The sequence below is a fragment of the Dioscorea cayenensis genome, chromosome 17, assembly GCF_009730915.1.
Source record: "Dioscorea cayenensis subsp. rotundata cultivar TDr96_F1 chromosome 17, TDr96_F1_v2_PseudoChromosome.rev07_lg8_w22 25.fasta, whole genome shotgun sequence".
Lineage (NCBI taxonomy): Eukaryota > Viridiplantae > Streptophyta > Magnoliopsida > Dioscoreales > Dioscoreaceae > Dioscorea > Dioscorea cayenensis.
In genome coordinates this window covers 1018078-1162256 of record NC_052487.1, presented here as the reverse complement: position 1 = coordinate 1162256, position 144179 = coordinate 1018078, and the positions used below count along the sequence as shown (strand labels likewise).

At 35.1% G+C, this 144179-nt stretch overlaps 12 protein-coding genes and 1 pseudogene across 12 annotated transcripts; 2 read left to right on the top strand and 11 right to left on the bottom strand.

Moving 5' to 3' along the window:
* Positions 1-33988: 33988 nt before the first annotated feature.
* Positions 33989-35572, bottom strand: LOC120280450 (chalcone synthase 6-4-like). The gene is made up of 2 exons (XM_039287296.1): positions 35407-35572; positions 33989-35016 (listed from the first exon to the last, which is right to left on the bottom strand). Exon 2 carries the CDS (start codon positions 35003-35005, stop codon positions 33989-33991), a length of 1017 nt encoding a protein of 338 aa, XP_039143230.1. The 5' UTR covers positions 35006-35016; positions 35407-35572.
* A 15376-nt stretch (positions 35573-50948) lies between these two features.
* On the bottom strand, positions 50949-55780 carry LOC120280449 (annotated as a pseudogene).
* Positions 55781-58221: 2441 nt separating this feature from the next.
* Positions 58222-63182, bottom strand: LOC120280447 (chalcone synthase 1-like). The gene is made up of 5 exons (XM_039287291.1): positions 63149-63182; positions 62623-62769; positions 62095-62262; positions 59383-59815; positions 58222-58639 (listed from the first exon to the last, which is right to left on the bottom strand). The coding sequence occupies exons 1-5, from the start codon at positions 63180-63182 to the stop codon at positions 58222-58224; spliced, it is 1200 nt and encodes a 399-aa protein (XP_039143225.1).
* A 7184-nt stretch (positions 63183-70366) lies between these two features.
* On the bottom strand, positions 70367-74380 carry LOC120279942 (phosphate transporter PHO1-3). Its single transcript, XM_039286622.1, has 13 exons — positions 73887-74380; positions 73473-73764; positions 72891-73315; positions 72734-72805; positions 72520-72649; positions 72299-72419; positions 71957-72206; positions 71720-71824; positions 71605-71649; positions 71367-71519; positions 71019-71297; positions 70788-70924; positions 70367-70675 (listed from the first exon to the last, which is right to left on the bottom strand). The coding sequence occupies exons 1-13, from the start codon at positions 74097-74099 to the stop codon at positions 70588-70590; spliced, it is 2310 nt and encodes a 769-aa protein (XP_039142556.1). The 5' UTR covers positions 74100-74380; the 3' UTR covers positions 70367-70587.
* Positions 74381-90068: 15688 nt separating this feature from the next.
* LOC120280745 (uncharacterized protein C24H6.02c) lies at positions 90069-91665 on the top strand. Its single transcript, XM_039287688.1, has 4 exons — positions 90069-90221; positions 90336-90450; positions 90648-90776; positions 91265-91665. The coding sequence occupies exons 1-4, from the start codon at positions 90100-90102 to the stop codon at positions 91373-91375; spliced, it is 477 nt and encodes a 158-aa protein (XP_039143622.1). The 5' UTR covers positions 90069-90099; the 3' UTR covers positions 91376-91665.
* A 272-nt stretch (positions 91666-91937) lies between these two features.
* Positions 91938-93263, bottom strand: LOC120280743 (classical arabinogalactan protein 9-like). The gene is made up of 2 exons (XM_039287687.1): positions 92453-93263; positions 91938-92180 (listed from the first exon to the last, which is right to left on the bottom strand). Exons 1-2 carry the CDS (start codon positions 93119-93121, stop codon positions 92085-92087), a joined length of 765 nt encoding a protein of 254 aa, XP_039143621.1. The 5' UTR covers positions 93122-93263; the 3' UTR covers positions 91938-92084.
* A 3361-nt stretch (positions 93264-96624) lies between these two features.
* On the top strand, positions 96625-98394 carry LOC120280500 (protein HYPER-SENSITIVITY-RELATED 4-like). Its single transcript, XM_039287359.1, has 2 exons — positions 96625-97797; positions 97879-98394. Exons 1-2 carry the CDS (start codon positions 96835-96837, stop codon positions 98233-98235), a joined length of 1320 nt encoding a protein of 439 aa, XP_039143293.1. The 5' UTR covers positions 96625-96834; the 3' UTR covers positions 98236-98394.
* LOC120280446 (tRNA(adenine(34)) deaminase, chloroplastic) lies at positions 98304-103324 on the bottom strand. The gene is made up of 6 exons (XM_039287289.1): positions 103149-103324; positions 99705-103016; positions 99524-99611; positions 99201-99328; positions 98426-98956; positions 98304-98351 (listed from the first exon to the last, which is right to left on the bottom strand). Exons 1-5 carry the CDS (start codon positions 103322-103324, stop codon positions 98692-98694), a joined length of 3969 nt encoding a protein of 1322 aa, XP_039143223.1. The 3' UTR covers positions 98304-98351; positions 98426-98691.
* Positions 103325-103605: 281 nt separating this feature from the next.
* LOC120280445 (chalcone synthase-like) lies at positions 103606-105037 on the bottom strand. Its single transcript, XM_039287288.1, has 2 exons — positions 104763-105037; positions 103606-104627 (listed from the first exon to the last, which is right to left on the bottom strand). Exons 1-2 carry the CDS (start codon positions 104953-104955, stop codon positions 103606-103608), a joined length of 1215 nt encoding a protein of 404 aa, XP_039143222.1. The 5' UTR covers positions 104956-105037.
* Positions 105038-110105: 5068 nt separating this feature from the next.
* LOC120280444 (chalcone synthase-like) lies at positions 110106-111545 on the bottom strand. Its single transcript, XM_039287287.1, is given in 4 exon segments — positions 110106-110321; positions 110323-110613; positions 110615-111129; positions 111267-111545. Coding segments are annotated over 4 exon segments (1215 nt in total). The 5' UTR covers positions 111460-111545.
* Positions 111546-123068: 11523 nt separating this feature from the next.
* LOC120280501 (chalcone synthase-like) lies at positions 123069-124590 on the bottom strand. Its single transcript, XM_039287360.1, has 2 exons — positions 124313-124590; positions 123069-124175 (listed from the first exon to the last, which is right to left on the bottom strand). The coding sequence occupies exons 1-2, from the start codon at positions 124503-124505 to the stop codon at positions 123154-123156; spliced, it is 1215 nt and encodes a 404-aa protein (XP_039143294.1). The 5' UTR covers positions 124506-124590; the 3' UTR covers positions 123069-123153.
* Positions 124591-129111: 4521 nt separating this feature from the next.
* Positions 129112-130539, bottom strand: LOC120280442 (chalcone synthase-like). Its single transcript, XM_039287286.1, has 2 exons — positions 130265-130539; positions 129112-130133 (listed from the first exon to the last, which is right to left on the bottom strand). Exons 1-2 carry the CDS (start codon positions 130455-130457, stop codon positions 129112-129114), a joined length of 1215 nt encoding a protein of 404 aa, XP_039143220.1. The 5' UTR covers positions 130458-130539.
* Positions 130540-136185: 5646 nt separating this feature from the next.
* On the bottom strand, positions 136186-137531 carry LOC120280255 (chalcone synthase 6-4-like). Its single transcript, XM_039287030.1, is given in 3 exon segments — positions 136186-136772; positions 136774-137306; positions 137468-137531. Coding segments are annotated over 2 exon segments (1011 nt in total). The 5' UTR covers positions 137296-137306; positions 137468-137531; the 3' UTR covers positions 136186-136283.
* Between the last annotated feature and the right edge of the window lie 6648 nt (positions 137532-144179).

Here is a 144179-nt window from a genome sequence, read left to right as displayed (position 1 = left end):
ATCTGATTAAGTTTACTAGTTTGTGTTTAATAGTTTTGGTTTCTATTTATGAATACGTTTTTTACATTTAACAATAATTTTTTTTGTTTAAGTTATCTTATTTTCGTTTCACACACACACACGTACCAATTCAGAATCTCCAAGTGGATCGACATAAGCCCTAAATCGGTCCTCCATCTCAAACCTCTTCCTTCCTCTCTTACAAAACACCTAATACCTCTCACCATCCTCATCCTCTTTCCGTCCATCAGATTTCTTCGGTTCACCAAAGCACAGCACATCCCCCATCAGTATATCAATCCCCGCCAATCTCTTCCTCTTCAAGGCCGAGCCGAGGTCGAGCCTTTTCCACCCGACTTCGCCGTCAAACTAGAAGACGAATCCGAAGAATCCATAGCATCAGAAGGCGGTGACGAAAACAGTCGAAGCCCACTAGAGATGCGCTGTGAGGCTTAAGGTCTACCAAAAAATGTTTGAAAAGAAGGCAAAAAAAAAGAGTGATTTGATGGTTAAAAGTAAAATTATAAAAAAGATGATGTGTTTTTCCCCATCATTGCCAAGGGTAAAGATGGAATTCAATTAAATGAACTAGACAAAATGAGCTATAGGGGGCAAAAATTGAACTGAAACAAAAAAGAGGGGCAATATGGTAAATTCAGAAGTCGGAGGAGTTATCTGGGAAGTTTTGAAACTATTATGAGATAAAAAATAATTTTCCCTAAAATATTTAATGTAAATTGTTAAAAAATAAATGAAATGATTGTGAATTTATTATTATAATGTAATTATTATGAAACATAGTTTAATATGTAGGAATTTGATGGGTTTACGAGATGGTATAAATACCAATCAAACTCTAAATGAATAGAATGATTAAAGTTGTCCGCACAGCTATCATCCGATTAAAGTTGGCCACACAGCAATTGTCTTAGATTTTGAATGAAAACATGACAAGATATGTGCTTGGTTTATGCGAAGAAGACACATGGTAGAGGAAGATCTCGATTGATTGCTTGTCGGACGACGTATGGTAGAAGTTGGGCCCAGCCTGTTTATGGAAGTGTTTTCCAACTCATGAAGTCGGCCGGTCCCATGTGTTGGTGTGTGAGCCCACCATGCAGAATAAATTTAGAAAAAAAAAATCCTGTCTGAGACTTGCCCATGTGTTTAACTGTTTATGACTGCAGAAAAAGTTTTAAAAATTTTAAAAACCAATTGTGAAAATTATCAAAAACTCAATGCCAGCCTGCCCCCAATAATCGAGGTTGGATTATTTGTGCTAGACGACAAATGGGACATGAATAAAGATTAATCACCTTGCTCAAGTATTGCTCAAGTATTGTATTAGGGGGCTTGGTCACCAAAGAGCTAAGAAAGTACATAGTTTGATTTCTATATTATAATCAATTAATTTATTGTAATATATTACCTATTATTCATCAAGGAGAACTATATTTAATAAAGTATTTCATACATAATTTTATTTTTAAATTTTATATTTAAATGTTTGTGAATTTAAGCACATGGATGATATTTTGTTAACATGGAAGTTAAACTGAATTTTTTTGATTTATTTTAACATATTACTCTATTAATTATATATATATATATATATATATAAAAGTTTTTAGTCACATTTTCTTTGTTGTTGTTGATATAGCAATAAAAATAAAAAGGTGATTGTTATCAATTTATCAAAATAAAATAAAATAAAATAATAGTGCAAGAATAAAGATTAATAGAAGCAATTGAGTTTTTTTCTTAAGGCTGTGAAAAGAAACATCAAATTTTTTAGTAATCAGAGAAAACTGAATTCAGTAGTACCACATAACAATAACAATATTAAAGAACATTACAATTTAGAGGTTCGACCACTCACTAGCAGTGGCGGTGCCAGGACTCGTCAGAGAGTGGGGCAAAAGTTGACGGAAAAAAAATTTTCAGCCGTCGAATAAACATTCCGACCGATCAACAAAATATCTGACACACAAACATGAAACATAAATACATAAATAACATATCAAAAGTTAATTGATCCATTCAATAACAAAAAAATCAAATTAATTAAAAAAAACTTCATTATTATAGACAAGTACATGAATAACAACTAATTTTTCTTAACTAATGGAGTACTCCAACTCCGGAGGTGCTCTCTCGGCGTGAATAAGACGGCAAGGTATCTTCTTTGAGTGTCTTCTACTTTCAATGCTTCTGTGTGTTGTATGAGAAAAAGAAACCTTGGAATGTGACCAGCTCTTACTTTAACTTCATTTGGCTAAAGTGGAAATTAGTGTCTTTTCGGGTACACTTGTTTTCTCCAAAAAGAATAGATGGGTTTGCTGTGCATTGTACTAACTGCTCAGTCTTGAAGGCTGAAGTCCAACTTGCCTCTGCTTTGGCACGTGGCATGGATTATTGGGAAAGGACTCTACAGTCTGGCGGTTATCTTTCTCCTTCCTTTTTTAATGAAAGGAAATAATTTCTATAAGTTGGTAGGATGTAGAGTATCCTTGTGACTGCCATGCATATGCTGCTGCTTCCACTCGTGACTCTACACAGGTTTTTTTCCCGACGGAGGGTGTGGCGGATGTCCCTCCTCGCCACACCCCGGCGCCGCCACTGCTCACTAGCATCATGGCTATAAACACATACAAAGGAAAATAACTAACACAAAAAAAATAGAAATAACATTGAAACAGTCAATTAAATAAAATCTAAAACTCCACATATCAGCAGTCCTAAACTCGTCTTCTGACAAAGGCAAATCAGGGTTTTCAAAAGCAAATGTAAGAACCTGGTTTGCAACAGTTCTTGGACTCCACTGACAAAAGAATAATTGAATAAGAATTCACAAGTAGGATTTTCTCTACTCATGGACTAAATGAAAATTTCGATTATTTTTGTTATAATTCAAATTAAGCTTCTACTCCTTTTCATTCCCTGTCCTTTGAGTCGTCATTCTCCTTAATTACAAGAGAAGCTTGTGAAAGCTGTTAAGGTCTAGATTGATCACAGGGTACGGTTCTGGAGATATTAGGATGTTGTGCAGAGCCTGGAGAGCTATAAGTCTAAGTCTTGGTGCGCAGATTGTGAAGCTGGTCAATGAAGCAGTAATAAGCTCGGGAATTACAGCATCTGTCTTGATGTGAATGTTTGTGTTGCTTTTTATTATGCCTTTACTGTAAGAATGATGTATGTTTGTACTAAGTGTGTGGATGTTCTGGTTGTATGAACTGTGATGCCTTACTGGCATACACATCATGTGTTTGTATAAAGTCTAGTTTATCAATGAATGAATTATGTTGGTTTTTCTAGTTGTTATATCATCTATTTTTCTTCTGATTACTATCTGACAATTAAAGAGAGGCTGAGTGTTTGTATTGAATCTATATACATTCGATCCTATCAGTGGTATCAGAGATAATTTATTGAATTTAGTTACAAATGTCTTCCTCTTCTTCAGCAAAGGAAGCTAATGTTCCCTACTTCAAAGGTGACAACTATAACCTTTGGGCTTTGATGATGAAGACCATGTTTAGATAAAAGGATTTATGGAAATTAGTTGAAAAAAAGGGTTCAGTGAAGAAGGAGATGCAACTAGAATCAATGAAAGCCAAAATAATGATGCCAAAGCCTTGTACCTGATCCAACAAGCCTTTGATCCTAGGATACTGGTGAGGATATATGAAGTAAAGACAGCAAAGCAAGCATGGGAGATCATAAAAACTGAATTTCAAGGAAATTCAGACAATTCAAACATACAGCTTCACTCACTTCAAAGGTAATTTGATGTTGTTAAATGAAGCAAGGTGAGAATGTCCAAGACTTTGTAAGCGGGGTTTTAGACATTGTGTATCATATTCGAGTACTGAAGGAAGATCTCTCTCAAAAATCTATTGTCTCTAAAATTGTTAGAAGCTTAACTCCCAGATTCTCACAAGCAGTTCATTCAATTATTGAAGCAAAAGACTTGGATACTCTAAGTGTGGAGCAACTAAGTGGTTCATTGAAGAACCATGCAACAATACTTAATATAGAAGGAATTCACCTTGAAGGAGAAAAGGCTTTGCATGCTGGTCCAGGTTCTCTGCATCACCTTGATAGTCCCATCATAGGTGGGAGAGGATGAGGTCGCCACTATCTTAGAGGAAGGGGACGCGGGCATAGTAGAAGCATTGTAGTTGGCAATATGGAACCTGGTCATGGAGGAGAGTCCAGAAAGCATTATAAGAGTGTGCATTGTTTTATTTGCAAGAAATTTGGCCATGTTAAAACTCAATGTTGGTATAGGAATAAAGAAGCCATTGTTGTAAAGTAAGAGAAAGAAAAAGGAAAAGAAGTTGCATTTATGGCAATTCATGAAGAACCTGTCACACCCCAAACCCAGTGCACTGACAAACGGCTGCATACTTATGGGCCGAAACCCGATAGGCATGCAAGGCCTCAAACCTATCTTAGAGTAGAACATAACATCCAATAGCAACATAAATTCCAAGATGAAATAAATAAAGGTACTACAAGTTCAAGATACAACATGAAAGAAAATAACAAGTTTTAGGTCTACAAGATGAAAGGAAAACATATATACAACCTAACTAAGAAGGGAGCCTGATGCTTGGTAACCATAGCTATGCTAGTAACCACAACCTTACTCCTGATCTAAAAAGAGGGAATAAAAACATTCATGAGCTTGACAGCCTAGTTAATAAGTAACACAAAAACAAAAGTTGGATTCAAACCATGATTCAAATTCATATCAAAATAATTTCAAATAAACATAAGTATGTACAAGCAAGTATAATCCTTCAACTTTGATTAATCAACACAGTAAGAACAAGTTCCAGAATATATCAATTTTCAAAGTATATGTTTCTTAGATTATGGTCCAGAAAAAATATCAAAGGTCATTTGTTTATCCTCTGTGACCCGAGCCAGAATATCAGAGGCCGTTATTGTTTCACCAACGGAAAGCAACGCGAAACTAGTTTCTATTTCAGAATTTCATATCGACGTGGTCAGTGTTTGACCCAGTGACAAGGTTATTGCATAGTAATTCGGAGACTAGAATTTCATAACAAAGTAATTTTAGTGTCAAAATAGACTTAACTATTTAAATCTCAGAATATTTCAGAATCTGAATCCAACAAGGCCAAAAAAATTCCATTGAACCAAAATATTGATATTTGCATAAACCAAAAGAAATAAGCCATTTAAATTCTAAAGAAATAGTAACACTTAACCTCATTTTCCAGAATACATGAATAAATAAAAATTTAAAATTTAAACAGTCCAATGACATATGTAAGTGAAAATAATGTAATAAAGATTCAATTCATTCAGCAAACATTAAAATAGTTCTCTTTCAAACACTAAAAGAAAAAAAAATGCTAATGAAGAAATAATTCATTAAGTGGATAAGGAATCAAATCAATGAAAGCTACTAATTTGAAAAAACTAGTCAATTTCAAAATTAAAAACAGAAACTCTATCAAAGCTTTTAACGTGAGTAAGAAAAATTTAATAACTTAAATAGTTTTCTCAAATACTAGATAATTAGATAACAAATGGAAAATAATCAACAATTAATATTTAAAGAAATGTTTAAATAAATCACCAACAAGATCAAATATGCTATAAATAAACAATAATGATAAAAATTTGAATGAAAGGATAAGAAAAGAATAGATCATCCACTACCCAAAAAATTGGTTAATTAAACTCATACTTAAACAATATCCAATCATATTAAAAGAAACTTCTCATAATTAAATTTACAAGAATCAATTGAATTTCGCAATTTAAAATTTTCAGGTAGTCAACAAATAGTCAGTGCTTAAAATAAATTTCAAAGAAACTTCTCATCTCGAACAGTAAGCAATTGGCTAATAAATAGATAATTCATTAAAAGGATAAGAAATCAAATAAATCACATCTAAAAGGATAAGAAATTAATAACAAAGGATAAGTAATGATAACAACTCATCACATGAATAATTGATGTAATAAAATAATTTTCTACAATTCAATAATTCAAACAATCCTAAGAAGATAAAATAATCCAACGAAATAAACTCAACAAAACATACTAATTTAGAAAAAAAAATTCCAGGTAAATATACGTGGTTACTTACTTGGTATCCACTAGAATTTCTGAATCCGAATCAAACACCCAAAATTAAATCTTCACAGGAGATCCTATGGCATACAATGACAAGAAGGTTTTAAAAAAAATCCCTCATCAAGCTATTAGGGTTTCTAATCTTAGTTTTTGTCTTTGAAAACAAAAAAAAAAAATTCTAATTCCTACAATTTAACAATAATAAAAATTCATGCACACCTGCAGTTCTTTTCTTAGAAATTCCTCTTCTCCTTGACACTAATGAGATGGAGATACAAGAAACAAGAGTGATCCACTAAACTAGTATCTTAAGGCTACCAATCGGTCATGGGGAGCGGTGGTGGGTGACGTTTCTCAAAGAACGTGGCTAGGGTTTTCAAAATAAAAATGTTTAAAATAAAAGATAAGACACCCCACGTAAGAAAATAAAAAGAAAATAAAATAATTTAAATAAATTAAAAAAACATGGGGTCCACAGAACCAAAGAAGACAAGAGGTTTCTGACTCATTGATAACGGTTGCTCTCACCACATGTCAGATGAGAAAAATTTATTTCAGCATATTGAAGCTACTCCGAGTCGCTCAATCACAGTGGGAGACGAAAAAGCTCTCAGAGTTGAAGGAACAGGGAGTGTAAGTCTCTGTTCAAGCAAAGGGAAGATCACCATCCTTAATGATGTGCAATTTGTCCCAAATCGAGCTCACAATTAGTTGATCGTTGGACAAATAATGGACTCTGGGTATAATGTTGAATTCACCAAGGGAGTGTTCATTGGCTACAGCTGGAACTCAAGAGCCTATAAGATTATGGATCCAGATTCTAAATGCGTACACGTCAGCAGGAATGTGCACTTTTTCGAAGAGAAGCAATGGGATTGGCTGAGGCGGGGTGACTCGGATGCATCAAACTATGATCCAGCATGTGATGAAGGCATGACTCAAGTTAATGATGGTCCTGTTAAATCTACACATACCACTCGATCAGACTAATGAGCGGCAAGATAATCATCTTCTAAATAACTTATCTTCTTCAAATGAAGAAATGCTCACAGGAGAAGATGGTGGCGCTTCAACGAGGTATCGAAAACTCACTGATATTTACAATTCTTGTTCTTTTGCGCTTACAGCTGAAGATCCTATCTTCTATAAAGACGCACCAAAGAGTAAAGAATGGATTGTAGCCATGGAAGAAGAGATGGAAGCAATCAACAGAAATCATACATGGAGTTTGACCACACTTCCAGAAGGAAAGAAATAAATTGGCTTAAAATGTGGCCAAAGGATACTCACAGCAAGAAGGGATTGATTTTGGAGAAGTTTTCTCTCCAGTCGCACGAATGGAAACTGTAAGGATTTTCCCGTTCATTGGGGCTCAGAAGGAATGGATTGTGTATCAACTTGATGTTAAATCAGCTTTTCTTAATGAAGAGCTCAGGGAGGAGGTATTTGTCTCACAACCAGAGGGTTTTATTATCAAAGGCAAAAAAGATTATGTTTATCGATTGCACAAAGCACTATACAGACTCCATCAAGCACCCAGAGCCTGGTATAGTGGCATTGATACTCATTTTACTCAATTGGAGTTCATTCACAGCTTAAATGAACCTACAGTTTACAGTAAGAAGGAAGGTAATGGTTGTGTTATCTTATTATGCTTATATGTTGATGATATTTTATACATGGGCTCATCTGAGAAGAAATTGGAGGAATTCAGGAGTTCAATGATGAATACTTTTGAAATGACTGATCTTGGGCCAATGAGGTACTTTCTCGGTCTGGAGGTAGTGCAGAAGAAAGGCTCAATCTTTGTGTCACAACAATGGTATGATCTTCTTCACAAAACAGGGATAATGAATTGTAATGCAATTGATACTCCCATGAATTCAAACAAGAAGCTTCACCTACTTGGCAATTCTGGTGAAATGAATCCATTGAGATATCGGAAGATTGTTGGTGGCTTACTCTATTTATCACACACCCGACCTGATATAATCTATGCTAGTTCTATGGCATCTTGATTTATGCAGTCACCAAGCATGCATAATTTAGGAGTTGTGAAGAGAATCCTACGTTATATCAAAAGCTACTTCCAATTTCAAGAAGGGTGGAGAGATTTGGAGAAAGAAGGTGAAAAGAAAAGAAAAGAACCAATCGCTTTGAATCGTTGGGGAGCGTGATCTCAAGTTTGGGTTTTTCTCTTAATTTGTTCCTCTCTTAGAATTCTTGGTAGCCTTAATTACAGGGTGGTTGTTTTGGAAGGCAAGAGCTCCCTATTGGGTGTGGGTGTGCCGAGCTGTCACAAGAGGTCGGCAAGGCCTTGCTGAATGCCACCAGAGCTACTAGAAGGCCGTTTAGCTGTTGGTGGTGCTGTTTCGGACATTGGGCTTGATCAGGTCTTGGATTTGCTAGCTTAATTTATGAGGCTTAGGTTGTGAGGGAAAGTTGGTGGTCGTGATGTTGGCTTGAAGTGAGAAAGAGAAGAAGCATGAGGTCATAGCTAATGTGTGTATATATATATGATTCCATGGGTATGTATTTGTGTGTGTGTGTGCATGCATGAGTGTTGTTTGGAAATGCATGCAATTACATATGAGAGGGTTAGAGGGCATATATATCACTCATGTGTGGTATAAATGCATATATGCTCCTGCATATAATTAATATGTGGTGTCCTAGACTCTTGTAAGAAAGTGTTTGTCTTGTTGGGGTGTTGGTGTGTTTGGAAGGTTGTGTACATGCATCCGGATGCATGAATGAGGAGGAATTTATTGACTTCTGAGTGTGAGTGTTGACCCTAGTGTCAGCATGCAGCCGTGTGTCGCTTTAGTGGTGTTAATGGCCAAATACAGAAAAAGGAGAGAAAATGATGGCGTTGGAGGTGGTGGAGAAGACGATAAGAAAATGCTGGTGTATATGTGTGTATTTAAAGAGTTGAGAGATTGGAATAATGCTTAAGTTGTTGCAGACTTGCAGTGGTCCTGATATGTCTTGGGCCTGGTTCAGGAGCTGGGTTCATTTAAATTTAGGCTGGATTGGTTCAGGAAAATTGTATAAGAGGTGACTTTTGGTTTAAGGTAGTTTAACCTAAGTTGAATCCACTCGATCATAATTTAAATCAATTTAAGCTTAATTACCTAGGTCGAAGTTAGACTTGAGTTGGTTGGGGTAATGGAAAGTGGTTTTAAACTCATTTAGCCAATAGGCTAGAGTATTAATTAAAACAGATGATAGGTACCTAGCATTTCTTCATTCTTTGATAGATAGATATTAGTCATTGATTATTAGTTATTTTTTTAATTATTTATTAATCTTTTTAATAGAAAAGATTAGAGGGAATTGATGAAAGAAAGTTTGAATAAGGAACCTAGTTAAGTAGGAAACTCAAGGAAAACTAGGTAAGTCGACAGTGGGTAAATATTTTTACAAATTATTTTATCAAATGCTTGCTTTATTGATTAATCAACGTTTACTCAAAACTGTAAAATCAGTTTTCCAATTTCAGCTTTTAGTTTGCACATGATGATATCAATTATTGATTTTGATTGTAAGATTTTTAGAAAATACTATTTACGTAATTAGAAGGGTCACTGAGGATCTAGTTAAGGTATACACTTTTTCAAGATACATTAAATTATGCTAGGGCTTAGTGAATGTGCGTTTGAGATTTTGGACCTCATTTGGTATTACATTTTGAGAAGGAGAGAATTTTTAAATCACAACTTTCACTATACTCCATTACCCATACTTTTTGAGAGTATGGCACCGGGTGCCCTACCTTTTGATGATAAACACATGCATGTGATATAGTCATTAGTTATGAGCCTATCAATTTATCATCTTATCAATTATCAGTTATCAAGGTATGCTTATGTACAAGACAATATTAATTGTTTATCGTGTAATGTGCCTGAAATGTTTATTATGTAAATTACGGAATTTTACTAGTTTCGTATTAATTTTTTTACAGTTATTCAACATATTATACTTAAATATAATTTATTTCTTTTATTTAATTTCTATTCTGTATCATTTGACTTTAAATCAAATGATTACAATCAATTAATTAAAGTTTAACGCAGTTATAAGCATAGAGACCCACTTATGAGTGTGTAATCAGAGTTGGGGATAGATGTCATCGAGTTGCATTTCATTTTATTTTATTTTTTATTTTGGTTTAATATTGGTTATACTTGCAAATTTAGATTTGAATCTCACTGTTAGCATAGACTTTTGTTATACATGTACATGTCTATGTACATGCATGTTCATGTTTATGTTCATTTTGACCATCAATTTATTTGTTTTTAGTAAGTCCCTATTTATTTATTTATTTTTAAAGTCAGTTACTCGGTTATCATAAAGACAATTTTGTAGGTTGACTACGACATTTGTCGTAACAGCAGAAACAAATGCAACATAATAACATACATTGTAAACCCTTCTTGTTGTCAACTATAATATTACAATTCCGCTCAACATGATTTTAAATAATATGTAAAGGTAGAAGTTTAAAAAATAGTGAACTCTTTGCTATAATTTCAAAATCTTGAGCCCAACTCCACTCTATGGAAAACCTAGCAAGGTAAAGTCATACAACATAATTTTATTATATTTCCTCCTACTTTTACATTTTTAATGAAATATTCTTCTAGTTACAGATGTTTTTATTTCCATTCCCATCACTTCCCACTCCCAATCTTAATCCCAATTTCATTAGGATTTCATCTCATTCCGTGAATCAAAACGCAATCTAATTAAATGTCTTTGTTAAAATGTTTGACCATTGAATATGATCAGTTTTCACAAACGTGAAAGATGCACGGCTATGGTACATGCATGTGTGGTCATTCAAAAGAGTGGATGCAAGTGGTTCATGCACATGTCATGTCAAAACATTGAATTATCGGGTGGATGCATCTTTCCATCAAAACATTTAACATCGAAATTAGAGTAAATTAAATATCATCTACATAACCACCGATCTGAGCCCATGGAAAAATTACCACACAAATCACTCTATAATGCAATGGTTTATATAATTAGTTTATGAACAACTTCTAATCAAATTAAGCGGTAATTATAATAATCAAAGGCATTTTAATCCAAACAAAACTATAAATATATCTTTAAACTATGTTTTATTTATTTCATGATATTTACTATTTTTTGTGCTTTGTGATCATCAACTCCATTACTACCATTCCTCATCATTGTTGCTATTTTGATGGTAACTGCTTCAAGTTTTATGTTTTGCAGCTCAGATGGCCTCCCGCCAGTGTCTTTATATAGTGGTTCTAATTCTGTACTAAACCTTACATTAAATAAAATCAATATACAAGGGATCAATCAATTAGATGGAGAATTGATTGATGTCGTGCGATCTTGATGAAAAATAAAATCAATTATATATAGGGAAAATTATTGTTTAACACTCGTGAATTTCAAATATTCCCAAACAGCCCCTCCAAGTTTGGCAAAACCTGGACAGCCCTTCCGTTATTATTTAACTTCCCTTTTACCCCCTACCGTTCACTTCAAATAGGTCCATGTTGTGAAATCTCATTTTTGCCCTTGAAAATGGTGGGAAAAAAAGCGTCCAATCACATCATGTCCAACCTTTATGTGGGGCTTTCTGCTTGCTTTCTGTTAGATAATGTTTAGAAGTTGCATTACATCTTCTTGTTCTTCTCCTCATTTGGTTTGTTCGATTTCAGTTCTGCCGGTTTCGTTATACGGTGAGAATTTCTTCGTTGCTATCACTTTGACCATTCTACGGGAGGAGGGAGTAACAGAATTTATAAAAAATACATGTTTATTATGGAGAGTTTTTGTGGTAATGATAGATGTAAATCTGTTTCAGAAAATGAGTCAGGGTGAAGTTTATCATACCCGAGAGATATAAATCGGTTTGTCCAATAGAAAATGAAGTTGACTTCTAGAGGATTGGTCAAGTGCACTCCATCTTCAAATGAGCTGTAGTCGATCTTGTTGTCGAGACAGAAAACGAGTTCATTTCGTTGTAAAGTTCTTCTCGTTTATGGTTATCTAGTTATATATGTTAAATACTGTTTAACTATGCTATTCTATGTTTAAATATGTTACATATTTGTTTAAGAATTGTCGTCTCCGTTTAAATTTGTCTTTATCTATTTAACTATGCATATTAACGTTTAAATATTTACCTAACGTGTAAACTCTCAAAGTCTCTGCGTAAAATATTAATCTTTTTCTTTTGAACTGAAGTGTTGGCATGTGGCAGATGGCAAGTTTATGGTATCCCATGCAGAAGAATTAATAACGACATTAATTCTTCTGCACGGTAACATAAATATCGGAAGACTCGTTCGTTGTGATCAATCAAGCTTGGTCCACCGTGCGTTTCCTTTTTTTTCTCGGATCTGAAGTGTCAACATGCTTGTGGACTTTACACCATAAATGAGAAAGAAGAACCCTTCCCCTTGACAACCCCTCCTAGTCATCCCCATCCTCCTCCTCCTTCTCCTCCTCCTTTGCTTCTTGTCTATGATATTCGCTGGAGTCAGACCAAAATTTGAAGATCATCTCTATCTTAAAGGATGTCTCATGACCCTCCTCATTTTGAGAATCAATCAGCCGTAATCACGCAACAAGTCAAACTATCTTTTCTTGGCCAAGTCGAAATTCCCGTATAATTGCCTGAATGCGGAGGATTCTCCAGCGGTGGATGACGGGCAAGCAATTAAGCGGGCATTTCAACTTAGGAAAGAAAAGAAAGTTTTCACTTATTGCTTGATTGCGGAGGATTCTCCAGAGGAGGAAGATCATGAAACATCCTTTAAGACGGAGTTGATATTTATCACTTGAGAATTGTTCTCACCCTTTAAAAACTTTTCGTCAGTGTACAGATATTATTTTCTATGTTTAACTCTCAGGATCTTCGCTTAAGTCAGACTATGACACATTGATTAATAGACGTTTTTATCAATGTGTTTGCTTAACTTTTTTTAACGTGTTGTGTTCTACGTTGTGCAGGTTCAAGTTGATGCGCATGTTATGCAACCTCCGTGAGCATTCGAAAGTACAGATACTTGGTTAGTCAAACCGAAATCTTAATAGACGAATGAGGGTCGACTCGCGAGTGTCCGAGGTCCGAGAAGACGTTGTAAATGTTGTAAATGTTGTAAGTGTTTTATTTTAAATGAAACAAACTTATTTGAGTGTGAACTTCTGATATTTAATCAGAGGCCATTGTAAATGTTTAAATATTTTAAATCAAACAAACTTATTTGAGTGTCAACTTGTGATAACTTGTGATATTTAAACAGAAACATAGTAAAAACAATTTGAGAAACAAAAAAACGGCATTGTAAACAAAACAAAATGTTAAACAAAATTGATTTACTCTTTAAACAGTGACAACGGTGTTTAAAAAAATACATAAAGATGTTTAAACAGTGACCCATGAGGTACCCAGGAGGTTTTCGAAAAATATCGTAGGTTTTGGAAAAAAATATCCATCTTTAACGCGATGTCAGTGAAAGCATTCAATTTAAATAATAACATATATTTTAAAATAGTTAAATCACTATATTTAAACGGTTTACATATTTCTTTAAATGATATAGAAATTATTTAAACAGTTAACCGTTAGTTTATACACTATATGTAATGGTTTAAACATAAAAAGCTTAACGTTTAAACAGAGGCTCATGAAAAGGTGAGAACTTTCCTCGAGCAATGATAATATGGCTTCCTCGCGACAATGGTAGAAAGAGGAGGCCAACTTCCAGACAAGGATGCCCGTCCGAAACGTACAATGGATCCAATAATATTTGTCTCTAAGGATTACCCCTTGTCTGTCAGTTCACGTGGGTCCACACTAGTTTTTTAGTTTTTTGCCCTTGGGATGGAGGGAAAAATACTGCCCAATCACATCATGTCTAACTTTTATGCATACAACTGTGCACTTTTTTGTTTGCCTTTCTGATTGTTGTTTGTTCTTTACATCTTCTTCTTCTTTTTGTTCTTCTTCTCTTCATTTGGTTTGTACGATTTGGTTTTCGGCCGATATATTATGGAGAGTTTTTGTGGTATTGCTAGATAGAACGGGGAAGGAAGAGTGCTAATGTTCACGGCTCAGACTTCTTGGGAGTTGGTGTTACCTGAGATATGTGAGCGATGGGATCTCGAAGTTTCCCTTGTCAGGATGAAGTTTATCACACCCGATGGATATAAAACGGTTTGTCCAATAGAAAACGATGTTGACTTCCAGCGGATGTGTCACGTGCACTCTATCTTCAAATGCGCTGTAGTTGATCTTGTTGTCGAGACAGATAATGTGCCATTGTTAAATCCTACTGAAAATGAGTTTTTCTCGTTATAAGTTCCTTCTCTTTTATTTGATCCAGTTGTATAGGTTCATTATTGTTTAAGTATGTCAGTCACTAGTTAAAATCTTGTATTATTCGTTTAAATAAATTATTCAGTATTTAACTATTTAATTTAACGTTTTAATTTTTAATTTATCACTTAAACAGTTTATTCTCTGCTTAAAATATTGATCTTTTCATTTAACTGAAGTGTTGGCAGGAAATCAGATTCTGCGAGCGCTCCCGTTCAACCCCATGGTGACCCTGACAGTGTGGGATGTCTTCCTTCCTCGTTATATCATTCTAAAGTGATGTCGTTGGATATCGGACAACGTTTTGACGGTGTTGAACATTTCAGGGACGTACTTCGAAATTTTGCAATCAAACAGAATTTTGACTTCAAATTCATAAAGAACGAAAAACATCGGGTGACTGTGGAATGCGCTGCCGATGGTTGTCATTGGCGCCTTCATGCATCAAAAGAATATAATAAAAATACTTTCAAAATCAAGACAATCAACCCGTCACACACTTGCGATGGTGGAATAGGTTCGGCGTCACATCCGAAAGCGTCCAAAAAATGGGTAAGCGCACGAGTGATTCAGAAGCTCAAGGACAGGCCCTTGTACAAGGCCATCGACATTCGGAAGGACGTGTTGCGGGAACATGGTGTCCACATACCATACAAGCAGGCTTGGTTGGGAAAAGAGCATGCCCGGGTGGTCCTCGACGGCAGTGACATCTCCAGCTATGATTTGTTGCTTTGGTACGTGGATAAGGTGGTTGAGACAAACCCCGGCAGCATTGCGATCGTGGAAAGAGATGCTGATCGTGGAGGAGTGCTAGTCTATATGCTTTCGCATTGCGTGGGCATCCACGGCTAAAGAATTCGATGATACCGTAAATGAACTGCAGGCTACATAACCCGAAGCCCATCACCGGTTGATTAATAAATCGGATATGGCACATTTGTCTAATTATCTGTTCAAAGGTGATCGTTGGGGTGAGATGTATTCAAATGTCACGGAGTCGTTCAATGCTTGGATCAAAGAAGCTCGCCATTTGCCGGTGACGAAAATGGTCGACTCCATAAGGTCTTCGAATGTTGATTTACACTTAATATTTGGTGTTATCCTTTAAAATGTTTCATAATTGTTTAAATATTATTGTCTGACTTTAAATATTATTTTCATCAATTAAATATTTATCCTATTGTTTAAAACAGTTTACTAATTATTTAACAATCACTGTCTTTGTTTAACATTGCTTGACAGGTTCAAGTTGATGTGCATGTTATGTTACCGCCGTGAGCAAGCGAACAAATGGGAGACCTACTTATGCCCAGACATACATTCAAAAGTAGAGATAATTGTCGAGGATAGCCGAAGTTTTCGTGTTGGTCGTTGTGTCGATGATCATTATGAATTGATCGACCAGTGCAGTAACTCTGTATATCTTGCCATCAGAACTTGTTCATGTCAAAGATGGCAAGTTTATGGTATCCCTTGCAAACACGCTTGCACTGCAATAATGCAGACAGACACCAACGTTCATCGATTTATTAGCGGCTACTTCACCGTCGACAATTACAAACACGCCTATAAGGAAGCTATATTCCCCATACCCGACGGTGACAAGCCTTCAGACGAAAATCGTGAGCTTCGTTTACGACTGCCTGTGACGAAAAGGTAACCTGGGCGTCCTAGACGAAAGAGGATCGAGTCGCAAGCGTTTGATGTCCGCGAGTTATATTGCAGCCGCTGCCACAGATCCGGTCACAATCGTAGATCTTGCAATGAAACTATCGCCGACTAAGCATTATAAATAAGCTGATTTCTAAAGAGAAATAAACTGAATTGAGTCCCAATTTTTCATATTTACAGTGAACGCATTTATTTAAACAGAGACAGTGTCATTTTAAACAGAGAAACTGTAATTTTAAACATTTAACACTGATATTTAAACGATGATTGGTAAATTTAAACAATGAAACTGAAAGGTAAACAATGACACTGTAAGTTAAACAATGAAATGAAACTGAATTGAATTTAACCTGCTTTACAATTGAAAACAAACAAACAAAATGTACATTGAGAAAATTTGTCATGTTCTTTAAAAACAAAAATAATGAATTGCATTTGACCTGGTTTACATTTGAAAACAAACAAAAAACTAGGAATTCTATCAACCCGCTTGCGACGACCCCCCTTTTTCATGGACGCCTGCTGCCCTCCCCTCCTTAAGTATGCGGGAAACATACTTTAATCTCAGATAAGGGATGTCTGTCTGCGGTAGCCGTAGCTTCTCATCGGCGAGTAATTGCTCGATAAACCACATGACATAGACGGCGAAATCGACACTTTCTTGTTTTTGTCGTAGGGTTTCCATGTCGTGAACTAGTGGGTACTTTGAGGTCGCCGACTCGCCGAACTCCATATCGACACAAATGTCGAATAGATTCCGTTGTCGAGATATACAAGTGAGATTAGAATACCGATTAAAAACCAAATACTATTAATTAGACATAATTTATTAAAGAACTTACCATGTCCAACGCGTCTTTATCGTACCCCGCGCATGAAGAATAATGCCTGTATTCTTGTTTATCATTGTCAAGGACGATGACATGGAAGTGCCCATTCATGATTATCGGGAGGATGACAATTTGAACTTCATGCAAGTTACGCACGGTATCTCCGATGATAGCCATAGTGGTTTCATGTGCGTCGTCCTGCTTTGACATAAACAGGGCCAGCGATCGTGTGATGGAGGCGAGCTTCTTGTAAGGATATGGCACTGTGCTCAGCGACTTTTGTATTATGCATACGAAAGTGTCAATCATATCGTCTGTGACCATCTCCTTCCCCTCAAGCAGAGTATATAGTTTGTCCCGTGTGGTGCTGACAGCGTCATTCTTCCACACGATAATGCTGAGGTTAAATGATAACAGATATAATTAGACCATATTGTAACTATTTAAATGATATAGATAATTTTCAAATGATATTATAAATAATTAAATGTTAAATAGATAAATTAAGTGATAATATATAAACATTTAAAAACTATCATAAAAACCTTAAACTTACCTGTCCATAGGGCAGTTGAGGAAGATCTTTATCAACTCCTGCTCGTATTTGTTAAGACGCGATTGGCCAACCCATTTTTTCTTCTTCGGAACAAAGACTTTCCGAGCTGTCTCATCTAATTTTTTATTGGCCTTGATCATATCTCTCGTTGCTTGGTCGGGGTCATCATGCGGCACTGTTGTTGAGTCTTGACGGTGTTCAGTACCAGCAGCATCTTCCTTCGATGCGGGGACGACGACAGCATCAACTGCAGACATATTCTTGCATGGTTTTTGTTGTTGTGGGATTGTATCTGGCTTCGATGCTGGGACGACGATAGGATTAACCGCAGAAATATCCTTACATGCTTCTTGTTGTAGTGGAATTATGTCTTGCTTCGATGCAGTACTGTCGGCCACGGCCACGACAATAGATTCAATGATTTTCTCAACCGTGGCCACGGCAACAGATTCAACGGGAGACACACCCTTAGCTTGTTCTTGTTCTTCAAGGATTGTGTCCATCTTTGATACCACACTCTCGGTCGCCGGTTCCACCGAGTCAGGGATTTCGTTAATAAGAGAGTAAACGATCTTCTCAACCGCGGCAATTGCAACGACAACATCATCTACGATCTCCTCCACCGTCACGGCCATGTCATCAACGGAGACAGACTCAGTAACAGCATCAGCCGCCGATGGTGTTGCTATTGTTTCATCGTCAGCGGGCGGTAGAGACAGAGGCAGTATTGTTCTCTTCTTTTTCGCAAGTCTCTTCAAATATGGCCGTCTTGGAATGGCCACCCCGACGATGTCGTCGTCGTCAAATTCTGACTCCTCGTTCGTCCCAGGTGTTTCATTTCTTTGGAGGGATAGCGTAGTCAATTGTGAACGTCCTTCCAGTGCCTCAACCCGAGCGACAAACCGAGGAAACTCAGTCATCAATATCTGGCACGCCTACATAAGAGTTGCAGTGACATCTTCGGCTAGTGCCATCGGTGGGGTTGCCACGGTCGGAGGGGCTGCCACAATCGGGGGACTGTCATTGTCATGGTCAGGGGGGTTGTTGCAATCTGGCGGAGTAGTGGAGGGCTTCTCCGGCATCGAGGAATGCGTGCGCGTGGTGGGCTGGAAGTAGGAGAACAGCGTCGAGCGCGCACGATAGAGGCTGCCCTCTCATCCTGCATTCAAGCAAGTGGTTCCGGAGCAATAGCATCCATCCGTCGGTTGGCCCGAACAAATATATCTTCTTCAGCATTCGCCAGAACCAGCTCAGGAAACTAACATATGCAACCCAAACAATTTCAGCAAAATCATTCAGTTTAAACTATAAAAACTATATTTAAACAGAGTATTTATATATTTAAACATTATAGAATATATTTAAACGGAGAACAAAATTTTTAAACTTTTATGAATAAATTTTAAACTGTAAATAATAAAGTTAAACGCTAAATAATATGTTTAAACATTAAAAACTTATGTTAAACATTGTCCATGATTTATTAACTCTTTTCCTTCGAGCGATGTCAAGCTGGTTTCTATCGTCACTTGCTTCCGGTAAGTACTTTCACCGTAGCACAACATCTTTGGGATCTTGCCGAAATAGACTTTCTTTCTGGTTCCGGTCAGCTCGTAAAACCACATGTTAAGCGCGACCGAGCAACCCTTAATGTACCTTGTGTTAGTCTTCTTCCCAGTGCATCTATCTTGCACTCGAGCGGCTGCTTGTGGAATGTCCTCTCTAAGCCACTTGTGCGTCGCCTGCGCCCATGTGTATCGCCCCATGGAGGGTAGATCATCGACATAATCAACGATCCAGTTCGGAACCGAGCATGATGTATTTGGGAAGAGGATTGTACCCATGAGGTACACCATTAGGAGTTTGACAAAATTTTCTTCTTCTCCCCTCTGTCGAACAAGTTGCACAAGAGTGCTTTTGATGGAGTCTCTATGTCTCTCGTAGGTTTTTGATAAATACCTCCCTTCGAACGCTGAGCGGGTTTTCTTCTTCTGAAACATGACTACGACGCCATCGCAACGCAGACCAAGAACGAGGGCCACATCTTGAGGCCTGAAACTCAGCAGGCTTTCCCCGATCTTGAATTTATTGGTGCGGCCATCGTACTTTTGCAATAGAGAATTAAGAAGGGTCCTCTCTTGGAATATAGCTTCCAGCTCAGTGAATGCTGCAAACGGTGTCCTTCGGATGATCTCCCAGTGTCGAGGGGTCATGTGATCTTTCAATTCAGCCAAGGTCTCCACTACCGGTGTCAAATAGCATCGCCCATTAACTAGGTTGACCGCCATAATCACAAGCCTGCGACAATAACAACACATTCAACAAGCAGTATTCACAAATGTTTAAGCGGAAATATAAGGTTTTAAACGGTAACCTCTCAATTCTTAAACAGAGATATCCCTTGTTAAACATAGACCTAGTTTCTTAAACATGTACAACATTACTTAAACAGAGATAACAATATTTAAACGGTAACCTCTCATTTATTAAACGTAGAAACTGCAACCATATCAAATGAAAGGGGAAACGTACATTATAAATATTACACAAATCATAACAATAGAAAAAACTATGTCGATAGTATATACAGACAAAAATGCAAAACAAAACAAAACCTTAGCCGAGAAATTGCCCTGCAGACTTACAAAACCCCAACCGAGAAATCTCCCTGCAGACTTCAATATCTTCCAATAAAAACAAAACCACAAAACAAAACCGAAAAATCTTTCTTTGTAACTGAACAATTAACATAAAACCATAATCAATACCTTAGATTGCAAACTGATGAAATGCCAAATAGTTGCGCGGGACTTCTCCTTCGAGATACCGGTTTTAAGGGAAAAGCTAAAATTACAGAGGATGTGCCGGTAGAGACAAATTCGGAAAGGGAAAAGCTGAAGACGCGAGTTGAGAAAAACAAGTATACGGCTCAAGTAAATTCGTCTCTTGGTGTTACCCTACGGAAAATCCCCCACTTCCTCTCAAACCGCCGAAATGGCTGCAGCCACGACTCCCCATGCAAGGGCATTTTCATCCATAAAATTTAAAAATCACTCCGTTAACATCCGTTATATGCTTTGGGGGTTTGAAAAACATAGAGTTTAAAAGGAAGGGTTTTTAGGGATTGCAAAATTAATGGGGTGTTTTTGGCAATATTGCAAACTTAGGGGATTTTTTGGCAATTTCACTTATATATATAATGTTATAAATAAATATTATAATGGATAGCTACTATAGCAAATCACTGTAGCAGACGGCATTACTGTACCAACCATCTAGAAAATACCATAGCAGTCGCCCATGTAGTACTGTAGCAGTCGCCGGTATTGTTACTATTCCACCTACCAGAGTATTTTGGACCGTCGGATCAAATCGATCCTTGCCGTTCATTCAACTCTTGTAACCCTATAAATACCCCTCATTTGTGTAATTTGTGAGATAGAGAAGAGAAAGAAAAGAGAGAAATAAAAGAAGAAGAAGAAGAAGTAGAAGAAGAAGAGGTCAATTTTACAGGGTTTTTGAGTTGTTGGTAAATATTCTGGCTCTCTATTCTTATTACTATCTTTACATTTATAATATATATTCTTAACACATTATCAGCACAAACTTGCTCGTATGACTTTAATTTTCTTTGGCTTATTTAATATATATGTTATATATATGGCATCTATTTTTAACACTAAATGAAGGGATGTCCGGCAGGTAAGCATAATACTGCTACTAAACCATACATTTTATTTAATACATAATTTCAGTCAACCATACATAATATTTTTCTTAGAAGCATACATAAAAAATATACAGTACTAAAGCCACTAAGGCTAATAATACAAGTACATCTAAAATAAACATGAAAAACAATAATATTAATATTACAATGAGTTTTTCAATCAAATCCAAATCCTCCGGTATGATCTTCCCCAAGTTTACCATGGCGAACCTCAGATCTCGGCAATAAGGTAAAAACTCCACCGGTGAACCTCCGATCCTTTTTTTCTTCTCCGCCAGCCCCTTCGTTCTTCCCCGTCGGCTCTTCTTCTCCGTCGGCCCCTACTTTCGTCTCTCCCATATTTTTCCTTCTTCTTCCTCTTAACTCGTACTCACTTTTAAACAAATTTTCATTCTCGATGCTGTAATAATTACAGCATATGAACAGTATGATATGAATAGTACCATATATGAACAGTACCGTATACATGAATAGTATATATGATTTATATTTTATTCTATACACTCTATTCTAATTACCTGCTATATTATTATTTTGAAGAGAAAATGGCAAATATCGCAAAAAGAGAATTCGAGGACCTTCAAATCTCAAGAAGCAATTATATATCATGGAGCCTCGATATCAAGCTCCATTTGAAAGCAAGGAACCTGAGCAAAACTATTGAGGCTAATAACAATGAGCCTATTGATAATAAGGTGAAAGCCTTAATATTTATAAGGCATCATATTGATGATGGCCTGAAGAATGAATATTTGACCATTAAGGATCCACATGAATTGTGGTTATCCCTGAGGGAACGATTTGAACATCTCAGAATCGTCTACTTACCCAAAGCACGTAATGATTGGTCAAGTCTCAGGTTTCAAGACTTTAAAAGCATGTAAGAATATAATTCTGAGCTATTTAAAATTGTTTCAATGCTACGTCTCTGTGGAGAAACAGTGATAGAAGGTATGATGCTCGAGAAAACATTTACAACATTTCACGCACGAAATGTTATATTATAACAACAATATAGAGAAAAGAATTTTACAAAATTTTCTGAATTAATTTCTTGTCTCCTTGTGGCGGGGCAAAACAATGAATTGTTGATGCAGATTCATCAATCTCGACTATCTGGATCAGCACCACTGCCAGAAATTAATTTTGGGCAAAAAAGATGGCGTGGTCGCGGTACTGATTTTAAAAACCGTGATGGACGAGGATATTATGGTGGTCGAGGACTACGCGGTCGTGGTGGGGGCCAAAATAATATCGGACCATGCGATAGCAAAATTGATGTACATCAACAAAAGCAACAAAGCCACAAGGTGGGGTCAGAAACAAAAGGGATACCTGCTATTGTTGTGGCCTGGAAGGTCATTGGTCCAGAATTTGCAGGACCCCTAAACATTTTGTCCATCTTTACCAACAATCACTTAAAAACAAAAAAGGTAAAGATATTGAGACAAATTTTGCTGACAACCCTATAGTTGATCCAATTGAGAATAATTCTATAAATAATTTAAATGTAACAGAAAATATATATTTAGATATGTCAGATTTCTTTATAGACTAATTTGTAATATGTCTTTGTGTTTTATTAAATTATGTTTTTTTTTATGTTTTGTTAGAATATGGCTGATTTTGAATGCATTATTGATTGTGGGACAACGCATATTATTTTGACAAGAAAATATATTTTATATCCTTATTAATGAGAAAGGCATGTATAGCCACAATAGCAGGGTCATCAGACCTGGTTGAAGGTTCTGGAGGAGCAGCATTGATGTTGCCAAATGGGACATCCTTGCAGATGAAAAATGCTCTCTATTCCCCTAATTCTAGGAGGAACCTTTTAAGCTTTAAAGATATACGTCTCAATGGATATCATTTAGAGACGGTTGATAAGGAAGGAAAAGAATATCTTTATATTACACAAGTTATTTCATGCCAAAAACGTGTACTTCAAAGCTTCCCTGTATATCCTCAGGATTATATTTTACACGTATTAAAGTGATGGAATCACATACGGTATTAACCCGGAAGGTTTATGACCCAGAGATATTTAAAATATGGCATGAAAGACTTGGACATCCGGGTGCTATTATGTTGCGCCGGATTATTACTAGTTCTCATGGACACCCACTGAAGAATTATAAAATCCTAACACATAATGAATATGCATGTTCAGCATGCTCAATGAGAAAGCTAATAACCAGACCTTTTATGACTAAAGTGACTGGTGAATCTCCTAAATTTTTAGAAAGAATACAAGGAGACATATGTGGACCAATACATCCATCATGTGGACCATTTAGGTATTTTATGGTTTTAATCGATGCATCGACTAGATGGTCCCATGTTTCACTTCTATCTACAAGAAATGTAGCATTTGCAAGGTTATTGGCACAAATTATCAGGCTTAAAGCACAATTTCCAGATTATCTCATAAAGACAATTCGTCTTGATAATGCTGGCGAATTTTCATCAAAATCATTTTATGATTATTGTATGGCAATTGGAATACATGTTGAGCATCCAGTAGCTCATGTACATACCTAAAATGGGTTGCCAGAGTCATCAATTAAAAGACTCTAGATTATTGCTCGTCCAATGTTATTAAGGATGAAACTGCCTACAAATGCGTGGGGTCATGCTATTTTGCATGCTACAGCTTTAATAGGGATCCGACCCACTACATGTAATTCATATTCACCACATCAAGTTGTTATGGGTAAAAAGCCTGATATTTCATATATAAGAATATTTGGTTGTGTAGTATATGTGCCAATACCACCACCAAATCCTATAAAAATGGGTCCACAGCGCAGACTTGGTATAAATGTTGGTTATGATTCCCCTTTAATTATACGATATTTAGAACCATTAATATGGGATGTATTTACCGCAAGATTCATATATTGTCATTTTGATGAATCTGTCTTCCCTTCATTAGGGGGAGAAATGATTACTCAAAATGAAATAAAAGAAATTGATTGGAATGCATCATGATTACATACATATGATCCTCGCACCAATGAATGTGAACTTGAAGTTCAAAGGATCATTAAATTGCAAAATATTGCAAATGAAATACCTGATGCATTCACTGATACTAAAATGGTAACCAAATCGTATATACTAGCTGCAAATGCTCCTGCAAGAATTGAGATTCCTAAGAATCCATTGAAAGAAAATGAAGTAGAAAATAAGCCACGACAAAAACGTGGAAGACCAATTGCGCCAAAGATTCAGCTCCTACAAAAAGGAAGCAGAAAAATAAAGAGAAAGATCTCCTATGTAAAAGGCGAGAGGAAATTATAAAACCCTCAAAACAAGTTAATAAAGAATCAATGGAGAATGATATTTCTGAAAATATTGAAAATTCAATTTGCTATGTAGATGATGGTCAGAGATTGAATCGGCATGAGACCGAAATAAATGATATATTCATCTACAATGTGGCTACAGATATAGAAATAAATACTGATAATGATCCAGAGTCACGATCTAATGAAGAATGTCGACAAAGAAATGGTTGGCCAAAATGGAAAGAAGCTATCCAGGCTGAGCTAAATTCCCTATCAAAACGTGAGGTGTTTGGGCCGATAGTGCCAACACCAAAAGGGACAAAACCAGTCGATTATAAATGGGTGTTAGTGAGAAAAAGAAATAAAAATAATCAAATTATGAGATACAAAGCAAGACTGGTTGCTGAAGGTTTTTCTCAAATGCCTGGTATTGATTATGAAGAAACATATTCTCCTGTAATGGATGGAATTACTTTTCGATTTTTAATTGCCATGGAAGCAAGTAATAAATTAGATATGCAGTTGATGGATGTTGTCACAGCATATCTGTATGGATTACTTGAAAATGACATATATATGAAAATCCCTAAAGGATATAAAATAACAGACATTACAAATCAATCACATTTATACTCTATTAAATTGCAGAGAGCTCTTTATGGATTAAAACAATCTGGACGGATGTGGTATAACCGTCTTAGTGAATATTTTATAAAAGAAGGGGTACCAAAATGATAGTATATGCCCATGTGTGTTTATTAAAAGTTATACTAACGGTTTTGTTGTGATAGCAGTATATGTGGATGATTTAAATCTTGTAGGCACTCCTTCTGAAATTGCAATTGCAGCATCATATCTGAGAAAAGAATTTGAAATGAAAGATCTTGGAAAGACCAAATTCTATCTAGGTATACAAATCAAGCACTTATCCTCAGGAATATTTGTGCATCAATCAACCTATATAGAAAAGGTGCTGAAGAGATTTAATATGGAGAAGGCTTATCCACTGAGTACGCTAATGGTCGTCCGGACTCTTGATGTTCAGAAAGATCCATTTCGCCCACCTGAAGAAGGAGAGATCATTCTTGGTCCAGAAACTCCATATTTAAGTGCAATCAGTGCATTAATGTACCTTGCAAATAATATCAGACCAGATATAGCTTTTGTAGTAAATCTTTTAACAAGATACAGTTCTACACCAACAAGAAGACACTGGAAAGGAATAAAAGATGTGCTACGTTATTTACGAGGAACTACAGATCTGGGTTTATTCTATCCACAAGAATCTTCATCCAACCTCACAGGCTTTGCTGATGCTGGGTATCTGTCTGACCCTCAAAAAGGGCGATATCAGACTGGATACATGTTTTCTTACAATGGTACAACTATCTTATGGCTTTCCACAAAACAAACTCTTACAACTACTTCATCAAATCATGCTGAAATTCTAGCTCTTCATGAAGCAAGTCTTGAATGCCAATGGTTACGATCTATGATTGGGCATATACAGTCATCATGCAAATTACCATCAGTAACAACAAATGCTACAGTAATTTATGAAGACAATAGTGTTTGTATTTCTCAAATACAAGGAGGTTATATTAAAGGTGACAGAACAAAGCATATATCACAAAAAATTTTCTACACTCATGATCTGCAGAAAGAAGGCGTTACAGAAGTTCAAAAGATTCAATCCAGTGGTACTGTAGCAGCCACAGGTACTGTTACTATTCCACCTACCAGGGTATTTTGGACCGTTAGATCAAATCGATCCTGGCCGTTCATTCAACTCTCGTAACCCTATAAATACCCCTCTCATTTGTATAATTTGTAAGATAGAGAAGAGAAAGAAAAGAGAGAGAAATAAAAGAAGAAGAAGAGGTCAATTTTACAGGATTTTTGGGTTTTTTATAAATATTCTGGCTCTTTATTCTTATTACTATCTTTACATTTATAATATATATTCTTAATATATATATATATATATAATTTTTCAAATCATATGTCACAACAACTTAAGTGGCCGCTCAATTTTCGTTTAATAAATGATTGAAAGATTGAACAGTCATTACAAGCGCTCGGTGGTCATTAAATATTTAATTATCACTAAACACTCAAACAGTAGGCTCCACCAGATTTTTCTATTTAATTTTCTTTTAAATTCAAATAATTAGCATGGAATAATGACCATGTCCCAAATGTTTGAATTAAATTAAGATTAACTTAATTCAACCCTTGGATCACTAAGAGCTGCTCTTTTATATATATATATATATATATATATGTATAGGAAATATGTTTTTTTTTTTGTGCAGTGAGGGATGAAGCAAAGAATAATTTATGAAATATTTGAATAAGTAAATAAAATATCTATCAAAACTAACACGTGGAATCTCCACTGAGAAAATCTTTGTTTTAAATAGGGATTTTTAACTGTATACTGGCCTTCGAGGCTCGTAGCCACATATGTGTTCTATCACGTTGTTGAGGAATTTATTGATTATCTCTTTCTCAACTATCATTTTGCATCTCAAATATGGAGGAGCTATTTTGACAAAATATTTGGATTATTATGGCTTATTTGGATCTCAACCACGTGGCGGATTGATGTGTGACCAACTTTAAGGCTTAACTTAAACAATAGGCTAGGTGAGACGTTTTTTATACAGTCAATGTTTTGGAACATCTTGTTAGAAGTTAGAACAAAACAATTGATATTCAACTACATATTGATCATGCTCTCTTTTGGATTGTTGCAGCACTAGAACAAAAAGAGGATTAAATTGGAAGACTTCATTTTAACCATCAAAAGTGACCTTGACTTCGTGGGCTCTCTTACCCCTGACTTCGAGGATATTATGCCCAATATCAACCCCACTAGGTACTCATTTGATTAAATCATCTCTGTACCACTTATACCATATGATCTTTTTAACAATTATCTCTTGGGTACGTATTACGGATCTTTATCGGATCATGTATTTGTGTTGTACGTGGTTTCTTGTTTCTCATAATTTAATTGTTATATTAGATGTAATTAATTAATTCATGGTTTATCTATTATTTTTTAAAAGAAAAAACTCTTATCTTCATGAATCATTATCACAGTCATATAACACTCAATAAAATTGGTAGAGCATAGACTCAAAACAGACAATTAGATCTTGAATGCATGGTTCTCATCCATTTTCTTGGCTTTATTTAATGTTTTCTATCAACTCTATTCAACTTGCACATGTTACGGTGCTTGCCCATATTGCCACTTGCGTAGTGGTTTGAAAATTGGACACTTGACCATGTTCAGCGGGCCCTAAATTAAATTCAACCACCAAATTACACCCAAATCCTCTCCGTTTTTGGGACATGCATGTCATACATTGATTATGAAAGCAAAGAATAATTTATGCATGGCTTTTTTTTAAAAAAAAATATTACAAATTCTTTTTTTAATTATTGAAATGAGCAACTTTTTAAAAAATACCCTTTAAGGCAAAATGGTAATCTAATTACGGTTTACGTGGGTGTAATGAAAACTGGCAACTTGCTTACCGGTTTAATGGTTTTGCACTGAAAATGGTAGGGGTTGTCTCTTTGGAAAAAAGAGAAGAGTTGTCCGTTTGGAATTCCAACGAGCGGCTTTTTGCAATTCCAATGAGTTGAGATTTTTCAGGAGCCTCCGAAGCATGCTTAGATGTGACATCATCATAGTTGACATGAGATAAAGTGGGCGCAACATTACCTTGAGATTTGCACTGATATGATCATGCCCCTCCTGCTGCCCAAGAGCTAGAGGACTTGTCTTCTCCATGCAGGAGGACTTTGCCGCGAGATGATTGAAGGCCCATGTTGGAGACCATGCGTCGACATCATGCACATCGTCGCCATGAGGGCCACTGGAGTTAGGGTTTCGGGCACCTCCGCGGCTACTGCCGCTTGTGCCGTCATGACCTCGTTCGCTTGAAGCCACATGTCGACACCGCGGTTTAAACTAGGGGACAAATTCACTGACAATATTAGAATCATGCTGGAGGAGATGAGGTTCCACAATGATGTCCGCCTATTCTTTGCTTACCTCATAAACTTGCATCCTCGGACAACCCTGTGTCGACTCTACTTCTACCGTGATAAAAGGCACTGGCTTTGTAGGGATTAGGTGATTGCCAGCAAAAGAACAACTTGCCTCGCCGTGCTTTACTCTTCCAGACCTATAACAAAACGAACTCATCTCCCCTGGTTCTAGAACCAAGGAATACTCTGGTTCCAACTTATTACAACTTGACATATGTCCCCAATCACAATAGAAAAAATATAATAACATCATATGGAACACGTGTCAGAATATAATAAGTTAGAACCAGTGTATTCTCTGGTTTCAGAACCAGTGTATTCTCTGGTTTCAGAACCAGGAGAGATGAGATCCACCAGTTTCAAAGTATCTTCACCCCACAACTTGATGGGTAAGTGATAAATTTGGATTCAGACAGCTGCAACCGAAAGGTCTCTCAAAAGGGGGCTAAAAGCTTTCTTTCTAGGGGATAGTTGGAGAATTCTTTTGGTTACCGACCATGGACCATCCCATAGGAGGCGGTTCTGCATTTCTGAATTTTCGCAATGCATGTAATAGAATCTGTTAGGGAGATCCTCCATAGAGAAGGTGACCAAACCCTCCATGTGTCAGCGAGGGCGAGGTTTGCATGCTCCAAACCACATTTGTCAAAAAAATTATAACTTAGGTTTTAACTATAAAAATATATAAACAAATAAAAACGGGGATGGTGGCAATTCTTAAAAAACAAAAAACAAAACCTTATAATTTTATATTAAAATGAAAATTCAATAATACAATTGACCTAGATTTTTAGCCTGCTTCTGCTTATAGCCTTATCCATAGATGGATCATACTTGCTCGCATTGCTAGAGTATCATGGCATGGGAGGTGCTAGCCCATGGGTACCCTCAGCCCATCCTAACCGTATTAGTTTATCAAAGAAATTAAGTATTCTAAACACAACCCATGCTAGGGCGTGCTTGTGCTCAGCAGACTAGATCCAGAAGAAAAAAAACACTATAATTAGTGATACTTAAAATGGTGATGTCGGACAATATTCTAGGCTTTTTTAAAACGCTGATAAGTATATAATAAATAAGTAATTAATAATCTTATATGACATGTACCTATTTATACTAAATTATTTTTTTTTTAAAATTGAGAAGAGAAAAAAAATAAAACAAAATTACACACACACATATATATATATATATGGAAATTGCCAAAAACACCCTGTAAGTTTGTAATATTGCCAAAAACACCCCGTTAGTTTTGCACTCCCCAAAAACCCCTTCGTTTTGAATACAATGATTTTTTAAACCCCTCAAACATCTAACAGTGATTGATAGAGTTAATTTGGAATTTTTTGGACGAAATTGTCCCTTGCGTGGGAAGTTGTGGCAAGTGTGACAGGATTTGACTATAATGCCCTTGGGTGCAATGAGTTTCTATTTAAAAATGAAGCTTCTATTTAAAATATGAGGTATGAGGTTCTGTTTAAAAAATGAGTTTCATGTTTAAAAAATGAGTTTCCTATTTAAAAAAATGAGTTTTTTGTTTAAAACAATGAGTTTTCTGTTTAAGAAATGAGTTTTCTGTATAAAAAAATGAGGTCTCTGTTTAAGAAATGAGTTTTCTGTTTAAAAATGAGGTTTTTGTTTAAAAAAATGAGGTCTCTGTTTAAGAAATGAGTTTTTTGTGGTGTATTTATCACCCCCAAAATCTCTTTATTACGGTTGAAAGTTTTGGGCGATGAGACAAAAGCATGCGGCTCACAATCACAGTCACGTTGCATGAAAAATGGGATTTTGAACCCTAGAATTTTGATCTCCACCTCGATCTAGATCTCGATCTTGCCAGAGAAAAGTGTGCAATCTTTCGATGCCTTCGCTCGACGACGAGGAGCATGCGGTCTTCCCCGAGGTCGACGACAAAGAAGATGAAAGAGATGAGGTCGACTGACGGGGAAGGCGATGAAGGCGAAGACAAAGACGGCGAGATCGAACCCTTATCGGCGCCGCTTCCTCCCTCCGTTCACATCGCGACTTAGGCACCATGGATCCAAACCTCGGAATGATCCCTAACCCTAACCCTATTGCTATCCATGTTGCGGTCTCCGCGATCGAGAATGGTTCCATTCGAGTTCGACTCATCTTATCCGAGCGTCGCTCAGAAGACCTCACCACTCCGACCGCCGAGGAACGTCACCAACCGGATCGCCAACGCCGACAAAGATTTCTCCTTTAAGACCCCACACGAGCAGACCATCTTCGAGATCGCTCGCCAGATCTGGAGCTCAGCACTCAAGCGTTTGCGCGAGATCAGCGACGATGAGATACTCAATGTCCCTACTCAATGAGGTTTCTGTTTAAAAAATAAGCTCTCTGTTTAAGAAATGAGTTCTCTGTTTAAGAAATGAGTTCTCTGTTTATATGCTTGTTTGTCTTTGTTTAACTATCGATGTTTCTGTTTAATATATTGCGTTTACGTTTAAAAAAGTGCTTAAATATCGTTGTTTCTATTTAAATATGTACGAGTGTAACCTTTCGATGCCTTCGCTCGACGACGAGGAGCATGCGGTCTTCCCGAGGTCGGCGAGCGAAGAAGATGAAAAGAGATGAGGTCGACGACGGGGAAGGCGATGAAGACGAAGGCGAAGACGGCGAGATCGAACCCTCATCGGGCGCCGCTTCCTCCCTCCGTTCCCGTCAGCGACTTAGGCACCATGGATCGAAACCCCGGAATGATCCCTAACCCAAACCCTATTGCTATCCATGTTGCGGTCTCCGCGATCGAGAATGGTTCCGTTCAAGTTCAGCCCGTCTTATCCGATGTCGCCACCGAAGACCTCACCACTCCGACCGCCGAGGAACGTCGCCAACGCTAATAAAGATTTCTCCTTTAAAACCCCACACGAGCGAGGCCACGCCGAGATCGCTCTCCGGATCCGGAGCTCGGCACTCAGCGTTCGGCGAGATCGGCGACGATGAGATACTCAATGTCCCTACTCAATGAGGGTTTCTGTTTAAAAAAAATGAGGTCATTTGTTTAAAAAAATAAGCTCTGTTTAAGAAATGAGTTCTCTGTTTATATGCTTGTTTGTCTTTGTTTAACTATCGATGTTTCTGTTTAATATATTGCGTTTACGTTTAAAAAAGTGCTTAAATATCGTTGTTTCTATTTAAATATGTACGAGTGGCCAAGATTAATTGGTTTTTATATCCAGGATTAATTTATCACGTAAATATTTGTTTTTCTGTTTAAATATTAATGTTTTTGTTTAAAAAATGAGTTTTATGTTTAAAAAAATGAGGTTTCTGTTTAAGAAATGAGTTTTCTGTTTAAGAAATGAGGTTTCTGTTTAAGAAATGAACTCTCTGTTTAAGAAATGAACTCTCTGTTTAAGAAATGAGTTCTCTGTTTAAAAAAATGAGCTCTCTGTTTAAGAAATGAGTACATGCAAAAAGGAATGCAAAAAAGAATGAAAAACATGTATGCAAAAAGGTTTAAGGGCAATGATGGAATTTCATAATGCAGGGGTAAAAAGGAAGTGAAACAATAAAGGAAGGGCTGTCTGAGGTATGCAAAACTCACAGGTGCTGTTTGGGAAGTTTTGAAATTATCGAGGGGTAAACAGTAATTTTCCCTATATATATATATATGTGTTACTTGGGCGATTGAAATCTCCATCTTTAGCACATGCTATGGAATTTGCCGGCTAACTACCATTATTAACCTTGTTTAAAATATTGAGTATAGGTCAACCATTGAATAGCTCAATGGTATGACATAAAAGTGCTGAAGGGTTGGGCAATGGTTCGAATCCTTCCTCTCGTACCTATTTATCCATTTGACAATCTCTTAAATGAAAGTGTTTTTTGCCTATTTGTAAATAACAAGAACAATTTTGAGAATAGAGATTTGAGGAGAGTGCTGACAAAATTGGTCTTAATTCAACTTATAGATTACCAATATATATCCGCTCCTCTTTCTTGTACAGAAAACATGTTTTATGCAATGAGGGAGGGAGCAAAGAATAATTTATGCATTATTTTGAATAAGTAAATAAAATATATATCAAAACTGACATATGTGGAACCTACGAAGAGAAAAATTTTCTTTTAGACATGGTTTTTTTAATCTTAATGATCTTCATAGCCATGTGTGGAAACAATCACTTATGCAATTGTACATTGATCACATGGTTCTCTTTTGGATAAGTACAGTATTTGGACAAAAAAAGAGGATTAAGTTGGAGGATTTCACTTCAATCATTAAGATGGTTTTATTTATTTTTTTAATATCAACTCAAATGAACATGCATATATATGTTAAATTGCTTGCCCATGTTGCCACTTACGGAGTGGTGCAAAAATTGGACATGACCATGTTCGTTGGGCCCTAAATTTAATTCAACCACCAAATTTCACAGAAATTAATCCTCTCAATTTTTTACTAACACAAAATATGTCATGCAAACAACCACCACTTGATGCAGTGGTATGTTATGTAAATGATAAATGGACAGATCTAGAATCGAATCCATTGTTCAGCATAACTATTTATAGTACTGTGCATATATTACAGAATATTGAACAAACACAGTAATAGTACGGTTAATTCACTATTCATGAGTCTCGTGTGGGAGGATATGTCGTTTCTCTCTCTTCTAGAGTTGCATGGCATGGGGATTTATTAATTTGGTTTGGTTCATGTAATATCTTCTTGATGTGCACATTGTGGGACTCTGATTGTCCCATGTGACGTTTGATAGAGTTAATAAATTCCTAAAAAATCGTTAAACCATTATAACTAGTGCACTACTATATATGTTTGTTCCTTGACAAGTTTTTATCAGGCGGCACTTGTCGTCTTTGTTAAATAAAAAACATGTCATACATTGACGGTGAAAGTAACATAAAACGTACAGAAAACATATCATACATGTCATGCAACACTTTGAATATATAACTGAATATAAGATGTCACCTTCAAAATTAATCATTATCAGTTTATCACAATCATAAAACGTACAACTCAAAAAATTGACCGGTATAGACTAAAAAAGTACAAGATGTATGCATGGTTGTAGTCTATCGATGTCTCCCTATATAATAATATATATATTTATACTATGAGTTTATTATTCTTCAGCATATATTTCTGATTCTACTTTCTCAGCAAAAGTGACTTATTTATTTTATAATAATGAAATTGACAGAATGCTTGAGATGAACCGGCATAAATAACCACTCCATGTTGTGATCTTTATTCAAAGAAGTAAACACATACGTAACATAAACCCTTAATTAGCAAAGACAACACAGAACACTGTGCACACTGCACAGACTACAACAACTGGTTAATAATTTTCATTTGAAACAAGGACATGGAGAGGCGGTGCACGGAGGACAACAGTCTCTATGGTCAGCCCCGGACCAAAGCCATGAAGCACACCACATTCAAGCCCCTCTCCAGCAGTGGGTAGCCCTTTCGCCATTGAGCGCTTCCTCATTTCATCCATGGCAAAAAACACACTGCAGCTAATCATGTTCCCATACTCACTCATTACGTGACGTACGACTTTTAGCTTCTCAGGCTTCAGCCCCAGTTTCTCTTCGATCTTGTCACAAATGGCACGCCCTCCAGCATGGGTGATCCAGAATAACGAGTTCCAGTTTGAGATGCGCATGCCTACTTGTTCGAACACCTTCAACAAGCTTTTCTCTAAATATTCACTGATGGTGTTGGGTACATCACGTCGTAAATGGAACGTGAGCCCTTCTTCTCTGAGGTGACAATGAATTGCTTTCTCGCTGTCAGGGATGATGACTTGGTCTGTGGACACTAGTTCAAAAAAGGGAGTTTCTATGCCAGGTATGGGGTTTGCTCCCACCACCGCTGCAGCCGACCCATCTGCAAAGATAGCTTGCCCTATAAGGCTATCAATGTGCACATCATCAGTCCCACGGAACCTGATGACCGTCATCTCCGAGCACACGATAAGCACACGCGCGTTCTGATTGTTTTCTGCGAGATCCTTAGCTATTCGCAAGACGCTACCACCTGCATAGCAGCCTAAGCTGTAAAGCATAATGCGTTTAGTGGACAATGAGAGGCCGAGGAGCTTAATGAGCTGGAAGTCAGCACCCGGCAAGTCGACACCGCTTGTGCTGCAGAAGATCAGGTGAGTGATCTCTGATAGTGGACGTCCCCATTCCTCCAAAGCTTTAATAGCTGCCTTTGATCCGAGCTTTGGCATCTCTTCCACAATTATGTCATGGCGAGTGTTTAGTGAGTTCTCTTCCATGAACGAGCACAGGTTCGGCTTCTGCTTTAGTATCTCCTCCGTCAAGAAAAAGTGCCTTTTCTTGATCATCGACTTCTCACCTAATTTATCCATCAATTGTATACCTTGCTTTAATTAACTAATTAATTTCACCGCCTTTGAACTCTATGCAAAATGCAGGTATAGAAACTTAATTTATATAATGGATAAACAAGTCTTAATTTCAGGGTAAATGACTACAAACCAAATGGTAATTGTCTTTTCAAAGTAAATTATTGATTTGATTTTGCATGTAAAATTTTTTTGTTTACGTGGCTTCACCTTTCTCTATATATATATTCCTAGCTAGCTCGCGTAGAAGGTGTTGAAAATGTTATATATATATATATATATATTGCTGCATGCCACCACCGTAATTTGCATGCATAAATTGATAATATATATGAAGCAATTATAAACAAGGATGATCACAAGAGTAGTGTTGTTCTTACATATTCGCTTGAACTTTTCCTTGAGCTCAACCCTGTGCTCATTATTGGTGATTCTAAAGTAGTAGTCTGGGAAGGCGTCTTGATAGAAAACATTGGGAGGGTTAGCAGTGCCCAATGCTAGGACACTTGCTAAGCCACTACCTTTATTTGCCTTGTGATCATCAACTCCATTTCTATTGCCATTGCTTGCCATCGTTATCCTTTTGATGTTATGCTTTGCAATTCATACCCTTCCACCACTACGTCCTTTATATATTGGCCCCAAGCCGAATTCAAAGCTAATCTTAATTAATATTTTGAATAATGAAATGTTGTAAGGAAATGCATTTGGTTTATGTCAAGAAAAAAAAAATACCATAGCTAGTTTAGTACGGCATGTGATGCATTCACATGCTATAATACATTAGATAAAGAACTTTAAATAAAAGTATAGTAAATAAAACAAAATACTGTAGGTGGCTATTTATATAAAGTTTTACATTTTATATCATAAAATATGCTATAAAAAATATACCAAAAAATACAGTATATGTCATAAATAAATTATATCAATACATCAAAATGTAAATATATAATAGAATTAAACCACTCAGATGTAGATAGTAGGAATAACAATTCCCACGAAAAATCAAAAATAAAATTGAACAATTAAGTATATAATGTGAAAACAGGTACAAATCATTCATCAAATAATAAAAAATTATCATTAATATTCTCATTCTCATTTACATATGAATTTTTTTATTATTTATTTTTTCTAACAATCACTTTCATACCGTCAATCTTACACGTTGTGAATCTTCTAAATCAAGAGTTCAATTAAATTTCTTCAAATCAATAGATTTTTTTGTATTCTATATAAATCCAAATTTTGGGTGAAAAAGATACCGTACTTTTTTTCAAAAAGTCAGAATACAAAGTCAAATTTATGGTGGAAAAAGATAAGCTGTTTTTTTTTCTTTAAAAAAAAAAAAATCTTTTTTTAATGTTTAATACTTTTAAACTTGAAAAAAGTCATATTTTTTCCGTATGTTTAAGTATATAATATTCACATTTCTTTTTTGAATTTTATGTATGTACACATATAGTTTGCGTATCACCCACGAATAAACCAACCAAGCATTGTACAATAATATCAATTGGTTGCCTACTTGCCTGTTGCATCATCAGAGTTGGGCCGAGCCGTGTGTGGCAACCAAGTTTGCAAACTCATGATGTTAGTCCGGCCCATGTGTTCATGTGTGAAGATAAATTTTAAAAGCCAAGTGTGAAAAAATTTGTAAAAACCAGTGTGAGCCCGGTCCATGTGTTCTTGTGTGGTTCTGTTCCGCAGGTGCAAAAGAAAATTTCACAATCGTGAACTGGGCCCGGATCATGTGTTCATGTGTGCATCTTTTATATTGAAAATAAAATAAATAGAAAATACAAAATATGTTTGAATAAGGAGTGATTTCTCTGTGTTCGTTGTATTAGCAGTTGTCAGATTGTCACGTCTCCATTTGTAGCGGGCTCTTTTTCTCATGTTTGTAGTTATGCTTTTATTAAATACATATAATTTATCTAATTTTTTTTAAAAATTAGAGAGTGATCAATGCGTATGGCCAACTGGTCATCCACTATCATCTTTTTAATAACATTAGTACTTTTTGTTTGCATTAAAAGTAAATAATTGGTTTAATTAAATAAATATAAGTAGATATTTGACTTTTGATGTACTTACAAAAATTATTGAATGATTTTTTTGCAAGATAAAATGAATAAATTATTAATTTATTATATATATATATATATATACACAACCAAACATACAACCAAAACAACAACAATCAGACGAAACAACATCAATGGATGATTTTTTGACTAGTGTGATCCAACATTCAATCATAAACATTTTGGTATATATATATATATATATATAAGCTCAATCTTCTGAGGATGTACTTAGATTTGCAATTTAAGCATGTTAATTATTAGCTTTTGGATCATAAATCAACGATCATGATCATTCACATTAATAGTTTTACTATGTTTCTAAATAGTGGCACAATGAAAACTGGGATGCACAATGTGTTGATCTGAACCGTAGATCACTTTTGTAATAGTTACTGAATTAATCTCAACTATCAAAATTGATTTCGATTAGACCTACAGTCGGGAGCATCCAAAATTAAATTAAACCTAAAGAATACCAGATCAACCCGATGAGAGACAGTACAATGTTTTAACACTGTTGCCGGTGCTGTTCATTAGGTTATTTCTTCCTGTCTATCTCCTCTCAATTCTCTCTCAACCTTTTATTTATTTGGGGACGTTCCTGTAAACGTCCCCAAATTACTTTTTTTCATATATATATATATATAGAGAGAGAGAGAGAGAGAGGATGTATAAGTACTTTTGAAGAAAATTAAAGATGAATATATGATGCTTTCTTTACTTTGGGCCGTTTGATATGCAAAGTTTTGAGGTACAACACATCACAAGTTTCTTTGTTCCTTGTTTGATTTATAAATGAGCTGAAAGTATAGCACAAGAGGTTGTTATAGTACAGGACAAGTGGATAAAATTTTTGTACCACCAAAACCTCAATACAAAAATTCTATCATGTTATAGCACAACCAAAAGACTAAATCACTCTCAATAAAAAATAAAAATCACAATTACGACATACCACATCCCAAGACACTAATTCTCTGACTTTGCACCTCCTTCACTTCCTCCGCCGATGCACGCCCTTCTCCATTTATAGGATCATATTCTCTCTCTCTCTCTCTCTCTCTCTCTCTCTCTCTCTCCATCTTCTCCTCTTCTCTACCTATTATTTTTTTGCCCTCTAGTCTCTAAAAATTTTTAGGGTTTCCAGAGCTTTTTTTTATCTCATAGAGATTTGATTCGTAACATCTATATATTTTCAAATAAATAAAAGTGATTATAATTAGATATTGAAAATTTAAACCATATAAAAAATATACATAAATCTTTTTATTTTTCTATCCAAAAATTTTAAAATTTTGTTAAAAATAAATATTAATCCTTTTATATCTTTACCCATGAATCATGGATAAGATGTTCTTGGAAATATCAAATATATTAGTGAACTTATATAAAAAAAATTGTGTTTATATTTAATAAGCACTTATTTTGCATTTATTTTGAAAGTACACAAATATAGTTATAACTTAATAAGTTTATTAATTATATAAAATTTAATCATATTAATATTGATAATGAGAGAAACTTCAAATTTAGTTTTTTGTGAAGTTTTTTATTGCATAACAAATATATAGGATAGTAGAAAGAGTATCATAAAAATTTATAATATTTTATCCAGTATTTAGTGCAAATCAAAGGGGAACAACACTAAAAATTTTGTGTTTTCTATAAAATATCAAACATGGTACAGAACAACAGTTGTGTTGTACCACAACTCCTTGTACTGTCCTGTATTACTTGTACTGTTCTTAATTGTGTATCAAACGGACCCTTTACTTTACGCATTAAGAACAAATGATTAGTATACAAGTGTGTTTTGTGTTTCTAGACACCAATTGGGGTACGTTGTGCTCAATACTTTGTGTGTTCCTCCATCAATGTTATCAATGTTTGCAGGCTGTTTGTATTCAACATTATAGGATGAATGGACTTGATTTGTTGAAAGTGATTTACAGAAGAGTGAGAGAAGAACAATACGTTGCCTAGACAAAAACGCGTTCACTCTTATCTCTCAACCCTAGGATCCTAACCAATTGTGATTATATATATATATATATATTATACCATATGTCACTCTCATCATTGGGCCGGGCCGGGCCGGCCCAGCAAAGAAAATTAAGGTTATGACCTAGCCCGAGTCCACATCCGATGGGCCTCATGAATAGTTTGGGCCAGGCTGGGCTGACCCAAATTTAAAATATGAAATCCATGGCCCATCTTATGGGCTTAGCTTTTTGGATTAATCATTGGATCGGGCTAGGATCGGCCGTTGAATTTGGCTCAAATTAATCGGCCCATTGTTATTTTCTTTGTCAACTTTACTTTATTAAACTGTCATAATTTAAAAATAAAAGAAAAGAAAATAATTTTATTAATTGATTAGTATTAATATATTTTTACTTGAGAAAAATATAGCATCACTACTATATAAGTACATCCAAACTAGATTAGCAACTACTCATTTGTCAAACATATGCATTTTTTTCCATTCTACATAAAATTGGATGTACATGATTGATCAATGAAAATACAATCATTTTCCAAGATGAATCATGGAGGAAGTCGTTGGTTGGCGTTACATGACTCATAATGTTGGCCTATGACAATTAACCACTTAGCTAGTTCGCTCCCTTGTGTGATCGGCTTATTTCAATCAATTATTCATTTGTAATATTTTTTTAACATTTGTTAGTAATATATAGTAATAAATCCAATGAGACAAATCATGGATTGGCTTGTTGGATCAACCCAAAAAAAGTCCAAAAGGTCCAGTCCGTGGGCCGGCCAATCATGTAAAAATTATATGTATATCCAATCCAAGGTTTATTTGGGTCGAGCACGCTAGCTTGGACTGATCCGTCAAATATTGGCTTTGGATCAGGTTTAGATTGGGCTTCAGCCAAGCTTGGGCGGTCCGTAGGCCTTGGGCCATATGATGATAGTGAACCATATGTTTACAATTGGGCTTAAAGTTGGTTGTAGAGAATTGGGCCTGAGATGGGCCTATTGTATTCTTAACACCCCTTGCAAGTTGAGTTGTGGTGTATCCACACATATCTTGGAATGAAAGCTAGGAAAAATGATAGACCTAGTAGCTTGGTGAGAATGTCTGCAACCTGAAATTCAGCATTGATGTGTTGGAGTTTGACCTCTTTGAGTTGCACCTTGTCTCGAACAAAATAAAGATCCAACTCTATGTGTTTGGTCCTTGCATGGAGAACAGGATTTGAGGCAATCTACACTACACTTAGGTTGTCACACAAAACTAATGGTGTGGGGATAGCGGGAAGTGCTTAGAGCTCTGAGAACATGGATTTAATCGAGAGTAATTCTACCACAAGGCTAGCAACTCTTCAATATTTTGCTTCACAAGTTGACCTTGAGATGGTATATTGATTTTTTTTTTTTTTTACCATGACACAATAATGGAGCAAGGAAGACATAATACCAGAATGTGGATTTCCTATCATTGAGATTAAACCCCCAATTTGCATCTGCAAAGGCTGTAATATATAGCTCATTGGGATTTTCATGTTAAAAACATAGGCCAAGGTCTGCAGTCCCTGTGAGGTACCGTAAAATACGCTTGGTAGCTCTCCAATGTGCTTCTTGTGGTACGTGTATGCATGTACTAACATACCTTGTTAACATAATAACTGAGTTTTGGTCTGGTGATGATGATATACTTAAGAGCTCCCATAATTGACCTGTAGAAAGATGGATCCAATACTGGAATACTGCCAGTCGTTGTCAATCTATGTCTTGTTGTCATGGGAGTATTTGAAGGTTTTGATTCCTCCATACATACCTTATATATTCAGCAGGCTCATTATATATTCGGATTGTCCCAAGTGTACACTGCTATCAAGATGGTGACTAGCCTGTGTACCAAGATAATAGTTCAATTCACCAAGGTCTTTCAATGGAAATTGTTGCTTCAGAGTATTGATGATTATATTAACTATAGAGATTGAGCTTCCACTAACCAAAATATCATCTATATAAACTAGAATGTAGGTTGTGTGCTCTGGGGTGTGCAGGATAAATAGAGACTGATCACTTTTGGCAGAGAAAAATCCAAGTTTGTATAGTAATTCTTGAAGTTTATTAAACCAGGCCCTAGGTGCATGTTTCAGACCATACAGAGATTTACTTAGTTTGCAAACAATGCTAGTATCACTAATATGAAATACTTCAGGTTGCTGCATATAGACTTCTTCCAGCATGTTTCCATTCAAGAAGGCATTGTTGATGTTAAGTTGATGGAGTTTCCAACTCTTTGCTAGGGCTATTGTTAGAACAATCCTAATAAAGACTTGTTTAACCACTGGACTAAAGGTGTTTGTGTAATCAAACCTTCCTCGCTGATGAAAACCTTTTGCAACCAATCGAGGCTTGTACCTTTCAACTATTCCGTCTAGTTTCTCCTTCACCTTAAATATCCATTTGTAGCCTACAAAGTGTCTTCCTGGTGGCAGAGGTACAAGTGTCCATATTTGATTCTTGATTAAAGCTGGATATTCTTCCTCGATTGTTGTTCTACATACTGTTTGTGATAAAGTTGCAACTATTGACTCTGGTAACTACCTTGCAAGGTATGCTTTTGGTTTGAAGATGCTAGCTTTCCCTCTAGTTATCATTGGGTAGATTTTTTGATTTGTATCTATTATAACCAGTTTACTGTAGCTATAGACGGCCTTTACAGTAGTAGTATGTATTGTAGCGACCTGTAGCTGTAGCGGCATGTTATTGTGTCAACCAGGTACTATAGCATATGGAATTTTCTATAACCTTCCTTCCTTCTTTTTCTTTCTTTCTTCTTCTCATTTCCTTCTCATTCGGCCGAGCTTCTCAATTTAGAAAAATTCTCTGGCGAGCTTGTCCAGTGAATCAAAGCATCCATTCTCTTTCTCTCATCTCTTGAGCCCGGTAGGAGCTTCTATCCAAGGTTTTATTTCGTATTTCTCTTGTATTTCATCGTTTTTTGAAATTCTTCGAAAATCTAGAAATATCTTTTGATTTGGATTGATTTTAGGCTCAAATCGAAGCCAAGGTCTTTATTATTCATGTGTGTGAATGTTTGTAAAGAAATTTCTTTGTTAGGTGTTGTAAATCGGGAGAAACCATTGTTTAAGGGACGGATTAACTGTATCAATTACTTGGTTACTATAGCAATCCCGAGTTTACTGTAACACCGGTAAGTTTTCGTTGTTTCTTCAATTTCTTTGGATTAGAGTGAAGCTCTAACCCTTAGAAATTCATTAAAAACCTTTTGACTTAGTTTTGAGCCAACCCTAGGATCGATTTAGAGTTGTTTGGTAGAAGGAACCTTAGGTTTCTTTGCTTTGATTTTTTGTACTAATCTTTGATGTTGTTTGTTGTGATTGGCAACGATGTGAAGTGTTGGCTCGAGGCAAAGAGTTAGCCGAGGATTAGCATGTGAGGAAGAGGAAGTACCAATCTTGTGAGTGGGACTATTAAGCATGACTCTATTAGAAGATTACCCATATTTATATGTTTATGTAATCTATCTTGCTTAATGAGTTTTTGTGGATTATTATGATTACTTTTGAGAAGTTTTAACCCTTGGTGTATCAGCTGTGTGCAATTGTTATTGTTGCGTCCCTGTGCATTTGTAAACCCCTCTACTTCTGTTTATTATTGTGGTTGTTGTTGTTACTACTTCCGCTATATATCAGTGTAAATATTGTTGTTTCCAGGTTGTTAAATTGCCTTGCGGCGCCTCAAGGGTTGAGTGGCGGAGTGTCCCTCCTGGGATTGTCGCAGCGGTTGTCACATCCCATGGGCCCGCGAGTCTGGGCGTGACAGTATCTAACTCCTCTTCTTGGTGACAGGCTGCAGAATTAAATTGTGTGACATCTATTCTAACTCTGAGCTCATTACATTCATCATCTATCAATTCATCTTGTTGTAATAAGTCTTCAGGACTAGAGCATAATCTATCGGTAGTTGCATAGGCAACATCAGAACTTGGTAAGGAATTAGTAGCAACACAGTAAAGTAGGCCTCTGTTATGTGCCAAACCTAGTATGAGTGTTTACAGCCAACCATATGTGCTTGTATACTGTCTGACATTGAGTGAAAATGAATACTAGTAATAACCTTAATTCCAAAAAATAGCCTAAGTGATCGAGTGATGTGTGTGAACAAAAGAGAATAAAGACAATAAATATGGAGATAAAGCAGAAGAGAAATAAATTGAAGAAACCATGTTTGGGCATATTATCTGTCTAGGGTTATAAAGTGCAGGACAAAAGTTTCTTAAGCATGCAATTCTATTTGAACCGAGAGGTTTTAGAATTATACAAACAACGAATTTTTAGGCGAAGAGTAATTGAATAAGTGCAGAGCTGATATAAACATCCACACAATCGCATTAACATTCTATGAAACCCCACTATGAGCTAATAACAATCTCTTAAATAGATAATTAATCTCCCTTGAAGAGAAGGATCTTGAAAGTACCATATACCCATGCTTACTCACAATTTTCTCTAATCACGACATGTCTATATTAGGTGAGAATTTGTTCTCGTCACAAAGCACATCATGTCTATTTGTATCTAATTGTAACCATTTCTATTTGTATCAAGTAACCAAGCTATCAAACACGCAATTAGATACAAATAGAAATGGTTACAATTAAGAAAACAACTAAAGCATCATAGATGTAAAAAAGCAATGTTAATGAAATAAACCCTAGGGTTTAACTATGCTCAAACATCTACAAATTAGCCCTCCATTAAAAGAGAGCAAGTATTCAAGATACAAATAATAAGAGGAGACATGAAAAACATGAAAACCCTCTTCTCAATCATGTCGACGGAAGATCGCCGAAGAAGCCATAGGAAAGCTTCCACGCGCACCGCCGAGCTAAGCTTGATGGCTACGACCTCCAATCCCATTGGATGTGGGTCCAAATCTCATTTCAAAAAGCCCCTTAAGGGCTGGAGATTCGTCTCATTTCTTCCCTAACTTCACCTCTAAAAATCACACAAAAGAAAAGTAAAGAATGCCCTAAAAATCCTCATAAGTTCTATTTATGTCCGACTGCTTACGGGCTACTTATGGGCGTAAAGACATGACCGTAAGAGAGATGCAGAAGATTTTCGCGAGAATTACGGGAATACTTACTACCGTAAGTCCCCTCCGTAAGGTCTTCGGTTTGTGTTACGGTCCCGCTTACGACTGTAAGCGCTGGTGTAGACCCCATTTTTTTTTTAATTCAGTTGTTTTTAAAATTAAATTGGTTTAGTTAAAATTTTATTTATATTTTTTTATTTACATTAGGTTTGTTCTCATCCTATCCCAACAAACTCACCAAATTTGATTTTCTGTTGAGCCAGCCCTACCCGCCGTGCTTGATTACAGCTATCTTACCTATTTGATTTGTGATATTGATTTTATAGGTAATTAAGAACTGAGAAATGCTCTTCTCTCTTCTCTTGTAAGCCTTCTAGAGCTGGTAGCGAGGTCGAGTGGTCTCCATCCTATGTCGTGATTGTGAGGATTTTCTAGGTAAGTCTATTGTTGGATCTTCTGATTTTGGTGTACTGATCCTTGTCAAATGCTTTGTAGTCTTGAATCATATTCTTATCTTGCTGATCATCTTATTCTTTAATATGCTTGTTTCTGTTCAAATTGAGTCATGCTTTTATGATCCCCCGTTTTTATTTGGCCATGATTAGTACAATTAAGATAAACTTGCTTGGGTTGCTTGCATGGTGTAGTGAATACATGCAAGCATTACTTCTCCATGTTTTCGGCCTGGTCACGATGTTATATTTATTTATTTATTTTGAACATCCTAACTATCTGATTTGCCTGTGTGTGGTGTGAGTCTCAGTTCATTTCTTCTTTATTAATCATTAATTTCAGGGAGGCTAAGTTAATTCCATTGTAATTACTTTAAGTTGTATGGTGATGTCTTATTAGATATGTATGCCATTATGATTGTGCAGATCTATTGGCAGTGGAGAATTGGACTTTTAATCAAGCCAAAGTTTTCATTTTTATAGTGTTAGCAATTCCACCATTCGACTTTTGAAGGATGTGCCTATTGTGTGAGTATATATATATATATATATATTGTCCTTCAAGAGTTAATTAGTAGTGTTTAGCAGGTCAATTATCTTCTAGTTGCACTTTGCTGTTTGGGATAGTAGGTGTAGTGTTTTAATTGAGGTCTTATTTTATCCAATGATATGTATTACCTGATCCTTTATAAGAATAGGTTCTTACTAGTTCTGTATCTCTTCTCTATTATAGTGTCTGTATGTTATGGTTGAAATCCAAGAATCCTAGATGACTTGTAAAGTTAGGATTACTAAACTGATTTTATGTCTATAGGTTCTTTTGTGGAGAGTTGAGTGGAAATCGATTTGGATTTTGGAAATTTAGCGAACATCAGGTAAGTAACCACATATAAATTATACTATGTATATACATCCTTTGACACTAGCTAAATTTGTGAATTTAATTATTTTATTTATCTATTTTGTAAAATTAGATTAATGATACTCAATCTAACTTTATCCCTTTAAGTATTATTAATTTCGGATTTATCATTTAATTATTTTAAAAAAATTGAATTAAAGATGTCTTTAAACTAAAAGTTCTGGAACTATTTAAATGTTGATTTACTTAAATTCTGAATTTTTATATATTTTATTTAAATTCTGATTACCAGCTATTTTATCAATTTTGATTCTTTTAAAACTTTGAATTTTCAAATATTTTATCAATTTCTGATTATTTGCATTATGTATCTTATTTGAAATTTTTATATTGTTAGTTTTCTGATTAATGATATTTTTGAATTATTGATTAAAGTTAAATAATTGATTATTTTGATATTATGAAAAACGGGATCACACGACTATTAAAAATGTTGTTTGGTGAATTACTTTGTATTTTGCTCAATCTGAATTTTGATAGTTTGATGATTTATGAGCATGAAGTATTTTGACATAGAAACTAGTCCCCAATTAACTATGCACTAACTTTGACACTGGGGGTTAAACATTGATTGTATCGATACGTATTTTGATATAGAAACTATAGTTTTCCACAGCTTTCCGTCGATGAAGAATAACGGGCTCTAATAATTTTGGCTCGGGTCACCGAGGGTAAAAATATGACTTTTCTGAAATTTTGTCTCGGGTCACCGAGGGTAAACATATGAATTCTGTGATTTTATTTTGGCAAAAGTTGTTTGGGGGACCTATATGCTCAGTGTTTGACATTGGTGTTTACTTGAAATAAATTTCATTTATTATTTTGCATTTTGATAAATTATGATTTTGAGTGATTGATCCCTATATTTTTAGTGGTGCTTACTGGGTTGTTAAGCTCATAAATATTGTTGATATTTTTTTCAGATCAGGAGTGGGGGTGAGTGGCGGATAGCTTAGCGGGGATCGTTTTGCCATCGCCAATTTAATTAGCATGTAAAAAGTCCTGTTTGCTGTGGGCATATGTTTTATTTGAATAAACTTGTATTGACTATGCAAAACACTTAGTTTGTTTCTTTTAGTGTTGAACTCTGTTCTTGTTTCTAGTTTTCGCTTCTCTGTTAGATTTTGTGATTTTAAGAACAAGTTTTTTGGCCTTGCATGCCTACTGGGTCTCGGCTTGGTTGGTGTGTGGCACTACAAGAAAATAGGATTTTTCTGACGTTTGACATATGTCGTAAAATAGCAAAAAATCATCAGAATAACTCTATACCGAATTTTGTAACAAATGTAGATTATGTGTCACAATTGCCACAGTCGGTATACTTTGTTGTGACATTTCTAAGAAACTTCGGTACCTATATATTCCAACATTTATTGTGATATTTTCCCGACATTTGTAAATAGTCTCAATATGGATTTTATTCCAACATTTGTATATGGCTTAAGCAATACTTTTTATTTTTATTTTTTTTTCAACATTTGTAGATGTCGCCACAAGTTTTTATCACATTAATTTTGGAATATTGCAATATTTATAATTGCTGTTATAGAGGTTATATAATAACATTTGTTAAAGGTATCTTAAATTACTTATATCGACTTTTTGTAAACATTGGTTTAATAAAATATCAATTATATATGAATACCAATTTAGGTCAATATTTGTAAATGTTAGTAAAAGTTATTAATCTTATCTAATTTCAAAATTAAGTGTCATTTATAAATGTTGGTATAAGAATATTGTATAATTTTTCACAATATTAATTTAAACAATATTTATATATGATTTAATTAAATAAAATATGAGATATAATTTAAATTCTATAAAATTAATTTGCATAATTTAACAAAATATTAATAAAAATTATTTATCAAAAATTTAAAAATCCAGCATAGCATTAAAACACTAATTAAAATAATGTCAACATTATCTACAAATATTTTAAAAATAAATTTCAAACATTATAATAAATCTAAGGCTTCAATCCGTTTAATTGCATGTCTTTAAATTTGTATCTCTTATCTGCAAAATAAAATATACAAATACATTAGTGTCTATCTAAATCAATTAATATAGAAAAAGAGATAAATAAATAATATAATTTATAATTTTAAAATTTTAAAAATAATTAAAACAATGTCAAAATAATCTACAAATCTTTAAAAAATAACTTTCAAATATTATAATAAACCTAAAGTTTCTATCCATAGAATTGACTTTAAATTTATTATAGTGATCTCTTATCTACAAAATAAAATATACAAATACATCAGTGTCTATCTAAATCAATTAATAAATAATACAATTTATAATTTTAATAATTTGGAAATATAATAGGATGATATTATAAAAATTGTACAAGATCATTATCGCTAAAATGAAATTGAGTGACTAATTGAGAACGAGAACTACTTGTAGCATCTCCCGCCTACAAAATTTTTTACATTTAATAAAATAAAGGTAATATAACAATAAAAGTTAAATTAAATGTAAACATACATGATATATTATAATCAATGATAAAAATTTGAAATATAAATAAAAAATAAAGAATAAAATCATGTGGAACATATATAATTTGCATAAAAAAGAATACAAATAAGCTATTTTTATATTGAAAGAGGATATATAATTTATCTCAATTTATGTATGTGTGTGTCATAACAATAATAAGAACCTTTAAATAATTTAATTTGGAATAAAAGGATGAAATATAAAACTTCAACAAAGCTATGTGTGAGCCATAATTGTAACAAGAACACTATAAGAAATAAAAATTATATAAGGAGCAAATTGTAAAACTTCACCAAAACCATATGTGTGTCCTCTTAAGTATAGTAAGAACCCTATAAAAAAAAAGGGGACAAATTGTAAAACTTCGACAAAACAAGGATTAAATAAAAAAAACTAAATGGCAATTTCAGGGATTGAAGCCTCGCATCCATATCATAACCACCCCATCATCATTATCGGCAAGGAGAAAAACCAAAACATATTTTAATTGTCAACAAATTGGATATCTCATCCCAATTAAATTCAATCTTCTTCTTTTTTTTTCTTTTTTTTTAAAAAAATATTATCAAACCCTAAAATTAGATTAATTAAATTCTCATACTTGTTTTCATAACAAAAACTAATTAAAAAATTAATCAACTATCAATCATTTACCAAAATGAATAACAAGTTAAATATTTAAATAATATTGCAAGAAAAACAATGCTAAAAAATATTATGAAATAAAGAAAAATCGAGATACTTACTTTATCTACTGACAAAAACTTTATTTTTGGCCTTTTGCACTATTAGGGGGTTTTTCTTGTCTTATATATAGATCATGAATCTATAAGCCGCACAGGTTTTGGTGCTCATAAAAAAAAATTGCCATCTAATTTTTGACACTCTTGAAAATTAAAATATTGATGCTTTTATTTTCCCTTAAATACCACTTTTTTCAATTTTAAATTATCGTTCATATTTTTTGAATATAGATATATACATATCCTAACTTAAAATGGTGTTTTCAAATATATCATAATAAATTGATACAATTAAAGTCATATTAGATTATGACATTTGTTACATAGGTCATAACAAGCGTCTTAACAAATAATATTATACTGTCATTTTTTTCAATGTTGCTAAAATCTTCAAAAATATTACAAAATAAAAACCTTTTGTGACTATAAGTAGAAATGTCATTATAAATGTAGGAATAAATAAAAGCATACCAACATTTATCACAATTATCGCTTAAAAGTCATTTTAATGGTTTGTAATGACATTTACCAAAAATGTTATTTTAAAAATGTCACAATAAGTGTTTTTTGTTGTAGTGTGGCCGTTTGTCAGCGTACTGGTCTTAGCGAGCCGGGTTCGGGGAGTGACAGCTGGACCATAAATTTCACTGTGCTGCTTCTTACGTTCGCCTTTATAGGCGTATGTTGTGTTCGTAAACTCTTCTGGATGGTCTTTACAGCCATCTTTATTGGCTGAAGCCGTGCCCGTAAGATTCTCTAATTTGGCACTAAGTTCTCCTTACAGGCATAAGCATGCTCGTAAGATTTTTTGGAATCCACTTACGGTCGTAAGGTTGGCCATAAGATTAGCTGTAAGCTGACCGCAAGACACTCAGTTTGTCTTATGTTTATTTAAATGATGCCGAGAGAGCTCCAACTTTTTCATTTAGCGTCTGAAATGCTTATTTTGACTCTCTCTCATCTTTAAGTGATGCCGTAAATTTGAGAGTATGAAACATACTAGATTTAGCATCGAATTTCACAATATAGTGGATGAACATTACTAATATAGTATTTTTATATTATTTATATAGTATATTTGCACCAATACTACAGTACAAGAGATTCGACGTTGCACCACTCACCCATCTCTCATGGTGACTTTCTTTAGGCTATCTAGTAGTTGTCAATTGGCAGAGTAGTTGTCAATGCATGATTCCCGTCTAATTTAATCAATTCTATCGAAAATAGCATAACAACATTTCTCCAATAGATCGATGTCCCCCTATGTATCCTTTGAGTTCGTCATCCTTCTATATATATTTTGTTTTTATAAAATAAATAAATTACCAACAACTGTTAAAAATAAATACAACCAGTGAATAAATATAAACAGTAGTTAGCATGTATATAAAAGATAGGATTTGACATTGAATTTAAAAATCCACACACGATTTTGAAACGGAGTAATTTTCACAACGATTTTCAAAATTTGAAAATGGAATTTATTATGTTGCAAATCCGTCTAATGTTTGAAATGGACTACTATTTTGTTTGTAATAAATTAGCAACAAGGTTTTTTTAAATTGAAAAATTCCGTTTGTAATCCGCTGCTAATTCATTTTATAAACGGATTACAAACAAAAAATGTTGTTTTGTAAATTACAATTCCGTTAATGAAGTACTAACTCTATGCATATGCATCACTTGTTGTCTATTTGTAAAAAAAAATAAAAAATAAAAAATAAAAAATAAAAGAAAGATGAACGTTAATCACAAGTTCTGGATGTTTAATGGTAGGCAGAGCTCTGAGAAAATAAACCTCCCATATATTTTTCCATTTGATTATCCTCTTTCAATAAATATCTATATATATATATATATGAAAAAAATGACATATTAGTGCTTTGAATTAACGGGCATAAATGACCACTCAATGCCGTGTGATCTTTATTAAAAGAAGTAGATAAATGCCACAAACGATTGAGGAACCACTGGAACGATCAACCCTTAATTAACATAGACAACAACAACCACTGACTGCAGTCACTGCACCACAATATTTCACTCAGCCCACTAGTACAGATGCCATGGCACAATACTACAGCAGCTATATAGTTAATAATTTCCATTTGAGACAAGGCCATGAAGAGGTGGTGCACGGAGGACAACAGTCTCTACGGTCAATCTTGGACCAAAGCCGTGAAGCACACCCCACTCAAGCCCCTCTCCGGTAGTTGGTAGTCGTTCTAGAATTGAGCGCTTCCTCATCTCATCCATGGCGAAAAACACACTGCAGCTAATCATATTCCCATACTCACTCATCATGTGACGAGCGACTTTTAGCTTCTTAAGCTTCAGCCCCAGATTCTCTTCAATCTTATCAAAAATAGCACGCCCTCCAGAATGGGTGACCCAGAACAATGAGTTCCGGTCTGAGATGCCTAGTAATTCAAACACTTTACACAAGCACTTGCCTATATTTTTATCGATGGTGTTTGGTACGTCACTGAGTAAATGGAACGTCATACCTACTTCTCCAAGATGACTTCGGATTGACTCCTCGGTATCCGGGATGATATATTGGTCAGTAGACACTAGTTCAAAGAAAGGAGTTTCCACACCAGGAATGGGGTTTGCTCCCACCACCATAGCAGCCGACCCATCTCCAAAGATAGCTTGTCCTATAAGGTTATCGATGTGCACATCATCAGTCCCACGGAAGCTGATGACACTTGTCTCAGAGCATACGATAAGTACACGGGCATTCTGATTGTTTTCTGCGAGATCCTCTGCTATTCATAAGATGGTACCGCCGGCGTAGCAGCCAAGGCCGTAGAGCATATATAACACGTTTAGTAGACAATGAGAGGCCGAGGAGTTTGATGAGCTGGAAGTCAGAACCTGGCAGGTAAACACTGCTGAGATTACAGAAGATAAGGTGAGTGATCTCAGAGAGTGGACGCCCCCATTCCTCCAAAGCTTTAATGGTTGCCTTTGCTCCGAGCTTTTGCACCTCTTCCACAACTATGTCATGGCGAGTGTCTAGTGAGTTTTCTTCCATGAATGCACACATGTTGGGCTTCTGCTTTAGCATCTCTTCCGTCCAGAACATGTGCCTTTTCTTGATCATTGACCCCTCACCTTTATATATATCCATTAATTCTATATATACTTAATTTGCCATTAATTTCACCACCTTTTCATGCATGCAAATGATGGTATGAAATTTATATAATAATGGTTTAAATTAATAACATGTCTGTCAAAGTATATGATAGGGTTTTGCATGTGAAATTTGTTTGTTTACGTGGCTTAAACTTCCCATATATTCTTCCGAAGGTATTTTTTTTTTTTTTGTAGAAAGGAGCCCAGAGGCTTTTATTGAAGGAAAAACCAGACAGAAAAAAGACAAAAGGAAGAGAAATACAAGAACTAAACTAAAACAGAAGAGCTAACAAGAGAGAAAAAAACAGAAAAGCTTTTAAAAAAAGAATCCAGCAGTGTTAAACAACTTCATTATCCAATGTGGGAGATCATGGCCAGCATGAAAAAGAGAGAGTTGATGAAGATTGAGGCCATGGGAAGCCAGCTTGATAATAATGCTAAGGCTAGAACGAGGAGAGCCCAAATTCTGGAGAAGACAGTTGATGCCATTGATCCAATGAAGAAATTGCCAGGAACAAGATTGATGAGTGGATCGGAGAGCATCCAAGACATAGGTGCTGGTGATGAAAATAACTTTGGGCTGAGTACTGAGATTAGAAACATTCTGAAGAACACCATTAAGGTTTTGCAGATCTGCAGAAAGCAAATATTTAGCAGAGTTGCAGTGTCTTCCTGCGAGAAGAATTCTAAAATTAGAATCAGCCAACATGAAAGCACCTCTTTAGATCTGAGTGGCACAATTCCAAACAGATGCAGTAAATAGGAAGGGGCCATCAAATTTACAGAAGTTATTAAGAATAAGGTTTCTGCAGGGAGAATTGCCAACAGAGAAGAGAGATAAAGCTTGAGAAGAAGCCCTGTAAGCAATATTGATAAAGTTAGGCTTAATGTCCCTGAAAATGGCATCGCATCTTGCTTTCCAGATATACCAGGCTGTCAAAGCAATAATTGATTTAGATTTAAAGGAAAAATTAGACTGAGACAACCAGTAACCCATACAAAAGCCATCAGGAAATGAGAAATTTTTAGAGGTTATTGAAGATAAGGCATTCCAAGTACTTTGAGATTTAGCACAATGATTAAACAAATGTTCAGGGGTTTCATCACAAAGATTACAAAAAACACAGCTGCGTCTGGGACCCAAGTGAATAGAATGTAAAAAATCAGCAGTAGCAAGACGACCATTAAACAATAACCACAGAAAATGCTTAACACAAGGCATAACCTTTAAAGACCAAATTTTACCCCACCCAATCCAAGGTGAGGGAGAAGGAGTGTTACAATTTAAGGTATGATAAACATTGGGAGCAATCTTATGATTCACAGCTTTGGGAGACCAAACCCACAGCTTTGGGAGACCCCCTTTGGAACCAAATATATTATATAGACGATCATAATCCCAGCTAGTATTATTACACAAATCAGAGCAAGAGATGTTTTCTAGATTGGTATGCATATTAATGTAGTTGGGCATAAAAGCAATAGGAATATCTGAACACCAGGAATCATATAATATAGAAGTATTTGAGGCCTCATAATTTTAGCAGTGTGATATAAACCTTGAAAAAACCAGGAGCAATTGCGAGGAATGGAATCCTTCCAGAAATTAACATGACCATATTTGAGCTGCACAATATTGACCCAAGTAATATCAACCTTGTTTAAGTAATTGAAAACATGTTTAGCTTTGAGGGAATGTTTAGCGATAGCTAAGTTCCGATGAGCAAGACCCCCCTCAAATTTTGCCATGGTAACACGACTCCAAGAGACTGCATGGATGCCCTTTCCATTGCCACTTTTATGCCAAAAGAAACATCGAACAATTTTGGAAATCTCACAGAGAACAAAATCGGGAATAGGAAGAACATACAGATAATAAGTAGGGATCGCTAGCAGAGAGGAATTAATCAAGGTGGACTTGGCTGCTAAAGAAAGTTTAGAATGTTTCCATCTGGCACAAGTGCGGGAAATCTTATCAACAATTGGTTTGAAAGAACTAGAGCAGAGTCTTTTAGGAGAAATCATGACACCAAGGTACATAAAGGGAAAGGAATCAGTAGAGAATTGGAGAATAGATCTAATACTTCTAGCCACTCTGTAGTTAAACCAAGAAGGTAGAAAAATAGCAGATTTGGAAATGTATGCAACTTGACCAGTCAAACTAGAATAAAAATCTAGGCACAGTTTGAGATTTCTAGTAGCAGGCCGAGAGGCTCTAGTAATAACAACCAAATCATCAGCATACATTAGGTGGTTAAAATTACAAATAAGGTTAGGATCAAATCCAGGAATCATGCCAGAATGGAGGGCACGGTTAAGGATTGAAGAGAGATTCTGAGAGACAAGAATGAAAAGATAAGAAGAAATGGGGTCACCTTGACGAACACCACGGGAAGAAGAAAACCATGTCGAAGGAGAACCATTAATTAGGAGAGAAAAAGAACTAGATCTAAGACATGTATCAATCCAAGAAATCCAAGTATTGGGAAACTTCATTTTAGCTAAAGTGGCAAGAATTGCACTCCACATTAAAGAATCATAAGCTTTCTCAATATCAATTTTGGCTAACATCCTAGGGGGGTTCTTAATATCATGCTCCATCGTATGAACAATCTCATGCACCGCAATAATGTTATCGAACGAACACCGACCAGAAACAAAGCCCACTTGCTCACGACTAATAAGTTTAGGGAGAACACTTTTAAGTCTATTAGCAAGGATTTTGGTCACGATTTTAAAATTAACATTGCACAGAGATATGGGGCGATAGTCAGAAACCAACCTGGGGTTATCTTTCTTAGGAATGAGAGCAATGTAAGTTCTACCCCAAGAAGTAGGCAGCACAGAGTTGTTAAAGAAGTAAGAGATGGCCTCACAGAGACTATCCCCGATATCTGGCCAAAAGAAATGATAAAATTCAGCATTGAAACCGTCAGGTCCAGGGGACTTACCAGAAGGAAGATCTTGTAAGGCCTTAAAGACTTCATCGTGAGTAACCTGACGGGTGAGATAAGAACCCTCTACCTCAGAGAGAGTAGGAAGATCATTGGGAAGTGCATTAAAGATATCTATGAAATTACTGTTGGAATGATCTGTCCAAAGATTAGTATAAAAATTAAGGAACAAACTCTCAATTGCAGGATGATCAGAGGCAGAGTTACCAGAAGAGTCAGAAACCTGGGAGATAGTGTTAAAGTGAGTTCGAATGGGTACAGAGTTATGAAAGAAAGTAGTGTTCCGGTCTCCATCCTTCAACCAAAGAAGATGAGCACGCTGGGCCCATCTAAGGGAGTTTTGGTATTGCAGGGATTCAAACATGTTATAATTACTCATAAGGCATTCAGTAATAGCAATATCAGGGGAATCAACAGCTTCTAAAAAATGAATACGGTCTTCCGTCTCCTTGATAGCAGCGTCCAGAGGGGTTAAACCTGCAGATCTCCAAGAGATAATATTAGTACGAGCACGGGATAAACGGTGAGTAAAAGCATGAAGAGGGTTGCCATTAGGAGAGGAAGAGGGTTGCCATTAGTATTGAAAAAGCTATATATATTGCTACATGAAGCACCTGTACGTGCATGCATGGATTAATTATAGTAAGAACCTAATTATTAGAAAGGATGACCACAAGAGTATATATACTTACATATTCGTTTGAACTTGTTCTTCAGCTCAACCTTGTGCTCATTATTGGTAATTCTAAAGTAGAAATCAGGGAAGGCGTCTTGGTAGTAAACATTGGGAGGGTTGGCAGTGCCCAATGCTAGGACACTTGCTAGGCCACCACTACCATTGCTCACCATTGTTGAGCTTTTGCTGATCACTGTTTCAAGCTTTATGGTTTGCAACTCATACAGCCTCCCACTACTGCGTCTTTTATATAGTGATTCGAACTCTCTGTCAACCCATTAATTAAATAATAACAAGAAAATTGGCTTCATTCAAGATGGAGAATTGAATGCTGTTTTACTTTATTTATCATGTTAAAACCGGGGATTTGACAAACAATAAAATCAATTATATATATATATATATATAATTTTTCAAATCAGAATTCAATGCTATTAATTATCTTCTATAGTTTCATTGATAGCATGCGGAAGGTACCTGCTTGGTTTATTTCGAAAGGCACAGGGTAAAATAATCTTGATTGGTTGCTTGTTGTATGACTTGTATCATAAAGATTCGGCCGGTCTGTGTGTTGAAACGACATTTTCAAACTCAATAATTTTTTTTATTACAATAAAAAATAAATAAATCACTATTTATTTAAAATGGAAGACAATGGGCAGAACAACCGGAAAAAAAAACCTAAACAGATCGACTATATGAAAAAAAAAAGGCACCAAACTCAATAAGTCATAAGCCCATGTGTTGATGCGTGCAAATAAATTTTTAAAACCCAGCGTGGTCCAGAAAAATTTTAAAAAACCATTTGAGCCAGGGCCTTGTCTTCCCGTCTGCAGAAAAAAAAAAACAAGGTAATCAGACCGGGCCCAGACATTGACCAGGCCAAGTCCAGGGGTTAGGGGTCGATGGGTTCGACCGGGTTGAACCGAGGTTAATAATAAAATATTAAAAAATATATTATAATAATTAATAATAAAAAAAATAATCTAACTTATATTTTTAATAATTAAAAAAGCACAATTAATTAAATATGTTATTTTAAAATTTTATTTTATGTATATTCGTTGATTTTAAAAATGTTTAAAATATAATTAAATTTAATATTTAAAGTTTTAGTTTTATATAAAATATTAAAAAAATAAAATATTTAAAAGCCCTAATCTTCTCTCACACTTCTCTCATGGGACTCACAAATAAGAGAAAAATTAAAAAAAAATCCTTCCTGTCTCGGGACTCATCAACGAGGGGGAAAAAAAATCATAAGTGCTCTCTCTCTCTCTCTCTATATATATATATATATATATCTCTCTCGTCTCTCTCTCATTTCTTCTGATCTAGTGGTCTCCACCAGCGTCTCTTTCACATTTCTTCTGGTTTTTCTCTGATTCTGCCTTTTTTCTCTCGTTTGTTTCTCTCGCACTCTCGCCGCCGTTGCTTGAAGCCACTCGCCATAGAAATTTTTTATAACTGATATATGAAAAATCTCACTTTCTCTCGCCACAGAAAATTTTCATTTTTTTTGAAATTTTTTATTTTTTTAACCTAGTAGATCTGGCCGGGTCAACCGGTTTCCGGGTTAACCGGCCGGGTCACTGGTTTTTGACCGAGTTATCTCAACACCGAGTCAAAAGTGGTAGCTGGACCAGCCTCATGGCCGGTTCCCGGTTTTTCCGATCGAACCGGCCTGGCCGATCCGGTTTTGACAATATTGGAAAAAAATTAAAAGTCCTGTTTGAACCCGGCCCATCTACTCCTATGTGAAGCAAAAAGACATAAAACACAGTAGCCCGGCCCATGTGCAGGTGCATAAGAAAACTGCACACGGATGAAGTGGGCCCGGATCATTTATTCAATTGAGCAGATAAATTTTAAAAATCCAGTGTGGGCCTGATCCACAGGTGAGCCCGATTGCAAACAAACCTTTAAAACTCGTAACCAACCAAAAAACTTTTTCCGCTAAAAGATTTCACATTCAAAGGAATAGGAGATCATAACTATCAAGTGTTTGGTCTTCTATGAGGATAATTTGGATTTGATCAGAAGGATGAGTTTCATCCAACACATCAGAATTTACGACAAGTTATAGAGCAATAACGGAAGGATTAGCTTTTGTTGATTAAGATCGAAACCTCTGTTGTTTGGGAGCAACGCTGAGGCCAATAAGTATATCCTCATGTGAAATTGGTTCACTTTATTCAGCTGAAGGTCTAGTATACAAAGAGTGAGCGCTAATCGATCACAAGTTGTAGTTCGACGCTCTTAAAAAGAAAAAAAAAATGGGGCTAGTTGAAATACTACCAGGGTTGCAAAAATAAATAAATAAATAAATAAAAGTTAGGGGCAGACAATATATGTTTTTATTATCATCTCTCAATAAGTATATTAATTATAATCAAGAAAATGACATAATGCTTTAATTAAATGGCATACATGGCCACTTATTAGTGTTGTGATCTTTGTTGAAACAAGTAGCTGGATACATACATATATATATATATATATATAAGCAAATAGTGCACAACAACAGCTGATTTCACATATAGCCCACTAGTTCAAATGCCACATCCAAGATCACAATAGCTAGTTAATAATTTCAATTTGAAACAAGGCCACCAAGAGGTGGTGCACGGAGGACAACAGTCTCCATGGTCAGCCCTGGACCAAAGCCATGAAGCACGTCCCATTCGAGCCCCTCTCCAGCAGTACGTAGCCCTTCCGGCATTGAGCTCTTCCTCATCTCATCCATGGCGAAAAACACACAACAGCTGATCATGTTCCCATACTCACTCATCACGTGACGCGTAGCTTTTAGCTTCTCAGGCTTCAACCCCAGTTTTTCTTCGATTCTGTCAAAAATGGCACGCCCTCCAGCGTGTGTGATCCAGAATAACGAGTTCCAGTCCGAGATGGGCATGCCTAGTCGTTCAAACACCTTCAACAAGCTCTCCTCCATATTTTCGCTAATGGTATTTGGTACATCACTTCGCAAATGGAACGTAAGCCCTACTTCTCTGGGTGTTTGGTTCGAGTAGAATCAGAATACAGATGGATTTCTAGCTACAATGAATCGAAAAATCGATGAATTTTTATAATACGATGCGATCAAATCTCAGTGTTTTGGTTAGATGTATTGTAGATCTCTGTATTATAGGATTTTGTATTTGATAAGAGATATTTATAAATTTGAAATTAGAAATTTTTTTACATTATAAATATATTAATGATTTTTAAGTACTCGTATTAATTAATTTAACTATTAATTTTTATTATTAAATTAGTTATTAAATTTATTAGTATATTTATTTATTTATTTTTATTATATTTTATAGTTTTTTTAAATTTAATTTTTTTAACCCAATAAAAAAAGTATTTTGAACTTTTCATATATTTTTAGCATGTTATTAATGATTTTAATTATCGCATTGATCATTTTAACTCTTAATTTTATTATTAAATTAATTATCAAAGTAATTATTAAATTTTATAATTTTTCACTCCACAAAAATATCCATAAATGTTTCATCATATTTGTTTTTCTTTAATTGGTCACATATAGGTCACAAGTTATGCATTTGAAGAAATTTAAAGATAATGGATTTGGTTTTACGCCCCATTTGGCTGTAAAACCAAATCCCTCATTGGATGTAATATGAGTTACATTGATTTTTCAAATCCTGTGAACCAAACACTGGATTTCAGAAAACCCAATAACTCAAGTTATATGTAACTCAAAAACCTTCCAAACAAACACTACCTAAGGTGACGATGAATTTCTTTCTCGCTGTCAGGGATGATGACTTGGTCTGTGGACACCAGTTCAAAAAAGGAAGTTTCCATGCCAGGAATGGGGTTTACTCCCACCACCGCCGCAGATGACTCATCTTCAAAGATAGCTTGCCCTATAAGGCTGTCAATGTGCACATCATCAGTCCCACAGAAGCCAATGGAAGTCATCTCTGAGCATACGACAAGTACACAGGCATTCTGATTGTTTTCTGTGAGATCCTTAGCTATTCTTAAGACTCTGCCGCAGGCGTAGCAGCCCAAGCCGTAGAGCATAATACGTTTAGTGGACAATGAGAGGCCAAGGAGCTTGATGAGCTGGAAGTCAGCCCCCGGTAAGTCAACACCGCCCGTGCTGCAGAAGATAAGGTGAGTGATCTCTGAGAGTGGACGTCCCCATTCCTGTAAAGCTTTTATAGACCCCACATTTTTTATTATTATTTAAATTATTATTATTATATTTTATTTTTATTTTCTTACGTGGAGTGTCTTGTATGTTATTTTAAATGTATTATTTTGAAAACCCTAGCCACGTTCTATGAGAAACGTCGCCCACCACCGCTGCCCACCGCTCCCCACGACCGATCTGTAGCCTTAAGACATTAGTTAGTGGATCATTTTTCTCCATCGTATCACCATCTCATTGGCATCAAGGAGAAAAGGAATTTCTGAGAAAGGATATGCAGGTGTGTGCGAATTTTTATTATTGTTAGATTGTAGGAATTAGGATTTTGTTTTCAAGGATAGAAATTAAGATTAGAAACCCTAATAGCTTGAGGAGGGATTTTTTTTAAAACCTTCTTGTCATTGTATGCCATAGGATCTCCTGTGAAGATTTAATTTTGGGTGTTTGATTCAGATTCAGAATTCTAGGGGATACCAAGTAAGTAACCACGTATTTTTATCTCGGAAATTCTTTTAAATTTGTAAGTTTTGTTGAGTTTATCTCGTTGGATTATTTTGCTTTCTTTGGTTTGTCTAAATTATTTAAATTGTTAAATTTTATTTTATTACATCAATTATTCATATAATGAGTTGTTATTTGATTCATTACTTATCCTTTGTTTATCAATTTCTTATCATGTTAGATGTGGTTTTATTTGATTTATGATCCTGTTAATCAATCATCTTTTTATTAGCCAATTGTTTACTGTAAGATGAGAGGTTTTCTTGAATTTCATTTTAATCACCGTTTGACTAATTGTTTACTACCTGAGAACTTTAAATCATGACATTCGTTAGATTCTCTTTTAAATTTAATTATAAGAAGTTTCCTATTAATATGATTGGGTATTGTTTAAATATGAGTTTAATTAACTAAATTTTTGGGTAGTGGATGATCCATTCTTTTCTTATACTTTCATTCAAATTCTCATGTTATTTATAGCATATTTGATCTTGTTGGTGATTTATTTAAACATTTTTTTTAAAATGTTAATTGGTTGATTATTTCCATTTGTTATCTAATTATCTAGTATTTGAGAAAACTATTAAGTTATTAAGTTTATTCACGTTAAAAGCTTTGATGGAGTTTCTGTTTTTTTTTAATTTTGTAATTGACTAGTTTCTTCAAATTAGTAGTTTTTATTGATTTGATTCCTTATCCACTGAATGAATTATTTTATCCATTAGCTAATTTTTCTTTTAGTGTCTGAAAGAGAACTTTTTGAATGTTGTTGAATGAATTGAATCTTTATTACATTATTTTACCCACGGATGGCATTGGACTGTTTAAATTTTTAAATTTTTAATTATTCATGTATCCTGGAAAATGAGGTTAAGTGTTACTGTTTCTTTAGAATTGAAATGGCTGATTTCTATTGGTTTATGCAAATATCAGTATTTTGGTTTAATGGAAATTTTTGCTTTGTGGGATTCAGATTCTGAAATATTCTGAGATTTAAATAATTAAGTCTATTTTGATACTAAAATTACTTTGTTATGAAATTCTAGTCTCCGAATTGACTATGCAATAACCCTGTCACTAGGGGTCAAACACTGACCATATCGACATGAAATTCTGAAATAGAAACTGGTTTCGCGCCGCTTAATTTCCGTCGGTGAAACAATAATGGCCTCTGATATTCTGGTTCGGGTCACGGAGGATAAACAAATGATCTTTGATATTCTGTCCGGACCATAGTCTATGAGACATATACTTTGAAAATTGATATATTCTAGAACTTGTTCTTACTGTGTTGATTAATCACAGTTGAAGGATTATACTTGCTTGTACATACTTATGTTTATTTGAAATTATTATATTTGCTTATGCACACTTATGTTTATCAGAAATTATTTTGATAAAATTCTTGAATCTTGGTTTGAATCCAAGTTTTGTTTTTGGGTTACTTACTGGGCTGTCGAGCTCATGAATGTTTTTATTCCCTTTTTTCAGATCAGGAGTAAGGTTGTGGTTACTAGCATAGCTGTGGTTACCAAGCGTCAGGCTCCCCTCTTTGTTAGGTTGTTTATATGTTTCCCTTTCACCTTGTAGACCTCGAACTTGTTATTGCTTTCATTTTGTATCTTGAACTTGTAGTGCCTCTATTTATTTCATCTTGGATATTATGTTGCTATTAGATGTTATGTTTTATGCTAAGACAGGTCTGAGGCCTTGCATGCCTATCGGGTTTCGGCCCATAAGAATGCGGCCATTTGTCAGCGCACCGGGTTTGGTGCGTGACAGCTTTAACGGCCGCCTTTGCTCCGAGCTTTAGCACCTCTTCCACAACTATGTCATGGCGAGTGTCTAGTGAGTTCTCTTCCATGAACGAGCACAGGTTCAGCTTCTGCTTTAGAATCTCCTCAGTCAAGAACATGTACCTCTTCTTGATCGTTGACCTCTCACCTGTATCCATTAATTGTATACATTGCTTTTAATATAAATAATTAATTTCATGCCACCAGCTTTGCACTCATGCAAATTCATGTATAGAAACTTAATTTATATAATGCATAAATATGTCTTTCATGGTAAATGACTACAAACCAAATGGTAATCATCTTTTCAATGTAAATTAATGATTTGATTTTGCATGTAAAATTTGTTTGTTCACGTGGCTTCACCTTTCTCTATATATATTCCTAGCTAGTGTAGAAGGTGTTGAAAAGGTTTTATATATAGTTGCATGCCACCACCTTTGCATGCATGGATTGATAATATATATTAAGAAACTATAAACAATGATGATCACAATAGTATACTTACATATTCGCTTGAACTTTTCCTTGAGCTGATCAGTCATGTGCTCATTATCGGTGATTCTAAAGTAGTAGTCAGGGTAGGCGTCTTGATAGAAAACATTGGGAGAATTGGCAGTAGCCAACGCTAGGACGCTTGCTAGGCCACCAAGCCAACCACCTATGTTCTCCTTGTGATCATCAACTGCATTACAACTACCATTGCTTGCCATCGTTATCCTTTTGATGTTATGCTTTGCAATTCATACCCTCCCACCACTACGTCCTTTATATAGTGGCCCCGAGCCGAATTCAAAGCTAATCTTAATTAGTATTTTGAATAATGAAGTGCTGTAGGGAAATGGATTTGGTTTACGTCAAGAAAACACAAGATAACATAGCTAGTTTAGTACGGTAGTGACGCGTTCCTATTAGATAAAAATATTTATCTGGCTTGACCCTATTCTTAGGCTTCCCTGTTCGCTTATCGCGAGGGTGGTCCTTTGGCATATCTGGCTTGCTAGAAATAACTGTGTTTTCAATTCAGTGTTTATTTCTAGGTCTACGGTTTTCTTGAATATTTGTCATATGTATCTCTCTTGGATGCCAGCTAGTTGTGTGTGAGGAAGCACGGAACTAGTGTGGCAATTCGTCGAACACTTGGTATGCAATATCACAATACCTACCAATCACACAATGAATGGGCAATGCAAGGATAACATATAACCAATCTCACAAGAATAAAGTAAGAGACACCAATATAGCGTGGTTCGGCTAAGAATAAGCCTACATCCACGGGAGAACAATGCTTCACTATATCATGGGGGATAACAAGAGTACAAGAGTATAAAAGATAGGCATAAAACCACAAGAGGATTACCAAGCTCTAAGAACTAGCCTTACCTCAAAAACAAGGGTCTTACCTTGTTTTAATGAGATCAAGCAAGAACAAGAGCTCTCCTCTACACCACTCTTTTCACTCTCCAAATACAAGAGAACTCACCCTCTCTATCTTTCTCTCTTTTCTCTCATTACACAACACCCAACAAACATAACCCTATATAAACAATAGAGCAATCTAGACCGTTGGATTAAAAGAGATCAAGATTTTGGCTTCATCACAAGGATATCAAGCCAATATTTAACAATCCCCCACTTGAAGACAAATCTTCAATCAAGCATCAATGAAGCATCAAGCATTGTCCTCCAAACATCCAGGTTACGTCTCCACTAACCCGGAAAGCCTCTTACAATGAGAAGTCTTCTCCGTAGGCACAACCTTTGTCAACAAATCCGCAAGGTTGTCATTTGTGTGGATTTTCTCAACATGTAAATATCCACGCTCCAAAGCAAGCCGAATAAAGTGGTACCGCACATCAATGTGCTTTGTTCTAGAATGAAAAGCCGCATTCTTAGCAAGATGTATCGCACTTTAACTATCACAATGCAACACATATTTTTCTTGTACCACTTCAAATTGATTAAGTACATGCTTCAACCAAATCATTTCTTTTGCTCCTTCGGTCAAGGCAATATATTCCGCTTCCGTAGTAGACAAGGCAACAATGTCTTAAAGTTTAGACATCCAACTCACCGCACCACCACCAAATGTGAAAACATAACCCGTAGTGGACTTCCTTGTCTCTCTACAACCGGCATAATCAGAATCAACATAACCATTAACCACCAATGAAGAACCTCCAAAGCACAAGCATAAATTTTGTGTACCCTTCAAGTAACGAAGAACCCACTTGACGGCTTGCCAATGCTCCCAACCGGCACAAGACATATACCTTGAAACAACCCCCACTGCATAAGCAATATCCGGCCTTGTACATATCATAGCATACATCAAGCTACCAACCGCGGAGGTATAAGGAACATTTTCAAATTTATCATCCTTTGGAGAACTCTTCTTTAATAGATTAAAATGTGCCGCTAGAGGTGTAGAAACCGGTTTGCAATCAACCATTCCAAATCTTTCAAGAACTTTGCTAATGTATTCGGATTGACTCAACCACAACTTCCCATGCTCTCTATCTCGGTGAATGCGTATGCCTAGAATCTTCTTTGCAACGCCAAGATCTTTAGTAGTAAACTTCCTTGACATATGGAGCTTCAAGGACTTAATTTCCTTCCAATCATTGCTAGCTATCAACATATCATCCACATAAAGCAACAAGCAATTAAACATGCCACATGTGGAACCCTTGAAATAAACACAATGATCAAAATCACATCTAGAATAACCCTCATCTTGCATAAAAGTGTCAAACTTCTTGTACCATTGTCGAGAAGCTTGCTTCAAACCGTACAACCCCTTCTTCAACTTGCACACAAAGTTAGGATTAGACTTGTTAGCAAAGCCTTCGGGTTGAGACATATAAATTTCTTCTTCAAGGTCACCATGCAAGAAAGCCGTCTTGATGTCAAGTTGTTCAAGCTCCAAATCAAAATTAGCCACCAAAGATAGAATAACTCTTATGGAGCTATGCTTCACCACCGGAGCAAATATTTCATTAAAATCAATACCATGCTTTTGACCATAGCCTTTCACCACTAGTCTTGCCTTGTACCTTTTTGATCCATCGACTTCATGCGTTATCACATACACCCATCTATTCTTTAATGCTTTCTTTCCACTTGGAAGCTTCACCAAGTCCCAAGTTTGGTTCCGACGCAAAGAGTCCATCTCTTCATCCATAGCCTTTTGCCACCTAGCTTTCTCAAGACAATTTTGTGCTTCATGAAAAGACTCGGGCTCACCCACATCAGTAAATAAAGCATAATACAAGGATGGAGAATACCTTTGGATGGGTTTAGGAGTCCTTGTAGATCTCCTCAAAATTTGTGGAGACTCAAATTCTTGTTCTTTCTCGTTAACATGAGCATCTTCTTGCTCAATCACCTCCATGCTATCATCATGGCCACCAACATCACCATGGCCATCTCCATCATCATGATCTTGAGAATGAATTTCTTCTACTTGCCGAGGAGGAACACAAGAGTCAACTTGCATGCGAACAAGTTTCTCATCCTTTTGCTCTTCATGATGGCTTTCTTTAAACATCACATTCTCATGAAATATGACATCACGACTTCTAATTGTCTTCCTTTCAATTGGATCCCATAACCTATAACCTCTATCATCACCACCATAACCAAGGAAAGCACATCTCCTTGATTTCAAATCAAGCTTACTTCTCTTTTCGGAAGGCACATGCATATAAGCTTCACAACCAAAAACTCTTAAATGATTATAAGAGATTTTCTTACCACTCCAAAGAATTTCCGGAACATCACCATCCAATGGAGCACTTGGTGATCTATTGATGAGGTATACCGCCGTATTTGCCGCTTCCGCCCAAAAGAACTTAGGAAGACCGGAGTGAGACAACATACTTCTTACCCTTTCCACAATGGTCCTATTCATTCTTTCAATAACACCATTTTGTTGTGCGGTGTAAGGAACCGTCTTCACTCTCTTGATGCCACTCTCCGCACAAAAACCATCAAAAGCACTAGAGCAAAACTCTCCACCATTGTCGGTTTGCAAGTATTTTATAAACCTTTCACTTTCTTTCTCAACACGGGCCTTAAACTTCTTGAAAGTTTCAAAAACTTGATCCTTGGATGCTAATGGATAAAGCCAACACTTTCTAGAATAATCATCCATGAAAGTAACAAAATAAGAAGCACCACCAAGAGACTTGACATTCATAGGGCCACAAACATCGGAATAAACCAACTCCAATGCCTTCAACTTTCCATGAGATTCATGCCTCTTAAAATTTACTCTATGTTGCTTACCCATAATGCAATGCACACATAATTCAAGAGATGAATTCTCAAATAAAGGAATAAGCTTTTTATCTTGCAATACCTTCATTCCATGCTCACTAAGATGTCCAAGCCGACTATGCCAAACATGCACATCATCATGTCCACTTGTCGACATACATCTTTGAGGTGAACCAAGAAAAGTATATAAGCTTCCATCCTTTTGCCCCTTCAATACCGTCATACAACCCTTGGAGATTTTCCACGATCCATAGCCAAAAGTAACCACATAACCGGCCTCATCAAGTTGCCCCGCCGAAATGAGATTCTTTGTTATCTCGGGAACATGCCTCACATTAGTCAATGTATGCTCCTTCCCATTTGCTTGCTTAATAACCACATCACCAATGCCCAAAATTTTACAAGCACGATCATTGCCGAGGTAGACATTACCACAATCAACTTCTTTATAAGTGGAGAAAAATGATCGATCCGGACATATGTGAAATAAAGCACCGGAGTCCAACACCCAAGTATCTACGGAAGAAGATACCATACAAGCAATGCTTAATGTGAATCCATCATCACTTTGAGATGCTATGCTTGCTTCACCATCAACTTGCTTCCCCTTTTCGCTTGCTCTTCAAAAGATTACAATCATTCCTCACATGACCTTGTTTCTTGCAATACCAACAAGTAACAACCCGGCCCCGTGACTTTGATCTTCCCTTTGCTTGTGACTTGCCCTTACTAGCCAAAACATCATCCCTTTGTTGAGACCTTCCTCTTTCACCGGCCGCTAGTGCTTGACTTAAGTCACTAGACATTTGTGAAGAAGCCCTTCTAGTCTCCTCACTACTCAATGAAGAAACAACATCATTCAACTTGAACTTGTTCCCCATTGTATTTGCCACGGTAGTAACAAGAGTATCCCAACTTGGAGGCAAAGAGCTCAAAAGTAGCAAGCATAAGACCTCTTCATCAAGATTTACCTTTAGAGCCTTTAATTGTGCCACAATAGAGTTAAACTCATTCACATGCTTTCGCACCGTGACATCATCCTTCATTTTCAAGAGAAATAACCTCTTCATGGTATGCATCTTATTGATACCCGATGGTTGCTCAAAAGATTGCTCCAAAGTACTCCAAAGTTCATGAGCGGTCTTATATTGATAAACATCAAACAAGATGGATGGCGAAATACATGGCCTTATCACCGACAAGCATTTTCGATCAAGAACCTTCCATTGTTCATCAATCATAGATGAGGGTTTAACATCATTCCCCAATAGTGGTAGATCCAACTTCTTATAGACAAGGTGATCCTCCATCATTATCTTCCATATTGGCCAATTGTCCTCCTTGAGCTTTTCAAACTCCATTGCCTTATCCATTGCTATGAAATCGAATCACCACCAATACAAGCCCCAATTCTTTCAGTTGCAAGCTTAGACAACCTCCACAATCCTAGAACCTGGCTCTGATACCAATAGTTGCGTGTGAGGAAGCGCGGAACTAGTGTGGCAATTCGTCGAACACTTGGAATGCAATATCACAATACCTAGCAATCACACAATGAATGGGCAATGCAAGGATAACATACAACCAATCTCACAAGAATAAAGTAAGAGACACCAATATAATGTGGTTCGGCTAAGAATAAGCCTACATCCACGGGAGAACAATGCTTCACTATATCATGGGGGATAACAAGAGTACAAGAGTATAAAAGATAGGCATAAAACCACAAGAGAATTACCAAGCTCTAAGAACTAGCCTTACCTCAAAAACAAGGGTCTTACCTTGTTTTAATGAGATCAAGCAAGAACAAGAGCTCTCCTCTACACCACTCTTTTCACTCTCCAAATACAAGAGAACTCACCCTCTCTATCTTTCTCTCTTTTCTCTCATTACACAACACCCAACAAACATAACCCTATATAAACAATAGAGCAATCTAGACCGTTGGATTAAAAGAGATCAAGATTTTGGCTTCATCACAAGGATATTAAGCCAATATTTAACAATCCCCCACTTGAAGACAAATCTTCAATCAAGCATCAATGAAGCATCAAGCATTGTCCTCCAAACATCCAGGTTACGTCTCCACTAACCCGGAAAGCCTCCTACAATGAGAAGTCTTCTCCGTAGGCACAACACTAAGGAGTTGCACAAGCTGGAAGATTCGATTGCTGTTGTTCGACGCTGTATCCAGTTATCTGGATCCCCTTCTCGCTTGGAGCTGGATCCCGACGGGTCAGTCGATTTCTCCGGCTAGTTACTCTGCAGTGTTCGTCTGTCTCTAGGCGGAGTCCCTCTCTCCCCCTAGTTTCTGTCTGTTGTTCTTCTGTTTTTGTACCCACTGCTGATGGTTTCTTCTTTTTGTTGTCTGTGCGGTCGGTCTGTATCAGTTTTTTTTTTTAATGTATTTGTGATTTATCCACTTTATCAATATATATATATATAATAAAATGTAGTAAATAAAACAAAATATTTTTTTTAGTACGGGTAGCTATTTACATGATTTTTTACATTTTACATCATAAAATAAGCTATGAAAAATACATCAAAAAGTCATAGCACATGTTACAAATAAATCATATTGATACATCAAAATATAAATATATAATAGAATTAAACCACTGAGAACATCAATATGTAAATAGTAGGAATAACAACTAGCAAAATAAACCAAAGATAATATTGAACAATTAAGTTTATGATATAAAAACAAGTAAATACCATTTTAACATTCTCATTTGTATATGATTTGTTTTTCCTGACAATCATTTTCATCTCGCCAATCTACTTATGGTAAATCTTCCAAACCAAGAGTTCAATTAAAGTCCTCCAAATTAATAAACTTCATATCACATGCTATTAAATTTTTTTGTATTCTACACAAATTCAAATTTTAGGTGAAAGAATAAACAGTAGTTTTTTAAAAAAAAAAAAACTTTTTGGTAAATCAGAATACAAAGTCAAATTTTGGGTGAAAAAGATAAGCTGCTTTTTTTCCAAAAAAAAAAAAGCAGCTTATCATGCAAGAATAAACCAACCAAGCATTGTACAATAATATCAATTGGTTGCCTATTTGCCTGTTGTATCATCAGAGTCGGGCCGGGCCGTTTGTGGCAACGAAGTTTTCAAACTCATGATGTAAGCCCGGCCCATGTCTTCTTGTGTGAAGACAAATTTTAAAAGCCCAGTGTGAAAATTTTTGTAAAAACCAGTGTGAGCCCGGTCCATGTGTTCTTGTGTGGGTCTGTTCCACAGGTGCAAAAGAAATTTTCACAATCGTGAACTGGGCCCGGGTCGAGTGTTCATGTGTGCATCTTTTATATTGGAAAAATAATTTTAAAAAAATACAAAATATGTTTGAATAAGGAGTGGCCTCTATTTGTTGCACTTATATTAGTAGTTATCGATCTGTCAAGCTTTCATTCCTAGTGGTCGCTTCATAAATGTTTGTGATTTTTTTTTAAAATAAGTAGATAAATCACAAATTTATTAATAAAAAAAAAAATACAACAATCCTGAAACAAGACAAAAGAGAAAGAGGAGAGAACTCAGTCATCAGAGGTGAATTACTAAAAAAAACATAAAGAGACAGGAGGGGAAAGAAAGGGACATCTTCCACCCGTTAGAAGATAAAGTAGTTCAGTTTTATTTAATACATATAATTTATTTATTTATTTTAAATAAAGAGTGATCATGCATGTGGCCAAGCGGAAAATGGTTTTGTTTGTCTTATAAGTAAATAATTACTTCAATTTAACAAATATAAATAGATATTTGACTTTTGTTATATTTTTAAAAATTAATGGATGATTTTATTTAAAAAAATAAAATAAAATAGATAAATTATTAATTATTTAAAAGAAAAAATATATACAACCAAAACAGCAACAAACAGACGAAACAACATCAATTGATGATTTTTCTGACTGTGAGCCTCAATATCATAATCATTTTTGTATATATTAATTAAGTATTATATATATATATATATATATAGAAAGAGAGGGAGAGAGAGGGAGTGAGAGGTGTACAGAGAATTAAAGATGGATAAATGATGCTTTCTTTACTTTACTTTACTGCATCAAGAACAAATGATTGGTATACAAGTGTGTTTTGTGTTTCTGGACACCAATTGGGGCACATTGTGCTCAATCCTTTGTGTGTTACACCATCAATGCTTGCAGGCAATCACTCAATCCTGGTCCACTTCATGAAAAGGTAATGGAACTGTTTTAACTGCCCTGAACTTGCCTGCATTATTTAGATGCTCATTCTCCAACCTGAAACCATATAAAGTTTTGCAATTTCTTTGTCAGAACAATAATTTTTCAGCAGAACAAATACCTAATGCATCCAAAACATGTATATATATATATATATTTATCTATGTACCGATAGAAATTCCAATGGCCGCGACGGATCACTTCAAGTGCGGCCAAGAAAAATGATGTTACTCTGTAATCCAAACTTCCGAAATTGTAATGAAGAACAGTTTGCAGCCATGCCAACCTTAGAATGAAGTTTAATCCCTGAAAAATTAAAGTTCTCAGAATCTTTACAAATGTTTTTCAATTCTGAAAGCACATTTTTATAATGTCTGTGCTGAAACAAAGAATGGAATACCATGGATAAGAAGTATATAAACTTGCGACGAAGAATGAGTTCATTCCTAAGCCAGGGGTTCTTTGAGCCAACTTGAAGTAAGCCCCAGTCCTTAACAAAGTCCCAGTAAAGCTGATACACAGTTGCAGCACTTGACATTGCCACCACAAGAGAAAGCCAACCAATAGTCTTCTCCTTCTCATAAGCTACTTTGGCACCGGCGGCGAGCATCGCCGATACATACTTTCCAAGGTTGACAAGGTGGCTTGTTTGTCCTTCATCAAACCATCTCCTTGCACACTGTCAAAGACCTCATTATAAACAAACAATGCCTCTTTTGTAGTAGGACTCAACATGAACATTATATACCTGCATGGCTCTCCAGTAATAAGGCAAGAATGAGACAGCGTATGCCAAGTCCCTGTAATGTGATCTGCTAGAGCAGTAGCCATAGTCTTGTGTTTTATAGCTTCCAGTTATGTAGTAACAGGCTACATACTCTAAATTCCTAAGCATCGGCACCTAAATTCATCGAAATAGTCAGTTATTAACTACAGAAAAGCTAAGAACATATATGCATGCATATATATATCATGAGAATTAGTACCTGGCTGCAGAGTTGATCAGCCATGAAGAAGTCTACCATGACCACCTGCAAATTATCAGGATAAGAAACCACAATACACAGTAATTAGCTAATAATTAATACACACGGAATATACCTTGTATAAAGGAGACAAGATGATATTTCTAATGACTCTCAGGAAATGATAACGGCTTGATCGATAAAGGACGTTGAAAGGGCATATAAGCACCACAATGAACATCTGCATATTGAGAACATAAGCATTAATCAGTCAAATTGGAATAACTACAAGTTATGGTGTCCACTAGACCATTATAAATCATGTTGATAACTGCTGATTCTGTTAGGGTGGCAAGAAGGAATGCATAATTACCAAAAGTAAGATGCCAGGGATCGCTTGTATTTGGGTAGATGTGTAGCCTTTGGCGATGATAGCCAAGTGGGCAAACAATACTCCAACCACTACAGTCATAGATGTGGTGCAAATCAAGAAGACATCCCTATATTTCAACTCTTTTGTGGGTGCAAATTCGAATATGAAGCTGTAGTTTATGCGCGTCCTGCGCCACATGAATATGTTGCATCCATAGAGGAATAGGTGCAGAAATAGTAGGCTGAACATACTGAAAATCAAGAACTCATCAAATCAGTAAATTTACTTTTTAACTACATCAGATAATTAATTCAATTCTTCGATTTATAAAACAGGGCTTGCCTAAGAACAGGATACACTGTTTCCATGTAAACAGAGTCTGATTGACCAGTATACATTCCAGCAATGTGTGCCATGATACAATATCCAATGAATAACGCAATGAAACATCCGGTGAAAAGCCCTGATCAAGAAGGTTAAATTAAGGGAAAAAGGTAAGAACAGAGTATATATATGGTAAATGATGGCAGTAAATGGATATATGTATGTAGATATATACACACCTATGAAGAAGGTGACTGCATGTGATTCTTTTCGCATATGAGGCTTAAGATATTTCATTGCTTTCCTTTGATCATTATCAGCAAAGTGTTTAATGAACAGCTCTTCCACCTCATCTAACAACTTAATTGCCTACAATTGCAGTAAAATTCTCAGTAGACATAAAAATTGAAGTGAATTTCAGCTTTTTATACCTTTAATTAGCATGATGCTTACCTTATCAGAGCTATTGAAGTAGGACCTCTCAACTTCTTTGAGATAAATGGCAAGCGCCTGTTTTCCTGTAATCTGAGGAGTAGCTAAGAAAATTCAGAAACAAGCAGTAAAACATCTCAAATTTTGTAATTTCCACATAGATTGATAGCTTGGCTACCTTGTCAAACTTCTTCAAGATTTTGGCAAAAGCTAGCATGTTGAGTTGCCTATAAGTTTTAAGGTATCCCAAACCTTTGTAGAGTTCCATGAAAGCTCCTCTAATCATCTTCTCAGCATGGTGGAGTTTTGTCTTGTTAATGTTAACCCTGCCACTTTCTGGGCCACATTTCTTAGATTGGTTAACCAGGTCCTCCCAAACAGAGTAAGTGAGTGCAGTGATAGTCCTAGTTGGTGTAGTCAAGGGTATATTGATCCTTAAACTCTTGCCCTGGCTACTGATAACTGTACCAGATAAACTCCTCAGCTTCATTTTCTCCTTCTTGGCCTTCACCTCCTTCTCTGTTTCATCTAATCCCTCAAACTCACATTCTGTTTTCTCTTGTCCCTGTTCTTGTTCTCCTCTGCTCCTTACAGAGTCTTCATCTATGTATACATATATATTATATATATATATCATCATCATCATCATCATCATCATCATCATCGAATTAGAAAAAACTCATAAAAAAATTACTTGCTAATCATCAATTTAGAAGAAAACTCAATCTCAACCTTGAGAATTAAAAATTATATTAATTACCACTAGTTATTGAACAGGAAATGGAAGGATCATCCTTTGTTGATGAAGACCGAAGCCTCTGTTGCTTGAGAGCAGCCTTGAGGTCAATGAGTATATCCATTTGTTTCTTCAGAGAATCTCCTCTATCCATAAAATCCTTCTCCTTCCCCTTGTAAAACTGATTCACTTTGTTCAGCTGAAGATCTAGTCTAGCAAAGAACTCCTTTGCAGCATCGGTATCGGCAAACTGATCAAGCAACTCAGTCTCATACACATCTCCATTGCTCACAGTTGAGGCCAGCTTCCTATGAACCTGAACAACCAATGCACAATGAGCACGGGCACACTTACAAACAAACAAACATACACACATAAATGCATGCATGCATGCATGCATGCATATATTATTAGAATAGTTGTCAGTGAGTTGAATGCCTGAATGACTCCATGGTCTTTGCGTGGATGAGAACCAAAGAGAGGGAGTTTGGTGAGTGGTGAGAAGAGTCTTTGAGAGAAAGATGGTGAATGTGGTTTGTTCAATGGAGCTTGAATTTTTTTAAGGTCTTTCTTAAGTTGCCAGTAATCAACAAAAGCTTCCTTCCATTCAGGCACAAGTTGGCCTTCAAACTGCTTGGAAAACTTAACCATTTTCTTTTAATCACTCTCTGTGTTTCTATCCAACACTTGAGAGGATGTGAATGGGTGTTTGAAAAGAGAGGTTTGGAAGGGTATATATACATAAACGTGTGATGAAGAGGGAATAATAATAAGTTGAGAGTGTTGGGAGACAGCACATTCTATAAGATACTGATAAAGAGGCTTGAAGGGTAATATAGAGGGCACCTGCCACCACTTGTGGGGGTGATGTTGGCCGGGATTCGGCCGGAAAGGGAGGGAGGAAGGTTGCAAGCTGCACACTCTCTCCGGCAGGACTTGGAGAAGTGGATGTGGGCCATATGGAGAAGGGCTAGCCCCTTAAATTAAACTTAGATTGTGCTTCCTCTCAAGTTAAAGTTTATTGTAATTAATAGACATATATATTCCAAAAACGAAGAAGAAGAAGTGGTTATTTTCAGTCTTAAAAAAATAATTAATAGATATTTAAAGTAAGTTTTTGTGGTTAAGAGAGCAATGCATTGAGTTAAGCAAGCCTGTATAGTAGTGCTACGTTGTGTCATTAATTTGATAATAATGAATTAAGAGAGATCTCTCACTAGATATGGTTCATTTTATGGACACTCACATGAACATGATAAGACTCATGGCAAGCTTTGGTCTCAATTATTGGAAATTTTGAATTAAGCACCACAACCACTTTCTAAAGAGCTTTTTAGCTTTTAATCTTTTGAAGGTTATCTCCAACCCACAAAGCTAAAGCGAGCTAAAAAGGAATTTTACTTGTGTAGTTGAGTTTCATATAGCAAAGAACTTTCAAGCTCATTAAGCTACAGCATTGCCAACAAAAACAAACAACAATTAATTTTAATGATAAATGGGGAACACCACTGCCTCTTTTTTCTGTTTCTCTTTTTCTTGGTGGACAGTGATCACTCTTTCCAAGTTTTCTTCTGTAGTTCTTGAGGTAAAGCTTTTGGGACATATCTTGCAAGTATCTTTCACTTCTTTGAGTTGTCGGACATGGTTACTTATATACAACATCAATTCATTCATTTGTGGAAATTAGACATCGTCTCCACCATTATATATATATATATATATATGTATGCATGTATTCTTTGCCTGATATATTTGAATTTCATGAAAGCTGAAACTTATAATTTAAGAACAACATTGGAGTCAAAAGGCTTTTCATGCACAACCTTGGATATAACAAGTTATCCGGAAAGAGAAATATCAAAAATTGATGTTGTGGTTGCCTTTTCAGTATGTTCACCCAATGATGATAAAAAAGAAGAAGAAAGAGGAAATATCTTTGATTTATACGTTATATATATATATATATATTGTGATATATCAGTAGGACGCTGAACAAGGTGGTGAAATGAACCATAAGCTTTGATTATTTGGTTGAATGGTGATATTTAGAGGTTTTTTGGTGGACAAAGTTTGAAGTTTTAAACCAATTAAAAGATGAAGATTAAAGGACCCACATATGAATCCATTCTGAACAATCACAAACTTATGTTCCCATAGGGAGTGACAAAACCTTGCCAATGGTGGTCCTAGTTGGATTGCAATTTCCTCCACTACTACACTTCTCTTAATTTTTACAAGACTTTGTTCTTCACTGGCATCATTTATATTCTTTTATCATTCTTGCCACCATTTAAGGGGGTTTCTCTTTTTATGTATTTTATCTTTTTACTGCTTACAATTTCTTCTCAATATCATGCAAAGATTTATTTTTATATTCTTTAGTGTCTGGTTTCTAGTTTCTCTTCAAATCATACATGATGATTCTATTATTCTTTGACAATATCTTCCACTTATGTACTATATATGGCTTTTAAAGCTGCCAGTACTTCTTCATAATCGAACAAAGTTATGTTTTATAGGTACTTCCTATTTATGCACTAATAATCAATTATAAGTGATCATTGTGTGTGTGTATGTATATATATATATATATATATATATATAGAGAGAGAGAGAGAGAGAGAGAGAGAGAGAGTTGTAATAAGATAAATGCTAATAATTAATCAAATGCATGTGGCCGGGGGTACTAATAAAAAATAAAAATTCTATTCCACAAGTTGCAGAGATATACTTCATATGAGAATGTCCTACACATCAAAGAGTATTGGATTCTTGAAACGATGTGTGCTTACTAAATCTTCACAGTGTTCCAAAGGAATATTGCAATGAAAAATTAAAAAAACAAAAGAAAAGAGAAATGTGAACCACATCATCGTCTAAAGCACACCTAAATGCATCTCTTCACTCATTCATTATCTAAACTTATCCTTATCTCCCACACCCTAGCTTGCCAACATTCTAAGGCATATGCTTAAAAAATAAAACTAAAAACTAAAAATTTGTTCCATTAAACACCTTTGATTTTGTTGTCTTCCCAGCTTTCTTCTTTGCATCTTTTTGGTGTGTGAGTGAGTGGCCTTGCATTAGCACTCTTCACTGCACTTGGGAATTGTTCTGATGCTTGGAATAATCAGTTGCATGATCAATATACAATAATAAGGTTGGCATGATGTTACAGAGAAACTAGAAAATACAAATATGCAACTGCATTTAGGAATTTTTAGGTCATGTTTGGAGTGCTATAAGAAGAGATAAAATAGATGCTGATTCATTAATAGACTAATTGGTGATATACCAAGTATAAACTAGTTTTCTGTTATAGATGAAAGTTCCTGGAAATATATCATGATTCACTGAGAGATGACCATAGTTTTCAACAATTTCATGGATATTCCCATCATTTTCTTTTCTTATTGATTTGCTTTTTATTATGCAACAGAAGTAAAAAAAATGTAGCGAGAGATCAATGTTTGACTCGCATGATGTATATATATATATATCAAACAAGTGCATCATTTAATATGGTGTCAAATCGGGCTATTCTTTTTATTTTTTCTTTATTTCTTAGTCATATAAATGAATGGAAAAAGTGAGTTATTAAATATTATTCCACGTCAATAAAAATAATTCTATCGTGATTATGGAAGAATATATTTAGTCACTACATTTTTATTAAAATGCATGATGTTCAGTTGATTTCGGTAATCCTTAAGCACTAATTAACATTATCACTAAAAAAAATGTACCGTTGATGATTTTTTAATTTTTAGAACCTAATATAAAAAATTTAAAACTTCAAAGTTAAAAACAACCTTGATACTTGATATTTATCACTGCTTTTTTTTATTTTTTATTTTTAATTTTTGATTTGTCCCCGTAAAAACACTATAGTGAACCACGACATAGCTCTTCTTTTCTTTGTTAATTAAAATCAAGACAAGCAATATACCCATTTCATCAAAAATGATTTGGTTCCTATCCTATCTCATTTGAAGAGGAATATATTTGTTCAATAAATTATTATTTACATAATATTCCAGAAACCAGATTTTGCTGTAAAAGGATAACATTTCATATAAACTTTCATATGCTCTCGTCCTTTCAAAAGTCATTCATGGCATCCTAATTTATTTGGTATTTATTTTTATATTTATATATACTGTTCTAAGAATTTGATCCAGAGCCAAGTGCAATGAACTCATTGGGGCTGCTAGTTTTAATTGTCATCCTCTCATATGGGCATCTCTTCGTCTATTCTTGTACTTTATATACTGTTACTAGTCTTATCAAAGAACGATTAAAACGTTGCTAATGCTAAACTTTTTAGGTACAGAACCATGTGAGTATTAACCAAATAATTTAGACTATTCTTAAGAGACCATGTTGATCTTTAAGACATTTTTATTCAATTCTTTTCCATGAGGAATGATCAAGTATCGCAGCCTCCCACTTAGAATTGCATGGATTTGATATAATATGTTATATTGAAGATAAAATTTCATCACTACGTCATCTGTGTGTATATTTATATTTATTTATATTTGGTATAGATTCAATCTCTGGGATTATGGGGACATTACATTACATATATATGGACTTTATATCCACCGACTTGTGCTTTATTTATTTATTTATTGGTACAACTAAACTCATCTATAATTGTGTTTCTAGAAAGGTTCACTTTACGCTTTATTTAAATATAAAAAAATTGTAATATATAAGATAAGTTGGGAAAGCCTCTGAGTCTAGGGATGGCAAAACAGCAACCTACTGCATGCGGTTTTCAACCTAATTAGCCCGATTGGGGGATTTTTTTTTTTTTCTTGAAAACCGGGGCAAGAAAATTTTAGTTTTACTTTACCCCGCTCTCCCGCACCGTGATTAGAAAATTCATATATATATATATAGAACTCATCATCTAGGGACGTCTCTAGATTTCAAATCTAGGGATGTCCATAATAGCCATCAGATGAAAATCTGACGGCTCTTATCATTATGAACATTAGAAACCGCGTTCTACAGTGTTGTACAGTGATCATGAACAGTAAAAAGGTGTACAGTGTTTATATAATCAATTAACCATCGGATGATGATCCAACGGTTTAAATTTAAAAACATCTCTAGAATTGAAATCTATGGACGTCCCTAGATGATGTTTTCCCATATATATATATATATATACTGCTTACGGTTTTCAAATCAAAATAAATAAAATTATATTCATAATTAAGGTGGTATTTTGTTGAATGTAATTTTAAATACAGTAGATTTTCAGTTACAATATAATTGAAAATACTTGATTTTCAAAATAAGTTAAGTCAAATCTTGTGTTTGGTAAAAACTAAAATTACTGTATTATAAGATTTTATGTTTGTTTGGAAAGATTTGTAAATATAAAATTGGAATAGACATGTGTATATGTGGATGTATATATATGTGTATATATACATATATGTATAGAATATATATATATCTATATAAGTATATGTGTATGTTTATGTATATGCATATATGTACATATATATATATATATATATGTACATGTATATGAGTATATGTATATGTAAGCATAGTATGTATAGGTATATATATATATGTATATGTGTGTATATATGCATATGTATATAAGTGTATATGTAGAAGTGTATATATGTCTATGTATGTGCATATATGTAAACATACCTATGTATGTTTATATAAATATATATAGATATATGTATATGTAGATATGTATATATGATATATATATATATATGTAAATATACATATGTATGTTTATATATATATGTATGTATGTGTATAAGTATATATATATATGTATGTTTATATATATATATATGTATATATGTATGTATGTGTATAAGTATATATATATATATATACAATACCTAAGGATTTTCAATTTCCAAGATTTTGACTTAAGCTCAATTTGAACGTAAGTCCAAATACATCCGTGGGAGTAATTGATTTTACCTTGGTATTTTAGAATTTCTCAAACTAAACAAAGGATTTTTGAATGTGGTATTTGAAGTTACAATGCAACTTCAAATATCACAAAACAGACACTACCTTAATTTAATAGTTGTGTGTTGGGATAATAATTGTGTATTTCAATGGTTTATTAATAAAAAAATATAATACTCTGAAAAAAAATATTTATTAGTTTTTTAATATTTTCTAGAAATTTAAAATGAATGTTGGAGTTGTTGTGTTATTATATATCTTGTAATATTTTTATTTAATTTAGTATTTTAAAGTTTTTAATTATCAATGCAAATAAATTAACAATTATTAAAAAATATATTTTTTATTAGAAAACAAATGTAAATCTGGACAGGACGAGGTGGGGCTTGGCAGGGTGTGGGGCATAATATATGGTATGCGAAGCTGAGGCAGGATAGCTTGACCCTGTCCTCGCCCCCTTCCTATCCCATTGCCATCCTTATTTGAGTTCAAAAATCCATTAAATTTAGGTGATTCCAAATGATCTATGTTAGTTCCGCCAATGTGGTTTGTGAGTTTAGAGAACACTCACATGCTCATAGAAATTTCACACAAACCAAACAAAAAGGAGACACACAAGATTGGTAACACAGTTCGGTGGCAACTCGCTTACGTCTGAGGGGCCAAACCCGGAGATAAACAATCCACTAAAAGAGGTGAAAATACATGAGTACAAATACTTTGTTACTCACTCTAACAAATAAAGATTTCTAGTGCCCACACACTCTCCTCCTGAGTGTCACAACCAATCTCAGAGCAAGATAGCTTATATAGACGTCTCAATACCCTAAATATAGTCCATACCTCTTTTAGAATCTTCGTGGCTGCTAGCTTTAGAACCTTTCAAAATTAGCTGTTGTAACTCCTGTTGTAACACAACTTGCAACATGGCCCTGACTGCTGACTTGACTGAGTTCTGCTTACGTTGCAAATGACCTCAAGACCCATCAACCTCCCGGTCATGCTTAGTTTGAGTCGGTGAAGCCCGATCTTCCGATCCCGACTACCGGCAAGTAGCCTATGTGCGGGATGTATCGAGAAGCTAGCCTATGTGTTCATGCAAAAATGGGACTCAACCTAGCGGAGAGGCATTTTGGTTATTTTATAGAGCGTTGGAGTTTTTGGGTTTTATGGGTCTAATTTGATGGAAAATGGGTCAACAAACAAAAGTCACATAACAAGCTCGTGAGTCATAGCGAAATTTGGCCAAATTCCATCATCTAGACCTCGAAAACCCTAATTTTGTCATTTATAGTAATAAGTGATTTCATTATATCTTAGACTAGAAATCTCTAATTTGTAAGTCGTTTTTGGCAGTAGTCTTTATTTGTTAAGACTTTTATATCTTGCTGAAATTTGAGAATTTTCCATTTTTGGCATATTTCAAATTATCTCCTTTTTAGGGTTGTTTTCGTAACTTTAGTTCGCCTATTTATTGTAAGCCCACGGGCAAGAGTAAAACTATTTTATGATCATTATTTAATTGAGTAATAAGATTTTACTCTTTTCCAAATCCTGGTTATTTTTGTTTAACAAGCGTTGGAAAGCTTGCAACCGGGTATTCGTGCGCGAATCAACAGTTTCAGGTATACCGCTGCATCAGCCTACCTCCTCAGTTCCTCACCACGCAGTCTCCCAGCAAAGGGAGCACGACTTTGTGTGTCTTCACAAAACTTTCCAAACTTGATCTTCGATTCACCCAAGTTTGGCCTTTAAAGATTTTCCAAACTTGATCTTCAATTCACCCAAGTTTGGTCTTCAAATCTTCTCAGGAATATATCTTCAATCAATCATGCTAATCATACCAACAATAGGTATCTCTTTAATTAAGCTCCATCTATATTTAGTCTCCAATCAAATCTCTCTAATTATGGTTTTGATATGATCTTGCTTTGAAGTTGTAACACATACCAAAAATAGTTTCACCAAGATCTCCCAAGATATTTGTCTCCAAACCAAGACTCTTTGTCATGTCACCATGCCTTGCCATGTCATCAATTATGCCACGTCATAAAGGTTGCTACGTCACCTTGTCTTGGTGTCAAATTATGCCAATTAAAGTGCATTTGCACTAACAATCAATATAATTTTTGTTGTAATACATTGCTCGTTTTTTAAATATTATTCTGTTATGTGATTCTTATAACGCAAGTATACATTATTGTAAACAAATAATATAATAATAAGAGAGTATCGTCCCACGAGGATTAAGTTTATTAACTACCAAAATGACTCGATCTAACCCTAATTCTACTTATTAATGAAATTGAAAAGATTTAATTTAGAAAGATCTAATTTGAGTAATAGAGAGAGATAGTTAGACGAGGAGTAACCAATGATTAGAGATTCTAGGGTTTCTGAGTTCACCTAGACTAATTCCACTTAAATCATTTAATTCAATCAATCAATATTAATTTATTTTCTTATGTTGTCATCAAATTTCTCTAAATTACCTATTAATTTTTCTCAAGCATTAATAGCATATTCTATTAGATAAGTTAACATCATCTCTGGGAGAAAAAGAGAGCAAAGTACATAACAGCTAAGAAGACAAAGGTGCTTTCAAACAAGCGCGCTGACGGGGAAAGGAAAACATAAAAAGAACCAATATAATAACAATATATAGTTCACTAGCTGTGGAGCATAATAGAGAGAAAAAACACAACACAAATAAAACTACTCCTGCCGAAGGGAGAAGGTCCCTAAAAAGTTTGAAGTGTAAACGCTAGGAGGTGCTAGCCTTTTATAACTATCTTGAAAATGTCTTATATCACTATATATCTTCATTGGTTATCAATAATTTTTGTAGGTTTTTTTTTTGTCCTCAAAAAAAACTTCTAGTCCGTTGGTACATCTTCTATTATATTTGTATATTTCTTCAAAAAAAAAAATTTAGTATCAAACCGCATGACTATTTCAAAAAATTTAGAAATATATATATATATATATATGAGATATTATTATTTTATTGTGAATTATTGATATATTCAATGCTAAAAATATAGGAGGAGGTAGAGGATGTTAATAGATAAAATTGATAATATTTCATGGTAATTTCTTATTATTTAATTTGTATTTTAGTGATACATTTATTTGTTTCGTACACAATTTTAAATAAAACAAGTTATTTAAAAAAACAAATAATATTGTAGTGGCTTTTTAAATATATTAGCTAATGAAGAAGGAAGAAAAAAAATCTCAATATATACAGGGCTATATTTGTAGGGCACTAAATGAGATTGTACAATGAAAATATTTATTATGTTTAAAGAGTTAAAACCGTTAACATTTTTTTTTAATCTAAAAAACCACATAATTTAAAAATAAAAAGAAAATTTTTGTTCTTATTTCATAAGACTAGGGAACCACAAGTTTTTTTTCCCATTATTATTTAGTTCAATGGTGTTTTTTATGGAAGTGTGATAAATGGCTATTGGGTGTTAAAAAGTTTGAAGTTATAAACCAAATTAAAAAATGAAGATCAAGTGACCCACATATAAACCCATTATGAACATTCGAAACATATATATATACTCCCTCTGTTTTGTATTACTGTAACATTTGGAAAAAAAAATTCAAATTACTTATTCCCTATAAAAATTCTATGGGTATTAATTATTTTTTTTAATTTTGCTTTTCTTCTAATTTAAAAAGATGTATGTATTAATATGAGTAAATAACGTAATAAGGATAAAAGTGTCTTTCATAAAGTATATTTTTAATTTTAAAAACTTTAATAATAATCTTAATATTTATGAAAAATTTATATATGATCATTAAAATAAAATGGAGGAAGTACCAAATTAGGTGCCAATTGACTTAAAATTCTATTACTTCTACAAGTTTTTCACCAGTGGGCACTTGGCCTGTGCCTTGTGGATAGTTCTATAGCATTTGCTTCCTTTTGCTACCACCATTGGCTCTTTGCTAAATCTCCAAGTGTCATTGCCAAAGTTACTATCAAACAAACACCTTTGCATCAAGATTGTTTTTTTGAGGAAGAAGAGCGGGGCGAACCCACTAGAGACCCCAGGGGTGTGCACAAGCCTCGGTGGAATAAGTGGGGACGGGGCCGCGCTCACGTGGGCGCTGGAACCACCCGTACACAACCACTATTCACAACTCCCAGAAATGTGCTCTCAGCCGAGAATCGAACTCTCACCACTCGGTGAGAGCTCTATCGGCGACCCATGTACCAATAGACCCGAAGGTCGTTGGCATTGCATCAAGATTGTTAGTTGACATCAAATTTGTTATATATGGTTCATATAAAAGAGTGAATGGGCAGATGTTGAACATGAGTATTTTGGTAAAATTAAACTGAATAAGATTTATAAATATATTCATATAATATATAATCCTAATTTTAATAATAAGAGATATTACAATCGTTCCGCTCTAGAGGACGTAGGCATATTCTGTCAAATTTCATTAAATCTCTTATGTTAGTGTTTTGTTTTTCTCTTTAGTCTATATGTTCTATTTCTTCAACGAAATTAAATCTAAAATAACCTCACATTTATGAGAACCAATTTACGTCCAATGTTAGTATCAACATAAATATCACCTAAGTTCGATCATCTTAAATGCCAAGATTTTCTAATCTCACAGTGCTAAAATCATTTGTGAGAAATAAATCTCTCTTGGAGTTGCATAATAGAACTCCCCACTGTTAATAATCCAATCTGTACCCCAGCATGTCCCCACCGTTAATAATCCAATCTGTACCGCAGCATGCATCTTTGAGACAGGTAATATCACAAACTGAAAGAATAGAAATGTCATTGTCTGATGAGACCACCACAGGATCATTACTTTCATTCTCATCGTTCTGTTTTCTTTTCTGTCCATTCCTTAGCTCCCCAACATCTGAGGCATATATTTAAAATATAAAACTAAGTTCAAAAAAACCATGTTCCATGACACACCTGTCATACTTCATAGCTTTCTCCTATGCATCTTTTTGGTGTGTGAGTGACCTTGCATGCATGAGCACCCTTCACTGCACTTGGAATTGTTCTGATGCTTGAAATAATAAGTTAACATGATCAATATATATATTTTAACAAGGTTGACATTTTATAGGGATACTAGAAAAATACTAATTTGCAACTTCATTTAGGACTTTTGAGGTCATGTTCGGTGTGCTATAAGCCTATAAGGAGGGATAAATAGATGCTGATTCATTAATAGACTAATTGGTTATATACCAAGTATAAACTAGTTTTTAGTGTTTTAGATGAGGGATCCAAGCATTATACCATAATTCACTGAGAGATGGCTTGAGAATATTTTTTAACAATTTGATGGATATTCCCATTATTTTCTTTTTAATTAATTTTTTTTATGAAATATAAGTAAAATATCACAAAATATTAATGTTTGACTTGAATGATATATTTAATTTTTTTTAGAAAAATCAAACAAAGATATCATTAATATGGCGTGAGATTGGATAAATTTTAGTTTTTCTAATTATATAAATGAAAAAATGAGTGACTCAATTTTGTTCCATAATAAGAAAAACAATTCTTATGCTCTAATAATATATTAATAAACTCACTACATTATTATTATTATTATTATTATTATTATTATTATTATTATTATTATTGTACTGCATAATATTTAGACAATCTCAGTGATCCTTTACTAATTGTTGTTATCAATTAAAAAAAACATAGGTGATTTTTTGTTTATAAAAATATCAAAAATATATATAACTTCCAAGTAAAAAACAATCCGCACGCTTAGCATTTTCGAGTGACTTTTTGTGAGCCCCATCCCCTGTTTGATCCTAGTCGTCGATGTCATATTTAGTTCTAGTCATTGATTTTAAATTTATAAAACTCTTGCTTTTATCCTCAGCTGTTACCAAACATGACTTCTTCTGCTTTATTTGTGGTGGTGCCGGCGGCGAGGACAAGGAGATCTCCTCATCGTAAGTTTCAGGTAGGTTGTCGCACTATTTGTTGTTGTTTTTCTAGGCATTGATGTGATGCTAGTAAAGTTGGGGTTTGGTGAGAATTTTGGTTAAACTCTCTTGCTTTCATAGTTTAAGTTAATCTTATAGAAATTCTTTAATCTCTAATTCTATTATGATCTTTTTAAAATTGATATTGTTAGTGCAACCGCACTATTTATTGGCATGATTTGACACCTAGACCAAGTGACGTGGCAACTAAGGTGACAAAGCATAATTGATGATGTAACAAGCATTGTGACATGGCAAGAAGACTTGGAGTGCAAGGCAAACATCTTGAAGATCTTGGTGGAGCTATTTTTAGTAAGTCTATAACATGGAGGCAAATATCTTGAAGATCATGGTGAAGCTATCTTAAAGATCTTGGTGGTATTATTCTTGGCAATACATTACAACTTGAAGACAAGATCATATCAAGACCATATTTAGGTGATTTGATTGAAGACTAAATATGGTGGAGCTTAATTAAAGAAAGATCTATTCATTGTGTGAATGAAGGAGATATGATTAGAAGAATCCTTGATGATTGAATTGAAGATCTATTGAAGGCAAGATTTGAGGACCAAACTTGGGAGAATTGAAGATCAAGTTTGGAGAATCTTTGAAGACCAAATTTAGGTGAATTGAAGACTAAGTTTGGCAGACGTGCACCCCTTACGAGAGGACTGCGTGATGAAAAACTGAGGAGGTAGGCTAGTTGCCGGCAGTCGGGATCAGGAGATTTGGCTGCATCGACTCGGATTAAGCATGACCGGGAGGTTGATGGGTCTTGAGGTCGTCCGCAACGTAACTAGAACTCAGTCAAGTCAGCAGTCAGGGCTATGTTACAACTTATGTTACAACAGGAGTTGCAACAGCTAATTTCGGCAGGTTTTTAAATTAGTAGCCGCGGAGATTCTAAAAGAGGTATGTGCTATATTTGGGACGTTGAGGTGTCTATATAAGCTACCTTGCTCGTAGATTGTAGGTATGACTCTTGAGTGACTCTTGGAGGAGAGTGTGTGAGCACCAAACAATCTAGAGAGTGTAGTGATATTTATTGTTGAGAGTGTGAGTGACAAGTGTTTGTACTCATCTATTTTTACCTCTTTTAGTGGATTGTTTATCTCCGGGCTTGGCCCCCCAGACGTAGGCGAGTGGACGCCGAACTGGGTTACCAACGTTGTGTGTCTCCTTGTGTTTGTTTGTGTGCTCTTTCTTTATTGGTTTGTGTGAGACTTCTATGAGTGTTTAAGTGTTATCTAATACCCATAAACCACACCGGAGGAACTAACAGATAAAAACCTGGATTAGAGGGAATTAAATGGCTAAACAATCCATTGGATTTATTTGAAGATAAGATTCAAAAATGTTGTTAGCAAAGAAGAGATGCCTCTTTAATTTTGGAAGACCTAAAGACCGAATTTGTAGGAGTTAAAAATACAGAATTTGTAGATCATAATCTTAGCTATCTTACTACAAAATTTTAGATTTTCTGCATGTGCATTTTGTAAGTTATAGCCTTTAAATTCAGTAGTCTCGGATAAAACTTCTATGCAGACCTTAAAGCGTTATTGACTTTTTTTCATGACTTTAGATTTTGAATTAGACATAGAATTATATTTGAATGTTGTAGATTTTGATGTTACCTAAATACCTGCGAAATTCTAGATTTTGTACATGTATGGTTTGTGAGATAAACCTTATTAGTATAACACTCTCGGATGGAATTTCTGTGTAGAACATGAAGATTGAAGGGTATTTTTTATGGTTATGGAGATTGAATTGGGTAAGGTGAAAAATAGGAAACTTATTCTTTATTAGGTTTTCTAATTGTTAGTAAAATATGACTAATTTTGGAATTGTAGGTTGAGAGTTATGCATGTTTTAAAGGGGTATGCCTGAATTGTAAGTTTGAATAAATAGTTGGAGATTAAATTGAATGCTATAATTCGAGTAGTACTCTAAATTATATGAATTTTGGATATGTCATAATCATAGGTGTTTACGTTTCTCATAATCTTAAAATTTGTGATTTGGAAAAGTATATGTGAAGTTATGATGGATTTAATACTCAATAGTCATGATGGAATTATTCATATACCATTAGAGTGAGTAATTGCTATTGTACCTTCACAATAATCAATATTTGAGAGTGTAGATTAATAGCTTGAACTTTTTGCATTTATACCCTTCTAAAAATTCATTTTGTAATGTTATTGCTTTTTAGCTTTTTAAGCTTTGTAGCATCATCAGATATTGTTATTAAAACCAATAGAATTTCTTCACAAATATTGGACATGCCAAAAGCCTTGATTTGGTGTAAGATTTGAGAGTATTTTTGGAGTTAATCTGGTAAATAACACCATATATATATATATATATATATATGCAAAATTTTGGGTTATCAACAATTATTTAATTATTTTGATTTTATTTTAAAACTATTCATATACTATTTGAATGTTTTGGGTTTTGAATTCAATGCCAATTTTTGTTCATTGTACTCAAAAATTATAAATTTTTATTAATGTATTTACTTATTCAGTTATCTAATTAATTATGTTTAAAATTATGTCTTTGATTAATTATTAGCTTATTAGCTATGCTGGTTTAATTATTCATTCATTTATTTTGTTTTACTAACTAAATTATAGAAATATTTATTAATTAATTATTGATTTAACAAGTGTATTATTTTTTGAACAACTAGATTATTTCACTATAAACAAATGGGATCATGCGTACGTTTGTTTGTTTGCACGGCAAATTATCCTGTAAATATGGTTCTGCACATGCTGACTTGTCTGAAATTCTGTATGAAATTCTTAAATTATGTTTGGTTTTCGGTTACAAAGTTATTTTGATATAAATATGTTTAGTCTCCATTTAACAAGGCATTAATCTTGTCACTGTGGGTTAAACATTGACCATGTCGACATGAAACTCTGACTCTGTTAAGAAACTATAGTTTCGCACCATTACGTTGATGAAGAATAACGGTCTCTGATATTCTGGCTCGGGTCACCGAGAGTAAACAAATAAGCTTTGATATTCTGTCTCAACCGAGATTAAGCAAATGATCTATGATATTTTGTTTTCACCCTAGTGATTTGGAGGCATATATTTTTGTATGTTATTAAATTATATTTTGTTAAACCACTTTAGTTTTATAAACTCTGTTTTGGATAAATATTTGTGCTATCTGATATATATGATTTGTTTCTATTTTTGAATTTTTGAAATTACACATGATCCCAATATTTTTAGTGGGTTATCTACTGGGCTATAAGCTCATAATCTAATTGTTATATTTTAGATGAGCGAATAGTTTGGCGGGCAATGAGAGCTTGTGATCCCCTTTAAATCGGTTGTCGTTGTGTCTGTATTACTATATGAACTTTATTTTAGAAAACATCTTTATTTTGAACCTTTTTATATTCAGCTTGTATCTAAAGTTGAAATTTAGAAGTTTATATTTTTCAATTGTAAGACCAATTCTGAGGCCTTGCATACCTACTGTGTTATGCACTATAGGTGTACGGTCATTTATCGACTTAACGGATCTTGCAAACCGGGTTTAGGGCATGACACTTTTTTTTTTTTTTTTATTATCAAAGTAACACTCTCTAGCGAACCATGACATATATATAGCTCATCTTTTCTTTTAGTTTTAGTTAAAAGCAAGACATACAACATACCCATTTAATCCAAAAATGATTTGGTTTCCATCTCATTTCTGAGGAGTATAATGTTTCAATAAAAATTATTATGTACATAATATTCTAAGAAGCCAGCCAGATTTTGCAGTAAAGGGATAACATTTCAGATAAACTTTCACACCCGATTGTCCCTTCAAATGTCATTTATGGCATCCCAATTTATTTGGAATTCATTTATATATATATATATATATATTTGGAGTATATACTATTCTAAGAATTTGATCCAATGCCAAGTGCAATGAACTCATTGGGGCTGCTAGTTTTAATTATCATCCGCTCATATGGATATCTCTTCGTCTGCTCTTGTATTTTATATACTATTGTTACTATTATTACTAGTCTTATCAATGAACGATTAAAACGTTGCTAATGCTAAACTTTTTGAGGTATAAAACAATATAGAATATTAATTAACCAAATAATTAGATTACTCCAGGAGCCATGCATGTTGATCTTTAAACACATTTTTTTTCATTTATTTTCCTCAAGTTATGAATCAAGTAAACTCTTCGTGGCAGCCTCCTATATGTATATATGTTTTGATGAAAGCAGAAAGCATTATATACATATCAGAGGTGTACGCATGGGTGAAGAACTGATCCAGCCCACGCCTCTTGCTCAGAGTTGCATACGTTTAAGATATATAGAGAAATTCACCTATTTATAAGTGTGTTTTTTTAAATTAGTACAACTACATTCATCTATATTTATAAAAATAAAAATAAAAACATATATATATATATATAGGATTTAAAATTACTATTATTTTTTGTTTACAAAATAAATAAATAAGAAAAACCCATCTACACAGCCTAAATGGGCTACGGCCCAAATAAAGAACAAGAGCAGCACAGACATTTTGGCCCAATTGACAACATTGGGCCGGACTAAAGCCCAATACTTCCTTCTCTGAGAAAAGAGCGAGACCATGAGAGAGAGAGAGAGAGAGAGAAGACGAGAGATGGATGCTGTGATCCTTGCCAAGCCTTTGATTCCCATGGTTTGCGCCTTCACGGAGGCACGCCTAACCTCTTCTTCGTTCCTCTCTTTCCCTGTCTCCACTCCTAGAATCGCACTCTTGAGGTCAGCTTGCTTGTTTACTTATTGATTTTGTTTTCTTACACTGTTTGTTCTGTTTTAGTTTTTTTGTTTTCATTTGATGTTTAGTTAATGAAATCTTGCTGTTTTGAATCCAAGCATGAGGATGCCTTTGCTGAAAAGAAGAGACAAAATTGGATTTTTCTTGAAAGCCAGTAATTCAGAGGACAATCATTCTTCTAATAGTTCTTTTTCTTCTCCTTCTTCATCAAAGGTGTGATTTTTTTTTTCTTTTTTCTGGAGTTTTATTAAACTATCATTGATGTGCTTTTGGTCTGATTTTTATGTTTTTTTTTTTCATGTGCTCTCTTAGTGGGATCCTTATGTGCTACTGAGATTTTTCATGTCTTCTTTCTCTTTTATGTTTTTTGGATGGCATGACTTTTTTTTAATGTACATGTTTTCATAAAGGAGGTTGCTTTTGACATAAAACTCCCCAGAAGAAGCTTGCTTGTGCAATTCACTTGCAATGCTTGCGGTGAAAGGACTCAGCGGATGGTGAATAGAGTAGCATATGAGCGTGGCACTGTTTTTGTGCAGGTATTTTATACTATTTCACATTTCACCAGTGGTTACTGAAGATAAGTATCATGAATTTTTCATATTAATAATGCTTTCAAACCTTCTTGATTGCAAGATGTATTCACAGTGGTATTAAGTCAGATACAAGTAATTAAGTTGAGTAGTTTGTTCATGTGATGTTTAAGTTATGAATCTACATTAGGTGTGGATTTCTTTCTCTTAATTGAATTAGACTTGTTTGATTGTGATCTTACACCAATTATTTGAAATGTTATTTGATTTGTCAATTTTTTCAGTAATTCTTTGCTTAAAAGGTTCACATCATATTGGGGTTTTATTTTTTTACTTGGGCGATCTCTTGTGTTTCCATTGTAAGAAGTAGATTGTCTTTATTTACTTGTTAGTCCTTCATTGAGGAGGTAACATAGACCATATTCATTCGTTTATGGATTTTGTTTTGTTTTGGAAATATATGTTCTTGACATTCTTAGACAAAAACTGAACAGTGTGCAGGGTGTCTTGTAAATCACAAACTAGTTGACAACCTAGGTCTTGTTGTGGAGTATGATTTGAGGGAGGAGGTCGATGCAGACTCAGGTGAAACAACAATCGATTGAACTGCCATACAACTTTGACAAGCTATGGTCTGAGGATGCTCTCTTAAGGAGAAGTTCTGTTTGTTTCAATAGCTAGAGGTGTTCTTCTTAAATCTAGAATGAGATGCAGACATGACACGTTTCTCAACTCAAATACTGAATGCTTGTTGGAGCCAACCATTGATATCTTGAGTCTGTACTCAAATCCATCTCTTTCTTTTTATATATCTAATCTATTTTAGTGCTCGGTTCTGAATGGCATAAGCTGACACTGTCTTTCTATATAATGCACACAAGCAATAAAATTTTCATCTCTTAGCGCTTTAATGCAGTGTGCATTTGTATTGCATTTCTGTTCTTTCTGATTGAATGCATATCTGACAATTATCTCAAGATACATTACATTGTCATGCAGTTTGTCTTTGAGAAAATTGATCTGCTAAATTATTTGAATGGAATGTTAGTCACCACTGAAGTCTTTATTAGTAAAGAATTGGTGAATGAAATCTATTTTCTGTAAAATGTCCAGAATGATGAGAATGACTAGTCTTTAACGTGATAGAAAATGTATGCTTACATGCAGTTGATTGTTTTGTCTTTTCTGTGTATTTTCTGAAAATTCCTGTTCTTTATTACACATCCAACTCTGATAAATACAACCAATGGAAATGAATACTCTCATATGAAAAAAACTGATAATCTCGCAAACCAAAGTAGTACAATACAGTGTCTAACTCATGACAGCAATCAGTACCAATGTGACCAAAATAGCTCTCACCGACCTTCCAAACATCTTTCCCATCTCGTATATTGCAACTCCACCATTCTGTAATCAAAGGGAGATAGCAGAAGAAAATATTAGGTTATTAATTCCACTAATTCATTTAATCTTAGAGAGACTAGCTGGAAATTAGTATGTATTGCAACGACAACATTATGGTCTGAATTTCAGTTATGTTCATCTTATTATGGAAGTATAGTTTCATGTAGAATATTGTCTGTCGGAAAGAAGTTCCTTTTCAGTGAGCATTGAAGAAACCTGTTTGTGGCAACATCAAAATCTTTGGAAGAATAATTCTAGAGGATTGAAATTATTACCAAATCTGGTTGTGGTGCAGGGGATGACAGATCCTCGGATGGTTCAGGTGCAACTGGTGCTGGTGGACTGAGCACCACAGGTGCAGGTGCAGGGGCATGCTTCTTCTTATGCTTCCTCCTTTTGTGCTTCTTCTTTCCCTTTGCAGGAGCAGGTGCTGGTGCTTCAACAGGAGGGGATGGCGCCACTGCTGGCACTGCAACAGTTGGAGCTGGCACTGGTGCTGGGATTACCGGAGGCAGAGCCGGTGGAGGGGGAAGTGGAGGTGCTACTGGGGGCAATGAGGGTGGCGGAGGCAGAGGCGGTGGTGGAGTTGGTGCTGGCAAAGGTGGTGGTAGTGTTGGAGGAGGAGGCAATGGTGGAGGTGATGTCGGTGGTGGTAAAGGCGTTGTTGCAGCTTGTGGTGGTGGAGTTGAGGAAGGTGGCAATGGCTGTGCAACCGGAGCTGGGAGTGTTGTGGGAGGGTTGGCAACAGGCGGTGGTTGGGATGGTGCGCTAGCTGGAACTTGAGCTACACCAATGCCAATACAAATGCAAAGAAAGACCGAGAAGCAGAGCCACTGCTTCAAGGCCATGTTTATTATTGTTAGTTTGATTGCTTCTCCCCAGATGCCAGAGTATCTGTATATAGAGGGCGGCAGAATGTTTGATGAAGAAGGAAGGTGGTTCATGGTTGTTGGGTCGGAAAACTCGGCAAAGACATTCTAACAACCATCGGCATTTAATTTCATCAAAATTTAATTGTGATGTTAAAGATTTGTTCCCTGAAATTCTCAGGATGTCACCAACTCATTGTCATTATTCAGAATCAGAAATCAATGTGAATGTAGTAGATCATTTGTTCATTGATTCATTGATTTGGAAAGAGATGTAGTTACGTTTGAACTAATTGTTTGTGTGGCCCCATTGTTGCACAACCAGTTGCTCTGCAAACAAGGAAACTATTAATCAGGTCAGGTGAAGTCTTACTGAAGAAAGGCTTCACCAAAGGGAAGGTGATAACTAATGAGCTCTTTTTTATTGGTTAAACATCACATCCTTCTTACCTGCTCCAGTCTGGTAATTATCTTTGTTTTCTTTGTCTTTTTTTTTTTATATTTAATTTTAATGTAGTTAGAAACTTCTTCCTGTAAATATTATCAATATTGTTTTTACTGCTAACTTTGCTGACTTACTATGTAATACTAATCATTTTAATATGTTATTTGAAGGAGATTATCTCCATCAACATGGGTGAAATTTACAGCTCATTGATTTCAATTTGGTGTTGTTGTGAACTTATGAAGTTGTTCGTGTCTATAGACTCCACCATCAAAACTCCATCGCAACTCACAAGCTTGAAAAATTATATTATATATTTATTTGAATGTTTGATCGATGATATTTTGGTCTAAAATACTAAATGCAATTTTTTTTAGAAGTGGATAAATCAAACTTTTGTTAAAATTTTAGGAAAACAAGGTACATGATAATAAGACTAATAGAAAAAAGAGAAATTAAATTTGAGAATAACCATATGCGGTGATTAAGTATTTCTACTGAGATAAGTGAGATACTGAGACGAGTGAAAAATACAGAGATTCTAGATGATGACATTTATGTGTAGGGTCAAACATATATGGGTTCTCTTAGTGCAGTTAAATAGGATTACTCATTAGGCCAAGTTGGAGCCTTGGTTGTTTTTAGAGGTTCTCCTCTAAATTATAAGAGGTGCAGAGGAATTGAGACCGCTTGATAGTGAAAATAACATCCCTTAACATGTTCTTCTATAAATTTTGGACTGCAAAAGACTAAAATATTATATATATGATTAATTTTGATAATAAGTAAAATTGGTAGGAGAGAACATTAGATGAAAATTTAGTTATACCTTTTTAGCCAAACATTCCAAAAAATAATCCTAAGGGAGTTTCGTGTCGCATGTTATTGGGACTTTAGGTTATTGATCCATAAAGTCCAGACCTCTAACATGGAGGCTGGGGATTACGAAATCATGAGAATGTGGCCAAAACAATTTCATATATTTGAAATAAATTTTTAATAAAAGAATTAATAGTTATTAGACTCTATAACCCTATGGCAAGTGGCAACAAACACATGTTGTAGTTGGAAGATTGTTACAGTTTCGCTTAGCTAAGTTATTGAGAACAAAGATTTTGCTATTCCACATTAATCATTTAAAAATATTGATTTCCAAAGGACAAAATTCTTTTTAAAAATTAGATTCCAAGAGGCATTAAAAAACCAAATCATGAAAAAATTTCTAAAAGATATATCCAAGAATTCTTCACTATTTTCCAAAAACCAAGATTTTTGGCCCCCACTACTCCGTGCAGTCCAATCTTTTTTCTTAAAAATTGAAAAAAAAAAATATAATTACACCCAACAATTTTACAAGTGAACAGAAAATACTTTTTTATTTCATCAAATAAAAAAGTTATTAAAATGGGTTTTTTAAATAGGGAATACATGATGAATTTTACTTTACAAAAATACATGCAGAAATCCACATAAGAGTATAGGACGAAGACAAACAAAAGACAATAAAACTAAAATTACCAAAATCATATGTAGTAATTATTAGGGTTTAGGGTTTGAGGTGTGCGTAAGATGGTTTATCCTCCTTAAAAAAAAAAAAAAAATTCCTTACAAACAATCCATAGTAGAGATCATCTGTTTAAGATAATACAAACAAAATGGGTATCAAATGTTTGTTTCTTTGGGCCCAAAGCAGAAATAGTAGTCTTGCTCACACCAAAGGACAAAAATTCAAGATTTGAGGCTGAGCGTAATAATATAAAAGGAGATCTCCAACTTGAACAGAGAAAAAACATGTTCAATCTTAATAAGCGCATCTTATCTCACTCCAAACAAATATTGGAAAAGAAAAATCCAGATAAAGAGTACTCAACTATCTCTGTTGCATTAGTCAAGGTTATGCCTCCAATTCATCCAACCTCACTTTATACAAAAGGGCATCTTTTATATTCACTCTATTTCAAAAGTTATAGTTGTTTATTAATAGTGGTGGAACCAATAATTTTATTTAATAGGGTCAATATATAAATATGATATTATCACCTATAGTGTAATTAATATATATATGATTGCATATATACTATTAAGTGTGTGTCATCTACGGCCGTTTGGGTTGCTGTGATTATAAATAGTAGTACAGTAATGAAGGAATTTTTTCATTTAATTACTGTGTTTATAAATAATAGTATAATAAAAAAAATCCTACAGTATTGTAATTCGTTCAATTATATTAAGCAATAATTTAATCAATCACAGCCTATAAAAATCAAACAGAAAACACATCTATTCATTAATTATATTACGCAATAATTTAATCAATCATAGCCTATAAAAATCCTAAAAATCAAGCAGAAAACACATCTATTCATTAATTATATTAAGCAATAATTTAATCAATCACAGTTTATAAAAATCAAACAGAGAACACATCTATTCATTTAGGGAGAAAGTACATCTGCATAGCTACTATTCAGGCTACTGCTATTATTATCTCTCTTTATCTATATATATATATATATATATCATTCACTTTCTCTCATATGACTTATTGTCTACTATTAATATTATATTACTAATAATAATATGCATGTTGTCAATATTTATACTAATTAATTTATGGTAATAATAATGTGTATTAATAGTATGTAAATTAAATATAGATAGGAGGGAGCCATCTTCCTTGTTTGATAATATGCATCCTATGAAATTGGACCAACATACATGGAAAACAACTATCTTGCTTACTTTATAATATATTTACTATTAATATTTTGTAAAATTTTTATAGAATCATTTGATCCCACAATCTCTAAATTGTAGCTCCGCCCTTAATTATGAACAAGGCTTTTCCGGTCAAGTTTAATTTAAACCAGATTTATACAAACTCAACACTAATAAAAAAATAATATCTTATTATTAAAATCACGAAATAATCTCATGAACGCGGTTACACAATAGTTAAAACAGAACCAAGATATTGCTGGTCATCTCACCCATTAAATTATTCAATTTAATAATTTTTAAAATAAATAATAATAATTTTTTAAAATAATTATCAATCTATTCATATATTATATAATAAATAAATAAAAAAATTTATAAAAATCTTGATTCCGTAGTAACTACCGAACCCGAGTCCACAATATTTTTTTTTTTTTAAAAAAAAACCACATTAACCCAAACTATTTTTTTTTTTTTTAAATAAAAATAAAAATAAAAATAATGGCAATCATATCAGGAATTTCCAATATAAATTCCTTGCCCACCAAGTACCATCATCTCCAAACCTTCTTCTCTTCACTCCGTAGGCTAAAACCCTTGTTTCTTTCCAAACTCTCTCTCAACCATGTTGGACACAACCATGTTCGCAAACACGAACATCAAGACCGACACCATCGTCTCCACGGCCATGTCCATCGCCGCCACCGCCGTCTTCATCCGCACCTTCGCCACCGATCTCATCCCTGACACTCTCTACTCCTACGTCTCCACTCTCTTCACCCGTCTCTCCTCCCAAATCACCATCACTATCGATGAGTTCGATAACCGCCTCCCTAATCACCTCTTCCGCGCCGCCGAGACCTATCTCGGCGCCATGGCATCGTCCTCCGCCCGTAACCTCCGTGCAGCCAAACAAGATGACGAGAACGCCATTAACATCTCCATTGATCGTGGTGAACAAGTCGTCGACCGTTTCCTCGGCTTCACTTTCACTTGGCGCCTCGTATCGCGGGAATCTAACAAGCAGGTTGTTAATTACCGCCGTAACCACTACAAAGAGGTCAGCACGCCGTCCGAAGCCCGGTCGTTTCAGCTCTCGTTTCACAAGAGGAACAAGGAGCTCGCTGTCAGCGCTTACTTGCCGCATGTAATCACCCAAGCGAAAACCATCAAAGATGGAGCTAAAACTTTGAAGCTTTACACCAACGATGACTGTGCTTGGAGTGCGTCGAACCTTCGGCATCCGGCGACGTTTGCGACGCTTGCCATGGAGCCGGCGTTGAAGAAAGCTATTGTGGAGGATCTTGAGAGGTTTGTGAAGAGGAAAGAGTATTATAAGAGGGTTGGGAAAGCTTGGAAGCGTGGATACTTGCTTTACGGACCGCCGGGGACGGGGAAGTCGAGCTTGGTTGCGGCAATGGCGGAGTTCCTCAAGTTTGATGTGTATGATTTGGAGTTGAATGGAGTGAGTAGCAACTCCGGGCTTCGAACATTGCTAGCGGCAATGGAGAACCAATCAATTCTAGTTGTTGAGGATATTGATTGCTCAATGGAGCTACAAAGAAGAGAAGCTGCAGATGAAGAGAAGGTGAGGACTCCCCTGTCTTTGAGTTCATGATGGATTAATAGTGCACTTCACCTCATGCTTATCCGAATGATCTTGTTGCAGGTGACACTCTCAGGAATGCTGAATCTTGTGGATGGCCTGTGGTCTAGCTCTGCAGAGGAGAAGATCATAGTCTTCACAACAAACCATAAAGAAAGGCTTGACCCTGCTTTGCTCCGACCTGGGAGGATGGACATGCATATACATATGGGTTATTGTACCGCGGCTGGGTTTAGAATCTTGGTTTCAAATTACCATGGTGTCGATGAGCATCCACTCTTTGGGAAGATTGATCAGTTGATTGGAGAGGTGGAGGTTAGCCCGGCGGAAGTTGCTGAGGAGTTGATGAAGAGTGATGATGTTAATGTTGCGCTCCGAGGGCTTGTCAACCTGTTACATGTAAAGAAGAACTCGGCATGATGAACTTTCACATTCATAGATTTTAGGGAAATAAAGCAAAATACAAGGGAACTTGCCTTAGTTTTTTGTTTTTTTTTTCTGTCTCTGGAATTTAAGCCACCTGAAGGCATTTTATTCTGTACTAACATGAAGAGAAATAAATGTTAAGAATTACTAAAATTAGAGTTAAAGAGATTAAGAGGGAATGCACCTCTTCTGGAGAAAAAAGAGTAGCCGGTGCTCTTGAAGAGGATCTCATCTTGGTCCCTGTTTAACAACAAGCATCATCTGTAAAGAAGAAGACACTATTTATAACAGCAAAATCAAAACGCAGGTTCAAGTATGAAACTAAACTGTACTGTAATTGACCGAAGGAAACTGAAATTTATTCAAAAAATCGCTAGTGATGAAAGGGACATTGACATGGAAACAGCAATTCTTGTACTACTGAAACAGCTCTGGTAAGGAGTGTCGTAGTTACAAGCAAAACATAATACAAAAAAGGTCATGCATCTTGGTGAGAAATTTTGGTGGACGGGCGGTAATTGGTAAGCATGATGATGGTGATTGCTCCGGTTTCTTGTCTTTCTTTCTTCTCAATCGGAAAAACTGTTGCATGGCATCTGCGCACTCTGCTGCGAGGACTGCCCGTCTAATGGTTATCTTTGGATGGAATGGGTGAACAGGGCCTGCTTCAGTTGACGAATCTAGACTGTTACTTCCTCCATCACCAGGAAATAATCTGCAATAAAGATAGTAAACAATGTATCATGAAAACACAGAGAACTTCCTAAATAATGAATTATTTCCCATCCTCATGTCAATTGCTCACTAACATATCTATTGTTCAGAATCAGCATAACTAAATTTATCATCTCAAAATAGTTTGCAAATGAACACCCAAGTAAAAAGCAATAGCTCGAATGGCACAGGAATAAGAGAGTAAATATTCCAAAAGGAAAGGTGCATGTCCGCATAAAGCACACCTGACCCAACTGCCATCAGCTCCAAGGAGTTTGTTAGGAGCTCCCCAGACCAAAGTATCGATTCTAGCCTGAAGAATAGCCCCAGCACACATTGCACATGGTTCAAGCGTCACATACAATGTTGTATCCTGAGAAATATGAAGAGAATGATCATAAATTTAACCAGAGAAGAGGAAATGCATCACTCCCATAAAGAAATTCTACAAAAGGGAAAAATGGGTGCCTCAACTAAATGAAAGGGAACCCAAGTTCAATATACTGCATTATCAACATCTATAGATTCTATACAAAATGAGAAGCAAAACTACTACAAAAACTCATACCGCTAGGCGCCAAGTTCGAAGAACATTAGAGGCTTCTCGTATACAAATCATCTCAGCATGTGCTGTTGAATCTCTGGCCTCTTCCACTCTAAACACATCATATGAAGGGTCAGTGAAAAAGTTATATGCTTGTAAGTATGCAAAAGAAAGTAATAGGCAAAGGGCCAAGAGTAATACTTACAGATTGCAGCCACGAGCAATGATCTTCCCATTCTGTACTAGAACAGCCCCAACTGGCACCTCCCATGAATCTGCAGCCTTCTTAGCTTCCAAAAGAGCCTCCCTCATAAAAAATTCATCAATTTTCCTCTGTTCAGATTCAAGATTATATGCTTCTTCCCATTCTTCAAATGTTTCTTTTAATACTTGCTTATTCCTATGAAGTCTCCGCCTCTTCAATTCCATGTCTTTTCCCATGGTCTCAACCTCAGGAGCTTTTTCTATTTTGAGCTCCTCTTCAGACTTTGTCATTTCAGTGGCAATTAGTTCTTCTTGAATAGTTGGTGACAGTGACTCAACTACTGACGCAGATGACTGTCCAACAACTATCATCCTGGAAGATAAAACTCCCTTTTCCTTCTCATTTTTTGGGTGTCCAAGAGATTCAGGTCTGCTAACAAGGGAAGCAGCTTCTGAAACCTTCAATGGAGCTGTTCTGCTTCTTCCCAGTAATTTCAATCTTTCTTCCACTCTTGGTGATTCAGGTCCACCAACAACAGAAGGGCCTTCTGAAACCGTTAATGAAGCTGTCCTACCTCCTTCCAACAAAATCACTCTTTCTTCTACTGTTGGTATTTCAGGGCTTTTTGTACTTGTAGCAATTATGGAATGCGACCGATCATCAGGGGCTCTACTGGGAATCTCTTTGGGGGAGTTGCCCTTTCCCTCCTCCTTGTTCTCAGAATCATCCTCATCTGGCTCATTACCAGAAAACCAAGCCTCACTGCTTACAGATTCATTCGAGGTGCTTCTTGTACCAGACTTCAATGTAGCAGCATGGGATTCAGCATTAGAAACCCAACCTTTTCGAATTATATCAGCAATGTAAGTCCATAATGACCTACGAGATCCTTGAGTGATGGCACTCTCAGTTCTTGTACCAGGTTCAACATTTCCCATGGGTGAAGAATCTTCCTTGGATGGGTCCTGAAAAGAAGGGCCCCTGATTTCCCACATCTCATCAGGTGGTCCTTTTGGTCCAGACCTTGATGAAGAAGATTGTCTGCCACTTTCTTGCACTTGCTTCTCATCTTTGCATTTTGATGTGGAATCAAGAACACTAACCAGAGCATCAGCACTTCTTTCACTCGATCCCCCATCAATTTCTTGGATCTTAATCTCAGAAGAATGTCCAGTTACCTTATCCAATTGATCAGACGCTGATATTTCCTGCCTAGCTCTGTCAACAAACTCATCGATATAGAGCGCAGAGGATCTATCAAACAGACTGGCAGTCTCTAAAACATCAGTTTTTGTGATATACGTCTCATCTGTACTAGTTTGCTCAACTTGCTCTAGAAATTTTCTGCGTCCAGAGGCAGAACTGCTCTCTGAACTTCCACTAAAAATTGTCTGTGTTCCCCTTGATTGTGAACTCCTTTGAATAAATGTGCCTTGCTTATCCTTCACATCATGTGTCAGCACAAACAACGAACTTCCTTCGCTGTCTTCAGTTCCCGACTTAGAACTACCTTGGTAACCAAAAGTCTGTTGCATGTTGCTCCTTGAACTCCCATAGATTTGGGAGTATCTTTCAAATTCTTGTCTTGAACTGTACGGTTGGCTGAGCCGATCATTGCTCTGATTATTGTGTTCTCTTGCCCCATGAGTTGAGCCTTTGTCCTGATCATACAATTTAGCTGCAACATGCTTTTGTGAATTTCTAATTCTTTCAGTATCACTTGAAACAACACCAGAAATATCAGTGTGGTCTTCATACTTCTTATTTATGTTCACTCTCTCCATTGTCCGTTGATCCAATCTCCTTCTATCATCTCTCGTCAACTCAACTGTTTGTTGAACTGAAGTAGATTTGTCTTCAACATCCTCCAATCTTGAATCAATAAAATAATTCTGAGATTGAGAATTCCTCGATAAATTAGCAGTGTGGTCTTCATAATGAAGGGCTTGCTTGGTTAAATTGATTTCTTTCACTGACTGTTGATCCAATCTAGTTCTAGTATCTCTTGTCAACTGAACTGTTTTCTGATTAGCCGTAGAACTTTCCTCTATATCCTTCAGCTGTGTTTCTTCACACTGCTTCTGAGAATGAGAGAAGCCTGACACTTTAGCATGACCTTCATATTGAGTGGTTTGCTTGGAAAGATCAACTTGTTCAAGTGAATGTTGGTTTGCTCGCCTTCTCTCGCTGCCCTCCACCTGAACTGAATGCTGATATGAAGAAGATTCATCTTGCCTATTCCGCACCCTTGTTTCATCAAACCTTTTCTGCGAAAAGGATGACCTATCAATTCCAGTGCCATGGATTTCAGCAGCAGCTTCAGCAAATCTTCCTGAATTCATACTCAATTCAGCATGCTCAGCAACTCGACGGTCTTCTTTGTTGTGATTTTTCACTGCAGAAGAAGAGCTGAACCTGGCATCAACCAAATTGTTAGAACTTGAAGCCATTGTTCCATTATCCTCACGAACCTCAGTTATTCTCCCTGATTTATTACTCTCTCTTTGGGCATCTCTTCTACCAATAACACTATCCCCTTCATGAATATGCTTTTCCCTTTCTTCATAGCCGGAATCCCTCGACCAAGACCCCTCCTTCGTATTCCTAATCTTCACTCCCGAATTCCTCTTTGAATCTGATACTCTCTTCACCTCTTCCTGATCTCCAGCATACATCCTACCATGCTTCTGAGATGTCTCTCTCTGCCGCCCACCTTCAGTATAATTTTCTCGATGTTCACTATAAGAATCAACCAAAAAATCAGCCTTCTCTTCTTCATCCCTGGCTTTCCAAGCAGACACCTTTCTTGAACTCGAAGACCTCTCTTTCTCATCATCTCGCATCCCAGAACTCCGCACCACTCTTCGAGCTCCATTTTCACGCCTTCCAACTTTCTCATCAGCATTCTCAAAACCTACACGCTTTCTATAATTTCCAGAGGATTCATACCCTTCCCTTCTTCGCCCTTCGTCTCCACACTCGTAATCCTCCGACGAAGACCATGATTCCTTGGAATAACAAGAAAACCCCGACCGATCCCTCCTCAGCCGAACCCCACTCTCTCGACGCTGAAAATCATTACTGAAACCACTAGAATCGCCACAAACTCCATCAAACTCAGCCAGGAGAGCGATCATCTCTCGAAATCCCCCATCGGAACTCCGCGGCACAAGCCGACATCGCCGGACCCCGCCGGCGAGCAGCCTCCTTGATGGCGCCCACTGGATCAACGCCGAGCGGTTCAGTATGTACTCGTAGATAGACCTAGGGTTTATCAGACCTCCATCGGAGCAGCGGCAGCAGCAGCAGCTGCTGCGATCGCCGGAGAAGGAGACGTTGGAGTTGTAAATAGACCACTTTGCCCTCAGGGAGAGCGCAGTGGCAGTGTAGCTAGGGTACATGAGAAGAAGGGTATAAATGGAAAGGAGAAAATTGGTCGGTTACCTGAAAGGATGAATGGTGGCCGTTGATTTGAATAACGGACGGTGGATTTGGCGGCAACGGCGCCGGGAGAAGCTGGGAATAGAGAAACGGAGATAGAGATCGGAGTAGACGAAGAGTATGGTTCTGGTGCTCCGCGGAGCACAATGAAATTGGATCATGGGACACTTGGCAGTCATCTATTGCTTAGTTATCCTCACGGGTATTTTGGTCATTGGCCCGCATGGAGATTCGTGGGTATTCATCTGTGTCGTCGTTTACGATGGATTGCGTCCATGGACGGTAATGATTTTGTGTAAGAATAAAATCATTTTCTCAGACAAAATATGATAGTTTTTTATTTTATTAATCCAATCAAGCAAGAAAATAATACAATAATAAAATAAAAATAAAACAGTTCAGTGTCAACATATATAAGAACAGGCTTTTTAATAATAAAATTTTAGTATGTTACTATGAATTAGTTCTTGTTTGTGAAATTGTGGAGAGGGAGCGCATGGAGGACGACAGTCTCCACGGTGATACCGGGACCCAAACCATGCAGCACTCCGTAGTCAAGACCTTCTCCGGCGGTGCGCAGGCCGTCAGCCATGGATCGCTTCCTCATTTCATCCATGATGAATAAGACACTGGGACTCGACATATTCCCATATTCACTCAACACATGCCGAGTGGCCCTCATCTTCTCCGGCTTTAGCTCCAATTTCTCCTCAATCTTATCAAGGATTGCACGCCCACCGGGATGGGTGATGAAAAACAATGAGTTCCAATCTGAAATACCCAACGATGAGAACGCCTTTATCAGAGTCTTCTCTATGTTGTTACCGACAGTACTTGGCACTTGGCTGTGCAAGTAGAAAGTCAGGCCTACTTCTCTCAAATGACCACCAATATACCCGTCGCTCTCTGGGAGAATATACTGGTCAGTGGACACTATTTCAAAGTAGGGAGTCTCTACCTCTGGAATAGGTTTGGCTCCCACAACCACCGCAGCAGCGCCATCGGCGAAAATGGCTTGCCCGACTAGGTTGTCGAAGTTCTCCTTGGCCTCATCAGGGCCACGGAAGGAGATGACCGTCAACTCGGCGCATACTATAAGTACACGAGAGTTCTCATTGTTCTCGGCCAGGTCTTTGGCTATTCGTAGCACTGTGCCACCAGCGAAACATCCCTGGCTGTAGAGCATGACACGCTTTGTAGATGGAGAGAGACCAAGGAGCTTGATGATGCGATAGTCAGCTCCGGGCAAGTCGACACCGCCGGTGCTGCAGAAGATGATGTGAGTGATTTCAGAACGTGGACGTCCCCATTCCTCCAGAGCTTTGATGGCTGCCTTCTCTCCCAGCTTTGGCACCTCTTCAACCACTATATCATGCCTGGTGTTCAGTGAAGCATGGTCCATGAAGGCGCAGAGGTTGGGGTGCTCCTTTAGCTTCTCTTCATTCAGGTAGAAGTGTCTCTTCCTGATCATAGACTTATCACCTTCATCCATTAATTATTAATTTTATTAGATACTAATCACACATGCAGACCACATCACATGCATGCATGCATGCATGGAAAGATATATAAATGTTTTATCAAATAATGATCATTAATTAGAATATAAATACTTACAGACACGCTTGAGCTTTTCCTTGAGCTCAACCTTGTCCTCACTGTTGGTGACTCTGAAGAAGTAATCAGCAAATGTATCCTGATATACAACATTGGGAGGGTTGGCAGTGCCCAACGCTAGCACGCTGGCAAGACCACCAGCCTTGTTTCCCTTCTCACAATGATCAACTGCAGCACCATTAACGCTCACCATTGTTGATTTTATCTGATGATCACCACTAAATGTGATATCAAGCTTGCAAACCTGACTGGTAATTACCACTGAGGTTCTGGTTTAAAACTCTAACTCAGTGCTGTGGAGATAGCTTCCGCCATTGCACCCTTTATATAGTGCTCATCTCGGTTGTTGTTAGTGTTCATTATTGACTTTCAGGTCATCATGCCACATCACATGTACATGCATTCTGTTAAAGCCTTTTGAGGCCAAGAATACAAAGAGCCGCCACGCACGTTTTTAGGCTGAAAAAAATATTATATTGCCGTACGTCAAGTTTCTAATTACTACAACAATATTATTCCATGCTACCTTAATTCAAATTGTAATTGCCAATGAAGTTCAAATTAAGCCAATTCTTAAACTATCTTCAATATGTTTGAGGCTGCCATTACCTATATCTTGCTACCTGCTTATGAATATACATGATAATTATATTTATAGAAACATATCAAAACAGACAAAAGCATTAATATAGGTACTAAATCGGTGATTAAAAAAAATTAGCAAAGGTTAAAATTAATAATAATAAGTAAATCATTAATACTGGTTTAGCTAGTTAATTTACTAAACTTGTCACGTGACTATTTTTAATTTTTTAATAATTAAAAATAATCAAAGTACAGGAAATTGATGGCTATTTCCCATGTATTTTTTTTGTGTTCTTCTTAATTAACGGTGAACATATAAACCACTTATATGAGAACCTTAACCTACCTAGTATTCAATATTTCAAAAAATAAAGTCATCCATATGATGACCAAATGTTAAATTCAATATTTGAGTAAAGCAAAAACAAGGCCCATTTCCCACCAACTTCCCAAATCACTATTAATCATGGTTAGTAACCTCATATTCTCCACAGGATTATAGCAACCACCCGTTATTTTCTTTGTTTAGAAAATTCCTTGTTCAACAGCATGGTCTTAATTGATGTCACTAAGTTTATATTTCATCAAAATATAATAAAAAAAGTTCACCATTATAACCACTTAAAAAAAACATGCTATTTTTGTTGGATAAAATTTTCAAAATAAGTGAATCAAAATTATTTACTCAATAGGCCCTTCCCAATCTTATTTTGAAAAATCATGAAAAAAATAAAAGGAAAATAAGAAGAAAAAAATAAAAAGCCATTGTTTTTTTTTTATAAGGAAAGGTCACAAGCATGAACTTTCGGAGACGTACACGAATAGAAAAACTTAGTCACTGTTGAAAATTGAAAATTCTTTATAGTAATCATGAAGAGAGAAAAGACAATGTTAATTAAATAACAAGAAGTTGTTGAAGATGAGAACAATGACATGAAAACATAAAAATTAATTTTTTAAGTATTTTTTAAATATTAAAGCAATTAGATTAAAAAAAAATGGCTTGAGCTTAGATTGAATGAAAATGACAAATGTATTGGTTTTTTAACAATGACTGTTGGAATTAATTATCTTGCTTGTTTAATTTTATTTTTATATGCTTTTAAAAAAAAAAATTAAAGATGGATAAACCACATTCATTAAAACTAAAACAATACAAAAAAACCTCCACATAACTATTAGTGAAGGGGAACAGCAAACCCTCCAAAAATTAATGGCATGAGCTTAACATGAGGCTTGGAAAATCTTGTGCGAAATAAACCAAGCTAGCTAGGATTCTTCCTTAAATAAAAAGAAAAATGTTATATATTTAACAAATCTCGGTTGGTATCTCTTTCATGGCTTTCAATCTATATGGGCCATTCAAGGACCAAGACCAAAACCAAATGATATATTCATGTAGATAAGATTTCTTAAAAAAAATAAAGTAAAATGTATTAAGAATAAGAATAAATATATAATTTTTTAAAAAATAAATTGTGGTTTATTAATTTTATTCAAAAAATAAATAACCAAAAAATAGTATATATTTGATGTGTAATATCAACAGAAGAATCAAAATGTATACTTTTCATGGTATTGGTTAGGTTGGGTATAAAAAAAGATCACTGTAAGTAAATACAAATATTTACCTATAATTTTGTGGATAAAATAGATCAACACTTACTTTAGAAAGTAAACATAGCCAGTAAGTATTTGATTTTTGTGAATAAAAAATAAGATGTCCATTTGCAAATGAGTATTTTTAGTTTTTTAAAGAAGAATGTCAATATACAGTATAAATTATAAATATGGTAAAATTTAATTTAATATTAATTTTTTTTAAAAAAATAAAGGTTAGTTAATCTTTTGTCTTTGCGGATGCATAAGTCTCTAGTAACATGTAATTTTTAAAAAAGTTAAAAATTAATTAGGCAATAATTACATTTTTTTAACACAAGTATACATACATCCAATTGCACATGTGTATATACATGATGGTGATTGCATAGAAAATTATATTTTTAGTCACATTAATAAATAATTAAATCAAATTTTAAATTTTTTTGTACTTTTAAAAATTATAATTAAATATAAGCATATAAAAAGAAAAGAAAAAGTCACAACCATATATATTAAGTGGTAAATGGACATCCCTCAGCATATATATATATATATATATATACCCATTGGTAGGTATTGAATAGTGGATATTAGTTTGGAGATACTTAAATATGGTGGAATATATTGAAATTGAATGGGAATAAGATCATAATTAAAATAGAAACACAATAAATTTGGGAGTGATTCTAAGATGATGAATTTTTACTTGAGTTATCCAAGGGTTTTTAATTTAGTTTAGTAGTATCAGTCATCCTGTGAATGGTATTTTATGATGACTTTAATTATCTAAGATTCAAAATACACATGACGTAGTAATACAATAAAGGGGCTCCATGTGTGCACGAGTAGGACAATCATCATGCCCCAAACATGTGATTTGTCCACTCTATCTAGTAAAAAAAAAAAATCTTCACTTGAGTTATGCATCTTTCATAATAATTATTTTAAAAAATATATCTTAAATTTTTTTTTTTCCAATTTCAGGTTTATTTCGTACATGTATACACATGTACATAACATTGAAAAGTTGGCTTTAGCTGCTGATAAATCATGTCGACTCTTACCAACCCAATGGTCATATGGTAAATGAGCATTCATTTGATTGCCCATAGTGGGTATAAATAAAGAGTTTGTATACACAACGTGTAAATTAAATGTGGAGAAGTTTTACTCAAGTATGAAATTTTAAGCTAATTGTGAAATATATATGTTATATAAATATACTCATCAAATGAATATATTGAAATAGTGGATATTAATTTGGAGGTACTTAAATAAGGTGGAATATATTGAAATTGAATGGGAATAAGATCATAATTAAAATAGAAACACAATAAATTTGGGAGAGATTTTAAGATGATGAATCTTTACTTGAGTTATCCAGAGGCCTTTAATTTGGTTTAGTGGTATCAGTACTCATGCGAATGGTGTTGTATGACGACTTTAATTATCTAAGATTCAAAATGTACATGAAGCAGTGATACAAGAAAAGGCCTCCAGGTGTGCACAAACAGGATAGTCAACTCCAGATGATGCTCATGCCCCCAACACGTGGTTTGTCCATTCTGTCCAATAAAAAAAACTTAAGTTGTGCATCTTTTCATAATAATTATTTTAAAAAATATATCTTAAATTTTTTTTTTATTCAATTTCAGGTTTATTTCGTACATGTATACACGTACAAAACATTGAAAAGCTGGCCTTGACTAATTAAGGCGACCAAGGCCTATGCCTAGGCCCTATATTTCATATTTTTTTTAAAAAAAAATACTCCCTCCATTATTTTTTACTTGTCACATTTACCTAATTCACACCGATTAAGAAAAATTGATTAAAGTTAGTTGGTTACCTTTATTTTATAAAAAAAATCCATTACCTTTCAAAACTACCCCTATTTAAAACCACACTAGTGGAGTATATAATTTAATACTTAGTTGATTGTGATTTATTGAAAATTGTACAAATACATTAAATCAAAGGGTAAATTTGGAAAAAAATTATTTAATGCTGCACAAAATTTCTCATGTGACAAGTATAAAGTACTCCCTCCGTTCTTTTTTATCTGTCGTGGTTGACCGAATCTCACATACCAATAAATTTAGTTATTTCACAAACTTTTTATAAAAAGTTTGTTATCTTTTCAAAATTACCCCTAATTTATATTTCATATTTCTCTCTCATATTTAATTCCAAGAAAAAAATTTAATAGAGTGTTAGGGTAATTTTGGAAAAAAAAAATAATAAATGCTTTTTGATGTTAGAAAATGATAGATAAAAAGGAACATAAGTTTATGACAGATAAAAAAAACTGAGGGAGTAGGTCCAAAATGTGAAAACTAAAAAGGAACGGAGGGAGTAATAAATATTTTTATTTAATATTATCCTATTTTTTATAATTATCATCTAAAAAATTGTAAGGTTTTTTTTTTCAACTATAAAATGTGTAACAAAACCTGGCTTTATATATAAAATAGGGCCTCACAATTCATTCATTCTTAAATTATATTTTATATTTTTACTTGAAAATTTATAATACTTAATTTATTATAATATACAACGCAAATTTTGATGGTTTCACAATTCACATTTTTTATTTTAAGCATTTTTATTTAAATTTTAAATTTATTATCATCAAATAATCCTATCCATATAATTATCTTTTGAAATTTTGCAAATTTGTAGGGCCTCACAATTCATATTTTTTTAAAAAAAATTATATTTAAACTGTCCATGTAATTATAATTTTTAAAAAAATTTTTAATTATTTTTTTAAACTCTAAAACTTATCTTATTTAATTTATTCAATTGATTTATAATAATATTTTTTTATTTTTTTATTATATATTTTTATATTTAATATAAATAATTAAAAAAAATATTTATTATAATTTTGCTTTGGCCCACATTTTCTCTTTGACCGGCTCTCAATTAAGGAGTACTCAAAGTGCATGTATTACACAAACTTAGCAACATTTATTAATGAAAAGTAATTAAGATAATATTCTTGCTCCGGCAAATTTAAGGCGTATGATTTTATTCACTTCGAAAAATAAAAATAAAAAACATGGAAACATAATGAAATTAATCAGACATATTTGGAAACACTATGGAATATATTCTAATAATAATGTAATAAATTCACATTAAAAAAACTAATTAATTCTGGTTGATGAAGTTGGCAAGAGGGAGCGCATGGAGGACGACAGTCTCCACAGTGATACCGGGACCCAAACCATGCAGCACTCCGTAGTCAAGACCTTCTCCGGCGGTGCGCATGCCGTCAGCCATGGATCGCTTCCTCATCTCATCCATGATGAATAAGACACTGGGACTCGACATATTCCCATATTCACTCAACACATGCCGAGTGGCCCCTCATCTTCTCTGGCTTTAGCTCCAGCTTCTCCTCAATCTTATCAAGGATTGCACGCCCACCGGGATGGGTGATGAAGAACAGTGAGTTCCAGTCTGAAATACCCAGTGGCGAGAATGCCTTTATCAGAGTCTTCTCTATGTTGTTGCCAACAGTGCTGGGCACTTGGTTATGCAAATAGAAAGTGAGGCCAACTTCTCTCAAATGACCTCCAATGTACCCTTCACTCTCCGGAAGGATATACTGATCAGTGGACACTATTTCAAAGTAGGGAGTCTCAACCTCTGGGATAGGGTTTGGCTCCCACAACCACCGCAGCAGCGCCATCGGCGAAAATGGCTTGCCCGACTAGGTTGTCGAAGTTCTCCTTGGCCTCATCAGGGCCACGGAAGGAAATGACCGTCAACTCGGCGCATACTATAAGTACACGAGCGTTCTCATTGTTCTCTGCCAGGTCTTTGGCTATTCGTAGCACTGTGCCACCAGCGAAACATCCCTGGCTGTAGAGCATGACACGCTTTGTAGATGGAGAGAGACCAAGGAGCTTGATGATGCGATAGTCAGCTCCGGGCAAGTCGACACCGCCGGTGCTGCAGAAGATGATGTGAGTGATTTCAGAACGTGGACGTCCCCATTCCTCCAGAGCTTTGATGGCTGCCTTCTCTCCCAACTTTGGCACCTCTTCAACCACGATATCATGCCTGGTGTTCAGTGAAGTATGGTCCATGAAGGAGCAGAGGTTGGGGTGCTCCTTCAGCTTCTCTTCATTCAGAAAGAAGTGTCTCTTCCTGATCATAGACTTATCACCTTCACCCATTAATCATTAAGCTTATTAGATACTAATCACACACATACAGACCAAATCTCATGCATGCATGCATGCATGGAAAGATATATAAATGTTTTATCAAATAATGATCATTAATTAGAATATAAATACTTACAGACACGCTTGAGCTTTTCCTTGAGCTCAACCTTGTCCTCACTGTTGGTGACTCTGAAGAAGTAATCAGCAAATGTATCCTGATATACAACATTGGGAGGGTTGGCAGTGCCCAACGCTAGCACGCTGGCAAGACCACCAGCCTTGTTTCCCTTCTCACAATGATCAACTGCAGCACCATTAACGCTCACCATTGTTGATTTTATCTGATGATCACCACTAAATGTGATATCAAGCTTGCAAACCTGACTGGTAATTACCACTGAGGTTCTGGTTAATTTGAAACTCTAACTCAGTGCTGTGGAGATAGCTTCCGCCATTGCACCCTTTATATAGTGCTCATCTCGGTTGTTGTTAGTGTTCTTTATTGACTTTCAGGTCATCATGCCACATCACATGTACATGCATTCTGTTAAAGCCTTTTGAGTCCAGGAATACAAAGAGCCGCCACGCACGTTTTTAGGTTGAAAAAAATATTATATTGCCAAACGTCAAGTTTCTAATTACTACAACAATATTATTCCATGCTACCTTAATTCAAATTGTAATTGCCAATGAAGTTCAAATTAAGCCAATTCTTAAACTATCTTCAATGTTTAAGGCTGCCAATGCCATTACCTATACCTTGCTACCTGCTTATGGATATATATACATGGTAATTATATTTATAGAAACATCAAAACAGACAAAAACATTAATATAAGTACCAAATCGGTGATTAAAAGAATATTAGCAAAGGTTAAAATTAATAAAAAAAATAAATACATTATTAATACTGTTTTATCTAGCTAGTTAACTTATTAAAATCGTCACTCCCTGTGGTATTTCACAAAATTTTATAAAAAATTAGTTATCTTTGCAAAATTACCCCTAATTTATATTAGGGATGTCAACAGGGCGGGGATTTATCGGGGGACACATTCCTCAGCCCCGACCCCGATTTTCTACTTCCATCCCCGACCCCGACCCCGAACCCGAATATGGGGAATTTTTTTTCCCGTCCCTGTCCCCACGGGGATTTTTCGGGTTCGGGGATTCCCCGGCCCCGAATAATAAATTAAAATATTATTATTATTATTATTTAATTTAAATATTATATTGTATAATAATTTTTCTAGAAATCAATGAAAATTTAGCAACTCCACTTGTCATACAAAAAAACACCCTAAAAAGCATTCATCTCATAGATAAAAACAAAGTATTCAATAGTCTTTGTTATCTTCAGCACTATTTTATATCAATCAAAACACAAAATCAATTGAAAATGCAAATAACTTCAATTTACATTCATCATCAAATCAAAATCTAATATATACCATCAAATGCAAATCTCTTCATCAAATGCACTGGTTTTTATTTAATTTTTATTTGAATATTTCATATTTATAACATATAATATATATTTATATATAATATTTAATTTAAATATTTACTATTTCGGGGACGGGGCGGGGCGGGCAGGGTATTCCCCGGCCCCGGCCCCGATCCCCGAAAAAAATTCCCCGACCCCTGCCCTGACGGGGCGGGGAATCGGGTTTCCCGTCGGGGTCGAAGCACATTGACATCCCTAATTTATATCTTCACATTTCTCTTATATTTAATTCTAAGAAAAAAAATTGAATAGAGTGTTAAGAATAATTTAAAAAATAAATAAATATTTTTAAATGTTAGAAAATGATATATAAGAAGGAACATGTACTTGGGATAGATAAAAAAGAATGAAAAGAGTAATATTTTACATTATTAATATAATCAAAGTATATATAGGAAATTGCATGGCTATTTCCCATGTATGCTTAATTTTTTTATTTTTTATTTTTTTATTTTTTTGGTGGGGGTGAAGAGCTCAGAGAGCTAAATTTATTGATAGATAAAAAAATTACAAAATGTTCAACAAGAAACACAGCAAAACAATAATCGGAAAAACAAGAGCTAAAAGAAACCAAATACAAAAGCTAGAACAAGGAAAGAGCTAAAATGAAAAACCAAAGTCAGAAAAGGTCTTCATGATCCACCGAGGTAAGTCACGACCAGACAGAAATAGATTCAATGTGTGATTATTGTTGCTGGCGCCAGTAAGAGCAAAAGCAGGACCATTCCAACGACTAGGAATGAGCGCCAATACAAGATTGCCAGCAACCTGGAGGAGATGAGAGACATTCGAGACATCAAGCGCAGATCGCCAGGCGACAGGGTTGTTGGAGTCCGATAATAGTTGGGCAAGGCCATGATTGCAGTGAAGGATACGTCTCAAAGTCATGTGCCGATCAATGGAGGCTCTAACAGCAATGCTCAAAGCTTTGATCCCAGCAACAACGTAGGACTCAGCCTCAAACCTACAGCAGCCAGCAAGTGTAACAACATGAGAATGGTTTGAAATAAAAAATCCCAGCTTACCAATCTCATTGGTCTCATTCCAAATGTGTGCATAGAAGAGAAAAGGGCCATCAGCTTGTGTGAAATTGTTGAGGAGGAGACGCTGGCCCAGGAGAGAAGAAGATGCCTGCATGAAATCCCGAACATGGGCTACAGTACGAGGAGCAATATTAGTAAAATTAGGATTGATGTTGTTAAAAATGGCATCGCATCTAGCCTTCCCAAGATACCAAATGTTTGCTGCAATAACAGAAATAGTATGAATGGAATAGTTATAATCAGTGATCCAGAGACCAGAGGAAATACTATCAGGAAAGGATAAACTGATCTGAAGGAAGTGATTCAAAGAGATCCAGCTACGAAGAGCATAACCACAATCCAGGAAGAGGTGCTCACTAGTTTCTGAGTCAAGGTTACAGAAAACACAAAGAGATCTGGGGCCCAGATTAATACTGCTCAGAAAGTCAGTAGTAGAGATTCTGCCATGTAACAACAGCCAGATGAAGTGTTTCACACGGGGAGCAGTATGGATCTTCCAAAGTTTATTCCAGCCAGGCCAAGACATGCTCAGATCAGAATTGTGATTGAGGTGATTATAAATAACAGAAGAAATTCTGAGATTGGATAAGTGAGGATGCCAAACCCAAAAGTTATTGCTGCTAAGATCAAAAGCACAAAGATTAGGAATCATAAGACTCAAGTAATTACCAAACATGGAAAGGAGCAACTCATTATTCCAACGACCATCTATATAGAAATCAGCAAGGCAGACCGCATGTAAATCAGCAGAGACATTAAGAAAAGTGGGCTTGTACGCAAGCGGGATATCAAATAACCAAGAATCAAACAGGAACGAGGTTTTAGAGGGGTTGATATTTTTAATCCAGAGGTTCGGTTTTAGGAGGTCTGCAGTCTTACAAATACCCCTGAAGATCCAGGAACATCTGGGAGGGGTAGAATTGGACCAGAAATTAATCTGTCCATACTTAAAACGAGCAATCTCAACCCAGATAATATTATCAGAATTCAGATACTTGGAAACATTCTTGGCCATAAGGGAGAATTTAGCATGAAGAAGATTTCTGTGCCCCAAGCCCCCCTCAGACTTTTTATCAGTGACACAATTCCAATTAACCGCGTGGATGCCCTTTCCATTGCCACATTTGAACCAAAAGAAATCCCTGACCAATTTGGTAATTTCCTGGAGAACCGAATCAGGAACCGGATAAGCTGAAAGGTAGTAAGTTGGAATAGACAGGATGGAAGAGTTTATGAGAATAGATTTGGCAGCAAGTGAGAGCTTGTAAGTTTTCCATCTAGCACACAAGTTGCTGATTTTGTCAATCATAGAATTGAAGGAATGAACACTAAGCGGTTTAGGAGAAACTAGGATACCAAGATATGTTAAAGGGAAGTGCGCCTGAGAAAAGCCAAGGATATTGCAGACACTATTAGCCACTCTATTATTAAACCAGGAAGGGAGATAAACTTGAGATTTGGCATGACTGGGGCATTGGCCAGTTAATCGAGAATAGAGAGACAAACAGAAATTGATATTACGGGCAACAACCCTAGTAGCCCGAGTAATCAGAATAATGTCATATGCAAACAGGAGATGGTTAAAGTTTAAGCGAAGATTGTCATTGAAACCTAGAATCATGCCAAAGGCCATAGCACGATTCAAAATAGCAGAGAAATTTTGGGCGACAAGAATAAACAGATAAGAAGACAGGGGATCTCCCTGACGAATTCCCCGCGAGGAGGAAAACCAGGGGGAGGGGGTCCCGTTAATGAGGATAGAGAAAGAGGAAGAGAGAAGACTGGATCGAATCCAGGAAACCCATTTATCAGGAAATTTCATTTTAGTTAAGGTAGCAAGAATTGCACTCCATCCAATGGTATCATAAGCTTTCTCAATGTCCAGTTTAATAAGCATCCTAGGGGGGCAAATACGATCAAGTTCAAGAGAATGGGCCACTTCTTGGACTGTTATAACACTGTCAAAAGCTCCTCTATCCGAAATGAACCCTGCTTGTTCTCTACTAACTAATGTAGGGAGAACAGTCTTAAGTCTATTCAAGAGGATTTTTGAAATAATTTTATAACAGACATTGCAAAGCGAAATGGGGCAAAAATCCGAGACCAAACGGGGATTCGGTTTCTTAGGAATCAGAGTAATGTAAGTCCTGCCCAAGAGGGGGGAAGATGGGAGGTATAGAAAAAATGTCTAATAGCATCGACAAGACGATCACCGATATCATTCCAGAAAAAACAAAAAAATTCTACATTAAAACCATCAGGGCCTGGAGATTTACCAGAAGAGAGATTAGGAAGAGCCTGATAAATTTCCTCCCTAGTTACCTCACGAATAAGATGCTGCCCAGAATCGGTAGAGATACTAGGAAGATCATCGGGCAGAGCAGTCAAAACATCATTGAGATCAACTAAGCCATTCATGCAAGAGCTAGACCAAAGATTAGTATAAAAATTCATAAAGGCATGCTCAATGCTAGAGTGATCAGAGTAAGTGTTACCCGAGGAGTCCGTAATGAAAGAGATGTAATTATGATGAGCGCGAATACGGGCCGAGCTGTGAAAGAAACTAGTGTTTTTATCTCCGTCGCAAACCGAGAGGAGCTTCACACATTGAGCCCATTTAATGAAGAGTTGGCGTTGAATAGCTGCTAGCTTGGCATACTGGGCAGTAAGATTAGTCTGAGAAACCTCAGAATCATCCATGCATTCTAAATTAAAGATATCAGTTTCGGTATGATTAAGTGCAATTTCAAGAAAATTGATACCATAAGATTTCCACTGCATGAGATTGAACCGGGTACGAGATAATAAGTGCGTAAAAATATGAAGGGGATTACCGTGGGAAGGAGAGTAAGGCGCATTTCTAACCATATCATGGCAGCTGGTAAAATCTAACCAATAATTGTCAAATCTAAAGATGTAGCGCTTTTGAATATTATGCTCAAAGATAGATAAAACGAGAGGAGAATGATCGGAGAAACTGCGGGAAAGATGTTTGAGGGAAAAGTTTTTGAAACGGGAAATCCAATCTAAATTAACGATGCAACGATCCAAACGGGCCCAACGACGATCTAACCCACGTTGGTTGTTACACCAACTAAAAGGAAACCCGAGAAATTTAGATCAAAGAGATTATGAGAGTTTAAAAAATTCCGAAAAAAATTAGCTTTGCGAGAATAGTAATAAAAACTGCCTCCCTTATGCTCACTAGGAAACAAAATAGAGTTGAAATCGCGAACAATAAGCCAAGGGAGACGAAAAGACGAAATTTTTGAAAGCTCCTCCCAAACCACACATTGAGAGGAAAAACGGCAAGAGTTGTAAACAACCGAAACGATAGCATTATTAAAAGAGGAAGAAGAAATTACGAGGTGAAGGACGCGGCGAGAATAGGCGATAGGAGTTACCTGACCAATACCTTTTTTCCAACAAACAAGGATGCCACCAGAGAAGCCTTCAGCAAGAATGGAAGCCCAATCCCAAGACCTGGAGAGTTTAGAACAGAACTTACCGACACGATCTGAGTTAGCTCTAGTCTCTACTAAACAAAAGATGACAAGATTGTTTTGACGAATAAGCCGAGCGATACGAAGTAGGGTATTTCGGGAGGAAAGGCCCCTGCAATTCCAACAGCAAATAGTTTTAGAATTCATCATAAACAAACACTAGAGAAAGGATGACGGAACCCCCTATATAAAAGCAGCAACAAAGAGAAAGAAGTTAGGAGTGACTGGCTTCGTCCACCTCTACCCTTCCCTTTTTCTGGGTCTTAATGTCTAAGAGGGGCCCCTTACGAATTAGAGCAACTCTCCTAGCTTCCTCTTGGTACTGATCTAAGGTCATATGATCATCAGGCTTTTCCTCTTCAGACATATGGTCGTCTGAGTCCTCAGAAGCATCATTATCATCAGCAACCTGGTCACTATCTTCATCTATGGAACCATCAACTAGGGCTTCTAATAACCTGCTCAACAAGTTTTAGGTGATCCTAACCAGGGTTATCAGAGATGAGAGGGGGAATCTGTGTAAGAGAAGATAGGAGAACAGGGGGAGGGGATCGTTGCCGAGGGGCCAACGGTCCACTCCTCAAGGGCGGAGGAATCGAGGGTTGAGTGGAGGCAGGACTAGCTTCCACGAGGGTATGTGAAGTGACTGGGGGGCGTGTGTCAAACGAAACAGTGGGGTCCCAATGCGCATCGGGAGGACGCGAACCAGAGTCCCAAGAGACGTTGGGCAGAGTAACGGGAGGAACAACAGTGTCAGAGTTAGCAGGGGGAACAAAGCCCTCCAAGCACTGGGAGTCGTGCAGAGGGGCATGGGAAATGTGACGCCTCCCACTAGCACCGCCTCTCAACCCGCCACGTGTACTGTGAACAGAGGACCCTCGGATACCGTGGTTCTCATCCCTCGGTGCGGCTGCCGAACCCTCGGCCGCCGTGGGGAAACGAGAGCTACCACCACGGGAACGGGAAAGGCCACGCCGGCGGGAGACGAGCAGCCAAGGTCCGAAGTCCTTCTCCGTCTCAGCAGCCAAAGTCTCCCCGGGAACGAGAACCTCAGTAGCAGTGGTGGGGGGGGGCTAGTAGCACTTGCACCAGCTCCAGCAGCCATGGGATAATGCTCCTGTCTTACCTCCTTTCCTCGTTGAGAACAAGAGGGCTGAGAGACAGTCGCATTCCCGGTTGCCGGGGCACGGGTGCAGTTTCTATAACCATGCCCAATCACCCCACAAGAGTAATAGAAGGTGGGGAGACGCTCATACAGGACAACAATGAATACACGCTGCTGATCGTCTCCAAGCCAGAAACCCTTGCATAGTGGCTTGGATAAATCTAATTCTATACAGACTCTAGCATACTTGGTACGAGTAAGAGAAAGAGTAAGCTCATCGATTTTTAGGAGCTTTCCCAAATGACTGGTAATGGTTTCAAGGGTATCACCACTCCAGAATTCAATGGGAAGGTTGTGGAGTTGGATCCAGATAGCAGCAGTAGTGAGCTTGGTAAAGATTGGTTCAAAGTATGGTCTTCAAGGGGACAATTGAAGTATAATTCCATTGGTGGACCATGGGCCCTCAGAGAGAAGTCACTGCAAGGTAATTTGATTGGAGCACTGGATGAGAAGGAAACCATTTGGTAGATCAGAAATGAGAATATCACTGAGAGATTCCCACTTCTTTAATAGGATTAATTTCACTTGGTCGAACGGCGGAGGCTTCCCACAGAATTTGCCGAAGAGCGAATGCTGGAAGCGAAGACGAGCACGATTCAGAGTATCATTGTCAAGCTTAATGAAGTCCGTTGTGGATTCCTTGAGTTTGTTAAGAACTGAGGGATTGTGAAGGGGAGAAAGCTCCTGAGTTGAAGTAATTTTAGAGGCAATCTGTGCCCAAGTGGGCCGGGAGGGGGGGAGGGGGAGCGTTGAATGGAAGGAGAGGGAGCTTGACCCCCACTTGCCATGGCAAGAGGGGAAGAAGAGGGGAGAGGAGATCAGCAGGAGTTTTCCAGAGGGTGCTCAATGCATCTTGTATTTTACTTAGCTGACAAACACACCAATTCAAACAATTAGTACTTATGTATGCTTAATTTTGAGTACTTCTTGGTTAATGGTAAATAGATAAACCACTTATAGGAGAGCTTTAACCTACCTAGTATTCAATATTTCAAAATATAATGTCATCCATGTGATGACCAAATGATGAATTCAATGTTTGATTAAAGAAAAAAGATCCATTTCTCACCAACTCCCTAAACCAGTCATGGTTAGTAACCTCACATTCTCCAAAGGGTTTTAGCAATTACCTGTTATTTTCTTTAGTTACAAAAATTCCTTGTTCAACAGCATGGTCTTAATTGACGTCACTAAAAGTTTACATTTCATGGATAAAAATACTTAAAAAACATGCTATTTTGGCAGTATAAAATTTTCAAAATCAGTGAATCAAAATTATTTAATTACCCAGTAGACCCCTTCCAATCTTATTTGGAAAAAAACCATGAAAAAAATAAAAAAAGGAAAATGGGAAGAGGAAAAATAAAAAAAGCCACTGTTTTTAATTATTAGGCCCTTCCCAATCTTATTTTTGAAAAAAATCATGAAAAAAAATAAAAAGGAAAATAAGAAGAAAAAAATAAAAAGCCATTGTTTTTTTTTTATAAGGAAAGGTCACAAGCATGAACTTTCGGAGACGTACACGAATAGAAAAACTTAGTCACTGTTGAAAATTGAAAATTCTTTATAGTAATCATGAAGAGAGAAAAGACAATGTTAATTAAATAACAAGAAGTTGTTGAAGATGAGAACAATGACATGAAAAACATAAAAAAATTAATTTTTTTAAGTATTTTTTTAAATATTAAAAGCAATTAGATTAAAAATGGCTTGAGCTTAGATTGAATGAAAATGACAAATGTATTGGTTTTTTTTTTTTTAACAATGACTGTTGGAATTAATTATCTTGCTTGTTTAATTTTTATTTTTTTATATGCTTTTTATTAAAGATGGATAAACCACATTCATTAAAACTAAAACAATACAAAAAAACCTCCACATAACTATTAGTGAAGGGGAACAGCAAACCCTCCAAAAATTAATGGCATGAGCTTAACATGAGGCTTGGAAAATCTTGTGCGAAATAAAACCAAGCTAGCTAGGATTCTTCCTTAAATAAAAAGAAAAATGTTATATATTTAACAAATCTCGGTTGGTATCTCTTTCATGGCTTTCAATCTATATGGGCCATTCAAGGACCAAGACCAAAAACCAAATGATATATTCATGTAGATAAGATTTCTTAAAAAAATAAAGTAAAATGTATTAAGAATAAGAATAAATATATAATTTTTTTAAAAAAATAAATTGTGGTTTATTAATTTTTATTCAAAAAAATAAATAACCAAAAAAAATAGTATATATTTGATGTGTAATATCAACAGAAGAATCAAAATGTATACTTTTCATGGTATTGGTTAGGTTGGGTATAAAAAAAGATCACTGTAAGTAAATACAAAATATTTACCTATAATTTTTGTGGATAAAATAGATCAACACTTACTTTAGAAAGTAAACATAGCCAGTAAGTATTTGATTTTTGTGAATAAAAAATAAGATGTCCATTTGCAAATGAGTATTTTTAGTTTTTTAAAGAAGAATGTCAATATACAGTATAAATTATAAATATGGTAAAAATTTAATTTAATATTAATTTTTTTAAAAAATAAAGGTTAGTTAATCTTTTGTCTTTGCGGATGCATAAGTCTCTAGTAACATGTAATTTTTAAAAAAGTTAAAAATTAATTAGGCAATAATTACATTTTTTTAACACAAGTATACATACATCCAATTGCACATGTGTATATACATGATGGTGATTGCATAGAAAATTATATTTTTAGTCACATTAATAAATAATTAAATCAAATTTTAAATTTTTTTGTACTTTTAAAAATTATAATTAAATATAAGCATATAAAAAGAAAAGAAAAAGTCACAACCATATATATTAAGTGGTAAATGGACATCCCTCAGCATATATATATATATATATATATACCCATTGGTAGGTATTGAATAGTGGATATTAGTTTGGAGATACTTAAATATGGTGGAATATATTGAAATTGAATGGGAATAAGATCATAATTAAAATAGAAACACAATAAATTTGGGAGAGATTTTAAGATGATGAATCTTTACTTGAGTTATCCAGAGGCCTTTAATTTGGTTTAGTGGTATCAGTACTCATGCGAATGGTGTTGTATGACGACTTTAATTATCTAAGATTCAAAATGTACATGAAGCAGTGATACAAGAAAAGGCCTCCAGGTGTGCACAAACAGGATAGTCAACTCCAGATGATGCTCATGCCCCCAACACGTGGTTTGTCCATTCTGTCCAATAAAAAAAACTTAAGTTGTGCATCTTTTCATAATAATTATTTTAAAAAATATATCTTAAATTTTTTTTTTATTCAATTTCGAGGTTTATTTCGTACATGTATACACGCATAAAAACATTGAAAAAGTCGGCCTTGACTAATTAAGGCGACCAAGGCCTATGCCTAGGCCCTATATTTCATATTTTTTTTAAAAAAAAATACTCCCTCCATTATTTTTTACTTGTCACATTTACCTAATTCACACCGATTAAGAAAAATTGATTAAAGTTAGTTGGTTACCTTTATTTTATAAAAAAAATCCATTACCTTTCAAAACTACCCCTATTTAAAACCACACTAGTGGAGTATATAATTTAATACTTAGTTGATTGTGATTTATTGAAAATTGTACAAATACATTAAATCAAAGGGTAAATTTGGAAAAAAATTATTTAATGCTGCACAAAATTTCTCATGTGACAAGTATAAAGTACTCCCTCCGTTCTTTTTTATCTGTCGTGGTTGACCGAATCTCACATACCAATAAATTTAGTTATTTCACAAACTTTTATAAAAAGTTTGTTATCTTTTCAAAATTACCCCTAATTTATATTTCATATTTCTCTCTCATATTTAATTCCAAGAAAAAAATTTAATAGAGTGTTAGGGTAATTTTGGAAAAAAAAAATAATAAATGCTTTTTGATGTTAGAAAATGATAGATAAAAAGGAACATAAGTTTATGACAGATAAAAAAAACTGAGGGAGTAGGTCCAAAATGTGAAAACTAAAAAGGAACGGAGGGAGTAATAAATATTTTTATTTAATATTATCCTATTTTTTATAATTATCATCTAAAAAATTGTAAGGTTTTTTTTTTCAACTATAAAATGTGTAACAAAACCTGGCTTTATATATAAAATAGGGCCTCACAATTCATTCATTCTTAAATTATATTTTATATTTTTACTTGAAAATTTATAATACTTAATTTATTATAATATACAACGCAAATTTTGATGGTTTCACAATTCACATTTTTTATTTTAAGCATTTTTATTTAAATTTTAAATTTATTATCATCAAATAATCCTATCCATATAATTATCTTTTGAAATTTTGCAAATTTGTAGGGCCTCACAATTCATATTTTTTTTTAAAAAAAAATTATATTTAAACTGTCCATGTAATTATAATTTTAAAAAATTTTAATTATTTTTTAAACTCTAAAACTTATCTTATTTAATTTATTCAATTGATTTATAATAATATTTTTTATTTTTATTATATATTTTATATTTAATATAAATAATTAAAAAATATTTATTATAATTTTGCTTGGCCCACATTTTCTCTTTGACCGGCTCTCAATTAAGGAGTACTCAAAGTGCATGTATTACACAAACTTAGCAACATTTATTAATGAAAAGTAATTAAGATAATATTCTTGCTCCGGCAAATTTAAGGCGTATGATTTTATTCACTTCGAAAAATAAAAATAAAAAACATGGAAACATAATGAAATTAATCAGACATATTTGGAAACACTATGGAATATATTCTAATAATAATGTAATAAATTCACATTAAAAAAAAACTAATTAATTCTGGTTGATGAAGTTGGCAAGAGGGAGCGCATGGAGGACGACAGTCTCCACAGTGATACCGGGACCCAAACCATGCAGCACTCCGTAGTCAAGACCTTCTCCGGCGGTGCGCATGCCGTCAGCCATGGATCGCTTCCTCATCTCATCCATGATGAATAAGACACTGGGACTCGACATATTCCCATATTCACTCAACACATGCCGAGTGGCCCTCATCTTCTCTGGCTTTAGCTCCAGCTTCTCCTCAATCTTATCAAGGATTGCACGCCCACCGGGATGGGTGATGAAGAACAGTGAGTTCCAGTCTGAAATACCCAGTGGCGAGAATGCCTTTATCAGAGTCTTCTCTATGTTGTTGCCAACAGTGCTGGGCACTTGGTTATGCAAATAGAAAGTGAGGCCAACTTCTCTCAAATGACCTCCAATGTACCCTTCACTCTCCGGAAGGATATACTGATCAGTGGACACTATTTCAAAGTAGGGAGTCTCAACCTCTGGGATAGGTTTGGCTCCCACAACCACCGCAGCAGCGCCATCGGCGAAAATGGCTTGCCCGACTAGGTTGTCGAAGTTCTCCTTGGCCTCATCAGGGCCACGGAAGGAAATGACCGTCAACTCGGCGCATACTATAAGTACACGAGCGTTCTCATTGTTCTCTGCCAGGTCTTTGGCTATTCGTAGCACTGTGCCACCAGCGAAACATCCCTGGCTGTAGAGCATGACACGCTTTGTAGATGGAGAGAGACCAAGGAGCTTGATGATGCGATAGTCAGCTCCGGGCAAGTCGACACCGCCGGTGCTGCAGAAGATGATGTGAGTGATTTCAGAACGTGGACGTCCCCATTCCTCCAGAGCTTTGATGGCTGCCTTCTCTCCCAACTTTGGCACCTCTTCAACCACGATATCATGCCTGGTGTTCAGTGAAGTATGGTCCATGAAGGAGCAGAGGTTGGGGTGCTCCTTCAGCTTCTCTTCATTCAGAAAGAAGTGTCTCTTCCTGATCATAGACTTATCACCTTCACCCATTAATCATTAAGCTTATTAGATACTAATCACACACATACAGACCAAATCTCATGCATGCATGCATGCATGGAAAGATATATAAATGTTTTATCAAATAATGATCATTAATTAGAATATAAATACTTACAGACACGCTTGAGCTTTTCCTTGAGCTCAACCTTGTCCTCACTGTTGGTGACTCTGAAGAAGTAATCAGCAAATGTATCCTGATATACAACATTGGGAGGGTTGGCAGTGCCCAACGCTAGCACGCTGGCAAGACCACCAGCCTTGTTTCCCTTCTCACAATGATCAACTGCAGCACCATTAACGCTCACCATTGTTGATTTTATCTGATGATCACCACTAAATGTGATATCAAGCTTGCAAACCTGACTGGTAATTACCACTGAGGTTCTGGTTAATTTGAAACTCTAACTCAGTGCTGTGGAGATAGCTTCCGCCATTGCACCCTTTATATAGTGCTCATCTCGGTTGTTGTTAGTGTTCTTTATTGACTTTCAGGTCATCATGCCATGCCACATCACATGTGCATGCATTCTGTTAAAGCCTTTTGAGGCCAAGAATACAAATTAAAGAGCCGCCTCCCACGTTTTTAGGTTGAAAAAAATATTTTATATATAGCCGTACGTCAAGATTCTATTTACTAAAACATTATTTCATACTACATTAATTCAACTTGTAATTGCCTATAAAGTTCAAATTAAGCCAATTCTTAAACTATCTTTAATGTTTAAGGCTGTCATTACCTATATCTTGCTACCTGCTTATGAATATACACGGTAATTAAATTTATAGAAACATCTCAAAAGAGACAAAACATTAATATAAGTACTAAATTGGAGATTGAAAAATTTAGCAAGGGTTAAAACTAATAATAACAATTACATTATAAAAACTGTTTAAGCTATTTAACTTACTAAAATTGTCACGTACGTGACTATTTTTATAATATTTAAAATTTTTAATATAATCAAATTATATATAGGAAATTGCACGGCTATTTCCCATAATTCTTTTGAGTTTTTCTTGATTAATGGTAAATAGATATAAACCACTTATAGGTGGGCCTTAACCTACCTAGTATTCAATATTTCAAAACATAATGTCATCCATGTGATGGCCAAATGATGAATATATTCAATGTTTGATTAAAGAAAAAAGATCCATTTCTCACCAACTCCCCAAGCCGGTCATGGTTAGTAACCTCACATTCTACAAAGGTTTATAGCAATTACCTGTTATTTTCTTTAGTAACAAAAATTCCTTGTTCAACAGCATGGTCTTAATTGATGTCACTAAAAGTTTTCATTTCATGGATAAAAAGGCTCACCATTAATTATAACCAATATTGTCAGACCCGGACCAGCCTGGGTATACCCCATTGACCCGGGTATTAAAAAACCAGGTGTTAACCCGGTGACCCGGGCGGTTCAACCGGGAACCGGTTGACCCGGCCCGGTCAATCGGGTCACAATGTTTAATTTTTTTTTACAATATTTAATAATTTATTATTATTTTCTCATTAAAAACCACAAAATCGTATATATTTATTAATATTAATTTATAATTTATAATCAATAAATAGAATTACATTATATATATGTATATACCAACAAAAAAATTAACATTTAAAAAAATAAAAATATATTAATGTATTATGTAAATACTTTCTAAAAAAATTTAATTTATTAAGAAAATAAAATAATAAATGAGTGTAATTTTATTATAAAAAAATATAAAATTAAAAGTATTCTAATTAAATAAAAAAAATATAAGAAAATTTAAAAACAAAAATAAAAAAACTCAATTGAGATATAATAATTAGTGAATTAAATTTCTTATTTATTTTTAACAAAAATCAACCAATAAACAAATAAATAAATAAATAACACCGAGAGAAGTTCGATAATTATATATTAATATATTAAATTTGTAAATATTTAAAAAAATGTAAAAAAATAAATGACAAAAATTAGAAAAACTCTACTGTATATAAGGTCATTTATCAATTTAAATATCAAATTTGAGTAGGTTTTTATAATATAATTATGGATTTAATATTATATTTGCTTATTATTAATTATTATAATATTTTTTTATATTTAATTATTGACCCCGGTTCAACCCCGGTTCGACCCGGTTGAACCCATTGACCCCTGACCCCTGGGCTTAGCCGGGTCATTACCCGGACCGGGTCTGACAACCTTGATTATAACTACTTAATTAAGAAAACATGCTATTTTGGCTGTATAAAATTTTCAAAATCAGTGAATCAAAATTATTTAATTACCCAATAGACCCCTTCCAATCTTATTTTGAAAAACCATGATTAAAATAAAAGGAAAATGGGAAGAGGAAAATAAAAAACCACTGTTTTTTTATTAGGCAAGGTCACAAGCATTAACCTTCGAAATAGAAAAACTTAATAACTGTTGAAAATTTTTTATAGGTAATTTTGAGTATAAAAAAGAGTCAACAGACAATGTTGAATAACAAAAGAAGTTGTTGAAGATGAGAACAATGACATACAAACATAAAAAATAATTTATAAATATTTTTTAAATAGTCGATTCAAAGAAAATGGCTTGAGTTTGAATCGATTGGATTGAATGAAAACGACGCATGTATTGGGTTTTCTTTAACAATGACTGTTGGAACTAATTATCTTGCTTGTTTAATTTTGTTTTTATATGCTTTTAAATTTTAATCATGTGATATTTTGCGCACGGATGCATGCATCTTGTAATCAAATTGATCACTTAAATAAAGACAAAAAAGGAAATTAATGGCATGAGCTTGAAATGAGCCTTGGAAAATCCATGTACGGAGTAAACCTAGCTATAACCAGGATTCTTCCTTAAATAAAAAAGAAAAATGTTATATATTTGACAAATCTCGGTAGGTATCTCTTTCATGGTTTTCAATCTATATGGTCCATTCATGGACCAAGAATAAAACCAAATGATATATTCATATAGATAATACGATTTCTTAAAAAAAAAGAGTAATATGTATTAAGAATAAGAATATATATATATATATATATTGTCAATAAACTATGGTTTATTAATTTTATTTTAAAAAAGAAATAATAAACAAATAAATAGTATATATTTGATGTCAAATATTAACAAAAGATGTATATTTTTCATGCTATTGGTTAGATTGGATGATGCGGATGCTATTACTGGGGACAATCTCACTAATATAAGGAGAAGTGGTCGTCAAAATCAAGGCATCAGTGGTGACAAATATAAAGATTTTGTGATGAATTGAGAAGCAGGAAGGAGATATTGATTAGTAATTAAAGGTTGATTAGTAGTAATACAAATTGTAATTTCTGGAAACCAAGTTGTTTAGAGGAGGGGATGCCTTAGTGGCGAGTTTGTTGTGAATTGGTTACAAATCATGATTGTTAAGATTCCCTATATAAGCAGGGATACAATGAATGAGAAATCAAGAAAGATTTGCCCTATTTTCCTATCCTTCTCCTTCCTCTCTTCCCTCTCTCTCTCATCTTCTTTTCTCAGCTGGTTCTTCCCCTTAATCTGCAGGAATTTGGTGATCCTGCATCACTGGGCATACAAAAAGATTCACAATGGGTAAATACATACCTATAATTTTGTGAAAAAATCGACGAGCACTGTCTTCATAGAGTAAGCATACATAGCTAGTAAGTTCTTGATTTTGTGAATAAAAAAAGGATGCCCATGGGTAAATAAGTATTTTTGGTTTTTAAAAATTCATCAACATATACAGTATAAATTATAAATTTGGTGAAATTTAATTTTATATTAAAATTTTTAAAAATTAAAGGTTAGTTAATTTTTTTTGTCTTTGCGGATGCATAAGCATCTAATAACATGCAATTTTTAAAAAGGTTAAAAATTAATTAGGTAATAATTATTTTTTTTTAACACAAGTATATATACAATTGCACATGCGTATATACTTGATGGTGATTGCATAGAAATTTATATATTTATAGTCACATTAATAAATAATTAAATTAAAAGTTTGTATACTCAAGTAAGATGACTTACGTGCGAGCTTGACCCACTCAAATCTAGTATTGGTTATTCGGCTAAGAATGTTGTATATTGTGAAATATATATATATATATATATTATATAAATATATTCATCAAACAAAATATGAATTTTATTAATTTTGGGGCGTTAAATAGTGGATATTAGTGTTTAGGTACTTAAAAAAGATGGTGGAATATATTGAACTTGAATGGTAATAAGATCATAATTAAAATAAAAACAATAAATTTGGGAGAGATTTTAAGATAATGAATCTTTACTTGAGTTACTCAAAGACTTTAAATTTGGTTTAGTGGTATTATGAGTTTCACTGTGAATGGTGTTTTATATATGATGACTTTAATTATCTAAGATTCAAAATGCGTATGACACAATAATACAAAAAAAAGACTTAAAAAGTGTGCACGAACAGGACAATCAACTCCAGATGATGCTTATACCCGGTCCTAAATTTGTAATTTGTCCATTTTGTCCGATAAAAAAAAATTTACTTTAGTTATGCATCTTTTCATAATAATGTTTTTAGAAAAATATATCTTAATTATTTTTTTTTCCAATTTCAAGTTTATTTCGTACATGTATACATACTTACAAAGTATTGAAAGCTGACCATAACTAATTAAGGAATACTCAAAGTGCATGTATTACATAAACTTAGCACAACACTTATTAATTATTAATGAAAAGTAACTAAGATAATTAATCTTGCTCAGGCAAACTCAAGGCATATGATTTTATTCACTTTAAAAATTAAAAATAAAAAAAAAAACATTGAAACATAATGAAATTAATGAAATTAATCAGACATATTTGGAAACACTATGGAATATATTCTAATAATAATGTAATAAATTCACATTAAAAAAAAAACTAATTAATTCTGGTTGATGAAGTTGGCAAGAGGGAGCGCATGGAGGACGACAGTCTCCACAGTGATACCGGGACCCAAACCATGCAGCACTCCGTAGTCAAGACCTTCTCCGGCGGTGCGCAGGCTGTCAGCCATGGATCGCTTCCTCATTTCATCCATGATGAATAAGACACTGGGACTTGACATATTACCATATTCACTCAACACATGCCGAGTGGCCCTCATCTTCTCCGGCTTTAGCTCCAGTTTCTCCTCAATCTTATCAAGGATTGCACGCCCACCGGGATGGGTGATGAAGAACAGTGAGTTCCAGTCTGAAATACCCAGTGGCGAGAATGCCTTTATCAGAGTCTTCTCTATGTTGTTGCCAACAGTGCTGGGCACTTGGTTATGCAAATAGAAAGTGAGGCCAACTTCTCTCAAATGACCTCCAATGTACCCTTCACTCTCCGGAAGGATATACTGATCAGTGGACACTATTTCAAAGTAGGGAGTCTCAACCTCTGGGATAGGTTTGGCTCCCACAACCACCGCAGCAGCACCATCGGCAAAAATGGCTTGCCCGACTAGGTTGTCGAAGTTCTCCTTAGCCTCATCAGGGCCACGGAAGGAGATGACCGTCAACTCGGCGCATACTATAAGTACACGAGAGTTCTCATTGTTCTCGGCCAGGTCTTTGGCTATTCGTAGCACTGTGCCACCAGCGAAACATCCCTGGCTGTAGAGCATGACACGCTTTGTAGATGGAGAGAGACCAAGGAGCTTGATGATGCGATAGTCAGCTCCGGGCAAGTCGACACCGCCGGTGCTGCAGAAGATGATGTGAGTGATTTCAGAACGTGGACGTCCCCATTCCTCCAGAGCTTTGATGGCTGCCTTCTCTCCCAGCTTTGGCACCTCTTCAACCACTATATCATGCCTGGTGTTCAGTGAAGCATGGTCCATGAAGGCGCAGAGGTTGGGGTGCTCCTTTAGCTTCTCTTCATTCAGGTAGAAGTGTCTCTTCCTGATCATAGACTTATCACCTTCATCCATTAATTATTAATTTTATTAGATACTAATCACACATGCAGACCACATCACATGCATGCATGCATGGAAAGATATATAAATGTTTTATCAAATAATGATCATTAATTAGAATATAAATACTTACAGACACGCTTGAGCTTTTCCTTGAGCTCAACCTTGTCCTCACTGTTGGTGACTCTGAAGAAGTAATCAGCAAATGTATCCTGATATACAACATTGGGAGGGTTGGCAGTGCCCAACGCTAGCACGCTGGCAAGACCACCAGCCTTGTTTCCCTTCTCACAATGATCAACTGCAGCACCATTAACGCTCACCATTGTTGATTTTATCTGATGATCACCACTAAATGTGATATCAAGCTTGCAAACCTGACTGGTAATTACCACTGAGGTTCTGGTTTAAAACTCTAACTCAGTGCTGTGGAGATAGCTTCCGCCATTGCACCCTTTATATAGTGCTCATCTCGGTTGTTGTTAGTGTTCATTATTGACTTTCAGGTCATCATGCCACATCACATGTACATGCATTCTGTTAAAGCCTTTTGAGGCCAAGAATACAAAGAGCCGCCACGCACGTTTTTAGGCTGAAAAAAATATTATATTGCCGTACGTCAAGTTTCTATTTACTACAACAATATTATTCCGTGCTACCTTAATTCAACTTGTAATTGCCAATGAAGTTCAAATTAAGCCAATTCTTAAACTATCTTTAATATGTTTGAGGCTGCCATTACCTATATCTTGCTACCTGCTTATGAATATACATGGTAATTATATTTATAGAAACATATCAAAACAGACAAAAGCATTAATATTGGTACTAAATCGGTGACCAAATGATGACCAAATGTTGAATTCAATGTTTGAGTAAAGCAAAAACAAGGCCCATTTCCGACCAACTCCCCAAATCACTATTAATCATGGTTAGTAACCTCATGTTCTCCAAAGGATTTATAGCAACCACCCGTTATTTTCTTTGTTTATAAAATTCCTTGTTCAACAGCATGGTCTTAATTGATGTCACTAAGTTTATATTTCATCAAAATTAAAAAGAGTTCACCATTATAACCACTTAAAAAAACATGCTATTTTTGTTGGATAAAATTTGCAAAATAAGTGAATCAAAATTATTTACTCAATAGGCCCTTCCCAATCTTATTTTGAAAAACCATGAAAATAATAAAAGGAAAATAAGAAAAAAAAAATAAAAAGCCATTGTTTTTTTTTTTATTAGGAAAGGTCACAAGCATGAACTTTCGGAGACGTACACGAATAGAAAAGCTTAGTCACTGTTGAAAATTGAAAATTCTTTATAGTTAATCATGAAGAGAGAAAAGATAATGTTAATTAGATAACAACAGAAGATGTTGAAGATGAGAACAATGACATGAAAATATAAAAAATAATTTTTTAGGTATTTTTTAAATATTAAAGCAATTAGATTCAAAGAAAATGGCTTGAGCTTAGATTGAATGAAAACGACAGATGTATTGTTTTTTTTTTAAATTGGAACATATATCTTGCTTGTTTAATTTTGTTTTTATATGCTTTTATTTTTTATTTTTTTTGGAAAAGTTCGATAAGCCACATTCATTAAAACTAAAACAGTACATAAAACTTTCACATAACTATTAGTGAAAAATAACAGCAAATCACTAGATGTGATACAACAAAACTAAAAAAATAAAAAAGACCAATAATCAATCTAAGGAAGCAGAACTCCCTGCACTCCCTCCAAGACATAAAAAGGAAATTAATGGCATGAGCTTAACATGAGCTTTGGAAAATCTTGTGCAGAGTAAACCTAGGGATGGTAACGGGTAGGGTATGGGTAATGTATGCCAAAACCCTTACCCGTACCTATAACCCCTACCCCATACCCGTACCCTTACCTGTACCCATAACCCCTACCCCGTACCCTTACCCGTACCCTTCAGGGTAAAAAAAAAAATCATACCCTTATACTTACCCGTAGGGTACCCGCTTACCAGTTGTTCAAATTATCTAATTAAATTTAAATAATAATAAAAAAATAAATTATACATTATATTACAATCTTTAAACACATGTCCATAAATTCAAAATTACAAGTTGATATATATTTGTTTATCTTAAATTATATAATCACATAAAAATGACGTCTATTTAGGACTCAATGGTAACTCTACCTTTTGTTTTGTTCATGTTTAACTATCTTGGTTTTTGTTTTAAATTTTTTCATATATCTACTATTTATATTTTATATAGCTTCAAATTTTATAAATATCTAGTATGATTTTGAATATAAAAAACATTATACATAATTCTCATAAGCTATATCCAATTGATTTTTTATTAGTATCTTATTTTTCAGGATGTTCTTATAATTTATAGAATAAATTATTATAACATTTTTTTAATATTTGTTTATTTTTTAATTTAATTATGATTCTTAACATATATCTAAAATTCAATTTTGATAATATTATCAAATATAAATATAGAAATTAAATAAAATTTAAAATAATATATTAAGAGAAAATTTGAAATATTATTTTCAAATTAATCACCATGAAAATAGATATTGAATAAATTGTGAGTAAATGTTTAGCTTAATAAAAAATTATATATATATATATATATATAAAAGAGGGTAAGGGTAAAACCCGTACCCTCTTCAACGGGTAAGGGTAAGGGTAAGGGTAGGGTAGGGGCATACCCTTACCCGACCCGTACTCGCTTAAAAACTAACGGGTAATACCCTTACCTATACCCGTTCCCGGTCAAAGAGGGTAATACCCTCTTTGACCGGGTACGGTATGGGTATAACCCGTCAAATAGGGTACAAATTGCCATCTCTAAGTAAACCTAGCTAGCCAGGATTCTTCCTTAAATAAAAAGAAAAATGTTATATATCTAACAAATCTCGTTAGGTATCTCTTTCATGGTTTCTATCCATATGGGCCATTCAACGACCAAGACCAAAACCAAATGATATATTGATATAGATTATATGATTTCTTAAAAAAACTTATATGTATTAAGAATAAGAATACATATTTAATTTTTTTAAAATAAATTGTGGTTTATTAATTTTATTCCAAGCATAAATAACCAAATAAATAGTATAAATTTGATGCCTAATATCAACAAAAGAATCAAAATGTATACTTTTCATGGTATTGGTTAGGTTGGGTATAAAAAAAGGCTCATTGTAGGTAAATACAAATATTTACCTGTAACTTTGTGGATAAAACATATCAACACTTACCAGAGGCTGCTTAAGTTAACTTGAGACCTAAAGCGGAATAAACCCTCAAATTTATTAATAAAAATTAACTTTTATTTAGATTTTATTTTAATAAATACTTATATGCTTTTTCAGTTACTAAACTCGTAATGAAGAGATACATTTAAAATTTGTGGCAAAACTCATAAAAATTAAATGTAATAATATAAAAACTACAAAAACTCTTATTTTTAGTTAAAAAATGAATATTATATTAATTTTGGAGAAATAAATGCATGAAAAAAGTAAATAGAATCAAAAATAGAATTTTGAAAAGTGTGTTAGAGAAGATATGAGATTGATTAAGTATTAAAATAAAAATATTTAATATCTTATTATGTTATTTTAAATTTTAAAAGTTAGCTAAGATTATATAGCATTGGTTAAATATTAAATTAAAATATTTTTGTATTATGATAATTATTGGTAGTCTTTCAAAATTTTAAGTTTTTAAAATTATTGTTAAAAAATCTAAAGACGAGGCCTTAAAATTAAAATTATTATTAAAAAAATTTTAAGATGAGGCCTTAAAATTTAAGTTATTATTAAAAATTTTAAAAATGAGGCTTTAAAAAATATTGGGGCCTAAAGCAATTGCTTCATTGGCCTTATCTTTGAGCCAGCCCTGACACTTACTTTAGAGAGCAAACATAGCTAGTAAGTATTTGATTTTTGAGAATAAAAAATAAGATGTCCATGATTAAATGAGTATTTTTAGTTTTATAAAAATTTATGTCGACATATATAGTATAAATTATAAATATGGCAAAATTTAATTTAATATTAATTTTTTAAAAAATTAAAGGTTAGTTAATCTTTTGCCTTTGCGGATGCATAAGTCTCTAATAACATGTAATTTTTAAAAAAGTTAAAAATTAATTAGGCAATAATTACATTTTTTTACACAAGTATATATATCCAATTGCACATGTGTATATATATGATGGTGATTGCATAGAAAATTATATATTTATATTCACATTAATAAATAATTAAATCAAATTTTAAAATTTTTTGTACTTATAAAAATTATAATTTTGAATTAAGCCCATAAAAACAAGCATATAAAGAAAAGAAAAGTCACAACCATATATATTAATTATTAAGTGGTAAATAGACATTCCTCATCATATATACCCATTGGTAGGCATAGATAAGAGTTTGTCTGCCCTGAAATGCTAGTATATCATGTCGACTCTTACCAACCCATTGATCATATATATGGTAAATGAGCATTCATTTGATTGCCCATAGTAGGCATAAATAAAGAGTTTGTATACAAAACGTGTAAATTAAATGTGGAGAAGTTTTACTCAAGTATGAAAATTAAGCTTATGATGACTTGAGAGAGAGCTTGACCCACTCAGTAATGTTGGTTAATTGGATTAAGAATGTTGCGTATTGTGAAATATATATGTTATATATAAATATATTCATCAAACAAAGTATGTAGTTTATTATTTTTTGGGTATTGAATAGTGGATATTAGTTTGGAGGTACTTAAATATGGTGGAATATATTGAATGGGAATAAGATCATAATTAAAATAGGAACACAATAAATTTGGAAGAGATTCTAAGATGATGAATCTTTACTTGAGTTATCCAAGGGCCTTTAATTTGGTTTAATGGTATATCAGTACTCATGCGAATGGTGTTTTATGACGACTTTAATTATCTAAGATTCAAAATGTACATAACACAGTCATGTAAGAAAAGGGCTCCAGCAGGTATGCACAAATAGGATGGTCAACTCTAGATGATGCTCATACCCTAAACATGTGGTTTGTCCATTCGGTCCAATAAAAAAAAAACTTCACTTAAGTTATGCATCTTTTCATAATAATTATTTTAAAAAATATATCTTTTTTTTTTTTATTCAATTTCAGGTTTATTTCGTACATGTATACATACATACAAAACATTGAAAAGCTGCCCTTGACTAATTAAGGCAAGGCCCGCCCTAGGCATAGGCAACCAAGGCCTATTCCTAGGGCCCCATATTTCATATATATATATATATATATTAAAAAATAATAAATATTTTTATTTAGTATTATCCTATTTATATAATTATCATCTTAAAGATTTTAAGTTTTAATTCAACTATAAAATGTGTAACAAATCTGGCTTTATATATAATAGGGCCTCACAATTCATTCTTTCTTAAATTATATTTTATATTTTTATTTACTATCATCCAATAATCCTATTCATATCATTGTTTTGAAAATTTTAACCTTTTTTTTTAACTATAATACTTATAATTTATTATAATATCAATGTGCAGGCACCACAGTTTTTTACGGTTTCACAATTCACATTTTCTTTTTTTAAATTTTTTTTTTAAAAATTTTCCTTTATTATCATCCGATTATCCTATCCATATAATTATCTTTTGAAAAATTTATTTTTTTTAACTATAACACATATAATAGTGCACCGCAAATTTCTACGGTCTCACAATTCATATTTTTTTTAAAAAAATTATATTTACTTTTGCATGATTTTATCCACATGATTATAATTTTAAAAATTTTTAATTATTTTTTAAACTCTAAAATTTATCTTATTTAATTTATTCAATTGATTTATAATAATAATTTTTTATGTTTATTATATGATTTATTATTTAATATAAATAATTAAAAAATATTTATTACACATACTTAGCAATATTTTAATGAAAAATAATTAAGATAATATTCTTGCTCAGGCAAACTCAAGGCATATGATTTTATTCACTTCAAAAAATAAAAATTAAAAAAAAAAACATTGAAACATAATGAAATTAATGAAATTAATCAGACATATTTGGAAACACTATGGAATATATTCTAATAATAATGTAATAAATTCACATTAAAAAAAAACTAATTAATTCTGGTTGATGAAGTTGGCAAGAGGGAGCGCATGGAGGACGACAGTCTCCACAGTGATACCGGGACCCAAACCATGCAGCACTCCGTAGTCAAGACCTTCTCCGGCGGTGCGCATGCCGTCAGCCATGGATCGCTTCCTCATCTCATCCATGATGAATAAGACACTGGGACTCGACATATTCCCATATTCACTCAACACATGCCGAGTGGCCCTCATCTTCTCTGGCTTTAGCTCCAGCTTCTCCTCAATCTTATCAAGGATTGCACGCCCACCGGGATGGGTGATGAAGAACAGTGAGTTCCAGTCTGAAATACCCAGTGGCGAGAATGCCTTTATCAGAGTCTTCTCTATGTTGTTGCCAACAGTGCTGGGCACTTGGTTATGCAAATAGAAAGTGAGGCCAACTTCTCTCAAATGACCTCCAATGTACCCTTCACTCTCCGGAAGGATATACTGATCAGTGGACACTATTTCAAAGTTAGGGAGTCTCAACCTCTGGGATAGGTTTGGCTCCCACAACCACCGCAGCAGCGCCATCGGCGAAAATGGCTTGCCCGACTAGGTTGTCGAAGTTCTCCTTGGCCTCATCAGGGCCACGGAAGGAGATGACCGTCAACTCGGCGCATACTATAAGTACACGAGCGTTCTCATTGTTCTCTGCCAGGTCTTTGGCTATTCGTAGCACTGTGCCACCAGCGAAACATCCCTGGCTGTAGAGCATGACACGCTTTGTAGATGGAGAGAGACCAAGGAGCTTGATGATGCGATAGTCAGCTCCGGGCAAGTCGACACCGCCGGTGCTGCAGAAGATGATGTGAGTGATTTCAGAACGTGGACGTCCCCATTCCTCTAGAGCTTTGATGGCTGCCTTCTCTCCCAGCTTTGGCACCTCTTCAACCACTATATCATGCCTGGTGTTCAGTGAAGTATGGTCCATGAAGGAGCAGAGGTTGGGGTGCTCCTTCAGCTTTTCTTCATTCAGGAAGAAGTGTCTCTTCCTGATCATAGACTTATCACCTTCACCCATTAATTGTTAACAGATCGTTAGTTTCTAATCACACAATACATGCGTTCAATATCTATGTTTTAACAAAAAAAATGATCAGTAGAATATATATATATATATATATATATTTATATATATAAATATATATATATATATATATATTTATACTTACAGACACGCTTGAGCTTTTCTTTGAGCTCAATCTTGTCCTCACTGTTGGTGACTCTGAAAAAGTAATCCGCAAATTTATCCTGATATACAACATTGGGAGGGTTGGCAGTGCCCAATGCTAGCACACTGGCCAGACCACCAGCCTTGTTTCCCTTCCCACAATGATCAACTGCAGCACCATTAACGTTCACCATTGTTAATCTTCAACCGAGCCGGTTGCCACTCAAGGTTCGGGTTTGAAACTCTTAAGGGTGTGGAGATATATATCTTCCACCATTGCATTTGCACCCTTTATATAGCAGAAGGAAGCCTTTATGGTTTTTGCAGCTCCTTCCCAAGTGCATTTTAATTTAGCAATTGTTTATTTACTCGTGACTAAAGTTATGGAATTCACTGTTTTGATCAAATAAATGCACGCAGCCCACCTTCTCACCAACTCCCCATGCATGTCACCCAGCCTAACCTAGACATACTTTCTTGTCTCGATCGCATTTCCATTAATGTACTATTTTAGCAGTTCCCACACTTGTTAATTGAATTTCAAAATTTTCCATTTTGGAGGCCATGGTCTATTGGTCGTAATTGATGACAATTTAATTAAATTAACTTCATGTATAAAATGAACAGGTTCTTGTTCTCAATGATTCTCATTATTCAATTAGCGATTAAGAGGATTGTAGTCTTTATTAAAATATATATATATATTGGTTTAAGTGACACGCAAATAACAAAAACTAATGATGATCTCACACCTGAACATCACCATTTTTTTTTATTTTAATGTAGCAATTACTAAGAGCTCTAAAATACATTCATGCAGGTTAAACATATGGATATAATTTTTTATTTTTATACACATCAAAATACATTAACTGTTGCACAAGAGGTGAGTATATACCTGACCCCGTCAGCAGGAATGCTGCAACAGTAAGGAGGAGCTCTCGTCAGAATCAAGGAAAGGGACCCAATAGATTTGAAAACTATGTGATGAAGTGAATTGGTGATTAGCACATGGATTAGTTACATAATTAATGATGAATGTTGTAATTAGGAGAGTAAGGAATCAAGGAGGTTGTTATTGTTTTGCATATTGTCCGCACATGTCTGTCGAAATGCCACATCACTAGTTTGTTTCAAATTCAGTTACAATTCTGTAATGACTGGCTTTAAAAGAAATCATGAATGAGAGAATGGCATCTTTTGGCCAATATTTCTCTAATTCCTTCTCGAATCTCCTTCTTCTTCCTCTCCTCTCTGCTTCTTCTTTCCCCTTCCCAGCTTCTTTTTCCTGACCTACTGGATTTCAGTATCATTAACATTTGTGCATATCAAATAGATTATCAATTCCACTTTTTTTTTTTTTTAAAATAATTTTCAATTAAATTTAAGATTCAGCACCCATACTGGTTTTTCTCTTAAAACAAGGACCATTAAAGGTCAGACTAGTCTACTTTCAACATCATTAATGCATACACCTCTCTTATCCTATTACCAACCCCGAGAACCCTATGTATTATGCATAATAAAGCTCATTGTCTTTGGCAAGTATACATTAAAATCTAAAAAATAACACTAATTAAAATCAGATACTGAAGGACTTGAGTACACTGTTAGAAACATGATCATCAAAGGAACAATTTATACAAGCTTAAGAACATTCATAACATACAAACCAACTCAAGAACAGCGAAATATATATAATTAAGCTTAGTATCTTGACTTGGCTGCCTCGAACTAACCACCGTTGCATCTTAAATCTCCTTACAAACAACTACATTACCGAACTTTTAAACAAAATGAAAGTACAGGTCTACCCCTTGATCAAATTTACAACAGTAAACACTCATTTATACAAAACACACTACAATCATTCACAAGCTCAGGAAAACACCTCAACATAATCACTCCTATTCTCAACAGAATTCATTCTTCTTTTCTCTTCAGCATGTACCAACAACATATACTTCCTCCAGAGTCCAGACAAGTAAAATGAATGAATTAATCAATTAAACAAGATAAGATTCTGATGCAAGAAACCACATCTTTATCAACACTTACACAAATATAGAACTGATTGAAAAAAGAATGATCAACAGAATCACTACAGAAATCAAGATAGCACTGTGCTTGTGCAGTTACCAGAAGAAACATACTCACTAAACGATTAAAAATCATGAAAAAGTAGAGTATTAAAATGATATAGGATCTTCAGAATAAAAGCCAGAACAAGTATGGTTGCAAACTCCAAAGAATAAAAGGTCAGTTGTCAACCCATTGATCAATCTTGTAAAGTTGACTTGTTAAAAGGATTGAATATTGGATCAGAATAGATTGCAATTGCAAGAAATACATCAAGATCAGAATATTAGTATAAAAAAATTTAAAGAAAAAACAAGCCGAAAACTTCATATAACTAAAGAAAGGAAAACACATTCTTTACTACAAGCTGTTTCTATGACTAATCCAGCCAAGGGGTTCCCATTAGTGTCGACCATCATTCCATAGCCTTGATAGTCTGAGAAGAAGGCGGCCCGCATAATAATCATGGATGTAGATTGTGCCAATACCTAATTGCAGACTTAAATCATCTGATATAACAACATGCTTGCCTACTTCCAAATGAATCGGGGCATTAAAGAAGCCAAGGTTCCTATCCCCCTTCTAATGGGAGAGCATTATTGACGTGTGATTGTCAGCATAGTCAGAAGGACCTCACCGAGAGTAGCTGCAGACGGCGTGGTGAAGAATGGAGGACTGTAGGTACTCTGAGTTATGGGAGGATGTGTGTACTGTGTTAATGTGTGGTATGATATTTTGGGTGTATTAGAGAGCATTAATTGCTCAATATCTCTTGGAGTTATAAGTGTCCAATGAGATACTCTTTAGTTATGGGATCTTCAGAATAAAAGATAGAACAAGTATGGTTGCAAACTCCAAAGAATAAAAGGTCAGTTGTCAAGCCATTGATCAATCTTGTAAAGTTGACCTGTTAAAAGGATTGAATATTGGATCAGAATAGATTGCAATTGCAAGAAAGACATCAAGATCAGAATATTAGTATAAAAAAATTTAGAAAAAAAACAAGCCGATAACTTCATATAACTAAATAAAGAAAACACTTTATTTACTACAAGTTCGTTCTATGACTAATCCAGCCAAGGGGTTCCCATTAGTGTCGACCATCATTCCATAGCCTTGATAGTCTGAGAAGAAGGCGGTCTGTATAATAATCATGGATGTAGATTATATTGTGCCATTACCCCATTGCAGACTTAAATCATCTGATATGACAACATGCTTGCCTACTTCCCAATGAGTCAGGGAATTAAAGAAGGAAATGTTCCTATCCCCCTTCTAATGGGAGAGCATTGTTGACGTGTGATTCTCAACATGGTCAGAAAGACCTCACCGAGACTGGCTGCAGACGGCGTGGTGAAGAATGGAGGACTGTAGGTACTTTGAGTTATGGGAGGATGTGTGTATTGTGTGTTAATGTGTGGTCTGATGTTTTGGGTGTATTAGAGAGCATTAATTGCTCAATATCTCTTGGAGTTATAAGAGTCCAATGAGATACTCTTTAGTTATTGGATATTCAGAATAAAAGCTAGAACAAGTATGGTTGCAAACTCCAAAGAATAAAAGGCCAGTTGTCAAGCCATTGATCAATCTTGTACAGTTGACCTGTTAAAAATATTGAATATTGGATCAGAATAGATTGCAATTGCAAGGAAGACATCAAGATCAAAATATTAGTATAAAAAAAAAAATTTTAAAAAAAAAGCCAAAAACTTCATATAACTAAAGAAAGGAAAACACCTTCTTTACTACAAGCAGGTTCTATGACAAATCCAACCAAGGGGTTCCCATTGGTGTCGACCATCACTCCATAGAATTGATAGTCTGAGAAGAAGGCGGTCTGCATAATAATCATGGATGTAGATTGTGCCATTACCCCATTGCAGACTTAAATCATCTGATACGACAACATGCTTGCCTACTTCCCAATGAGTCAGGGAATTAAAGAAGGAAATGTTCCTATCCCCCTTCTAATGGGAGAGCATTGTTGACGTGTGATTCTCAACATGGTCAGAAAGACCTCACCGAGACTGGCTGCAGACGGCGTGGTGAAGAATGGAGGACTGTAGGTACTTTGAGTTATGGGAGGATGTGTGTATTGTGTGTTAATGTGTGGTCTGATGTTTTGGGTGTATTAGAGAGCATTAATTGCTCAATATCTCTTGGAGTTATAAGAGTCCAATGAGATACTCTTTAGTTATTGGATATTCAGAATAAAAGCTAGAACAAGTATGGTTGCAAACTCCAAAGAATAAAAGGCCAGTTGTCAAGCCATTGATCAATCTTGTACAGTTGACATGTTTAAAGGATTGAATGTTGGATCAGAATAATTTGCCATTGCAAGAAAGACTTCAAGATCAAAATATTAGTATAAAATTTTTTTTTAAAAAAAAACAAGCTGAAAACTTCATATAACTAAAGAAAGTAAAACACCTTCTTTACTACAAGCAGGTTCTATGACTAATCCAGCCAAGGTTCCCATTGGTGTCGACCATCACTCCATAGCCTCGATAGTCTAAGAAGAAGGCGGTCTGTATAATAATCATAAATGTAGATTGTGCCATTACCCCATTGTAGACTTAAATCATCTAATATGACAACATGCTTGCCTACTTCCCAATGAATTGGGGCATTAAAGAAGCCAAAGTTCCTATCCCCCCTTCTAATGGCAGAGCATTGGTGACATGTGATTGTCAGCATGGTAAGAAGGACCTCACCGAGACTGGCTGCAGACGGCATGGTGAAGAATGGAGGACTGTCGGCACTCTGAGTTATTGGAGGATGTGTGTACTGTGTGTTAACGTGTGGTCTGATGTTTTGGGTGTATTAGAGAGCATTAATTGCTCGATATCTCTTGGAGTTATAAGTGTCCAATGAGATACTCTTTAGCTATGGGATCATCAGAATAAAAGTTAGAACAAATATGGTTGCAAACTCCAAAGAATAAAAGGTCAGTTGTCAAGCCATTGATCAATCTTGTACAGTTGACCTGTAAAAAGGATTGAATATTGGATCAGAATAGATTGCAATTGGAAGAAAGAAATCAAGATCAAAATATTAGTATAAAATAATTTTTTAAAAAAAAGCTGAAAACTTCATATCATTAAAGAAAGGAAAACACCTTCTTTACTACAAGCTGGTTCTATGACTAATCCAGATAAGGGGTTCCCATTGGTGTCGACCATCACTCCATAGCCTTGATAGTTTGAGAAGAAGACTGTCTGCAAAATAGTCATGGATGTAGATTGTGCCATTACCCCTTTACAGACTTAAATCATCTGATATGACAACATGCTTGCCTACTTCCCAATGAATCGTGGCATTAAAGAAGCCAAGGTTCCTATCCCCCCTTCTAATGGGAGATTATTGGTGACATATGATTGTCAGCATGGTCAGAAACACCTTACCGAGACTGGCTGCAGACGGCGTGGTAACGAATGGAGGACTGTCGGTACTCTGAGTTATGGGAGGATGTGTGTACTGTGTGTTAATGTGTGGTCTGATGTTATGGGTGTATTAGAGAGCATTAATTGCTTAATATCTCTTGGAGTTATAAGTGTCCAATGAGATACTCTTTAGTTATGAGATCTTCAGAATAAAAGCTAGAACAAGTATGGTTGTAAACTCCAAAGAATAAAAGGCCAACTGTCAAGCCATTGATCAATCTTGTACAGTTGACAAGTTAAAAGGATTGAATATTGGATCAAAATAGATTGCAATTGCAAGAAAGACATCAAGATTAGTATATTAGTATAAAAAAAATTTAAAAAAAACACGCCGAAAACTTCATATAACTAAAGAAAGGAAAACACCTTCTTTACTACAAGCTGGTTCTATGACTAATCCAGCCAAGGGGTTCCCATTGGTGTCGACCATCACTCCATAGCCTTGATAATCTGAGAAGAAGGCGGTCTGCATAATAATCATGGATGTAGATTGTGCCATTACCCCATTGCAGACTTAAATCATCTAATACGACAACATGCTTGCCTACTTCCCAATGAATCGGGGCATTACAGAAGCAAAGGTTCCTATCCCCCTTCTAATGGGAGAACATTGTTGACGTGTGATTGTCAGCATGGTCAGAAGGACATCACCGAGAGTGGCTGCAGACGGCGTAGTGAAGAATGGAGGACTGTAGGTACTCTGAGTTATGGGAGGATGTGTGTACTGTGTGTTAATGTGTGGTTTGATGTTTTGGGTGTATTAGAGAGCATTAATTGCTCAATATCTCTTAGAGTTATAAGTGTCCAATGAGATACTCTTTAGTTATGGCCAGTGGGAAGCCTTGGTATGGCTCTGTCCAATGGCAAGTAAGAGTAGTTTATTGTAACTTTTTAAGCCATGCTTTTGACTATCTATAAAATATTGTGAGTGCTGGTCGTTCATTGGTGTGCTTGCAATCTTGACTAGTCTTCCCAGTATCAAAAGTGTTCTTCTTTTCTGTTTCTCATATAGTTCACTGAAGGGCATTTCGTCGAACACGTTTGCCTGAGTTGCCAGGAGAGCTGTTTGATCTACTTTGCTTCATCATTCTGGTATCAAAGATTTGGTATAGCTACGAGCAACACCCCGGTTAGCCTTTCTCAGCATTCAATCACTGTATTCACGAGGCAGGAGTATGGCAAGTGGAGCTT

Coding starts and splice junctions, on each gene's coding strand:
- LOC120280450 (XM_039287296.1), bottom strand. CDS start 35,005: ATGATCAAGAAAAGGCACTTTTTCTTGACGGAGGAGATACTAAAGCAG.
- LOC120280447 (XM_039287291.1), bottom strand. CDS start 63,182: ATGACAAATATTCAAGAAAACCGTAGACCTAGAA. Junction 62,263..62,622: donor GGAAAAGTTCAAGCGAATAT/GTAAGTATACTA, acceptor TAATGGATACAG/GTGAGAGGTCAACGATCAAG. Junction 58,640..59,382: donor GAAATTCATCGTCACCTTAG/GTAGTGTTTGTT, acceptor CCAAACACCCAG/AGAAGTAGGGCTTACGTTCC.
- LOC120279942 (XM_039286622.1), bottom strand. CDS start 74,099: ATGGTTAAGTTTTCCAAGCAGTTTGAAGGCCAACTTGTGCCTGAATGG. Junction 72,207..72,298: donor ACAGTGTATCCTGTTCTTAG/GCAAGCCCTGTT, acceptor CTTGATTTTCAG/TATGTTCAGCCTACTATTTC. Junction 71,825..71,956: donor TCCCTGGCATCTTACTTTTG/GTAATTATGCAT, acceptor CTCAATATGCAG/ATGTTCATTGTGGTGCTTAT.
- LOC120280745 (XM_039287688.1), top strand. CDS start 90,100: ATGGATGCTGTGATCCTTGCCAAGCCTTTGATTCCCATGGTTTGCGCC. Junction 90,451..90,647: donor CTTCTCCTTCTTCATCAAAG/GTGTGATTTTTT, acceptor GTTTTCATAAAG/GAGGTTGCTTTTGACATAAA. Junction 90,777..91,264: donor GTGGCACTGTTTTTGTGCAG/GTATTTTATACT, acceptor AAAACTGAACAG/TGTGCAGGGTGTCTTGTAAA.
- LOC120280743 (XM_039287687.1), bottom strand. CDS start 93,121: ATGAACCACCTTCCTTCTTCATCAAACATTCTGCCGCCCTCTATATAC. Junction 92,181..92,452: donor CTGCACCACAACCAGATTTG/GTAATAATTTCA, acceptor CTTTGATTACAG/AATGGTGGAGTTGCAATATA.
- LOC120280500 (XM_039287359.1), top strand. CDS start 96,835: ATGTTGGACACAACCATGTTCGCAAACACGAACATCAAGACCGACACC. Junction 97,798..97,878: donor AAGCTGCAGATGAAGAGAAG/GTGAGGACTCCC, acceptor ATCTTGTTGCAG/GTGACACTCTCAGGAATGCT.
- LOC120280446 (XM_039287289.1), bottom strand. CDS start 103,324: ATGACTGCCAAGTGTCCCATGATCCAATTTCATTGTGCTCCGCGGAGC. Junction 99,329..99,523: donor TTCGAACTTGGCGCCTAGCG/GTATGAGTTTTT, acceptor CATATTTCTCAG/GATACAACATTGTATGTGAC. Junction 98,957..99,200: donor GCTGATGGCAGTTGGGTCAG/GTGTGCTTTATG, acceptor TCTTTATTGCAG/ATTATTTCCTGGTGATGGAG.
- LOC120280445 (XM_039287288.1), bottom strand. CDS start 104,955: ATGGTGAGCGTTAATGGTGCTGCAGTTGATCATTGTGAGAAGGGAAAC. Junction 104,628..104,762: donor GGAAAAGCTCAAGCGTGTCT/GTAAGTATTTAT, acceptor TAATGGATGAAG/GTGATAAGTCTATGATCAGG.
- LOC120280501 (XM_039287360.1), bottom strand. CDS start 124,505: ATGGTGAGCGTTAATGGTGCTGCAGTTGATCATTGTGAGAAGGGAAAC. Junction 124,176..124,312: donor GGAAAAGCTCAAGCGTGTCT/GTAAGTATTTAT, acceptor TAATGGGTGAAG/GTGATAAGTCTATGATCAGG.
- LOC120280442 (XM_039287286.1), bottom strand. CDS start 130,457: ATGGTGAGCGTTAATGGTGCTGCAGTTGATCATTGTGAGAAGGGAAAC. Junction 130,134..130,264: donor GGAAAAGCTCAAGCGTGTCT/GTAAGTATTTAT, acceptor TAATGGATGAAG/GTGATAAGTCTATGATCAGG.